This window comes from Dasypus novemcinctus, chromosome 15 (genome assembly GCF_030445035.2).
Source record: "Dasypus novemcinctus isolate mDasNov1 chromosome 15, mDasNov1.1.hap2, whole genome shotgun sequence".
Classification (NCBI taxonomy): Eukaryota; Metazoa; Chordata; class Mammalia; order Cingulata; family Dasypodidae; genus Dasypus; species Dasypus novemcinctus.
Window position 1 is genome coordinate 44,653,471 of NC_080687.1, and position 144,179 is coordinate 44,797,649.

General features: G+C 35.5%; 1 long non-coding RNA gene and 1 pseudogene across 1 annotated transcript; both read left to right on the plus strand.

Moving 5' to 3' along the window:
- Window positions 1-34,879: 34,879 nt before the first annotated feature.
- LOC139436490 (uncharacterized) lies at window positions 34,880-90,946 on the plus strand. The gene is made up of 3 exons (XR_011645751.1): window positions 34,880-34,972; window positions 48,855-48,935; window positions 90,764-90,946. It is a non-coding gene; the product is annotated as an uncharacterized lncRNA (long non-coding RNA).
- Window positions 35,263-39,475, plus strand: LOC101434715 (COMM domain-containing protein 3 pseudogene; annotated as a pseudogene).
- Window positions 90,947-144,179: the final 53,233 nt, after the last annotated feature.

The window sequence follows — 144,179 nt, forward strand, 5'->3', positions numbered from 1 at the left end:
TCAGTAAGAAAAATATTGAGAGCTGAAATAGTCCTCTAAATATTTAATACATTGTAAGTATCAGGCAGATTGAATTTCTATATTCAAAAAAGTAAAAGATAAGCTTGTATATATCTGAAGAGAGCAATGAAAGAAAACTACCAAAATTGACCAAGATAATTTGAAGAAGTGCTAAATACAATTGCTATAAATAAAAAATTTTAATAATAAAAATTGGAAAATCAATGGATGAGCTTAGCAACTGATTATATGCAGTTAAATAGAGATTAAGGTTGTAGAAAGATAAGAAGAAATTAACGACCACACATTTCATAAAAAGCATGGGAAGTTAGTTGGATCGCGACTAGAAGAAGAAGAAACAAATGCTGTAGAGGATTAATGACTTTCTGGAACTGATGGAAAACATCAATCTATAGTTTCATAAAGCCCAATGAATTTTAGGCAGTACAGATACAAAGAAAGCTACATTTAGGCACATTGTAATGAATCTTAAAGGCACCAAAGAAAACAAGAAAAATATTAGAAGTCACCAGAGGGGAAAAAGCAGATTACCCCCAAAGGAGTTCTAATTAGACTGATGGTTATTGCTGTCATCAGCAATAATGTTCACCAAAGGAGAGTGGACTGACAATTTCAATTTTAGTATACTGAACCAAAAATCCCTGTTAATCCATTAATATCCAGCTAAATATCTTTCAAGAATAAATATGTTCTCAGATAAAGAAAAACTGAGAGGATTTTCTAGTGGTGGATCTTTGCTATAGTAAGTAACAAAGAAATGAAGAAAAATAAAGATGCTTCATAGTTGGGTAAATCAGAATGGTTATTGACTGTAAACATCAATAATAACAATAGTCATGGTGGCTGAAAATAAAAATTAAAGCACTTGACAATGAGGTTGGGATGGGAATAAATGGAGATAATTGTATGATCCAGGAGGAGAAAAAATTTTATTGTTTAAAATTAGAAAAATTAAAAATTCATGTGATAATTTATTGGTAAACGGATAGAAGGAAAAAAAAACAATGCATAACTTCCAAACTGTTGAAAGGAAAACATGGACGAATGGAACATATTCATCAATCCAAAATAAGAGAAGGAGTGAAAAAGAAATGTAGAAAATCCAAAATAAGATGGTAAACTTAAACACAGATAGATGAGTGATTATGTTAAATGTGAATTATCTAATTACTTCAATGAAACACAAAAACTGTTGAGTCAAACTGAATGAAAAAGCCTTCTAAAAGACGCATTTAAACCATAAGTGAATATAGAAAAGTTAAAAGCTGAAGGAAGGACAAAAGACAACTATGTAAATTCCATACAAAAGAAAGCTTGTGTAGCTATTTTAAAGTCAGACAAATTTGAACTTATGGCACGTACCATTACTAGAGATAAAGTAATTTTAAATTTATATTTCTGTAAAAACCATCAAAATACACAAAGCAAATATAGACCAGAAATGAAGGGGAAACTGACAAATCTACAAACATGGTAGAATTTAACAAATATGTCTCAGTAATTGATAGAAAGTTGACAAAATTAGTAAAGATATAGCAGATTTACAGGACTTGGTTAATAAACACAATGTAATGGGCAGATAGAGAACACTACAACACATAAATTTAGAATGCACACTCTTTTCAGGCACATATAGATAATAAAAGTATAAATAGAATACTTATATAACTTTAGAAACAAATCACAACTAAGAATCCATGTGTCAAAGAATAAATCATTATAAGCATATAAAATATATTTGAAGAAAATTATAATGAAAATATTACTATGTACTAAATTATTACGGAGTTGCTAAAACATTACTGACTTAGAAAAGAAGCTGGAAATTAATGAATAAAGCATCAGCCTCATCTCATAAGTTATAGAAACAAATGTAAAACAAAATCAAGTAAAAGGGAGACATAAGAATAATGTAGATAAACCAGAAATTATTTTATAGAAATTAAAAAACTGGAAAGTTTGAGCTAAACCAAAAGATGCTCCCTTGAAAAGGGTAATAGAATGGACTAGATTGCATTGTTGCTGATCAAGAAAAAAAATAGGAAGCACAAGTAACCGATACCTGGATTGGAAAAGGGGACCTAACTCCAGATACGATAGATATTTAAAAAAGAAAATGTGAGGTTATTATGAACAACTTTTGGCCAATACATTTATTTAGAAAAAAACTGACAAATTCTTGGAAGAAAAGATATAGCTTAGCAAATCAAAGAAAGTGGCAGCCCGAATTAGGAGTAAAAACCTTCCTACAATAGACAACTCCAGACTCAGTGGACTTCAGTGTGCTATTACTATAGAAAAAGATAATGCAAAACATTTAAACATGATGAAAACAAATTAAGATGCTTAAAAAGCATCTCCCAAGCTTACAGATGGTATGATCAAACTGTTGTGAAGTTACAGGTCCTTGGGCGATACAGAAGCAGATGCTTACTCTCGAATTCGTGACCATCTCATTCAAGCATGAACATCTCCATTTTCTGCATTTTAATCCTCAATCGTTCTTCTTTGTCACAACATTAAAGAACTAAATGTCAGGACATATGCATTCAACCACATTAGCCTTTCTTCAGACTATTATGAAATCCAGAGTATGAAAATATACTGATGTGTCGTACTTAGGAGTCAAAACTGGCAACTTGTAAACATACGGATTTTAAAAAAGAATAAAATCATCAGTTTAGAAGGAACATCAGACCTCATCTTTGGATTTTAGAACCAGATAAACAGCTAGAAATATATAGATATGTATATGTATATATATACATATGTAGGTATGTATCCATATTTAAAAATATATTGGACAGTTGTACACAAATCAACAAGGCATTTGTTGCAACTGACTAATGTATTCTCATGATTATTGAAGAGAATAGCTGGCATTAATGCACAGCAAATATGTTCTTTTGGTTTCATAACTAACAAAAAGTGCCTCATCATGCATTTAGTTTTTGGAGTGTTATATTGTTTAAATTAGAGAACTCACATTGAATAAATGAATGCATTTTATCGGAAACAAATGTCATTACATTTATCAGTTTTAACACTGCTAGATGCAGAACTTCCATTTTTCAGTCCTTCCAGTGGATCTTTATATTCAGTGGAGTCCTTTCAGTGGATCTATATATCCAGTGGAGTTTTATATTCAAAATTTTAATACTGTTTTTGAGTTTTGCGTGACTTGAATTTTAATCTTTCTGCAAAATACTTACCTTAAATGAACATATTCTTCAGCTACCAGACTTGATATAAATGTTGTAACATAGGTGTGTAGATAGCAGATCCTGGATGGAACTGGCTTCTTTACTGAGGAGAATATAATTTTACATGAAGACTTAAGGAATACAAATCTGTGTCATGCCTTTGTGCACACCCAATTAAACAGTGGAAATAAAATTAGTTTTGGTTAGGAAAAGAGACATATAAATGATAATGGTGGATCAATTTATTTTTCACGTTTCTGCCTCCAAAAATTTCAATCATATGAAGAAAAGGAAATAATAGTTATTTGGATCTTAAAAATATGTAAATTTGGCACCTTGCTTTCAGTCTTGCTTTTTAAGATATGCAGAAATTTCCATAGAAAGTCATATGCTATCTTCTTTCTTACCCAGAACTTCAAAGTAATTTCTTAAAAATTATTACTTGATCATGTTTCACAGTGACATGACAAAATAATGCAAAAATGGGTAAATAGTGATTAAAATAATAATCATACTAATGATTAGTGTTTCCTGAGATGCTTAAAACAGGTCAATACTGTGCTCAGCACTTTAATAATAGCTAACATTTGCTACTAAGTCTCAGGCACTTTATATAGATTCTAGAAATTTCGTTTCATACCCTTGTATGACGTTATTAATTGGCAAAAGTGGGATTCAAACTCAAGGAGTCTTACTCAAAGGTAGTGGTTTTCAATTCTGGCTCACATCATAATCGTCTGTAGGGTTTGGTATAACACAGATTGCTGGGTCCTCCTTCAGTAAGTCTGGGGTGGTGCCTAAGAATTTGCATTTCTAACAGATTCCCAGGTGAAGCTGATGCAGCAGGTCCAGGGATCACACTTTGAGGTCCATTGTTCTAGGAACCTGTACTCTAAAGCACTATGTTGTTGTAACACTCTCCAGCACCACACTGAATCTGGTCAACATTCTGTGATATATTCCCCTGTTATCTCCATTTCTAGATAGAAAATTTGAGAATGAGAAAGTTTAAATATATTATTCAAAGCTCTAGTATTCGGAGAGTCAGAGTTTGAACCCAATTCTATCTGTCTCCATCCAATTTCATGGATTGTGTGTATGTTTATATGTGTTTTTGTAGGGGGTTTGGTTGATTTAAAATAGTTTAATGTAGATTTACAATTTTTAATTGAAGTGCAACGGGTGTGGTATCCATGAGATATCTCTGTAAAATGTTTTCTTAGAACATGGTCTAAAATCTGTTGAAGAACCAACCATTTAACAACCAATTCTAATGAAAGTTTAAGAAGCAAAACTGGTCTATTCATTCCTAGGAATCACCTAAAGAAAAATCAACCAGCAACTTTAAACTTTCTTCTAATTTGGGATACTTACTGCTACTCATAATGTTCAGCATGTTCTGGAATATTGTTCATTTTGAATACTCCTTTATTTAAATAAATGTTTTTTTTTTCAATTCAAAATTAATAAATGATTAAGAATGGTGGAAGAAGATTAGCTTTCCAAATTATAATATATAACTTTTCTATTTTAATGACAATTCAGAAGGGCTTACTAAACTAAAATAATTCCCAAATTAATTCAGAAATTTTGGGGAAAAGGAAATCATAACATTGTAGACTTTGATGATTCTATGACTCAAAATTCTTGCATATTTCTTTCCCACTGGAGTTTTGGACCCTAGTTCCTAGTTTTTGGAGATCCCAAAGTGATTCATTTGAAAGGATCAAAGGCATTGACATTTATCATGGCCGTTGCCTATAATTCAATTTTTAAAACTACACTATGACTTTAGATCAAATCCTTCCTTAAGCAGGTAGTCTTCCTGCTTAAAAGATAGTATGATGTGGTAGGAGCATTTTGAAAGTCCAAGAGATGTCCCACTTGGACAAATACTGCTCTGTTAGAGACTTAGGTAGGGGATGAAAGAGCTGTATCTTAGAGTTAATAATTGCAGTGTGCTTTGCCAGGTACGTCCATTATCTTTTCTTTTGGAAGCATCTTTAAAAATGAGCTTATTCCAGGGAAAAACTAACTTTACATTGTACTGTTATTAATATTTAAGTACTATTCAAAATGCATATTAAGATATTTTTCACTCTTTGCTATAATTTAAAAGGTCTTCATTTATCTTAACTGATTCAATAGACCTAAAGGATGAATTTCAAGTCTTGTGATTTAAAAACTGAAAAATTTTGAGAGAATTTGAACTCACCTCAACAGTTCTTCATTCTAGGTGCAACTACTTTATTTGTTTGGGGTGGTGAAGGGTTGGGGAGTCCTTGAGGAGATATTCCTTAGGACTCTTCAGAAAAGCACACCTCTTTACACTTCCCAATATCAACTCACAAAAAGTCAGTTTTACATGGGACAGAAGTATGCTTTTGTTCTGTCTCAGGCTCCATCATTAGTAGAGTCTTGAAAGTGATTTTCACAGTGGAAGCAAACTACTTTATTTTTCCCTGAATTTTCTAAGAAAGAATGACAGATGAGAGCAGGAACAGACACTTCTTGGCCTGGAGAAATTCTTAGCCTAACCTTCCCTGCAATTAAAAAAAAATGTTTGTGAACTCTTTCTTGAACCATTAGAAAACTCTCCATATGTCCCTATCCCCCTAAATTCTTATAGAGTGGTTTGTGATAACCATGAGTCGGTAAAATGTCCTCTGGCTACCTTGCTCTTAATGACCAAATAGATTGCCCTTGGAATTTTTCCCTCAGTTCCAAATTCATGCATCATTTTAAGGAGCTTTAAGTTGTGCCTCTAGTTTATGAAGAAAGCTAGTGCTCATTTTTCTGTGATGTAAAAATGTATTTCCTTATTTTGGCTCATTATTAAAATTTCTTTCCTTTTTAAACTCTTTGAGTTTATTTATGTTTGCCATAATTCCTCAGGTTTTATTTGGTTAAGCTATAAGCAATTACTCTTTTTAATCTTTCCTTATAAATCAATGCTTCTTGCTCTACTGGCCTTTTTATTGCACATTTTTGAATTCTCAAATAGAAGGCTAATTAAAAAACAATATATTCTCAACACATTTCTGAAACATACTATACTTCTGACAAGATTAAACATATTTCTGTGTTTTATGAAAAAGGAGTTTATATGCAATACATCTATTTGTCTTCAGGCATCAATCTGGTACCAATAATAATTGATTACCAAACCCACTTGAACCTCTGGGATACATATGATTATTTGGTTACTATCTGTCTGTTCACAAAAGTGTAAATGCCTTGCTGACAGGAACCATGTCTCTGTTTCTGTTTGCACAGTGATACATATGTTGAAAAGGGAATGAATGCATGAATGGATGGATGGATGGATGGATTTTGAGTTTGAAAATTGTAGTTTATAGTATAGTAGCTTAAAGTAAAACATCAATATTTCCAGAATTGGTTCTAGAATTATTTTAGCAGCCATCATACGAAAGTGTTGAAGTTGAAATATTTGAATTGTCTGTCCCATCCCTGATTTTACAATAGTATTGTTCTCTTTGTAAGGGGAAAAAAGTCTTTAGGCTATGTAAGATTTAGTTGCCAATTAGAATATTTTAATATTTTTGAAATGCTAACAGATGTATTCTCCGTTTTAAGTAATACTCATTACTCTATTCATTGATGCTTGGGATAGGAATGGCAGGGTGGTCCATAGTTGAAAACAACTTCAGGCATTGCTCAGTTTTGACTTTCAAAATCACCATGTTTAAAGAGCAAAGCAGAAAGAGTCGTCTTGAAAGTCAAGCTTTCATTTATGAGAGTCAGGCTCTTGAGAGAAAAGCCTTTCTGAATTCCAAATTTGATTCTATAACTATAAAAAACTAGAATCTAGAGAAGTTGGAGTTTTAAGATATATGCAGGAATCAATATGGAAGTAGTTTTTCGGACTGAAATGATGTAACTGTCTAACCAATTTGCAATAAGGAGAAGAAATGGAGAGGGGAAAATAAGAATTAAAAATGAGTGTTTCTAAGAGGGACTTGGCCCTGAACTTTCCTGAAATTGAATCCTTGAGGGCACTCACAGTCCCCCAATAACTCTGAAGTTGCCTGAGCAGAAAATTGTATTCCAATTTCTATGTAGACCTCTGGGAGCGGTCATTCTTATAGAATTCCTTAAGGAAACGCAGAAATTTGAATTTTTTTCTCTTAACACTACCAATAGTGGTATAAAGGCATTGCAAATAAAGGCATTTACAAAACTTTTCAGTTTCTATATAAACAAGTATATTTATATTGAATGTATCAGCAAGAGCCTGGAGTGTGGTGAGTCATCTGGATTTTGGCAGTACTTCCAGAAATGCTATATTTTGGGTCCCTGATTTGAATACAGTGCTGTTAATTTCCTACTAACATTTATTAGAGGTGAAGAAGAAAGAAGTGAGCTGAGATGAGACAAAATTTTCCCAGAATGGTTTCAGCAACCTCAAAACTTTTGCCATGACAAAATTGTCATGGTGAATCTGTAATCCTAAACACATAGAATGTCAGAAAATGTCTTTTTGTAATCTGTGGAATCTCAAAAATGATGGGTGATTCAGTCATTATTAGTTGTAGTCAGGGATGTCTCATTTTGGCACCGTAATCTGGCAAAAGGGAACCCACACAGTATGTCTTCTGAGTAATGTTTTTAAAATGTTGACTAATGGAAGAAAAACCCATGGTTCCCTGAGATATTTCTGTATGTATATTATCCATATTTTGAATGTATAGTTTCATGATTCTTAAAGTTTTAAAAGATCAGAGAAGGCTAAGTACCACTGCTCTAATAGATTCTGTAGAAAATCTGTCCCTCTGGAGAATATGAAGTGGAAAATGTTTGAAAAACATTGATCAGAAACCAGTTAGGATAATTTATTGAAATTGTGCTTTTCTGATTTTAAAAATAATCTCTTTCAAATATCAGAAAGAGATTTTGTGCTTTGATTCTTTTATTGAGAGTGTTATCCATTCTATTTTTAAGTGATGTCAACTGTTAATTTCTGCTCCACCTTTAACTTAGAATAGTTGAATTACAGATTTAGAAAGGTATCTGCAGGGATAGAAAATGATAATCTTTATTGAAGCTTTCAAAATGAAGCAAAATAACTACATCAGTTACTAGAATTACTTTTTGAGTAAAACCACTCATAATGAGATCATTATGGTAGCTAAAGCTCTTATGAGATCTGAGATGAAATTTCCATATTCAGAATTCATTAATATAATAGTCTCACAACAACATTTCTGGGTATAGTGGGTATTTTCTGCATGGAACTTCCCCCTACCCCTTCAGGCTTGTGGTAAGCATGGATTAATGCCAACTTGTTTCTTTCATAGGCAGCATCAGGAGTGGATATTTGTTGTAACATTTATTCTGTCTTGCCAACTCTGCTGAGTATGCCAACCAAGCTGATTACACAGCAATTTAGGTTTTTGGCAGCCTTTTTCTACCACTTGAATAGGGTAAAGGCAAATGTTCTCTGTTAAAAAACTCCTAACCTGATACATCTGAGGACATCTAGAGCAATGCATGGCCATTTAGACATTGAGGAGCAGAGATGAAATCTTGATAAGGACAACATGTTCACTCCAAGTAGTGATTGTCATTAGCACTGCTATCTACAACAATGTTTCAATTTTTTTTTCCTTGGACCTAGTTAAGAGGGGAGCCCCTAACTATCCTATACTAAAGAGAAAAATTACAAGTGTCATAGATCTTTATATGGTATCAGGGTTTTACTGTGAAATCTGAGTGAAAATTGAAAGCACATTCTTAGTAAGATGAAGGTGACCGCAAGTGGGGACTATGAAATTAAATCTACCTGAATTTTCATGTTAGTAATGAGGGAAGGGAGGAAAATTTGCAGGAACATAGCTTTCAGGGAAGTAGCTACATAATTAACACACAATAATGCATTAACTCCTACGGTATGATGTTCAGTTTGTTGGGTACCTCTAATGTGACAAAAACAAGCATATTGTACATATTTTAATACATGATCATAATAAATATAAATGTTTCAAGAAACACAGTGTGTTCATGTCTTCTTGGCCCTAATGAAAGAGAAAACAAATAGTTTTCTTAATAGATCAAAATGACACATAATAGTAATGTTTCTATCAACAAAAATATAATGCTGATTATTGGCCAGGTACTGATATAAGCATTTTACATATTTTAACTCATTTAACCCTTGAAATAGTGCTGTGAAGTTGATCTTATCCCCATTTTACAGATAAGAAAATAAGGCAAAGAGAGATTAAGCATCTTGCTCAAGTCACAGAACTGGGAAGTGGTTTATCTGGGATTTGAGTGCAGACTAGCTAGGACTAGAGTCCCTGTGCTTACATAGTGTGCTGCACTGCCACCAAAGAGAGGATACCAACACCTAAATCATCCCTTCCCTGACCTGGGCACCGACAACTCAATTAATCCTTGCAAAGACCCTATGAGGGGTCCATATTTATCAGAGGAAGACTGTGACCCAGACAGGTTAAGTGGGTTGTTTAACATCCCAGGTAATAAATGGTGGAGCTGAAATCCAAATCCAGAAAATCTGGCTCCAGAATGCTCTAAATATTCTGCAATATATCTGTCTAATGTCATTAAACTGGGTCAATATTTTAGCATTGCCACAGAATCATAATAAAATTGAAGTTGAGAGCTTTATTAAGGTTGCTCTTTAATTTTAAAGCATTTATAATGCCTGAACCAAGAAGAAAACCTTATGTTATAGAAGCAGGAATGCTTGTCATGCAGCAGTAGGTGATTAGATATCTACTATGCTCTGGATGTTCTGCTCAAGTCTATGGGTTGATCAAATTTACAGGATTATTACAAATTTTTCCTCTTTCTATTTTTCTATGTAGATATAGCCATATTCTGAATTCACTGATAGTGAAGAATTTTAAACTATTAAGATATAATACAGGGAATCAGATGTGGCTCAAGTGATTGGGCTCCTGCCCACCACATGGGAGGTCCCAGGTTCGGTTCCTGGTGCCTTCTTGAGAAGGTGAGCAGGCACTATGAGCTGATGCAACAAAATGATGCAACCAAAAGACAAAGAGTAGAGACAATGAGATACACACTGAAAACCAGGGAGCTGAGGTTGCTTAAGCAAATGAGCGCCTCTCTCACACATGGGAGGCCCTGGGTTCCATTGCCAATGCCTCTTTGAGAAGATGAGCAGGTGCTGTGAGCTGATGCAACAAGATGACACAACACAAAGACAGAGGAAAGACAATGAGAGACAACAAACCAGGCAGCTGGCGTGGCTCAAGCAATTAAGTACCTCTCTCACACAGAGGAAGTCCCTGTTTCCCAGTGTGTCCTAAAGAGAAGACTAGCAGACACGGAAAGCACATTGCAAAGTGGAAACAGAGAGCAGAGAGCAAGAAAGGATATAATACAGTATGTAGTCATGAGCCTCAGTATTGGGCCTAACTGCCTGGGTCTGAATCTTCTACTTACCAGTTGTGTGATCTTGATGAAGTTACCTAGTGACTTATACCTCACATTACTCATCTTTAAATTGGGAATAATAATAGCATCTATCTCATAGGATTGCTGTGAAGACTAAGTGGACTTTTTAAAAAATGTAAAATGATTAGACATTTTACACTAAGTGTGAAGTGCCTTACGTTCATATATACAAGTAGTATATGAATCAGGTTCTAACTTGCTAGGTATGATCCCACCTCAAAGCCTTTACATGGCCACCATTTCCAGCCTATACCACGCTTCCCTCCAGAATGCCGCATGACTCATTGTCTTTCGGTCTTTACTCAAATTCTGTCTTTAGGGTAGCCCTTCCCTGGCTACCTTATCTGAAAATACAATCCATGCCCCAAATTCCCTATACTCTTTATCCCCCTTCCTAGCTTTATATATTGTTTTCTTTTCATTTATATATCTCCTTAGCCTTTCTTCTAGCAGGCTGCTTTATATTTTACTTATTTATCCTGTTCAGAGTCTGTCTTCTCCAGGTTTCTGTCTGTTTTGCTCTGAGCTGTGTCCCCAGCACCTGGAAGAACACTAGTGCATAGTAGATGTTTAATAAATATTTGTTGCCTGCATGCATGCAGAAGTCAACAAAATGAACCATTATTTCCCCCCAATGTAATATCAGTGTATCACAAAAGTGGTGTATTTTGTGTTTTGTATTAAAATGATGCAGGTGCCTACGATTTTATAGATCTATTCTATTGCTAGTCTCGGTGTGAATTAGAAAAAGATGCTGCTTTTTCCAGGATGTAGCCCTGAGCTGATATGACTTGACAAGGGAAGCCCAGGATAGTTTTCAGCCCCACTTGCTGACCGCATTGTACCTGCTAGCAATGCAATTTACTTTTTAGTAAGAGGACCAATGGGCATGAACACAATTACGTTTTTTTAAAAAAACCTAAAATTTGATTAGGTATATATCTATATCAATACAAGTATATATATCTGTATCAGTATATACACATCAAACCTCTGCTTCTAATTTCTTCACCTATTCTGCTGAGGATGATACTATTTATTTGACAGGGTGCAGCTCATTTAAACACTTAACATTTATTTATTTAAAATAACATAAAGAATAATTTCAACAAAAAATACTGCATCTTAAGTCCATGAAAATTTGCTGGATATTTCACTTTTAGAGGGAAGGAAATTTTTGCTGGAGGGATCAGAGTTGGTGTTTCTGTGTATTTTAATCCAAAATTGCCTCATAAAGCCTGGTTTTGAAGTTTTCACTTTAACTCTATTTTCAACCACCAAGGAAAAATTTATGCAGACAAGATTGGAAAGTCTTCTTAAACTTGTATACAAGTTTAAGAGCAATGTTTTGTGACCTCAACATAGAAATACTGAGTGGGTTCTAATTCTGTTTTGAGATTTGCAAGTATTTTCTTGGCTAAATTATATTAATAAAGACAGCCAATTATTTTTTTCTCCCAATCTTTTCTCTACCAGTATATTAATTTCAAGTTTTCTTTTTCTTTTTCACAGTCAATACATATGGACTTAATTCCTTCATCTAGACATTTTTTTCCTCCATATATCTGTCTCAGAAAAAAAATCATAAAATAGGGGATATATAAATTGTAGTTGTGGGCCAGTGTGACCTCTGTGAGCTTCCTGATCATCCTTGGCTGGGGTCCACATGCACTGTAGTAAGAGGTGATGGGTACAATCCAACACTTCAGATAATTTCTTCGGGCTCAGCCTTCCTACCTATAATTTGTTCAGTCTTTCTCTGATTTGATATCATGATTTCCATCCCATTGCCTTTCACCCGGATCCTTCTCTGCAGTCTTTTGGTTGTAGGTTTTCCCGAATTTCAATATCATTTCTTCCCTGGACACCTTTTCCCTTAATCTAACCTTGATGCTGCAATTTGTAGTGTAGGCATCAGTCCAACTTGAGAGCAGCCCTCTTCCTTACAATTCCAGCACACTCTGTAGGACCTGAGTTCAGATATATAGAAGGATGACACCTAATCTTCTAGGAAGGAGAGAAATATCTAAAGAGGAGATGCTATTTAAGCAGAGACTGGAAGGATAAGTCAGTGCCCACCAGGTTGACAGAGGAAATCAGGTAGAGGAGTTAGTGACAAAAGCTTGTGTTTTCAAGAAATGGAAGGTGTTTGCTATCATGTAAGGCCTTTTGGGGAGAGTGCTTCAAAGAGACGAGTGTACTAAGGAGTACTAGAATGTATTACAATGGCCTTTAGGCTTAATTTGAATTTTAAGCTGTTGGCCAGGATTTCTCAACCATAATGCAGTCAGTCAAAGGTTTGTTAAAGTTGATTATGAGATACAAATCCAATAATCCTTTTAAAACTAATTAAAGTACAAAGCACATAATTTGCTCTGAAAGTTATGAATTAGAATCATATTAAGATTATGTATATAGTAACTTTTCTCTCACTTGCAATCATCTTGTTTGCATAAGGAATAGATTTACAGCCAGTTGTCAGGGAATTGCATGTCTCTTTGAGAAGGCCCATAAGAAGAAATGGTTCTTACTAATATTATTTGTCATAAATAGAGTAAGATTGAGAGCTTCCTGAGAAGACTGTAGGGAAGATAAGCCTGGATAATTTGAAAATCCTTGAGTGACATATTTAGGAAGGCATTTGAATGTCTTTGTATGTTGTTTCTATTTCAGAACCATGTTGCTGGAAGAAATCAGGGAGCAAAATGAGGGCAACAGATAGGATTCTAGGAGACCAGTTACAAATCTGTTGCAATAATGAAATGATGATGAGCTGAATCCAGGCCATGTGAATGGGGATGGGAGAAGATGGATTAGTGCATCACTGCAGAGGTAGAGCAATAGCATGTGGCAACTAAAAGTGTGACATTAGAAAGAAGGAGGAATAAATAATGACTCCTGGGGACCATATAATTGGTAGGATGAAGGTATCATTGAATATGGTAGCATTTGCAGAGATATATCAACTGCTTAGGGGAAATGGTGAATTCAGTTTTAGAAAATTTTGCATTTAAATTATTCCTGGGGCATATGTGTGGATAGGCCTAACAATAATAATTATAGTAATTACTTTTTGCCAGGTACTGGGCTGCATGCATTTTTTCTCAGTTTAAGGATGATGAAAGTGAAGCTTATTCAAGATAAATAATTTAGACTATTAGTGTGGTATCTGAGAGATGAGCATAGACACTCAGATTTCAGACTCCAAAGTCTATGTGTTTGCATATAAGGACACATGCACGCACACACACACGCACACACATCTATATAGCCATTGCACCATATAGCCTCTGGAGCTTAGGATGGATGTCAAGGATAGAGATAAGGATTTGAGAGCTATTAGTTTAAAGTGATCCCTGAAGTTCTGAAAAGAGATGAGTTTTCCTAAGGAAGATTATAAAGGGAGAATGCTGGCTGAACACATCCATACAACTTAAGCAGAATAAAGTGATTATGGACATTTAATGCCATGTAATGTTGTAAGACTGCTTTACATCGATTTCCTGTTGCAAGCAAATGGCTTTCTGAGTGTAGTGATGTGCCTTGGTTCAATGCAGTTCATCTCTCATTTATTCTTTAGGGATGAAGCCAATTTAACAATATGGATGACTAATTCTTTTCTTAAGAAATAGAGTTGAAGAGGTGACCTTCTGCATTTCCTTTTGATGGCAGGTTTAAATGGAATGATTGGGGTTAGATGGATTGTCTCTACTTTCTGTAAGTTTATGATTATTTTGCCTTTATTTCACTTTGTACAGTAAGATTTATTCACTATTGGTCAGGACGATAAATTGGGAAAGAAGAAATATAAGAAATCACGATAAAAAGAAAGAAAACACACAGCTTTTTTTTTGCAGTCTAATTTAGAATCATTCTTTTTAGCATAAAATAAATAAAAATGCTTTATTGTTTTATAGTGCCCCCATCCTATTTTTCAAAATTCCTTTAATTTTTAATTCTTTTCTACTCATAATAGAAGTGATGATAAATTTTAGAGGATTCTGATATCCCTAACCTATATTGTCACTACCCTTAGTTTCTAATACATTACCCAGTTCATAAAATGTCATTGGAAACTAGAAGGTCAAGAATATTTTTGGTCTTTCAGAATGAAGAAATCTTTATTAAAGTGAAAATATCCCTGGAAGGGATAAGATGTTAATATAATGGTTCTCAACATTGATTGCATAGTAGAGTTACTACCTGAGGAGCTTTTAACATAGCAGTGCCAGGGCCTCACTTCCAGAAGATGCTGATTTAATTGGTTTGGGGTGGAACTTGGGCATTGGTATTGTTTATTTTTTTAAGTCCCCACGTGATTCTAAGATGTGGTTGGGCAAATAAACATGACTGGATTGTCAAACCAGATTTTCATTGAGTCAAGGATTTTATTCTATAACATCTCTCCCATGTAATTTCAAGTATGCAGGCAATCCAGAGGTTCTGATAAAGAAGAGAGTGATGTGATCATCCAGGTCAGCTCTCCAGGTCTTATCACTGGACATGCACCTCTTACTCAAAATAATAGATGAGACCTCTATGTGAGAGTTATGCACCTCATGCAAAGGGGCATGCAAATTATTGAACAGATCCATTTTATACCACCAAAGTTGGTATAGCACATGTAACATTCCCCAAGGAGCCAAAAGTTACAGATCCTAGTTTCTTTTTACTACAGGTAATCCTTACCTAGGGACAGCCTGCTTAGGGTATTTCAGAGATAAAATCTGTTCTCCTTAGTAAATACTATTGTCCTATATACCTAGAGGTCTGATTGATACAAGGATTATGCAATGTTACCTGCCTTCTTTTCTGTTCCCCAGGGGTGCCCCTTCCTATCTACTTCCCTCCAAAAGAACATAGGTCAGCTGCTTTAACTCCTTGCTCCCAGGGGTCAAGGTTAACATCTGATCATTTAGAAGCAATTGATAGCTACTTGGAAGGGTGCTAGATACTAGCAGAAAGGGAGGCAGGTGAAATGATGCCACGAGGAATATTGCCTCCATCAGTCTTATCACAAACATTCGTGAATCACCAATTACGTGCGAGGTACTGGGGCTGCTGGGGTAAATAAACAAGATAGATGCTGTCCCTATTGGGTACACAGACAGCAACCAGGTAAGCAAACATATAAATGAGTACAGACTGTGATCAGAGCTATGGAGGGATTAAGAGGGCAATGAGGGTAACTGTGACTAGAGGAAAAACTTACAGAGCACAGCCAGGGAAGGCTATGTGGGAAGATGATACTTGCGCTGACACCTGAAGGATGTGAATGAGTCTATTAAATGAAAAGCTGAGAAAAGTACCTTCCAGACAGAGAAGGGGAAAGGATTGTCAAGCTATTATGTTCTAGCAACAGAAAGGTCAGTGCAGCTGGAGCACGATGTGGAGAGAGTGGGTGAAATGGGGTTGGAGAGATGGGCAGCAGCCAGACTGTGCAGAGACTTGTTGGTCATGGTTCCTGGTTTAGATATTATTCTAGTAGCAATGGGAAACTGTTGAAGGGTATTTAAGTGAGGGGTAAGGGGAGTCTGTGACCCACTCCTCCTTAGTAGGCCCAAGGGGTGCTTAACCTTTCAAGAGGGCACTTGACAGTTTTGCCTTTTGGAGAAGACAACAGTTCTTTATCCAATGGCTATGTCTATTGCCAAGGCCTTTGCTGATCAGGAAAACACTAATTCCTTCTAGGGGGGAAGTCTGAAGCTGCTGCCTCATGCTGTGGGGCAGGAGTTTGCATACCGATTTGTAAAAGTATGGGCAGATAACAGAGGTAGAAATGCTTGGCTTTTCATGTTGGGTTAAAATTAGCTACAGATACTTTGAAAACAGGAAAATACTTTGATTCATCTCTGATATCTTAGAATAACACTAAAACTGACTACACACAGAAATGAAATGCATACAGGAATTGAAAACTCCCTATTCTTGCATATATAACATAATATGCAATATATTGGTTAAGTTCTTTAGTGTAGTAGAAGCAAAATAAAGGAATATGGTAGACAGGCCAAAATAATTTACATAAAACACAATGGAAAGTGGCTGAGAAGAGGATGATTTTGGAAAATGATCTCTCCAGGAATGCTGCCAAGGTACGTGGCAGTAGATATTGATTATATAGACCTGTCATGGATTGGTTTAAGCAGTCATTCTGAAAATTGAATTGGATTTTTCTTCCTGAAATGATGTTTTTGAGGCTGTGTCAAAAGCAATCTCTCTCCCCACCTATTCTGGTGTCTGCGTTTCTGACTCGGTATTGCTCAGACATTTAAAATGTTGGTCACAGAAAAGTCTTTCTATATGCCTGCATTAAACTGATTATGTTACATCATTTTAAATGACAGAAATCCTCACTTTAAAAATATTATATATTCTGCTATGGTGGAAATATAATAGGCAATACAGTGTGAGGCTAGGGTAAGCACACATGAGTAGGAAAAGCAAAATTTCATTTGATGATGTATAAATAAGGGTAATTTATCCTCCAAACGTGGAAGCTTTTGAGAGTAAAAGGGGTGTATGAGTACACCTGTACAACAGCCTTAACCAGACATGGTCTCAGGGAAACTGGCCTAAATGGCTACCCTCTATGTAAGAGGAGAGAGGAGAAGCCAGGTGAAATCAAAATGCTAGTGACAGGTGGGTATTTATTTAAGAGATAAGACTGAGAATAAGTTTCTGGATAGAATGTGGGGTAGTGTTTTGAAATGGTAGATTGTAGAATGGGGCACATAAATATTTGGCAGCCAAAGAGAAGATAATATCAACACCCTCTGTAGTATAAAAATACTCAGCATATTGAATAGGACTAGGAAATGATAAAGTCTAACCTTCAAATGTAGGCATAAATCCCAAATACTAAGAGATGAATCAAGCATAAATATTGTCCTGTGATATGGGAAAAAATAAAATCTATTTACACTATACCAAAAGGTAGTAAACAGTGACTACCATGAAACTTACAGATATAATAATGTAACTGTTGAAGGAGAGAGAAATTATTTCCACTCTTTCAGCCTGGGAAGATTTCATGGATGTGGTGCCATTTCAGGTAGGACTGGAAAGAAGAATAGGGTTTGGACAAATTCAGAGGAGAATGAAAAGTATTCTAAATATAAGGAATGGTAACATGTATGATGCAGATAGGGGATAATTTGGCTGAAACATAATACATGAATGGGAGTTTCAGGAAATAATGGTTTTTTTTAAAGATTTATTTATTTATTTCTCTACCCTCCGCATTGGGCTCACTGTTTGCTCTCTGTGTCTGTTTGTTATGTGCTCTCTGTGTCTACTTGTCTTCTTTTAAGAGGCACCAGGAACCAAATCCAGGACCTTCCATGTGAGAGGGAGGTGCCCAGTTGTTTGAGCCACATCCCCTTCCTGCTTGTTGTGTCTCTTGTTGCATCTCCTTATTGTGTCTCTGCATTGTGCCATCTTGTTGTGTCAGCTCATTGCATCAACTATCTTGCTCATCTTCTTTAGGAGGCACTGGGAACTGAACCCAGTATCTCCCATGTGGGAGCTGGGCATCCAACTGCTTGAGCCACTTCCACTCCCCAGGATATAATGTTTTGAAAGTCAGATTGTCACTACGTCATAGACTTCCCCTGAGATTCAAAATGTGCCACCTGCTAATTGGTGGATACTTCACTCAAAATAATGCCTGATAACCATGGAAACTGAAGTTTGGATACTCATCAATTGAATCTGAAATGGAAGCCTGTGACAGTGATAATCTGGTTTAGAATGTAAATGCCTGCCATTGTTAATCAGCAAAATTTCTTAGTTTACTTCATGTACTATGTGCCCACTCTGTAACAATATGTTAGTTGAGGTCACCCTGACATTTGAGATATAAATAAAATTGACTCATCCCTCTTGTCACACTTCCCACAGGAATATCAGTGCCCCTCAAGATCTTGGCTTGGAGTTCCTCTGTCTGTTAGATGTTCTCTTTCCCCCAACCTGCTGTCTCTCTCAGCTCTGCACTAGCTCAGAGAATTTACCGTCTTCTTTCCTTGGTTATACCATAAAACAGTTTGCACAAAGTGTCTTGATTTGGGGTCTGCTGAAAGCAGTCACTGACAAGGTCTTGGGTACTCTGTTAGGGAGGTTTTCCCAAGAAGTAAGAGTGAGTGATTAAGGGAAATAAGGCAGGGAAGGAGGAGATGCCCACATGAAGTGTGCTATTGTGGTTGCTGTTGGGGGCAGAGATGGGTCAACACCACTGAGCTGTATGTGAAGTGTGTAGAATGCCTCCCAGAGTCATCCACCTTCAAGACCTCAAGACAGGAATCTGTTACATGAAAAAATATAAGGGATACCCATATGCTCCACTCCCCACATCTCGCACTTTTCTTCTTTCATTAGTGTGGTACATTCATTGCAATTGATGACTACATTTTGGAGCATTGTCATTAAGCATGGATGATAGTACACATTAAACTCTCTCCCACTCAATTCTGTAGGTTATGGCAGGATGTATAAAGGCCTGTATCTATCATTGCAATGTCATTTAGGTCAATTCCAAGTCCTGAAAATACCCCTTTCCTGCTGTCGGTACCTCTAGTGGCCACTGTCTCCACATCAATGATATAATTTCTTCCATTGCTAGAATCAAAATAAGTCTACTGTAGAATCCCTTATATTTTTTATGTAACATTTTATGTAATCTAAGCATCTTTTAAAAATAAATTTTGAAAAAAGAGAAAAGAATCTGGCAAATGATGGGCTATTGTCCCCTGGCTGAGAGTTGCCTTGGGGGTGTATACTCACCTGCACTTTCATGCTCGGTTGTATGCAGACAAACAAGCATTTGAGAAGCCCCTGGGATATAATGTCCCAGGAAGTGTGAGCAGGCATATAGAAAGGCACTGTCCAGGATATCTAGGTTTGTCCAGAACCGTCCTCCATAGCTGTTCTTGAAATTGGAGCTGGGCCGAGGGAATATCATAAAAGTAATAGGCATGTTTTCACATGGCATTTTCAAAATATGGACTTATTCTGGTTTTTACGAGGTTTCCTTTGCAGAAAAATTAGGACGTCAACTTAAAATTAAATATTAGACACCTCTAGTCTTAAAAGACTTTTGATGATCCAAAATATCTTACGGGACATCTTATTTTGTAGGCTACAGACACTGCTCAATGAGTAAACATTTTACTTCTCATATTTCTCCCTCTTTAGAGTACCCTCCATTAGGGCTTTTCTTTGAAATTAAATGCCCTAGTTTTATCAGGAAGAACTATTTAATTTTCCTCCTCTATCTGGATCTGGACTAACACTTGCATATTCAAATATTTATTTTTGCTTTTGTTGAAGAAACAGTCATCTAAGCTGAGTCTCACCAAAAAAGTATTAGAGAAGAACTGTCTAAGATTTTGAAACATCAATCTTTTCCTAACCCCTTCCTTTCAGCCTCTCCTCTCAGTTAGTTGTGAGGGTAAATTCTGAAGTTTATTTTCCCTCTAATGTGAACGACACTTTAACGGAGAAGGGTCTATAGGCAGTACAGATTTTAGTTTCTTTTTCTCTGAAGTTCAGAGAATTTAAGTAAATTCTAGCTAACACAGATAATGAGTGTCTGCACAGAGATTTAGGTTCACACACACATATAAACCAAAACCTCACACTAAAAATGTAACCGTTACATCATTTTGCCTTTTTAAGCAATAATATAATGCTTATATTTAGTGGACCAATTAGCTCTTTTTCTCCTTGCTAGGACTGGTTGGAAAGCTCTTAGCCAAAGACGGAAAATTTTAATACTTTGAATAAACCCAGTCTAGCTAATTATCAAATTAAATACCTTAAGACCGAGGGAAACTTTCTTTTAAGATTTTTTTATTTATCACCTCCACCGTTGTCTGCTCTCTGTGTCCATTTGCTGTGTGTTCTCCTGTCTCTACTTGTCTTCACTTTAGGCAGCACTGGGAACTGATCCTGGGACCTTCTTGAGAGAGAGAAATGTGCTCAATTTCTTGCACCACCTCAGCTCCCTGGTCTGTTATGTCTCTTATTGTCTCTCCGCTGTCCTCTTTGTTGTATCATCTTGTTGCGCCAGCACTCCTGCATTGCCAGCACACCACACGGGTCAGCACTCTGCATGGGCCAGCATTCCATGTGGGCCAGCACTCTACTTGGGCCAGCTGGCTGCATGGGCCAATTTGTCTTCATCAGGAGGCCCCGGAAATTGAACCCTGGACCTCCTATATGGTAGACAGGAACCCAATCTCCTGAGCCACATCTGCTTCCCTCAATGGCTTTTATAACACCTCGAGAGTGAATTCAGCTGCAGTTTGCTCTTTTATGATTTTGCAAAAATGGATTGCAGGAAAAAATTCAGAAAGATTCCTAAACTACAGAGAAGGAGTCATATCAAAGGTCTGCATGTATTTAAATCAAATACGCTTAGTATGAGTAATCAAAAATAAAATGGGGTTTAAAACATTAACTGTATGTGTGAATCTTTAGAATAATTTCTCTTAGACTTCCTATTATAAAATTCAGGCTATCATATTTTTTAGAATATTATATTAAATGCATAGAACTTTTATTACTCCTTTATATTCTGGAAAGCCTCAACAAATATGCTTAACTTTATTGTGTTTTAATGGCATATAAAAAATACTATAGAATTTTGTAGAAAGTCCTGACATTTCAATACACCCATTATGTCAGTGATATTATAGAACAGGACAGGTATAGGTATTTTCCTTTTTATTTTTATTAGAGAAGTTGTAGGTTTACAGAAAAATCAGAGAAAATACATAATTCCTATATACTGCCCCCCCATTATTAACCCCTTACATTAGTGTAGTAGAATTATTAAAAGTAATAAAATATTATTAAAAATGTTCTTTATCTTTAGTCCATAGTTTCATTAAGTTTGCTGTTTGTGTTGTATAGTCTGATAGTTTTTATTTTTAAAATTTTTATCTTGGTAACATATACACAAACTAAAATATTTCCTTTTAACCATAAATATATAATCAATGCTGTTAATTATGTTCACAATATTGTGCTACTATTACCACCATCCATTGCCAAAATTGTCTATCCCCATAAATAAAAACACTGTACAATTTAAGCATTAACTCCTCATTGCTTACTCCCACCCTGAGCCATGATACCCTATATCTAGTTTCTGACTCTATGAATTTGCTTATGTTAATTATTTCTTGTTGTGGGAAACTGACTTACCTGTTTGTTATTGTAAATGTTACACCTGTTAAATGTAGCAGTTGTTAGATGTTGCAGTTGTTCCCTGTTATTGTAAATGATACTGCAGTTCTAATAGCAAACAGCTGCTTGGTAGTTTCCCAATAAAGGGGATGGGAAAACTAGGGTTGAGTCCCCTAGTCCCAGGTTTGTCTCCCCTCTTGTGTCTCTACTTTTATTTCTGCGTTGCCTTCCCTTCGAGCCAACCTATTGTGAGCTGAATGCAGCAAGTGGCACCCAACGTGGGGCTTGAGGGGAAGAAGAATCACTTAGAGGGAAACTAAAGGTGTTCTTATGGTGCAGATCCCCGAGTGGTTTGGAAGGCCTTTACAAGTCCTTGGTGAATAATGACACTCTCGGGTATTTTAGCAGGGTTACGATGGGAAACGGAGACAGTTCAACAAAATATCACCCTTATGTCTGTCTCCTAAAAGAGCTCCTTAAAGCAGGAGGAGCCAAGGTCAGTGAGCCTCATATTTTAGAACTCTTAAATATTATAGTTACCACTTTGACTATTGTTAAATCTATTTTAGAACCCTTACAAACAAGATGAGGAAGAGAAAAATGAAAATAGAGAATGTGAGGAAGTTTCTCCTACTGAATTTTTTGATAATACTAAACCTGAAGTTGTTTTGCCTTCAGTTCCTTCATTAACTGATTTTAGAAAGTCCTTTTCCTCCCCACCGACACCTCCTCTTCCTCCTATACCCAGAGATGCTCAGCCAAAGTTGTCAGCTTTACAAGAGGGCATATTACAAGCTAGAAGGGAAGGTGACTTGGAGGCACTTCAAATGGCCTTTCTGGTTACCATACAAGAAAGAGTAGCTTCTGGAGTTGATCCTCAAAACCTGAATGGAGTTTACGAGTTCACTCATGAATCTTTCCCATTTAAAATTTTGAAAGAGTTAAAAGCAGCAGTGCAATAATATGGTCCAAATTCTCCTTTTACCTCTGGTGCAGTACAAGGTCTTATTGAAGGCTCTAGGCTGATTCTGACTGACTGGTCTCCGTTGCACGCATCATCCTAGGGTCTGGAGAGTATTTACAATTCAAAACCTGGTGGACAGATGATGCAGAGACTCAGGCTGCTCATAATAGAGCCCGTAATATCCCCATTTCCTTGGATCAGTTAGTGGGGGTGGGGAATTGGGCGGGAATTAACAATGGATGATCAAGCCATCACACAGGTTCGTTGCTGTTGCTTAAGGGCATGGGAAAAAATTGAGGCTGACGGCCAGCCTCTGGTGTCACTTAAAAAAATATTACAAGGACCTAAAGAACCTTACCCTGACTTTATCGCTCAGTTACAAGAGGCTATCACAAAACAGGTAAATAATTTAGAAGCTGCTGATACTATTTTGCATCTAATGGCTTATGAAAATGCCAATCAGAATTGTCAAAAAGCTATTGGGATTATGAAAGGTAAAGTGGATTTGACTAGATATATTAAATTGTGCCAGAATGTAGGGGTGAAGGGCCACCATGCTACAAGATGGCTCAGGCTATGGCAGGGATGAAAATCGATGAGGTTCTCTGGAAAATGTTTTAATTGTGGACAAATTGGTCACATTAGAAAAGATTGTCGGAAAAGTTTGGAGGGAAAGACAATGCTGCTTGGACAGAATATTTCTGCTCAGAAACAACCTGAGCTGTGTCTCTGCTGTGGTAAAGGAAATCACTGGTCTAGCCTATGTCGGTCTAATTATCATAAGAATGGCACCCCTTGTGGAGAAACTTCCAACTGGCCCACTCCAGCAGCTCCAAAAGGGGGCTTTCCTGTTTCAGCACAGCAATCCCCACATTCCCTGATTCTCCGCAGTGCCCTGCCTGGACTTATCCCCCGCCACAGCAGGAAGTGCAGTCGTAGAAATTCCTATGGCAGAACCTGTTCTGCTTCCAAGAGACACCCCCATCCATGTAAAAATGGGAATAAAGGGACCTTTACCAACTGGCATGGTTGGACTTCTCGAGAGAAGCAGTCTTATGTCACAGGGAGTTAGAGAGCATACAGGAGTAATTGATGGTGACTGTCAAGGAGAGATTTTGTTTTCATGCTAATTCTGATGGGGCCTATTTAGCCAAATTAATAAGATTAGTACAAAATTTTTTATCAAGGTATTATTTTGAATCAATAGCAATCAAAGTACTCCTGAACTTCAAGTCTTAGTGTAGTCTTAACACACATTTTTTTTTGGATTACTACTCTTTAACTATCTGTCTAAACTGCTAAATAAGAGCTTAGGTGCATTTATGCTGCTCAGGTTATCCTAACTGGTTGCTGATTACTAATAAGTGTTTCCAAGAACAAGCTTGCATGTTATAGGCAACATGATTCCAGAAGAAATCCTAAAAGCAGTAAAATCTAAGATGTGAAATGATGGAGAGCTAAAAAAACAGCTATACCAGACAAGTAAGAATTATGAGTCAAATTGTAAACTTTGTTTCTGTTGGTGTGTTGAAATTGTTTTTGTGTTTGTTGGTTTGTTCAATGTCAGTGTATATTTTAATACCTCCGGATGTTATAAATAAATAAAAACTTCTGAAAGAGCTCTATTCAAATGGCCAAAAAATTAAATAAGCACTTATATTATTACCTAAGTTTGAAATGTTAATGAGATCTCTATAGTTGTAAGTCTTGATTAATAGAATTACTATAAGTCTCTTCATAAAAAAATAGTTCTTGCTTAACTTGAAATAATTTATTTTTCTTCATAGGATAAAATGAAAGATGTAAAAGTTAAGCAAATGTTGAAAAAGGTAAAAAGTTTGTGGGAATGCTAACTGAAATTTAATAAAGTATGTTTTGTCCTAAAATGAAATGGTTAGTTTTATAAAATCAGAAAATGGAGCTATGCAGAACAGAACTAGTATGCATATAGCAAGTTGTAAAAGTATTGTGGTAGTATTGTTTTGTAAAAGTAAAACAAGCCTGAATGAATACAAAAAGTACAAAAACTGTACGAAAAGGTCAGCAATGGACTTTTGCAGTTCTTCAAGGCTTTCTGCCCTGGCCTGATGGCAATGAATCTGGCTGCATAGAAGAAACCTGTGGCAGTGACCCTACTAAGATACATCAGAGACAATGGTATCTTATAAACAGGTCAACAATTGGGAAAAGCTGTAAGGTCCCCGGCTACTCTATCAAATTCTTAAATGTTTGGTTGGGTAAGACAAAACCATACTCTGCTGTAATTGATAAAGTACAATCCTTTCTCATGTTAAAAGAATTTGTAATATTGTTGGAATACTAAAAGTCTTTTATCCCTCACTGAGATGGGTTAATTGGGAAAGGTTCTTCATGGGAGTAGGAGGACCTCCAGCAGGTTGCTTTAAAAAAGAAAAAGGCGGCGGGGGGAGGTGGTTATTGACCTAGCCTGTGAATTGCATGTGGCCAGTACCAATATTGGCTTTGGGTGGGGTTTGTGGCAAAGGCAAGATTCTAACTGAGTACACCTCGGGTTTTAATCACAATTGTGGGAAGGGGCTATAAGTACGATATAAAAAAGTAATTGTGTGCAGCATAGGAAGCCCTGCTGAAAGTGAAAGGCCTAACCCAATAGTGTCTGGTTACTCTGAAGACCGCCATCCCTATCCAAGGGTGGACTGCAAATACTAAACAAGACAGAAACAATGGACTGATGTGGATCACTCTCCATGGGGGAGAGAGCTGTGGAAGAACATCTGGGACACCTGCCAGCAGTGACAGGCAGTCTGTCATATCCCTGCCCACTCCTCTAACAGCCCTCTCAGGACTGTTCAGGCAGATGCCTTATGAAGATCCAGAGCCATGGAATTGGGACCTGGGAGGAAGCAAAGTAGCTCCACTGGAAAAGTGAACATCATGAGTACCAGACCTTGGGGTACCTAGTGCAGCAGTTCCTGCTGCCTGCTATTCACCAACAGCTTGTGGCCTTAATGTTCATATCAATGACTGTGACATCCGCACCCTCCTGCTCCTGGAAGGTGTGAAATATGCTTTCACTGCTACAGGTACTGCATCGGGACTCTTAGAACAAGCCAGCTATTGTTTTCTGCCTGAAAAATGAGTCCTCCCAATGATGGACTAAGTTTATATTCAGCACTGAGTGGTGGCCCCAGGTGCAGTGAAGAGGCTAAGAGCAGGACCAAGGAACATATTGGAGTTATGTGATAAACTTCCAGCTGCCCCACAGCCAATATGGGGAAGTAAGAATTTGTCATTGCCTATACCTCAAACTATGCAAATTGGGGAAAATGAGGTCATTTTTTATCAAGTACTGGCCTATATAGCCTTGCTGGTAGGAAATCTTAAGCCTATGGAAAATGAAAGTTTAACCATTAAATATCTGCTAGTTGGAAGTCTTATTGTTTGTGGTTGTATAATCTATGGTAGTTATGGGTTATATATAAAATGCTTGAATACTAATCAGAACTTTAATAATGAAACTTAAGTGATATGATGACCTGTAAAGTGATATATAAATGTGTCTTGATGTAAATCTCTTGTTTTAAGTTTGAACAATATTGGGGAAAGAAAAAAAAATATTGTTCAAACACAAAAGTGAAAATATCATGCAAAAAGCTTTATTAATCAGTAAAATGTCATTTGCGTAGACTTTGTAAAAACAAAAAGGGGGAAATGTTGTGGGAAACTGACTTACCTGTTTGTTATTGTAAATGTTACACCTGTTAAATGTAGCAGTTGTTAGATGTTGCAGTTGTTCCCTGTTATTGTAAATGATACTGCAGTTCTAATAGCAAACAGCTGCTTGGTAGTTTCCCAATAAATGGGATGGGAAAACTAGGGTTGAGGCTCTCAGTTCCAGAAGCTGTGAGTCCCCTGGTCCCAGGTTTGTCTCCTCTCTTGTGTCTCTACCTTTATTTCTATGTTGCCTTACCTTCGAGCCAACCTATTGTGAGCTGAATGCAGCAATTTCATATCAGCAAAATAAAAATATTTGTCCTTTGTGTCTGGCTTATTTCACTCAACATGATATTTTCAAGATTCGTACAGTTTGCATGTATCAGAACATCATTCCTTTCTACACCTGAATAATATTTCATTAAGTATGTACCACATTTTGTTTATCCATTCATTGGTTGATGGACACTTGGGCTCCTTCCATCTTTTGGCAATTGCAAATAAGGCAATTGCCAAAGAAACATTGGTGTGCATTTTTCTGTTAAGTCCATGATTTCAATTTTTTTTTGGCATATACATACAAATGGGATTGCCGGGTCATATGGTAAAAGTATACCTAATTTTCTGAGGAACCACCAAACTGTCTTCCACAATGGTGGCACCATCTAGCATTCTCTCCAACATGAACGAGTGTTCCTATTTCTTGACATTCCCTCCAAAACTTGTAATTTTCCATTTTTCCTTTTTAGTAGTAGCCATTCCAGTCTGTATGAAATGGCATTTCATTGTGGCTTTGAGTTGCACTACCCTAATGGCTAATGAAGTTGAACATCTTTTCAGGTGCTTTTTGGCTATTTGTATATCTTTGGAGAAATGTCTGTTCAAGTCTTTTGCCCACTATTAACTGGGTTGTTTATCTTTTTGATTTTGATGTGTAGGACTTCTTTATATAGTCTAGATATTAAGCCCTTATCAGATATATGTTTTCCAAATATTTTTCCCCATTTAGGAGGTAGTCTTTGCACTTTTGTGACAAAGTCCTTTGATGCACAAAAATTTTTAATTTTGATGAAGTCCCATTTATATTGTTTTCTTTTGTTCCTCATGCTTTAAGTGTAAAGTCTAGGAAACCCTCACCTAGCACAAGGTCCTGAAGATGCTTCCCTATGTTTTCTACTAGGAGCTTTACAGCTCTGGTTCTTGTTCTTATATTTAGGTCTTTGATCTATGTTGAGCTGATTTTTGTGTATGATGTGAGGTATGTATTCACCTTCATTCTTTTGCATATGGATATCCAGTTTTCCAAGCACTATTTGTTGACATGACTATTCTTTCCTAGTTGAGTGACTCAGCACCCTTGTTGAAAATCAGTTGGTGGTGATGGTAGTAAAACATTGTGAATGTAATTACAGCACTGACTTATGTGTGTGAATGCAGTTACTGGGGAAATTTCAAGTTAAATATAGTTACTAGAATAAACCTAAAAGAAAAATAGGATTGTACAACATAATGAATCTTATTGTAAATGATGGACTATAGTTAATAGTACAATTATAAATATATTCAATAATTATAACAAATGAACCATGCAAATGCAAGATGTTAGTAATAGGATGGCATATGGAAACTCTATTCTTTATATTTTATGAATGATATTTGTGTAAACCTACACTTCTCTAACAACAAAAATATTTTTTAAAAAGTGAAAAAATCAGTTGACCATAGATGTAAGTGTTCATTTCTGAACTCGTAGTTCTATTCCTTTGGTTTATATCCCTTTCCTTATGAAAATATCATTCTGTTTTGATCACTGTGGCTTTATAATAAGTTGAAAAGTGGGAAGTGTAAGTCCTCCAATTTTATTTTTCTTCTTAAAGATGGTTTTGTGTATTTGGGGTCCCCAACCCTTCCATGCAAATTTGATGATCAGCTTTTCCATCTCAGCCTAGAATGCTGTTGGAATTTTCATTGGGATTGCGTTGAATCTGTAAATAGCTTTGGATAGAACTGACATCTTTACGATATTTAGTCTTCCAATCCATGAACACATAATGTCCTTCCATTCTTTTAGATCTTCTTTGATTTAACAATGTTTCATAATTTTCTGTGTACAAATCCTTTATATCTTGGTTAGATTTATTCCTAGATATTTGATTCTTTGTGTTGCTATTTCCAAATGGAATTTCATTCTTGATTTCTTCTTCGGATTGTTCATTATTCATTTATAAAAACACTACTGATTTTTTAGTGTTGATCTTGTACCTTACCACTGTGCTGAATTTTTTTTAATTTTTCTATGATTGTGAAGTTTTCAGGATTTTCTGTATATAGGATTATGACATCTGCAAATATCAAAGTTTCACATCTTCCTTTCGAATTTCGATGCTTTGTATTTCTTTCTCTTGCCTAATTGCTCTTACCAGAAAGACTAGAACAATGTTGGGTAAGTGGTGACAATGGGTATCTTTGTGTTGTGCCTGATCTTAGAGGAAAAGTTTTCATTTGTTCAACACTGGGTATGATGTTAGCAGTGGGTTTTTCATATCTGCCTTTATCATGTTGAGGAAGCTTCCTTCTATTCTTAGTTTTCTAAATGTTTCCGTATATAGTTACCTCTTTGTCCCTCATAACAGTTTTTAACTTAAAGTCTGTTTTATCTAATATTAGTATAGCCACCCTCTTTTGTTTATTATATGCATGGCATGGGCATATTGTTTCCCATTTTTTCACTTGCAAATTACTTGTGTCTTTGAATTTAAGGTAAGTCTTTTATAAACAGCATGTAATTGGGTCATGCTTTTTTCCCCATTCTGCCAATCTCTGCTTTTTGGTTGGAGAGTTTAATCTATTTACATTATAGTAACAACTGATGATGCATTGCATTTCTGACCTTTATACTTGTATCTTTGTAAGTCTTATAAGTTTTAAGCATAAATTTTTCTGGTATTGCCTACTTTCATATTTATTTGATTTTGTATCATTTTGGATTCCTTCTAATTTCCCTCTGTATATATTTTTCATATTTTTGTGTGTGTGTTTACCATGAAACTAAAATTTAACATCCTAAATCTATTATTACCATATATGATTTGATTCAAAGAGATACCACACTTTTCCTAATCTTTTCCAGGCCTCCATATTTTTGTTGTACTTTTTACAAATTATATCTTTATACATTGTATGTCCAAAAACATAAATTTAGCATTATTCTTTATGTATTTGTATTTTTGAAACTGTAAGAAGGAAGAAGTGAAGTACATACCAAAAATACAGTATATTAGTCCTGGCATTTATAATTACATATATGGTTACCTTTACTGAAAGTCTTTATGCTATTTTGATTCTTCCGCAGTCTAGTGTCCTTTCCTTTTGGCTGGAAGAACTCATTTTAGCATTGTTTGTAGGGCAGGTCTAGTGGTGACAAATTTCTTTAACTTTTGTTTATCTGGAAGTATCTTAATCTCTCCCTCATTTTTTAAAGACAGTCTTACTGGATATAAAATCCTTGGTAGGCAGTTGTTTTCTTTTGGCTGGGTTCCTGAATTTGCAAGTCTTTCAGTACATTTGGAAAGTTTTCTACCAGTATTTCTTTGAATATTCCTTCTGCCCCTTTCTCTCCTCTCCTTCTGGTATCCAAACAGGTTTCTTTTTTCTTTTTCTTTTTTGCAGTTTTTTGTCTTTATTATTATTTTTTAAAGTTACATTAAAAAAATATGAGGTCCCCATATACTCCCCACCCCCCTCACCCCACTCCTCCCATATCAACAACCTCTTTCATCATCATGGGACATTCATTACATTTGGTGAATACATTTTGGAGCACTGCTGCACCACATGGATAATGGTTTACAATATAGTTTACACTTTCCCCCAATGGGCCATGGCAGGACCTACAATGTCCAGCAATTGTCCCTGTAGTACAACCCAGGACAACTCCAAGTCCTGAAAATGCTCCCACATCATATCTCTTCTCCCCTTTCTCTACCCTCAGCAGCTACCATGGCCACTTTCTTAACATCAATGCTATATTTTCTTCTATTCCTAATCACAATAGTTTCAGAATAGAATATCAGTAAGTCCACTCCAATCCATACTCTAGTCCTCCATCCTGTGGACCCTAGGATAGTTATTTTCACTCCACCTCTATATCGAGAGGGGCCTTAGATTCCACATGGATGATGGATGTAATTCTCCTGCTTGCAGTTGTAGGCACTCGTGGCTCCCTGGTGTGGTGGTTGACCTTCCTCACCTCCCTATTAGCTGGCTGGGGTAAATCCAGTAAACCAGAGGGTACGTGTTGCAAGTCTACCAAACAGGTTTCTTGGACTCTGTTCACTTTAAAAAATATATTTTTCTTTTACACCTCAGCCTGAATCATTTCTTTTTTCTTTTTGTTTGTTTGTTTTTTTTGTTTGTCTTCAGGATTGTTGATTCTCTTATGACAGTTCTGATCTGTTGAGGAAACCCTCTAGGGAATTTTTCATTTCAGTTATTGTCTTCAACTCCAGTATTTCTGCTTGATTCCTTGGGGAATCTCAAAGAAATCACCATAGTTTTCACTCATTGTTTTCATCATGTACTTTATTTCTTTTCTGCATTTTCCTTTATTTCCTTGAGTTTATTGAGGACCATCTTTTTAAAGTCTTGTCCAGTATGTCCAAAATCTGGTTCTCTTCCTTTATAGTTTCTGGATTTTTATCTTGTTTTTTTTTTTTTTGGATGGAACATCATTTCATGTTTCTTTTGTCTTGAATCTTTTGTTGCACAATATGAATTTTAAATTTTAAACTGTTAACTCTGGGATTTAGTCCCTGAGCTGTTCTGTAAGTTTGTATCCAGGTGGTTATATAACAGAGACAGTTTTGAGCATCAGGATCTAGCCAAAACTAAGAAACCAAAGCAAAAGGCACCTTTCACCATCTTTGCATATTGGTTTGTGCTTTGGCTGGTGGTTTCCTTCAGAAGTTAGTCCTCCTTTCTTGAGACTGTGCTTGTACATGACCTTAGGATTTCCCGTTTACAGCTCCCTCCACTCTTTTTGCAATAGACTATCAGCCCTCTTGGGTGCTCTATTGTGTGTCTTCATGTCGGGAGTCCTTTTCCCCAAGCCTCTTCAACTTAATTGTTTATTATTCTGCTTTACCTGACTGCAATCAGTTTCTCTGGCTTCAGGGCAAACTCTTGGTGGGTGAATGCAAGTCCAGTTTCCTGGTTAAGGTTTCCAGACTTCCACCCAATAGACTGGCACTGACATACTGCCACCCCAGTATGCACAAAAGCTTACTCCTCCCCCCTACCCCCCTGGAACAGGGCCAGGAATCCAGAGTGGGAGTGTAGGCTGGCTTTGTACCACATCATGCTGGAGATGTGTGAGGGAGGGACCAGCAAGGGTGCTAGGAGCTGCTTCCATGGCTTTGAAGCTGTGTTTTCTTGATTCAGCTCTTGCCCAGTTACTGCAGCCTTCTAGCTCTTTTCTGTAGCTTTAAGGACTGGTAATGTCTCTAAGATTCCTCTGCTGCTTTTGCATGAGTGGGGGTTGGAACAATGGTTGTCCTCAGAGCCAACTCCTACCAACCTTAAGTAGCTGATCAAAAGAAGTGATCAGTGAGCAGACCACACATCCCTGGAGTTTGGAAGACTAAGTCTTTATACCTCTTCTTGGCCCCAGCAAGCTGTACCAGGAACACAGGCTGAAGTCCCTACTGATACATGTCATGAGGCTGGGAAAGGGACAAGGTAGTTGCTTCAACAAGGTTAAAATTTACTGGCATTTACCACAATTTCCCAGTACCTTCTTCCATCACTGCCTTGGATGCTGCACAGTGTTCCACTAGACTCCAGAGTTTAAAAGTATTTAATTCAGACAGTTCTTCTCTGTTTAATAGTTGTTCTGATAGAGGGACTGATTCCTATAGCTTCTAATTCCACTATCTTCTGACAGTCCTCCAGGTTGTTTTTTCTAGCCCTTTTCCTCCAATTGATTTTATATGCTGAGCTTTGCAATTCTGCACATCATAAACATTTATATATTTATGTATAAAATGACTGATGAATTGACTGAATTAAACTTCTTTTGTTTTCTGTTATTAAAACATTCTAAAACAAAAACACAAATTTATGAACTATTCAGTAATTTTTTATTTTATCTCTGTATTTTAGTATAATATGATGAGTGAGAAGCCAAAGCATAATAAAATTTATAATATGGAGTATATAGTTATGTCCAAAACACAAATATAACAATGAAAATCTTAATATTTTCAGAACAGAAATTAAGATATTATTATATAATTAATTATCTTTAAACTTTTGTTTAATTCAATAGAATTATATGCTTATTGAAGAACTCCAAAGAATGGTTTTAATTATATACATTGCTATCAACTTGATGCTTAATATCCTTTTACTGCGCTTTCTAATATGATTAGTGTCTTTAAAATATTAGCATGTTTGGCTAGTTAACCCAGCTCTATAAATGAGTACCTCTCTATTTATATATATCATTTCCTGAGAGAGTTTTTCAAAATGCTCCAAATCAAACTCCTTAAAATTAAGCCTTGAAAGAAAAGCTCTTTCTTGTAGAGATTAACTAATCTAAGCTCTGACATTCGAAAGCCACCTTTTCTTTTCTTCAAAGCAAAGTAATTGTGTTGATATTAAGGTGTAAATGGAAAAATAGGTTTGGTTTTCTAGAAATAGAGTTTAATAATTGTCATTTCTGTCATTATAGGAACAATAAGGCACTTTGTTTTTCTTCCAAAAAGGTTAAAGATACTGCTACATTATCAAAAGTAGCACTTTCAAAATTGTACAAAATGATACATGCTCTTCTGAAGGCATTTTATCAATGACTATTGATTCAACTCAGAAACAAGATTTAATAATGACTGCTTTGCTAAGTATTTGCCATAGTAAAGTCTCTGGACCAGCAATCTTCAAATGAATGGACTGTACCTGCATTGATTGTACAAATGCATTCTTAAGATTATGTCTTAAGAGTTTCATCTTTTCAAAATAGTTTTTTAATTGGCAAAGATAAATTGTGCAAATATGATTACATTTTTTATAATACACAATTTTGGCATACCTCACAATCTATACTATTATAAGGATGAATATTAGTTTAATGAACATTAGCTTTTTCTTAGGCTGCTGTGTGTATCCTAGATATTCAGAAAAAAATGTTTTACTTTTTGTCACACACATAAAAAATGATCCTAGTAGTGTAAAAAGACTTTAAAAAGTGAGTAAATGTATAATCTCACTGATATACTTTCTGTATTATTGTCTAATATTTTAACTATATCCAATTTTTGTATTAACTAATGTTTCCCATGAAAAAAATTTATTTAGGGGAATAATACCAAAAATAATAGGTCAACTAAAATAGAGTATGAATTTACTAGGCTGTGTTATTGTTAAATTGACTAAATTAAATAGTATTGCACAGTTCTAATTTTAACTAAAATGAATTTGGGGTTTTCTGCTTGTGGAATAGATTGACAACAAAATAAGGAAGAGAGTCTGGGTCAGATTGAGAAATGTATGTATCAATTCCTCTTTAGTTTGATTTTTAATTGTAGATTGTTTACTGGGAACTAGAGAAGGATATGAGTAGTGCCAAGAATTTATACAGGCAATTTTCCCCTCTTTTCCATAGTCATTCATTTATTTGTCTCATAATATGACAGATATTTTTACTGTGATATATATATTGGCAATACAAATATTAGTGATATGTCCTCAAGAAATTAACTGATAAAGTAAAGAGACAAAAAAATCAATTTTTGTTGTTATGGTGAAAGAAATTATATAATAAAAGGTCTTCTGTAGACCTATAGGAACATGAAAGAAGAATCTAAAAATCCAATTATGGAGATTTTGTTCAAATTTACAGGTTTTTTTTTTTTTTTAAGGAATGTGGCAGTTTGATATTATTTATGAATTCCAAAAAGAGGTGTAAATTATGTTTGTAAACTGGTCTGTTCCTCTAAGCATGATACCCTTTAATTGATTTAAATTCAAAGGCTTTATGTTCACTTGATTATGTTAAGATTAGGCCTTTGATTCAACCACATAATTAGAACATGCAGGGTTGAGTCCCTGCCTCTTTTGTGGGCTATATAAATGGACAAAGGTACTCACTTAAGAATACAGAGGCAGATACACGGGAATAGAGCGCGTTCCATAGACACAGCAGTGGGGAGAACTTGATACTGGGGCCCCAGAGAGAGATGAGGCATTATAAACCTGTTAGTTTATAGCTGATGTCATAAAGACAACAGAGCAGCTGAGCCAGTAAAGATACAAACCCTCCAGCCTACAGCTGATACTGGAAGCTGGGCCCATGGAGCCATAGAGAGAGAGAAAGGAAAGCTGAACCCTTGCAGGCATTACCTGACATCTTGCTTCAGCACAGGGCAACAGACTCTGGGTGAGGAAATACCTCTTATTATACCTTGAGTTGGACTCTTCAGGGTCTTGTAACTGTAAGCTTTTACCTCAAATCAATACTCTTTATAAAAGCCAACAGATTTCTTGTACTTTGCAGCAGCTCCCGGTTGGCTGACTAATACAAGGAGTTACCAGGGATCAAACCTGGGACCTCATACATGGGAAGCAGGCACTCAACCACTGAACTATGCTCTCTCCCCAAATTTACATGTTTTTAAACATGAATTTTTATTTGTCAGAGATAGTATTTGGACACTACTGTCTACAAGCATGTTGAATGTTCATGTCTTACAGCAGTCCCTGTGAGTTAAATTGGACTCTAAAATATATTCTATGCTGTGATAGATGTCAAGGTTGAAAACATGGCTTTGACCTATAATAGATTATTCTTCATATTTCCTTCAGATGACTTATTCTGTTAAATCTTTACCACATAATCTAAAAATCCCCTTCCAGATACCATCAGAATCTGTTTAATTCTTGGTTTTAAAGATAAGTATAATTAGTAAAGTGAATTAGTAAAGTATTTGCTATCCAAATTAGTTCAGCAGGGTCTCTTAAAGTTTAAAAATAAACGTAAGAAATCTATAACTAGTGATTGATATTGTGGTTTTTGATGTTTTACTCATTGTCACTTGAATTTCCTCATTTTCTGAAATTAATTTATACCCTATGAGTTTCTACATAATGTTTATTTCTTTTACATTAGAACAAATAGTGTAAAAATGGCTTTAATCTTTTATGAATATTCTAACAGCTTTATTGAGTTTTTTTCATCTGACTTTTTTCATTTAGAATGTTTTTGAAATTAATCCATATTGTTTGATGTGTCAGTAGCTTATTCCTTTTTATTTCTGAGTAATATTCCAATATATGGATGTGCTAAAATTTGTTCATCCACTGTGCATTTGATGGATATTTTGGTTGCTTCCAGTTTTTAAGTATTGTGAATTAAGCTGCTATAAAAAAATGCTAAAATCATTTCTTTTCTCGTAGGCCATAGGGTAAGTATATGTTAATTTTTTAAGAGGCTGTTAAACTGTTTACCAAAGCAGTGATACTTTTACATTCTCATCAGCAATACATGAAAACTCCTGTTTTTCCATATCCTTGCCAATACTGGGTATCGTAAGTCTTTTTTACATTAGCCATTCTAGTGGGTATGTAGTGATATCTCATGATTTTATTTTATATTTTCTAAAGAATAATGATATGAAACATCTTTCCATGTGTACATTTCTATTCATATATCTTCTTTGATGAAATGGCTATTCAGATATTTTCCTAAATTGGATTCTTTATCTTATAAGTGAGATATGAGTTCTACATATATTCTTGCTAACAATACTGTATGCAATATATATTTTGCACATATTTTCTCTGTGTCTTTTGTTTTCATTTTCTTAATGTTAATTTTTACAGAGCAAAAGTTCTCAATTTTGGTGAAATATAATTTTTCAATATTTATTTGTAAAGTTCATTGAGTGTAATCTATCAGTGGCTCCAGGGTACCTCAGGCTTCCTCTCTTCTAATGGTGTGTACATGGGCACTCACAACATTTGCCTTGGTGACTATTTCTCTTGGCTGACTAGCTCTCCTTCTAACTGACACAGTGTATATATATATATCCAAATAGGTAGGATTCTAGTCCTACATTCTAGATCTGTCTTCTCCTTTCCATTGACTCCCAGAAGCAGTCTATTTCTTTGATAACATTCTTGGTGGAACTCATAAGAAATTATAGTAAAATAACTATTTTAATTATCGTTATGGTCACATTATAGCTCGATAAGGACATATTTTCTTAGTGTTAGTCCCATATTTTCCATATTAAGGTATATAACTGATATTCCTTGAAATGTCCATTAATATAACATGTCCTTATAGGTTAAATTTTTGTTGATGACTGATGAAAATGTTAATTGGGCAAGGATATAATCCCACCTTAAAGAATTGTAATCCAATATTTCATGTTAAACCAAATTGGTTTTTTATGTATAAGAATCACCAGCTTTTCTATTTTTAAAAATAGAAAATACTGAAAGGCCAGCTGTGAGCTGACATTTTGCTTTTATTGTAGTAATAATGGTAATGAGAGACTAAACACATGTTAGCAAACTGATACACTTAAGAATACCATGGTGTTTGCTTTAGAGGATTTGTTGTTCAAGCATTTCAAGTCTTTAAAGACTGACACATGTGTACATTGCAGGGAAAGGTAAATAGCCTCTGAGGCTCAAGGATATTTCTACAGAGTACTAAGTGCATCAAAAGCATGAAAGTTAATAATGTTTATCTCCTAATGCAGAAATGTGAATTAAGTGTTGTTTAATGCCTTGCTAATCTACCAAGAGACCTTTCTATTCTTGTCAAGTTTCTTCCCCTGTGATAACAACTAGAAAATTATTATAATTCTATGTGATTTTTCTTTAGTTATTTAGCTTTAAAATGTGATTGCAAGCATTTCAATGAACCTCACACACATTCTCTTCATCTTTCACACCCACAAAAAATACATACATGCACAGTGGGATATAAAAGATACTAGAGAAAGAGATACAAATCCTAGATTGGCAATATTTAAAAAATAAAACAATACAAACCAACGTATCATTAACTATAATTTAAAATTTCACTCATTTCCTAAAATGTACGAAAAGAGAAATGAGAACTCACAGCTGAAGCCAATAAAAATTACTATTTACATACATAGAATAAAAACATGTTCAATGTGTTTTACAAGATGCTGCCTGCATTTCTGAAATCATTTTTTATCATGTTGCTTCTTTGCTTTAAATGTTAGTGGTTACCTATCAACTATTATATAAAACATACACTTATCTTCAATATACAGACTTTAATAATTTATCCTCAAGCTTTTTATTTTATTGTCATACAACCTAAACAGCTAATTATAGCTGATTCATTTTATTTTATTCAACAAAGACTTGTTGATAATCTGTAGCATACCAGGTACTGGGCCCTGGAGATACTAAGATGAGTAGGGTTTACTTTAAGCCTTCAAGGTGCTCACAGTCTAGTAAGAGGATATCACCATCATCTTCATCCTCCTCATTATAACTATCCTTTACTGTTTACATGAGGCAGATTCTGTGTGGTGTGCTTTACATCTGTGAACTCATTGAACCTTTAGTGCAACCCTATACAATAGGCTTACTTAGCTCTACCTTAAAGATGAGGTAATTGAGGCTCAGAGAAGTTAAACAGTTTGCTTAAAATTACACAACTAGTAAGTGTGTAAGTTATATATCTGGGATTCTAACACACATATGCCTCTCTGCACATAAATGCTTTTGCAATTGTCTTCATATGGCTTCTCCCATAATAAATTTCAGTATACGATGGGAAATACTATAGGACTACAAGTCACTGTAAAAATATGGTTGAGGGTGATCATGATCCCATTCATGGTGCTGAAGGGTTTAGACTTTGCTCACAGATGAGAAATCACTTCAGTTGAGTCTTGAAGAATCATTGTGACCTTGGCAAGAAGACAGGGGTGGTGTGAATAGGTTTTCAGTTATGGCATAATTACCAAGAAGCATCACAAAAGCAGATACCATGGTGCAGGCTCTAATTTCTGTGTGTTTTTGTGTGTGTGTAGTGAATATTTTAATATGAATGATAGTGGGCAATATTTCAATGTAAAATTTTTCTGAACTTTCAATAATCAATTCCTAGAAAGATATTCAAGGTATGCAGAAATGGTTTCCAGCCGTTGGCCAACCCTTGCGCCTTTGGGCCCAACGCCTTAGCACTTGTCCTGCCGGTGGCCTTCCAGAACCTGTTGGCTAAGCAAGCTGATGAGACCATACTAGATAACCCAGACTTAAAACATATTGACCCAGTGCATTAAAACATTGTCATGCAGCAGCTGCACTTTGTGTACTAGAGGCAGGAAAGCAAAGAGCTGACACATCAGCTCTAAGCACTTAACCAAAAAACTATAAATTTGACAGAGTAAATAGAATTGTTTTGCATGGAGTGTTAAAATAACAAGAATTCCCTAGAAATCCTACTGGGAAGTTTAGGCAGATGTCTCCCTCACATACATGATATTTCTTGAAGTATCAGATAAAGAGCAGTCAGCTTTAAAAGATGTACAGATCTGCATATTTGGTCATCTTAAATGCAGAGAACACTGATTTGGATTCCACCCAGAGATTAGTTTTAGTTGCATCATGGAACAATTAACAGGACCAGGTGGGGAAACTGAAAGATGCTTCGAAAAGCCTGGAAAGTGTGACTCAGTTGTGGCTTGGGGAAATGAATGATCTGTCCAGGTCTAGAAGAAGACCAGAAATGCCTTTCCTGCAGCTGAGCCAGCATTTCTGTGAGCTGCATGCCATCTTTTACAGTAGAAAAGCTTTCCTCTTAAATTTATGCCACTCATCAATTTTGTCATTTTATTCTTCTGCCCTTGTGAAAGGGTTAAGAGGGACATTCTGTTTAAGTATTTGAATTATCTTTACTATTAACTGTACGTTTATCCTATTTTGATCACTTTCCATTCTTACAAAGAGGTAGACAGTAATAAAATTTTAATAAATAAGACTTTTCTCACACATAAAGAGATGGTAAAATGATATTTAATTAAACAATATTTTATTTTCATATAAGAAAATATTGCTATTAGTAAAATAATCAGATGCCATAAGAATAGCAATATATTATTTTACTAAAATCTTATGGTCTGAGACCTCTGTTTGAAAAGATCCACAGTGATGTTCCCCAATAGACTCTTCGTACAAGTAGCAAAAACTGACAGAACAATCTTCCTCAAAACTCCAGAAAAAAATTAAATGGTTGCAGTATCAGGGTGAGGGCAGATTCATGAAAACATAGCTTTAGAAATGGCAGGAGAAACTCTTGGTGCCCTTTCTAGCCCCACCTCCAACCCTTCCTGGTGTGCTGTGGAGCTAACCAGCCTGTGTTCCCATTTTGGTTTCCTGGCCATGTTCCAGAGGGAGTAGGGTAACCCTAAGTGGTTAGTAACAACCTACTGGGGGGCAGCTGGAAAGACTGAACCAAGAAATTTGTCTTGGTCTCACCCTCTCAGAACTTGCCCTGCAGGCAGAATCAGGTTGTTGACCCCAAAGCAGAATAAGAATTAAGTTCAAACAGACAAAGGCAAGGGATTACTGACTTTGAGACATACAACAGAGCTACCAGAATTGGTGGAAAGTCTATTTCATGAATAATAGAGGGGACATTCAGATTTCTATAAATAAGGGCATTCCCAAGTTTCATGAGCAAGCTCAAACCTGACAAGAGAAAGGTACAGAAAAGACAGAGAGGACCTGAATTTTGTTTTTGCCTCAGGAAGATCTACTTGATAGGAGGTCTAAACTCCCAAGGAGACACTAGTCAAAGCAGAGCCAATTTTCAAAGAATGTGAAAAGTGCTTTTTACTTTGGTTTTTTGTTCTTGTTAGACTCTTGTGCTCAAGGAATTATCTATCGTATACCTAGGTTGATACAAACTTAAGGAAAAAACATCTTGGGGACTAAGTCCTAGAGAAAACAGATTAAATTATTAAAATATATGGTATGCAACAAAAGATTATAAGACAAATAACAAGATAAAATTCAGAAATTATCAACCAAGAAAATTATACTTTGGACTTGCCAGAAAAAGACATTTAAAAAAATGGTCGTTAATCTGCTCATGAGATAAAGGAAAACACAGAGGAAGAACTAAAGGATATCGGGAAAATGGCACATGAACAATAAGAAAATCTCAATAAACAAAAATTATAAACAGAACGAAACACAGGAGTTGAAGACCAAAATAAATGAAAAAATCCCTAAAAGGTATCAAAGTCAGATTGGAACAGGCAGCAAAAAGAATTAGTGACTTTGAAGACAAGACAGTTGAAATGATTCAGATTGAGAAGGAGAAAGGAAAAAAAAGAGAACAATGTGAACAGAGCCTGTGATAGTCTGGAGTTGCATGTATTGTAAAAAAAAACACATTCTTAAATTTAATCTACTCCTGTGGGTGTAAACCCATTGTAAGTAAGACCTTCTGATGAGGTTAGTTCAGTTAAAGTGTGGCCCAACCCAGTCAGGATGGGTCTTAATCCTATTCCTGGAGTCTTTTTATAAGTGGAATGAAATCCAGACAGAGAGAGAAAACCACTGATAGGGCAACTAGAAACTGAACATCAATGGAACAGAGATGAAAAGGAAGAGAGCCAGAGACACCACAATGTGCCTTGACATGTGACAAGCTAAGGACAAAAGATTGCTAGCAGCCAGGCCAGGCCCAGAACACCATTGTCTTTGTGGAGAAAGCATTACCTTGATTATGCCTTGAAATTCTCTTTGCCTCTAAATGATTAGTAAATAAATTCCCATTGTTTAAGCTGACCCATTGCATGTTTTTTGCTTAAGAAGCCAAGGAAACTATAACAGAGCCAAAGACACTTGTGGGATACCATGAAGCATACCAATATACACATTATGGAGTCCCAGAATGAGAAGAAAGAGAAAAAATGGCAGAAGGAATATTCAAAGAAATAATGACAGGAAACGTCCCAAATTTAATGAAAGACACAAATATATACATTCAAGAAGTCCAATAAAGTCCAAACAGGATAAACTTGATGAGAACCATGCTTAGACACATAGTAGTCAAACTGTCAAATGCCAAGGACAGGAGAACATTCTGAAAGTGGCAAAAGAAAAGTCATGTTTTATGTAGAAAGGACCCCCAATAGGACTAAGTGCCAATTTCTCATCAGAACTATAGAAGCAAGAAGGCAGTGAGGTGAGATATTTAATGCACTGAAAGAAAGCAATTGCCAACCAGTAATTTTGCATCCAGAGAGACTGTTTTTAAAAAATGAGTGGGAGACTAACACATTCCCACATAAACAAAAGCCAAGGGAGCTTGTCACCACTGCCCTACAATCAATGCTAACTGGTATTCTTGAGACAGAAAAGGACACTAGACAGTGGATCAAAGTAGCCTAAGACTTCTAAGAAAGGTAACCATAAGGGTAATTATAAATGCTAGTGCAATTGCACTGTATATTTTCTATGTAACTCCACTTTTTACTTCTTACAGGTTCTAAAGTATGAATGCACATAAGGAATAATTATGAATCTATGGATTTGGCTTATGATGCATGAGGATATACTTCTAACAAGTACAACAAGAAGGAGGGGTGCTGAGGGGTATAGGAACAGTGCTTGTATATGCTATTGAAATTAAGTTGGTATGAAATCAAATGGTATTGTTATAGATTTAGGATGTTATATTTAAGTTATATATATACAGAAGGAAATGAGAAGGGACTCAAAATGTTACAAAACAAAAATCAAATAAATATGAAAGTAAGCAGTAATTAAAGAATTGAGTGACAAAAGTAATATAAAGCTCACAAGAAGCAAATAGGAAAATAGAAGACAGTCATGCCTCATCTATAGTCATTTTAAATGTAAATAGATGAAGCCCTCCAGTGAAAAGGTTGAGATTGACAGAATTGCTATAGAAATATGGCCCAATTATATTTATACAAGAGACAAACCTTAAGTTAAAATACCTAAGTAGGTTTAAAGTGAAAGGATGAAAAAAGTATATGTAATATGTAAATAGTAACCAAAACAGAGCTAGGACTATACTAATATCAGGTAAAATAGATTTTAAGAAAGATTAGATAGCCTAAATGAAATAGACAAATTCCTAGAAACACACAAACTGCCTACACTGACCAGAGAAGAATAGAAGATCTCAAAAGACCACTAACAAGTAAAGAAATTGAATCAGTCATGAAAAACCTCCCAAGCTGGCTTACTGATGAATTTTACTAAACATTCCAAGAATGTTCATACTCTTCCAAAAGAATTGAAGAGACGGGAATACTACATAATGCATTCTTTGAGGTGAACATCACCCTAATATCACAACCAGATAAAAGTACCACAAGAAAAAACTATAGACAAGGGGTTCTTAATCTTTTTTGTTCCACAGATCTCTGTGCCAATCAGTTGAAAACCATGGACCCCATACTAAGTCCACACTATACTGTCTATTATTTAATAAATATATCACACCTGCACCAACATGTCCCCACAAGAATGATTTTTTTTGAATTTCAGTTCAAGCTCATGGACCCCTTGTTAAGAATCCCTGTTATAGACCAATATCTCTAATGATTATAGACACAAAAATAATCAACAAAATACTAGCAAACCAAATAAAACAGCACATTAAAACAATAATACACCATGATCAAGTGGGATATATCCCAATTATGCAATGGTGGTTGAACATAAGAAAATCAAATAATGTGTAAAACCACATTAATAGATGACAGAAAAACACCACATGGTCATCTCAAATGATGCAGTAAAGGCATTTGCCAAAATCCAACAAAATTACTTGATTTAAAAATAAAATACTTAGTAAACTAGGAGTAGAAGGAAACTTTCCCAACATGCTAAAGAGTGTGGCAATTTGAGATTATTTTATGAATCCCAAAGAGAGAAAGATTATGTTTGTAATCTAATCAATTCCTTGGAGCAAGATACCTTTTGATTGTATTAAAATCAGCTGAGAGGTCTTTGATTAGATTACACATTAAGATTGGGGATTTTTTAAAAAAGAGGTACTAAGGAATGAACCTAGGACCTCATAAATGGGAAGGAGGCACTCAACCACTGAGCTACATCTGCTCCCCAATGAGAGTTGTTTTTTTTTTCTGTTTGTTTTTCTGTTTGTTTGTTTTTTCTTTTAGGAGATACTAGTGTTACTGGACTTTATTTAGGTTCTTGGCTATGCTGCAGAAATGAATTTCATGAGCATGCCAGGTGAGTTAGGCTAGTAATTTATTCAGGCAGGGTGGGAGAAATGGGAGAAAATAACAGATCAGGTGTCCCAAGTAGAGAGGAAGGGGTTGAAAAGTGATAAAGTGGGCTGATTTACAGACTGTAATTTCCTATTATAGATTATAAAACCCTAGGTTTACTTATGTGATCATACGGTAGTGGAAAAATGGCAAGAGCAGTGTGCAGAGGGCAGGATGGGTCCACAGGTGAGAGAGGACATGAGCAAACTTAGGCCTGGCACCACTTTTTGAACTGTTAATTATCCCACCCGTTTGCTAATGACAAGGGAGGAGTTCCAGGTGTTTACCATTTTGATTGCTTATTTATCCTATCAATCTCCCAGAAAGACCCAATGATAAAGTCCTTGGGGAATATCCAGGGCTTCTCCTGGCTTCTGGAGGAAGTCTTCTGAGTGGCAAAATCTTGGGGAGGGTCTTCCAGCAGCCATCTTAGGGATTTTTGATGTCCATGTGGACTCTCTGCCAGATTCCAGATCCATCAATTGATTCCCTGTCTTACTAGCCTGCTTCACTGGGGATAGAACCTGGGACTGCATACATGGGAAGCAGACACTCAATCACTTGAGCTACATCTGCTCAAGATTAGGGTTTTTTTTATTTGACCACATCAGTAAAACATGACTCAGGTTGAGTACCTGTCCTCTTAGTGGATATGATATAAATGGACATTCACACAGAATACAGTGCAAGAAGAAACAGAGAGCAGAACTTTGTCATTTTGATCCTGTCATGTGACAGAAAGGAGAAGGCTTAAACAACTAAAGCCCCAGGGAGAGACAGATCTTTTCTCTGGTAGTTTACAGTTGACCTTGGGAAGAGAGCCAAGACTGATATAGAAAGCCCTGAGAGAGAAGCCCTATACCAGTCTGCTGCTGAGATCAGGAGGAAGATGAGCCTATGGAGGCTCAAGAGGAAGAGGAAGTCCAGGGGGAAAACTGGACCCTGGCAGAAATGGCCCTCTATCTTGCTTCAACACATGGAAGCTGACTTTGCTGAGAAAGTACCTCTTGTGGTGCCTTGAATTGAACTTTCCATGGCCTTGGAACTATAAGCTTTTACCCCAAATAAATACCCTTTATAAAAGCCAACAGATTTTTTGTACTTTGCATCAGCACCCCTTTGACAGACTGACCCAAAGGGCATATATGAAAAACCCATAGCTAACATCCTACTTAATGGTAAGACTGAACACTTTCTCTCTAAGATCAGGAACAAAACAAGAATGCCCACTGTTATCACTGTTATTCCATATTGCAGTGGAAGTTTTAGCCAGAGAAATTCCAGAAAAAGAAAATGAAAAAGAAATAAAAGACACCTAAATTGGGATGGAAGAAGTATTACCTTTCCTATTTGCAGATGATCCTGTTTTCAGAAAGCCCTGAAAAATCCACAACAAAGCTACTGGAGATAATAAACAAAATCAGAAAAGTGGCAGGATACAAGATCACACAAAAATCAATAGTATCTATACATGAGTAACGAACAATATGAAGAAGAAATCAAGAAAAAAATTTCATTATGAAAGCACCACAAAGAATCAAATATCTAGGAATAAATCTAACCAAGAATGTAAAGGACTCATACATGGAAAACTATGATTCATTGCTAAAAGAAATCAAAGAGGACCTAAATAAATAGAAGGAAATTCTGTGTTCATGAATTGGAAGACTAAACATCATGAAGATGTCAATTCTACCCATAGCAGTTTACAGATTGAAAGCAATCCCAATCAAAATTCCAACAGCTTACTTGGCAGAATGGAAAAGCAAATTATCATATATATGTGGAAGGGGAAGTGACCCTGAATAACTAAAATCATCTTGAAAAAGAAAGAAGTTGGAGGACTCACACTTCCTGATTTTAAAATTTATTGCAGAGCTACAGTGATCAAAACAGCATGATACTGATGCAAGGACAGGCATATAGACTAATGGGATTTAAGTCAGAGTCCAGAAATAAACCTCATATCTATGGCCTATTGATTTTTGATTCTGGTGCCAAGTCCATTCAATGGGGAAATACATGGCAAACTGGATCTTCATACTTAAAAGAATAAAGATAGACCCATATCTTACACCACCTATAAAAAATACACTCAGTATCAATTAAAGACCTAAACACAAGAACCAAAGCTTTAAAATCCTAATTGAAAACATCAGTAAGCATCTTCAGGCTTTATGTTAGGCAACAATTTTTTTGTACTTTACATTAAAAGCATAAACAACAGAAGAAAAAAAATAGATGAATGGGGCTTCATCAGAATAAAAAACTTGTACATTCAGGACTTCATCATGAAAATAAATATACTGTCTAAACAATGGGAGAAAATATTTGGAAATCACATATTTTAGAAGGGTTTAATATTCAGACTGTATAAAGAAATTCTATAACTCAACAAAAACAACCCAATTAAAAGTGAAAACAAGGATGACTAGGGAAAAGGGAAATGGGCCTATTTGCCCAATACCCTTTTTTTAATGGTACTAATGAAAGAACACACATTTATGCAGCATGCACTTATGAAATGAGGGAGATCAGTGCTTTAAAGTCAGTTAATCCCTGATCCTGCCCCTACATGAAATGAGTTATAGATCAAAATTAAATCTGCTTAGAAGACAGAGATTTTTAAATCAAATACCTCTCATGCAATGAATGAAAGAGAAAATAATGCACCAAACCAGGAAAACTCCCCTAGAAACTACTAGAGTGTGCCCTCAAAAGTGGGAAAGTACCTGTTTCTGAAACACATCACTGCTACCTTAAAAGGCACCGTGTACTTCATGGTGGTCCTGTTGCTTGCCTTTGTCTTCACGTATTTTCCCCTTTCACTAGAAACCACCATTTATAAAGAAGCTTCTTGCTTACTATCATCAGACCTCTCCATGGTATCCCAATATATTATTTACAGAACAACCTAATGAAAAACAAACAAACCTAAAACTGTGTCTAGGTTTAATATAATATATTCCATTATACGTGTTTATATAGATACACACACCACATTTTGTTTATCCCTTCATCTCTTGATGGGCCCTTGTGATGTTACAATTTTCTGAAAATGAATGAATAATGTTGATGCGAACATAATGTGCAAATGTATGTTCAAATCTTTGCTTTTATTTCTTTTAGGTGTATACCTAGAAGTGGGATTCCTAGATCATATGGAATTCTATACTCAACTTTCTGAGGAAACACCAAATTGTTTTCCACAGTAGATGAGCAATTTTACATTCCCACCACAAATAAAGTGTTCATATTTCTCACATTTTCTCCAACACTTGTTATTATCAATTTTTTTTTCTTGACATTATAGAAGTCCTACTGATGAACTGCTCTTGTGGAAGAGAAGATCTGGGACACAGAATTTGAGTTTCTGTCCAGACTCACAGCCAACCGAACAAACTGTTTCATTCTAAAGATTTTTCTCTATCCTTAAAATTTTCCTAATAAGGAGATTGATACCATTATTGATTTTATAAAGTGCTTATGTGATATTATTTTCAAAATTAAGTAAATTTTCCTCTATCATAACATTTTCTGATTAATGTTTTTGGCTATGTAGATTTAACTAGATATTCTTATGACGATGCCAGGCTATTACACTCCTCTGTTGCCATTCTCCTAAAAAAATTTTTATTTGTCAATGCTGGTAATTTTGGTGTTTCCAAATTTCTTCCTTTATTTAGAGTATATCACCAGATCATGTTTCTAAATTTCTACTTTTTCCACTGCTCTTCAATTTTTTCAACTATAGATATGAGGTATTTTTATTTTACAAATCTATATTTTTAAATTTAAATACAATATTTTTGATTGGCAGTATTAATACATATTTAACAGGTTTTATTATTTATTTTAGGTTTCAAAAATGAAAACCATGATATTGAAATCCAGTGTTGTCCATCAGAATTAAATTACTACTTGTAAGGAGTGAAAAGAAATATCACTCATAAATATTCTCTATGTGCAGGACACTTTTGAATTGCATTTTTGAAAGTGATTATTTAAAACTTAGAATCAACTTTGAGCATATTTTCACCTTCATTGATTGTTATTTATTGAAAGACCACTGAACCAGGGATTAGTATATTTCAGGCTATCATGGGATAATTTGCCACTCAACTCTAGATGTTTAGATGATAAAAACTTCCTATGTGGATTTTGAATTTCTAACTCCGCTTTTATGTCTGGGAAGAATTTATTTGAAATGAAACTGAAACAAGCAATACCAGTGGGCTGATTTTTGTTTATTAAGGAATAATGATAGTTCATGGTTTCAAATAACTAAGAAGAGTCTTTATTTACGAGATCTCAACTTTCCAGTATGAGAAGAGTACAATAAAATGGCAATAAGATGCAGAAATATTTTAATCTAGCTTTACAGTTTTGAACCTGCAGACTCTAGAAATGCTTATATCAGTGATTTTCAACCAGCAGCTTAAATAATATTCAACAACTCAAGATGGCTTTTAGAAACTGAAGGTGCTTTGCCAACCCTAAATTTCTAAATTCCTCTTGCTCAGGAATCCTCAGTGGTTGAGTAATACTGCTCTGCATCACATAATGTTTCTGTGAGAAAAATGTAAGCTGTTTGCATAAATGGAATGAGTAAGCAAAGGAAACCGTCTTTAATCAATGCAAAAATCTAGATGAGAATGTTAACGACAGGAGGAATAAAGCAGACATTTTTCTCCCTAGGGAAATTAAAAATAAGAAGCAGTCTCAGCCATTTGAAAAGTATAGTGTCGTTTTGCCCAAAAGAAAGAGCCTACTTAGAGTCTTCAAAATCTGGGTGAAGTTAGGCCATTACTGAGAAGTTTATTATTGAGAAGTTACTGTCCAGATCCTTAAACCCTGAATTTAGCTCTTGAATCTCTCTATGCTATCTATGTAATATGAATATATGTTTTAAAGCAAAGACATCGAAACTCTCTTTTCTTTGCATTTCTGAAATTCCATACCTGTTCTTTATTCTGCTTTATTTAGATACAAGCTAAGAATGAGCCTCAGACTTTGAAATTCTTCTAAAATGGAAATGAAGATCAAGAAAGGCCATTTTTGGACAAGGTGAATGGGGGAGGTTAGAGGCATATAAGCCAGGCTGGTCAGCTTTGTAATAATCTCTGAGTGACTTTTTCTTGATTTTTATCAGCTGAAAATCTACAGATGTGCTCCCATGGTAGAATGCCTGAGGCAAGCCTTGTCTGAGAGGAAAGGATGAGAGGTGGCTTTGTGGATGTGAATAGATACTGAGAGTCAAGAATAAAAAAGACGTTAGTGGAGCCAAATATAAAATGAAAGAAGGAGTTGTTTTTAAATCGTGTTCTTGACACTTGGAGTTTTTGTAGAACAATGTTGTAAGTGTTCTGGAAAGACTGAATCAAAATAAGTTTCATGATTTATGACAAGAATAAAAAGATTAAAACATAAACAAGAATGCCTAGGGAAAAAGGGAAATGGGCCTATTTGCCAAATACCCTTTCTTTAATGGTATTAATGAAAGAACACACATTTATACAGTCTGCACTTGTGAAAACGAGGGAGATCAGTACTTTGAAGTCAATTTATCCCTGATCCTACCCCTACGTGGAATGAGTTATAGATCAAAATTAAATCTGTTTAGAAGATAGAGATTTTAAATCAAATACCTCTCATGCAATGAATGAAAGAGAAAATAATGCACCAAACCCAGAAAACTCCCCTAGAAACTGCTAGAGTGGTTTCCCTCAAAAGTGGAAAAGTACCTGTTTCTGAAATCCATCACTTAAACCCATCACTACCTTAAAAGGCACCGTGTACTTCATGGTGGTCCTGTTGCTTGCATTTGTCTTCACGTATTGTCCCCTTTCACTAGAAACCACCATTTATAAAGAAGCTTCTTGCTTGCTATCATCAGACCTCGCCAAGGTATCACAATATATTATCTTCAGAACAACCTACTGAAAAACAAACAAACAAACCTAAAAGTGCGCCTAGGTTTGATATAAACTGTGTTTGCTAGAAGCAAACATTCATGCGTCATTTCTGAATTTTTATTAAATTCATGTCAGGAGATTGGTGAGTAGTCTCTTGTACCTAGAGACCTTTTTGCAGTTGGCAAGATTTACTACTTTTGAAGGCAATGTAATAGTAGACAAGTTAGTAACGCTATAGATGGCAGTCAATGTGTGCCGGGAAAATAAACATCAATCTACTAAGTAGGATGACAGCATGAGGTACCACAAGACTGTAACAATGGTTTTAACAGTAAGAAAATGCAATTTCCCCTGCTGTGTTTTATGCTTGGTTATATATGACTACTGCATTATACAAATTAATATTTAATGCAGTTCAACATCATGCTTGTCAAACAGAAGTACAGGATATAAGCTACTGCAAAATCACACATTTTTTTCTGTTTGACAGAGGGTAACATCATACTTTTTCTGTTTTTTATTGCAGCTGATTCACTCTGTTCTCTCACAATAAAGGTTTTAAGGTTCTCTCACAAAATTGGTTTTAAAACCAATTTTGTTATGCAGATCAAACTGACCTAGTGAAAGTGAAGGGAAAGCAGATTTTGTTTTCAAATGTTCTGAGAAATAACAACCACAGATTATTTGTGAGTATTCGGTATATGGAAAGATTTAGATAATATATTGAAATTAAAATGCTGGCTTCTACTCTTTTCTCTTATGCAAATTTACATTGAGAAATATGACCTCAGAAGGTGGAGTATGATAATAACCCAGAAAGCCTTTCTTGGGCTTGTTTTCACGCCCTTGATAGACTTTGTGATTGGTCCAGGGGCTAACTCTGGAAGGTAGGCAGGTCAAAGAAAGAATTTAGTAACTTTCCCTGACTTATAACAGAATGACACCGTAGACCCAGACACTTTATCAACTTGTTAGTACATCCAGCTGTCCTACAGAGGTGGATGTGAGCCCCTTCTATTCTTGAATGCATATGGGAAACTAAGACACTTTTGCCTATTTTTCATGACTTGAGGTTGATTCAATTTCTAGGGGTAAAGTTCAGTGAAGTCTAGCTGCCATCTGCCAGAATGGGCATGGCTCTGATAATATTGTTTACAACCAGTCTTAAGCAAAATAGTGATGTGGACAAAATTTGTTGTCACTTTCCAAACACTTCTCCTTTGTACTTTCCTTTTCATATTCCTCTTCCCATTTTCAGTCCTATTACCAGTCCTTATGCAGACCCTAACCAGGACAATTTCTATTCTTTGAAAGTACATATCCAGTATATTTTAATTTTCCAGTCAAATAGTCATGTCTTCATTTCCTTTACTTCTGCTCAATATTAAAGTAATATTATCGTGGCAAATTCTAATCAGATTTACTCTATAATAGAAGATATTTGCCATAATTTAATAAGTTTTATAGGCAGCTTTAGACATTAAATACAGCTGATGAGGAAGTGTTTTGGTCAAGAGAATTTTTCCCAATAGCCTTATAATTCTTACAAATGATGGGTTGATATAGCCATTCAGGGTGTTCATTCTGTATGTGGCAACTCCACTCTCAAGTTTCCTCAGCGAGAGTACTTGAGACATCCTTGAATCCTCTCTTTCCCTCATGCCCCACATCCATTCATTGGCAAATTCTGTAAGTTCTAACTTCATATCCAGAATCTGGCATTTATACCACCTCCAGGCCCACCTGTCTTTCACCTGGCCTTTTGCTTTAGTCTCCTTATTTAGTGATGTCAGCAGGCATGAAGAAGATGACAAGCCTTTTGTGGGCAGTGCTCGGGATGCTAGAAACCGTTCAAAGCACAAGGTGGTCCTCCAAAATAATTATCCTTTACCTCCTCTACTTTTAAATGACCTACATTCATGGCAATTCTATGCCTACACATACACTAATTTCACATTTTATAAGAAATCAAAGTGTGGATTTTGTGTATGTGTGTGTATATTTTTTAAACATGCATGAGATTTTCCACAATGTAACTGCTGAGTAAATTGAGGGAAAGTTATACTTGTTGTTTGAAAAATTTACCAGGATTTTTTCACAATTTCAGAAAAAAGCCTTTGGTCATGCTGTTCGTGTTTTGAGTTTCGAATATCACACACCTGTATCATCTGCCTTTTAGATTTCACATATGCAACAGACACATATGGGTGTTAACTTGTGATCACATTGGAAATAATACATTGTTTTCCAAAGTATTCTTGCTGAAAAAGACCTATTGAAATACATAACTTTTAAAATAAATTATTTCCCATTTATTTCTCCTTTGTATTTTAAATTGGTCTTTAGCTTTTTTTCTCTTTCCTAGACAGTACTGGGGATTGAACCTGGGACTTGATACTTTCAAAGCAGGTGCTCAACTGCTAAGCCACAGCTGCTTTGCTTGAATTTTTAAATTATCTTAAATTTTGATTTATTTTGGTAATCAGATATAAATGTTGTTTAGATTTAATTAGAGTAGCAAAGGAGCCATGACTTTTTTCTTTTTCTCTTCTTTAGTTTTTTGTTGTTGTTATTTTTAACTTCTTTTAATTAAGAAAAATGCACTGGGTTTGAAGGGGTTGAAAATCACTCTTCTCACTGGTCTCTCCTTCCTTGTCCCCCTGCATAGCAGCCAAAGTCATCCTATCACACTGGAGCAGACCCTGTCGCCCTTCTTCTCGTAGTTCTCAAATGGCTTTCCATATCATTTAGAATAAAATCTCAAATGAAGGTGTGTGTGGTCTTTCTGTGAGAATTTCACTGCTTCACCTTCAACCAAACCTTGCCCCCATACCTCCAACTTATCTCTCTAGCAAGCCGTGACCCCCTTGCAGTTGTTTTCACACATCTGACAAACATTTACCTGAGAATCTTTGCACTTTTCCTATAGTAAGAAATGCCCTTTATCCAGAGAACTTGAAGACAACGCTGCACTTCATTAGGATCACTGCTCAAATGTCTTTCCAACATAGTGAAAACTAGTCTTAGACTTCCTGTCCTCATGTTCTCTTTTCTTATCTTGATTTTACTTTTCTCACAGTGTTCTCACAGTTCATTAACTCCTACATATTTATTCTTATATTTTATTGTCTATTCCCCTAAGCAGAATAGAAGCTGTATGAAGGTAGGACTTGGTCTCTTTTCTTCCTTGCTTTATCCACAATACCTAGAACAGTGCTTGGTACATATTCAATATAATTGTCAATTATATTGAATGAATGAGTGAGGGGCTATGCTTTCAAGCTTCGAATATGAACACTGTGTACCATGCATTAAGGGTAAGATCATGGCCAGTTCAGATTTAAGCCTCAATTTCCACAACTCATTTAAGATGAGTTCACAGGATGACTGTAAAGCCTAAAAAATTATAATTTATACACATGCCTTATTATGGTGAATGGAATGTCACAAACATTCAATTTAAAATTCTCTCTCTCTCCTTCTCTGTCTTCTATGTAATCTATCATACATTTTATCTATTTATCCATCTATCCATCCAACTAGCCATTTACTCATCTGTGTATTCTCTCATATCTGTCCCTCATATTCTGATAATTCGGAGGCTTTAGACTACTGCCACAATGCCTTTGGATATGCTATTTTTGAGCTTTGTGTATCTTTTGGATGTCCATAGCTTCTGAAAATTGATTCTCTTCAGGAGGGCAGAAACCTGCATGATCTGTATGTATGATGGTAAAATTGTTGTAGAAATACTCTCTGGGAGTGCACAATCAATATCATTTTATTTTTAGTCTATTCTAGAACATGCTTTCATCTAACAGATCTATTTTATTGGTTCTCCTCTTTTCTACTATATCTGCAATTATTATGGAGATTTAATTTATGGAAATGTGCTAAACTTAATTGCCAAATAGGAGGGATAGAACATGTTGTGGCTACAGATTTATATAGGGACCATAAAATTAGTTAATAGAGAAGTTGAATTTCAGTAGAAACAATAATTAAAATCCCATTTCTAAAAGATTTAATGAAAGGGTTTTGCTCCATTGTAGACATAGAAATAATCAGTCACACAGTTTCATTCCACATTACTTTTATTCTCCTTTCTTTCCTTTTTCTGTAGGTGACCCAGATCTTTTTGCCTTATGTATTAGTGTGCCAAAGGAGTGCCAATGCAAAGTACCAGAAATCTTTTGACATTTGAAAAGGGTATTTGGGGTAAAAACTTACAGTTGCAAGGCCCCAAAGAGTCCAAGTCAAGGTTGCTTTCTCACCAAAGTCAGTTGCCACATGTTGAAAAGAGATGGTCACCTGATCTCTGCAAGGGTTCAGCCTTCCCCTCTGGGCTTCCTCTCTCTCCGCTGCGGCTGGCATAGGGCTTGTCTCTCAGGGTTTCCTCTCTTTCCTGGCATAGGGCTCAATCTTTTTGGGCTTTCTATCTATATCAGTCTCAGCTCATCTGTTCTCTTCCCAAGTTCAGCTGCAAACTATCAGGTGAATGTCTCATCTTTCCCTTGGGCCCCAGGATCAAAACGTGAAAGAGCTCTCTCATCCTGTGTGTGTCTCTCTCCAGTGAGTTTCCGTTTTATATCAGACCCAGCAAGGGTTGGAGACTTAATCTGAGTCACACCCTACGGAGGTGGTTCAATCAAAGAAAACCCTCAAAGCAATCTTAACAGGTAATTTAATCAAGGACCCCTCAGCTGAACCCAGTATAACCAAAGGGTAGTAAACCCAGAGGAATAGTTTACAAAAACAATCTTTCTCTTTTTGACATTCGTAAAATAATCTTAAACTGTCAAACCTTTTTTCAGTCATTAAAGTAAATAGTGCTTTGTGTTTCCACTTATTGGGGTTATGTAGACAAACCCCTGGTTACTAAATAACAAATAGTTTACTCTTACTATTGGGGTTTAGGAGGAAAAATATGCCCTCATTTGAATTCACAATAATTGAAGATGAACCAGAAAAAATGCAATAAATATTTCATACAGAAACTGATTGCTCAGAAGATGTTTCAAAATCACCTGCAGTGCTGACTGAGAGGGGAACAGATGTCTTTCTCCCTTTCAGCTGTTTCACAGGAAAGGGGAGGGGAGGTAGGTGTGCTTTTTCTTCAGTGAATGCCACCAGCAAATCCTGCTTTGAATCTCTGTTCTGGAGATTCAGCACAAGAATACAGGAAAGCACAGCCTGAAACACCTCCCAGGAAAGGTGCATTGACAAGTGCCATCTGCTGGCTGGTCTGTAAATTTCATGGACAAAAACTGCTCTACATCCAACCCCTGGGAGAAAATCTGCCTCCCAATAATGAGTGCCTGGCCAGATTTTGAAAACTTAAGCTGGACAGTTTTAAAGACAGAGAATAAGTTGAACCAAATATCAAAGAAGAGCTTTGCAAAACAGACAGACAAACAAATAAAAGAAATAATAGGTAAGAGAGAGAAATTAGCCATCAGAGTAAATTCACCAACATATTCAAATGCTTAGACATCAGCAAAAAATTACAAGTCATACTAGGAAACAGGAAGAGATGGCGCTGCCAAAAGAACAAACCAAATATCATGAAGAGATACAAGATTTAATACTATTGATCATAATAATCACACAACTCTCCTAAATCACATCAAAGAATTTAAAGAAAATATGACTAAAGAAATAAAGGAAATTAGGAAACACTGGGAGTGAGCAATGAATAATTTGAAAGTCTGCTAAGAAGAGTAACAGACATTATGGGAATGAAAGACATGATGGATGAGATTAAATACAGTAGAGGCACATATGAGCAGATTTGGATTGTTTGAAGACAGAATTAGTGATTTCAAAGACAGAATATCTGAACTGGAAAAGACAGGAGAATAGAAAGAGAAGAGAATGGAAAAATGGAAGAGAATCTCAGGGAATTGAATGACAACACAAAATGCACAAACATTTGTATTATTGGCATCCCAGAATGAGAAGAGAATGGAAAAGGGGCAGAAAGAATATTTAAGGAAATAATGACCAAAAACTTCCCAACCCTTATGAAGGACATAAATATCAATATCCAAGAAGGGCAATGTATCCCAAACAGAATAAATCTGAATAAACCTACCTGGTGACACTTACTATTCAGAATGACATATATCAGAGATAAAGAGAGAATTCTGAGAGCAGCAAGAGAAAACAAAGCATCACATACAAGGGAAACTCTGTAAGATTAAGTGCCAACCTCTCATCAGAACCTATGGAGAAAGAAGAAAGTGCTATGATGTATTTAAGGTACTGAAAGAGAAAAACTACCAGCCCAGAATTCTGTATCTGGCAAAACTGTCCTTTGAAAAATGAGGATGAGTTCAAAGACTTCACAGACAAACCAAAACTGACAGACTATGTTACCAAAAGACCAGATTTGCAAGAGATACTGAAGGGGGTGCTGCAGCCTGAAACTAAAAAACAAGGATGAGAGATTTTGAGAAGAGTTTAGAAATGAATATTATTAGGAAGGGTAAACTAAAGGATAAGAAGACAATAGAACGATATGACAACAGAGAGTCAAAGTACAAAATGGATGAAATAAGTAGTATCTTTACAGTAATAACATTGAATGTTAATGGATTGAACATTCCAATCAAAAGACATAGACTGACAAAATGGATAGAAACCAACTACATAAGGACACAACCATGTTAAAAGGGAAAGGTTAGAAAAAGTTATTCAATGCAAATAATAACCAAAAAAAGACCTGGGGTAGACCAGATAAATGTGAAATAACAACATTATAGTATATGAACAATAATTACTCAGTGCAACTGGTTAATTGTAACTGTGATCAGTATTCTATAATTTTTTTCATACAAAATAAACATTTGCTTTTAATTGAGGATGAATGGAGAAGAGATATATATTTGGATACTTCATTTTTCTTAAATCCTTTATTCATATTCTTTAATTAAAATAATCTCTCTGGATCAATAATGATTTAGTATACTACTGTTAAACGAGATTTTGAGTTTTCCTCTTCCATAAAGTTGTGAGTTGGCAAGTTGTTATCTGTTGTAATTCATTCCGATGAGATGTGAAGAATTCCCAAATAGAAATTTGATTATCTAAAAAGAAGTATGCCTGAAATGAAAATTAAATAACTAACCTACAATTTATTTCATTCTTAGAGATTATTGTGTCCAACAGTTAGAGCTATAATAAAAAAAAAGATAATTATGTTAAAATTAATTTCTATTATATTTGAATTATAAATTTATTTACATTTATAAATGTTTATTGTTATGCTATGTATTTTTTATAATTGATTGAAAAATACTAAATCTAACCTGGTCTTGCACTCTCTTTTAAAATCTGTAATTTCTTTCAATCTATGTTACAATTTTACAATAATGGACTTTTTAACAGCTAAAAAAAAAGCCATTGATTATACATTTTGGATAAATCAAATGGTATGTGAATATTTCTTAGTAAAACAAATAAATAATTGTGCAAGAATAGCCAGAAATAGCAGTAATATATAGCAGGGGAAACAGAGAGATTGAGAGGTGAGGAATTTTCTTGTTTGTTTGTGTTTTTTGTTTACTATTACTATTAAAATAATGAAAGTGCTTTCATAATGATTGAAGTGATGAATGCACAACTATGTGATTATACCAAATACCATTGATTGTACCTTTGGATAAATTGTATGCTTTATTAATATGTATCAGTAAAATTGAATGGTTTAAAAAATCAGCAGCAGCGTTGTTTGCAATAGCAAAAAATAGAAACAAGTCAATTCAAAAGAAGATAGATTAAGGGAAAAATCTGTATCATGATATACTTCCAGTATTTTATAGATCAAAATATACACTTTTAGCTGGAAGAATATATATCAAATTGCTAAAAGTGATTTTCTGTTTAAGTTAGAGTTATGGAACAATTTCAATTTCTGCAAATTTCTCCTTCATAGAGTTTGATCATCATATAATGATGTTAATTATTAAAAGCAATGTGAATTAAACTCTCAGATATGTCTAGAGAACAATGGAGGAAAAAATCATATCTCCTATTAAGGATATGTTTTTCCACAATATCTGAGTTAGAAGAGCTTATATATTCAGTTCTGATTCTGGGGAGAATGTAATTTATAACCCACAGAATATGGTACTTGGACAAGTTACTTAACTTTTCTACATCTGTTTCCTCACTTGTAAAATGTATATAATAAGGGTAACTACCTCAAATATAATAAAATTGAATGGAAGAATTACTACTTGCACTAAATGCCATGTCAAAGGAAACTACTGGGTTGACTTTTAAATCAGAATAAGAAAGCTTTTCCAGAAGAATAGGAAACATTGTGGAAATACTGCTTATTAGTGGTTGTAGCCTTTGTCTCCTCTTCAGAACTCCAGATCTGTTTCATCTTCACATATTCAAATGAAATTGATTGTGAAGCGGATTTGGCTCAACTAATAGAGCATCTGCCTACCACAAGGGAGGTCCAGGTTTCAAACCCTGGGTCTCCTGACCTGTGTGGTGAGCTGGACCAAGTGCAGTGCTGATGTGCGCAAGGAGTGCCATGCCACACAGGGGTGTCCCCCTCGTAGGGGAGCCCCATGCCCAAGGAGTGTGCCCTGTAAGGAGAGCCACCCCGCACGAAAAAAAGCGCAACTTGTCCAGGAGTGTGATGTACACGTGGAGACCTGATGCAGCAAGATGATGCAACAAAAAGAGACACAGATTCCCGGTGCTGCTGACAAGAATACAAGCAGACACAGAAGAACACACAGTGAATGGACACAGAGAGCAGACAACCCGGGGGCGTGGGGGTGGGAGAAACAAATAAAAAGTAAATCTTAAAGAAAATAAAAATAATAAAAATAAAAAACAAACAAAAAACAAATAGAACTGATTATACTATAGCAACTTTTCTTGGTTCCTTTATTCTAGAGAAAGAATATTTTCTCTTCAGGAAACAAAGGTATTTGTCCCATTTCCCAGCAAGAATTTCTTAAGAAAAGTTAAATATTGTAGCTTTAGACATTCTCATGTCAGCAGGATTTGCCCAAATGTGTAACAAAAGGATGTGTGTCTAATGTTAGGTCATGGAAAATACATATTGAGTTGAGTCTATATGTGTATAACCTAGATGTTCCTAGGTCATGCGTTTATATGTCTAACGAAGAGTAGTCATGTTAGGATCAATATCCTTATATTAAAGAGCTTATCTTCTCCCACCTGAATAAAAGCAGGTCCTTAGCTCTTCTTCTCCCTTAAATAGTCACAATTATTTATCAGAGTTTCTGGGAAATTTCATAAATCTATGACCAGCTTCTTGTGTTCTTTCATTGTCACCTTTTTGTTGATATTTACTGCTTTAGAAACAACTTGAGACAGGCACCTTGCAGTAGTTTCTGTAGCCAAGATGATCCTTCAAGATGGTGGTTCCTATCCAGAGTCCTGTCTTCTGATACAACCCAAGGTATAAAACCCTTGAATTTCAAATGGTTATATATTCCTTTTTCTCATTGTGTTGGAACTAATTTTAGTAGTAATGGCAAAAATGTCACCTTGAAAATCTGAGGCTGATATTGTCAAAAGGAACCCAAAACTTTGTGAGCTACTTATACCTTGGGTGTTGCACACTTCCCCAAATTGCTCTTTTAGTTTCATTTCCTAGCTTCTCTCCATACAAATCAAATCTACTTTCTGTTTGGAGAAGAATAGATCATATTGCCTCTTTCTCACATTTCATGGTTTCCTTCTAGGTACCTCAGAAGTATTTCTCTATTAGGGAAGGAAATCAACTCACCAATTCATCAGATAAACCCATAGTATTAAGGTTAGACTGTAAGATACATCTAGAAATGTAGAAATCTATATTTATGAGAAGGGAGAGAAAACTGGTATTATAAGGCTCTGTTACATCTTTTACCTCACTTCATATTCCTAATAGCCCTATGAGTTATGTTATAATCCTGGACGTTTTTCTGGTGGCTATTAGGAACCATTCTCAATCATTCTGCATGTTCTTCTGTATTGCAGGGGCTAGAAGTCTTGGAAGTATATTTCACAGACTCTTGACATCCATGCTACCATGTTTTAGATATTGTTTAAGTTCTGCTTTGAGATTTACTAATGCAAGATTTGAAAGGAAAGGACAGAGAGATGTATTTACCTCCTGCTGTATTGGATATTACAGTAGTTCAACTCAGTGTTCCACTACCTGGTTCTAAGCTTTAGGGTTGTGGTGTAGTTGGGAGCTGGCAGCTATGCCTGGAAGTTCCCACCTCTGGATTGCAGCTTCAGTTTTCTGACTTATTGGAATTGTGGTTGCATGACCTGAATTTTTCAGTTGCAGTCCTCTGACTTTTGTCATCCCTCCAACGTTTGTTCATCCAGAACTTTTAATGAGTTTATAAGCACAAAACTCCTTTTAATAAATCTCTTTCACTTCCCAATACTTACAGGAGTTTTTATTTTCTTTCACAGAATCCTAGAAAGCAGAGCAGTATTTCATGCTACTATGTATGAGAAAATAGTACAATTAGTAAAGGGTAGAGAAACATTTTTAACCCTTCCTGGTTTAAATACATATATAATGTTACGTTGCTTCCCCAGATAATTTAGCAGTGTCTGGAATATATGATATGTTCAACTAATATTAGTTTTAATATGATACAATCTATCCCCTTTTTACATTAAAAAATGCTGTTAGTCTCCTCTATGGTCTTCCTTTATTTATATATTGAATGTATGTTAGAAGGGAGATTTTAAAAAATATATTCTTGTGCTTAGTTTATAAGAATAAATTTGGATGAATTAATCTAATTTGTATACAAAGAAATTAAATTTTAGTCTTTAATGAAGATAGATCTTAACGTATATATTCATTATTATTTTAAACAAAATTGTGCTATTCTTTTCTCTTGAGATGGGTCAAATTTTCTTATTTCTTTTGTATATTTAACAGCTTTAGAGTGTGTCCTGAACATTATGAAAATTACATCATGGAGGCTCTGGATTCTGTTATAATCTTCTACACACTCTTGGGTGGTAGTTAAAATTCAATTCAGTTATTTCATCTGTACCTGATATACTTTGAATTTATCCATGTGCATGGATAATTAAGGGGTCTGCAGAGGGCTTTACATAAAATTTTTGGTTCTCTATCTCTCTTGTTTCTGAGATTCCCCTCTCACTTTCTAGAACTCTGTCCTCTGGATTTTTAGGCCAGAATGACAGGGATTTTCTATAGGTGTCTCAGCCACGATGCATAGTGTCAATTTCATTCTGTTTTCAGGCTAGACATCACTAAGAAACCCTTCTCATGCTCTTTACTTCTTGTAAGTGTTGACTTCCCTACCGAATCTGCCTGCTTTTGTCCATTCTCCAAAGCTTTTAGGTAACTGTTTTTCTGTATTTTGTCAGAAGTCTATAGTTATTATGTGTGGGACAATTTGGTAGGAGCTTAGTAAGAGATATCAAAAGTGAAACTTTTTTCTTTTATTATTCTCAGCACAATAGAAGCTTATTTAGTGCTCACACATGAAGGCTTAAATAGTAATTTCAAGTGGGTGGACAACCATTCGGTGATCTAATGGGAATAGATCATGGAGGACCACACAAAAGATGTTTCTGTGGCCAGGCTGAGAAGTGGCAACTCCATTTATACTCACATTCTGTTGATTAGAAATCCCGTTGCCATATCTAATTTCAAGGGAAACTGAAAAATATAATCTTGCTCTGGTGAAGAAAGAAGAGGAAATGAGTTTTTTAATCAGCTAGCAACCTCTGACACAAAGAGTTTAATCATTTATGTCTTTAGCAGGATTACTATAAATTGAGTATTCTGAAGAAATTTTAATATGTTCAAAATATGTTTCCTCAATATCATTAAAGATTCCTTGAACTGCAAATGATATCTTCTGATTACCTTCATCTCACAGCATTATCTGAAATATACTTCTATGGAAATATTATTTGTATTGGGACATGACTGTCATACACATCTATGAATTCATTTTAAAATATTATTGAACATTTGTTTATGCAAGATTTATGAGAAATAGTCTCCATAACTGAAAAGTTCTTTATGATCATTACCTCAGGAAAAGAAGAATAACAAAGTCAATTTCTCCAAATTACTCTCATACAACAATTTGCTTGGCTTATTTCATACTTCAAAATATGAGGTCATGACTCATTTCTATTTAAAACATACTAGAAGAATATCTTTCATTCACTTACTTTTATGAATATAAAGAACATTAATGTAGTAAATAAGATGCACTAACAAGATAAAACTTACTGACTCATGGTGAATCAAAAGAGCAGGTCTCATATTGGAATATGAGGTCAGAGAGTAAAATAAAGAGTGAGACAACTTACATTTAGACCTAACTTTAAAAAATAGTGGCAGAAATATATGCTTCAGCAACTATATTTCTGAGACAGGCTTTTTTTTTTGGTAATAGATAACAGTAGATTTTTTTCTGTAATGCTCTCACTTTCTAAAATTGGAGTGTTTTTGTTTCTATTCAGGGAAATGGAGAATAGTGTTGCTTCTATATCTTTACACTTTCATTACTCTAAAGTAAGTTGAGATGTGCTTGTTGGTAAGTTGAGGTCAATGAGTCTGTCATTTTCTCTGTAAAGAAAGGAAGAAACTATAACTGTCTGACACAATTTCCTTTCTTTGTAGTAGTTTCCTAACCACTGTGAGCATAGCAGTTGAAGAAACTAGGAAGGGAGTGGTAATTGTTGCACACCTTCCCCTCTTTTTTTCTATACTATGTTCTCCCAATTTTTTTCAAGGAAAATTGGCTTTTACAAAGCTAAGGAAGAAATTGTATTTAGTTCTTTGGGCACAAAAGATTGGGGCTGTTGGAAATATCCAAGACATGAGGAGCTAATCACTATACAATATCCATGCTGGGTAATAAAGTTATCATATTTGCAAAGCTTAAGGCATCAGAGAGAGATGATAATAAAACACTTTTATTTTTACCTCTTCTCACAACACAGAAAAGTTGTAACTTGGCATTTTAATCTATGCATCCTCTTAGCCTTGTGAGGTTCCTTACTTGCTGAACCAGTGGTCATCTTCTACCAAGCTTTCAGAGATCCACATTCTTTTTCGAGGTCCACATTTTTACATTGTGATTTCCAATATCATGTTGTAACTCAGCAAACCTACCTCAGCTTCTTACATCAGATAGATACTTTGAATCATAAAACGAACAGCTACAATACTTATCAATAGCCTTGACACAAGATCACTGCCCCTTTGAAGTAAAATCTGGAAGAGCAATTTCCTGGGGTACCTGGTTGAACAGAGTTGTGGAAATCAGCATGACACCAAAAAGCAAAATTATGATTTCTGAAAAAAACAAGAGTTTGCCAGTATAAAACAGATCAGGTAAATCTCTAATTGCATAGGTACTTTCTGGGTAGCCATATGTCTCACAGCAGTTAAGAAATGTCTTTTCATTCAAAGTAACCTATGACAAGTACACAGAGATATTTCTTTTTCCTCACATGTGATAGTGTTAAACAGCTGCCAGATAGAAGAAAATACTATTCATTGTTTTCCACCAGTTATCTATAGTATTTCCAATTATTCATTGTGCCTTTTCACATTTGAGTTTGAGGCAGGTTCTTTTAGAAAAGTATACATTTTAACTATAATAATCATATATATATATATTCTTGCAATGTATGTTGAGGTCAGATTGGAATAACTTTGAGTGCCTTAAACTATCTATTTATATATATATATATTTCTAAATTTTCTCATTTTATCCTATAAGAAAAAAATATTTTCAGACTCTTGGCAATTGTGATGACTTTGGTATTCTCACATTATACAATGAATGACATTACATTACTCAGAGTAATTAAGGAAGACATTAATTGAAATTTAGATTTTATGACATTTTCATTTCTTAAATGATTCTCTTTGTAAAATGAAAGACTTCTTGTCATGAAATTTAATGCTTATTGTGTTAAAAGATTTACTGGGAGAAAAAGAGGGTAGGATCATTTTCATTCTAAGTTTCACTTATGATAATGTAGGATTTTTTTTTGTGCATAGGAAAAAAAATGAATAATCTCTCCATCCCCAATTTTAGTCTGACCAATTACTTCCCTCTCACCACACTTGTGTGCTGCAAAGATAATAATACATTGGTACTATTATATTGAAACCTTTTGTTTACTACTAAACAGAAAGAAATTCTTAGGTTAAAGGCAGGTTACTAGAGATTTGCTGCCTCCCATACATGTGCATGTCCATGGCCATAGTCTTGAACTTCATTGTTCTTTAGCTGAAAGATTCCCAGAATGAGGCTGACCTTCCCAGAGAATATGCATAATGATACACTGGGGCTGCAGGAGCAAAACATATTAGCCCTTCTATTTACATACTTACATTTAAAATAAGAAAACACTAAGGTGTATTAAGATGTATTATATAGATGGACACTGAGGCCCTTACCCACCCTCTGTCACCACAGAGGTGAGGGATCCTGAGGAAAGTGTAAGCATCCCACAATACAGAAAGGCTAACTATGGAATCCTCACTCAATTTTGGTTTTCAGCATATCATGGTTTACTGCAGATGATAAGTGCACGGTTAAGTAGATTTTCAGATTATATTATCTGAAATATGAAAGTTGGGGAAAGATGATGAAAATCTCCTGAGGGAGCTTCATTGGCTGTTCCAGGCCAGGTACTTAAAGAAGTTGTCTAAAATAAAGAGATATGCAATTGTCTTTCAAAAAAGACAAGGGTTCCTAATTTGCTGACTTTTCCTGTGATGAAATTAGCTTTTGGTCATCTCTTATAGATAGGACAATGATTAAATTCAAACTCTGAAATAAAATGAACTTTGGACTAAATCTCTGAGTAACTGTTTCAGAAAGTGTTCAACCAGGGCTCTCAGAAATGTAATAATTTTATGTGAGCAAAAATTTTTGTCCCAATAATACATGTGACAAAATAATTTTTAAAATATTGTTTATTTTACCTCATGTTTAAAAAGTCACCTTTTAAAAAATCTGCATTCTGTGTAAGTTTTATACATAGAAGTACAATGTGTACTTTCAAATAAAATATGCGTACATTGAAAAAAATTCTTAGAATCAGTTTCAAGATCATGAATAACTATTTTTGTTTACAGGTATATAGAGTTTTGTATGGGAGTGTTTTTTCCCCCTGGATTTTTCTTCTCAGAATTTTAGAGGAAACACAACTGTGGCTATAACAAAACAAAAATAAATAAATAAATTCTTGTATACACATCCTGGGAGTATTTGGGGCTTTCTACTATGTTGTCACTGAGGACTGGGTGGTTAGGGAGTGATCGGATCCTGAGAATCTTTCTCCACTTTTTCTGGAGTCTTCTACACTAATATATCTCCACACCAATGTATCTGTAATCGCCACCCTGGTCCTGCCAAAGAAGTATCATATTCAGGTATAGCCATATAGGGTGGTCATTAGAGCCGTTCAACAAATATTTAAGGTGTTCTTTCCAGTCATGTAAACAGATCTCACTTCCCTTCCTCTTAGAGCTAGTAGTGGTCATATATATACATATATATTTTTTTGCTGTGCCTAATGAAATGTAAGTAGAAATGGCATGGTTTTTTTTCTGGGTAGTGGAATATTTTAGAGCCACTGGGAAACTTATCATTCCCTCTGAAGATTTCAGAAGGTGGCTATTCCAACAGTCTGGTTCCCAGAGAGGAGATAAGAGCAAAACCTCTAGACAATATGCAATGTGTATGTAGTGTGAGAAAAAGAAATAGACACAAAATTTGATGTTATTAGATGCTAAGATTTTGAAATTGTTAGCATACTCTAATGAGGGGAATGAGGTATTTCAGGCACATCCATCTGAAACTCAGAATACGCTTTCCTAGAGAAATATCAATATATTTATTATAAATAATATGGTGTACTAGAAAGAGTTCAGAATACTAAACTGAGGAGCCTTTGTTTTAGTTTCAGTTTTGTGATCCACTTTGAAGAAATCCATTTGCTTTAGCGCTCCAGTTACCTATCTAACAGGGAAGTTGTGAACATCAAATGAGTGCCCATAAAATAATTTAGTTATCTTCATAGCTCCTATCAATCTTTATCAATTTTTAGTTACTTTATGGTTTCATAATTGAAATATTGTTCCTATATTCTCATTTCTAAGCAATTGACTAGCAGTGTGCAATAAATTGAGATAGGCTTCATAGGGGTATGCTTACAAAATTATAAATTGAATATTAGCCATACTGACAGCTTTCTGATACTGGAGACTATTTTCTTGTTCATGTTCCTACTCTCCACAATACTTTAAATATAGTTGATGTTCAATAGAACAGAATAGAAAGTATTAAAAATAGAGCTTGTTAATGTATAAAATATTGTCTAAGGAAAAAAATCAGCATTATAGAATATTATTTAAGACAAACTATCAGTATGAAAAGATTGAGTTTTGAGTAAATGGAATTTGAATTATGGGATAATCATTTGGAAACAAATAGTGATTTTCCTACTCCACAACTTAAAATAAATCTTAGAGGCATTAACAATTAAAATATAACAAAACCAAGCCCTAAAAGAATTAGAAGGGACTATAAGGATTACATAATCTTGAAAGGGAGAAAGCATTTATAAGGATGCCCCAAAATTAGGAGAAAAAGAGTAAATACTGGTATTATTTGATCACAAAAAAATAACCTTACATGTATGGTAAACAAATCATAAATCAAAATGCAAATTATAAACTGGGAATTATTCACAAAATTTATAATAAATAATGAGCTACATTATATTTATCAATAACCTTCAGGTCAGTAGGGAAAAGATAAAGTTCTAACTGAAAAGTTGTCAAAGGACATTGTACTAGTCATCTTTACTTTGGTAACAAAGAATCCTAAAATATTATGGCTAACCACAATCTATAGTTGTGAACCTTTAGCTGCAGGTCCCTGAGGGCTATCTAAAGGTCTGTTTTATGTGACTTCACCCTGGATCTAATGTGAAGAAGCAGCTTCCATATAGAATGTGCCATTCTTGTCACACAAGGAATAGATCAAGTGTGTTAGCAGAAAAGGCCACTAATTTTTTTTCAAAGCTTTTGCTCAGATATGAAGGATGTTATGAACATTCACATGGCAATGGATAATGCTAGTCTAATTTCCATGAGGCAGAGATGCCTCTATCTTCTTCAGAAAGCCCTGAAACTTCATATACGAGGGTGAATGGGAATGGGATGGGAAGTGAATACTTGAGGGCATTAGTATAATCTATCACAACAGCAAAGACAATTCATAACGGCATAAGAATGGACAATAATGGCTCACGTAGTATAAAATGAAAATGAATTTAACAGTAATTACAGGCACAGGTGGAAAGATAATTTGTTTTAACTTCTCTGAATGATTATTTGGCCTTAAATAGCAAGACTTTTACATCCAGAATTCCATTTCTCAGAACTTAACCCAAGAATATTTTTAAAAATTCAAAAATATTACTAAAAGGATATTTATCATAGTGTGGCTTATAAAAACACAACACTGGCATCTATTAAATGTTCAATAGTAGGTAGTTGTTGAAATAAAGTATGGCACACTATAATGCCATTAAAATTACAGTCTGAAATTCTATTTATGATGTAAAGTCAGTTGAGATTCTCAGTCTATTTTATGAAGTAATGCCTATGAAGAAACTGATATACCCCTTATATTATCTGTGGGTATTTCTGGTTATTTGAGTAATAGAGGGCTTCTTCTTTGGGGAAGCTTGCATTTTCTAATTATTTTACAATTAAAAGAGACTGCTTGTATAATAAAAACAAAAATACTATACCCAATGGATGAACATAATTTTCAATAGACATTGCTTACAAAGGATGTAACATTTGTATCTGTGTTAATGGCTGAAGGAAGGACAAGCTAAAAAAGGTTATCAAAGCTGGTTACTCTGGATAACCCTTTCTACAGCTTTGTCAAGTGAAACATTTTTAGACATTCCAGACATGTACACTGTGCACCATTCACTTGCTCCCTGCCAGAGCCTTCTGTGTCCTATAATTTTAAACTCTAAAAATACTCAGTAAAATATTGATTTTCTTTCTAATTTCTGCTGAGATTTTAGTTGGATGCCTGGTAAAGCTACTCTGAGAAGATCAGTACTTGACCCTGTACATTTTTCTTTAGTGAAGAAACACATTGTATCGCTATACTTTCACTGTAGGTTGTCTATGTCATTTTCTTGGCAGATAAGTTGTTATAGTATATCAAATGGAAGCTGATTATTCACTTTAGAATCACCTAATGATAAAATATGCAAAATATGATTTTCTAAGAAGGTACAAACATATTGACAATAAGTAACATTTGTTATTTATTTTTTCATGAGTAAATAACCATGGATTAAATTAAGCACTGTTTATAAATTTGTACAATTTTATCCAAACCTTAGCTGTAATAAGTAAATTCTAATCCCCCTGAAAAGAGGAAAACATATTCATTCTTTTTTTGATTCATTCATAGTTGCATATAGCTGGTGTGTCATAGAAAAAAATGGAAAGATCTAGGACACAGAATATGTAAGAATTTAGTGTACATATTCACTCATTTACTTGTTCATTTTTTTCAACCAATGTTTAATGAGCAGCTATTATATCCCAGACATTCTTCTATTTGCTAGGGTTATAAAAGCACACAAATTTATATTCTAGTGGAAGACTATAAGATAAAAACAATACTCCAATCAATGGAAAGGAATGATCAGTGAGTAAATGATTTTGGGCAATTTGGAAAGAATAAAGAAACATTCCTATAATACAATCTATGCCAAAATAAATTCTTGAAGGATTAAAAGTTTAAATGTTTTTAATAATAATAACCTGCTTAGAGTTAGTATTCCACTAATACCTTCCTTTGTTTTGTAGCAGTTTAGTATTTAGTATGAATTCCAAAAATAGATATTGGAGTACCTTTGTAAAATGGTCTGCTCCTCTAGGCATATTAGATGATATTGGATTCAGAGGTTTTACTTTTACTTGCTTAAATAATGATTGGGGCTTTGATTGGGCCATGTCAACAGGATGTTGAGTCCCCACCTCCAAGGGAAGAGAGAAAACTGTACAGCAGAGAAGGGAGGTTGGAGTTTTGATGCTGGGGTTTTGAACTGGAGCCTGGGAAGTAAACACATAGGAAAGAGTAGAAAAGCTGAACCTGGAGAAAATTGAGCCCCAGGGAGAGAGACAAAGATTAGAGAGTCTGGTAGTCTACAGCTGACCTTGTGGAGAAGACAGAGCATCTGTGCCCCGAGAGAAATGAGCCCTGGGTGAGAGACTAGACTTATCCCAACCTACATCTGATATTGGAAGAAGCTGGGACCATGGAACAATAAGAGGAAGAGGAAGGCTGAATGTTGGCAGTCATTTTGCTCCAACACATGGCAACAGACTTCAGTGAGGGAAGTAAATTACTTTTTATGGCCTGGTAACTGTAACCTTCCACCCCAAATAAATTCCCTTTATAAAAGCAATGGATTTCTGCTATTTTGCATCAGCAATCCTTTGGCTGACTAATACTGTTCTCATAGACTTCAGCTCTCTGTGGTTATTTCATGACAATCAGTAATTATAAAATCCATCCCTCCCCTTACAGTGACACATAGGTTTTTTCGGGGCCAAGATATTTCTCTGATGTCTGAATATTGACTGATTCTACATTTGTGATTATAAAATTTCTCTGATTTCTTCTTGGTCTGAGTACATATGAGATATATTAAAGATAAGGTGAACTTTAATCAACATGCGTAATTTAATGTTGCAGGTTGGACAGGAGACTAGAGAAAATTAGAAGAATTGGCTATCTAAATAGTTATTTTATTCTTAAAATTAATTACAAATGAAATTTCACCTGTAGACATTAGTGAATACCTATTCAATTGTTAAATTTGAAATTTCTTTGATTTTTTAAAGTAAGATGTTTTTAATTCCTACTAATTGTAATGAGTCTGTGGATTTTAAGTAAAATTCAGAATGATACCAGATGGGGAATTAGAAATCCCTAAGGACTTTGTAATATGATATTGCACAATATTACAAATGACGAAGAAATTTAAAAAATATTGTTAATATTAGTTTAATTTAGTAGGACTTTCAAGATATGGATATAAATCCAAATTATTGAAATTGAATATAAAATGCAAAAAGGAAAAATATCTAAAACAGTATGATGATGGGAAAAATGGAGACATAAGCATAGTACTTGTAGAGTAAAATCAAGAACTGTTAAGAAGTCATTGCTTTCTGAGATGAACACACACATACACATGCATACATGCCCAAACATACAACTTTCTCAGAAAACAAATTACTATGAAATTTTCTTCTAAAAAATGCACAGTTGTATAGAAACCTATTTAAACTTGTTTTATTGGAAATGGAAAACCATTCTTTCTCTACTTGTTGATATTTTATACATTTCAATATGAATTATTTAGCAAAACATATAAGCCAAATTATGTGTTTTACTTAAAATCTTTGTTATATATATTTGCCTGTCAATTTTTCTTTACTTGAGAAGTTGTGAATTTATAAAACATTCTGGTATAAAATACAGAAATCCCATGCCTTACCCAATTATTAGCACCTTGCATTAGTGTGGAACATTTGTTACAATTGTCGATAGCACATTTGTAATATACTTTAAAAGTTACAGATGTTAAATAATAACAATCCAATGACTGCTCTGGCTACAGCAATTCCTTTTTTTTTTTTATGATATCCTTGGTCAGAATTAGGAAGTTCCCTTACTTTCCTCTTTCTCTAAAAATTCATTTTTGTGATCAATTTTGAATTTTATCAAATTTATTTTCTGATCTGTTGAGATTATCTTATTTTTTTCTTCTTTTTTACATTAATGTAGTAAATTATATTGTTTGATTTTCAATTATTAAATCATTTGCATTCTTAGAATAAACTTCAGTGGGTCTGGCAATATCATTACTTTTTATTCTGATGGATTCAATTTGCCACGAGCTTGGACAAGATTTTTACTTCTATATTCATGTAAGAGTTTGTCATCTAATTTTCTTCTCTCAATAGTATTTCATGTTTGGTTTGGGAGCTAAGTTGAATTCATAAAACGTGTTGGAAAATGGTTCCCTTTAGAAGGAGTGTTCTTTATGGGAAAGTTTTAAATTATGGATGCATTAAAAATAATACTGAGCTATTCCTACATTATTTTTATTTTTGGGTCAGTGTATCAGTCAGGGTTGTCCAGAGAATCAGTACTAATATGATCAAGATGTGTGTGTATAAAATGAGATTTATTATAAGGACTTTGTTAATGGAATTGTGGGGGTTGGCAAGTCTGAATTCCACAGGGCAGGCCACAGGCTGGAAATCTGGTAAGAGTGATGATGAAATCTTGAATCCAGATTCCTTAGGCTAGAAAACCAGGAAGGTGTGTAAGGCATAATCTTTGTTGGTTTTATTTTGAAGATTTATTTATTTCTCACCCCCCTCCCCCATTGCTTTGTGCTCACTGTCTGTTTTCTGTGTGTTCTTCTGTATCTGCTTGTCTCCTTTTTAGGTAACCGTGGGAACCTATCCTGGGACCTTCCAGAGTAGGAGAGAGGTGCTCAATCTCTTGCACCACCTCGCTCCCTGGTCTGCTGTGTCCCTTATTGTCTCTCCTTTGTGTCTCTTTTGTTGCATCATCTTGCTGGGCCAGATCTCCATGCAGGCCAGCACTCCTGTGCGGACAAGCATGTTGCACAGGCCAGCAGTCCATGTGGTCCAGCCCTCCACTCAGGCCAGCTTGCCTTCACCAGGAGACCCTGGGAATTGAGCCCTGGACCTCCTATATGGCAGATAGGACCCCGATTGCTTAAGTCACATCCACTTCCTGGAAGGCATAATCTTGAGGCAGAATTCTTTCTGATAAATAGAACCCTCAGTTTGAGCTCTTTAAAGACCCCCAATTGACTGAATGAGGCCCATTCATATTACCGAGGGCAGTCTTCTTTACTGAAAGTCATCTGATTATAAATGTTAATCCCATTTTCAAAATACCTCCACATGACAACTATGCCAGTGTTTGACCAAACAGTTCTAGCCAGAAAATTAAATATCAAGTCGGTTTTGTTTAGTTGTGTTGTCAAGAAATTTGTATATTTCATAGAAGTTTTCAAATATACTGGCAAAAATTTGTTTATAATATATTCTTATAATTGTCTTAATATTTGTAGGATCTGTAGTGAAGTGCTCTTTTCATTTAGGTTTTTGGTAGCAATTCCTTTCTCTTTTGTGTTGCTTAGTATTGGTAAGGGTTTATCCATTGTATTAGTCATTTCAAAGAATCGTCTTTTGTCTTTGTTGATTTTCTCTATTATATGTTTCCATTCAATCCATTGATATTTCTCTTACTATTATTTTCTTCCTTTTACTTTATTTGATTTTCATTTATTTTTCTCATTCTAATTTCTTGGAATGCGTAAATCATTGATTTCCAGTTTATATGCACTTCCAGTATATGCATTTAGTGCTATAAATTTTGTTAGAAGCACAATTCTATATGCATTCCAAAGGTTGTAATGTGTTGTATTATCATGACCATTCAACTTCAAAGTATTTTCTAATTTCCATTTTGGGTTATTTAGATGTAAGATGCTTAATTCCAAAATATTTTATTTTTCTAGTTATCATTTTATTATTGTTTGGTAATCATACTATTCAAATCCATATCATTCTGTGTGTTTTTTTTGTTCATCCTATCAGTAACGAAGAAAAATATATCAAAAATGTTAATAAGCCTTTAGATGTATCTGTAAATACAGTGTTCTGTCAATTTATGCTTCAAATATGCTTAGGTAGCATGAATAAGCAAATTAATAGTTGTGATATCTTCTTATTGAATTTACTGTTTTAATGTTAGGAAATATTCCTCTTAAAATGGATTATAAGTTTTATGTAGAAAGTCTATATTCTAAAATCACTTAACATAATTATAGATCCTCAGTTTGTTTGCAGGCCCTGGTTTCCCCACAATGTATATAATATGTGTATCACAGAGCAGAGTACATATTTGATTTTATGCAAAATATTTCTTGTATGTATTTTCCATTCTTTCTCCAACTAATAGGATTTCATTGTGCCTATGTATTCTGCTTTGATTAAATGTGAGCCAGTGTATATGCCTTAAAATATCTGGAAGAGTTGAAACCCTGAGAGATTTACTTTTATTCTAAGTTAGACTTGGATATAGAATGAAGTAGAGACTTTATGGCAAGGAAATAAGAAGCTCCAACTTTTCTCCTTGTCATTAACAGTATGCTGTGGACAAGTGGTTAACTTTATGGATAAATGTGAGACTAAAGAAAGGAGCTGAGGTTGGCAGGAAAAATAGAGTTAAGGGGAGATCACAGAATTACTGAATCAAGGATATGCTCATGAGGTCAGGAGCAAAGAGCCGACTGCAGAGACCTCAGGAATACCAGGCACAGGATTGCTCCCTTTCTCTTCGACACCTTTTTAGTTCAATACAGCAACTTCTACTTGGCACTTATCAGGTCTTAAATATTTCTAGGTGCTGAAGTATGAAGATGAATAAGACACAGTCAGAGTTCTTGAGATATTTATTATCTAAGAGAGAAAAAAATAAAGGTTTTGAAATGAAATTAACGAGAACGTGGAGTCAGACAATTGTCAGACAAAGGGAAATACTTGTGACACAACCAGGCTCATAATATAGTCAATAATAGGTGGGGAGGAGAAGAAAAGGCACAGAATAAATGGAGGGAAATAGCAGGACTTAAACTTGTTTATCAGATCTTAAAAAGGATGAAGATTTTTGCCAAATGTTTAGATTTTACATGCAAATGAGACTATTCATAAAAATTACATATTATATTTGGAGAATACCTACCATTTTTGTATAATCTTATATACAGTGTTTGCGATTTTCATCACATTATATGAGCTAAAGTCTTGTAAAGTATGTTTACTTCTTTTCCATAAATCAATAACCAAGCATCTGTGGCAGGCACTTATCAGGACTGGGTTACATGCAGATAAATTCTACGACCTTTCTTCATAGGTAATATTTTGATCAAAGAAGATGCATAGCAAGCACCCTCCTGTTATATAAGGGAAGTTAGAGCTTTTAGATTTCTAATGCTAATGGAGAAAAATTTGACTGAGCTAAACATGTTGAAAATCCAGCCTTGACAGCTATAAAACAGAAATGAATTTTGCTGCTTGAGTACCTACGTAAGTTCCCGCTTGGGGTTAAGATAGGCCTTGAAGGCGTCACCTCTTATATATCATCTGCCTTCCTCCGAGGAGCTTCCTCATATACTGGGAAAATTTATAGAGAACACTAATTCTGTATGTGTGTAAATGTCACCGTTATACCAGGAAATTAAAATAACAATGAATTTAGAAAGAAAATAATTGCATTGATAACCAGAGTTAATAATAGCACTGTTCCATTAGAAATGTAACAAAATTGGAAGTCCCAAATAGAACTTCTGGAGCAACTGTTCAGAAATTTGACTTTTCAAAACTGTCTAAGAACAGAAAACTGAAATTAGAATCATATGATGATGCATATGCCAGAAGAGAAAGTAAGTTATATAATTTTTATGGAGTTTTGTTTTCCTATGTAAGTATATACAACTCATTTTTTATGCCTAAAAATTGAGTTACTCAACCTTATGGTTAACCATTGAATTAAATATGATAATTTGTAGACCCTTTATGGAAGCTTGCAAATAATAATCTACATTAATTGAATACATAACTGCTATGTGTAAGCACTGAGGGAAATGAAAAGATGAAGAGTTGGACAGACTCTACTCTCAAGGAATTTTAATCTACTTGAAATAGAATGCTTATTGTCATGAAAAGAAGGACGAGATTCCAAGTAGTAAATTGTAGACCACCAATGAGTGATAAAATCATGCTAAGGCACCCAGAAGGCATACTATTTCCAGCTCTGAAAGTGAGAGTGCTTTTTGTGAACATTATGGAGGCAATTATATTTGAACTGTATTTTGAAGAATGAGTAAGATTGGAATAGATGTAAATCAGTGAGAAACTCTTCCACAAGAGAGTACTATTATTAGTAAACATATAGATTAGCAAGCACAATTGAATTGACTGGGTAGGCTACAGATGATGTCTCATGAAAGACAGTTATGGGAAAAACCATTAAGGGAGGTTGGCACATTATTTGTAATGAACAATGAATCCTTTGCCAAGAATGTAGATTCTATTATATCATAGAGATCATGAGTCTTTTTTATAATCAGCTGAGGAGTTGTACAGTTTAAGCAGTGCTCTAACAGTTCAAAGATTGCAGAGGGGAGTGTGGCAGTTAGAGATTATTTTTGTGAATCTCCAAAAGAGAAAGATTATGTTTGCAAACTAATCTATTTCTCTAAGTGTGATACCCTTTGATTGTATTAAATTCAGTGAAGGGTCTTTGATTAAGTTTACTTGATAAATCAATTTAAAGCTTTATATTCAACCATATCTGTAAGGCTTGACTCAGGTTGAGTCTCTGGCTCCTTGGTGGCTGATATAAATGAACACTCATTCAAGAAGACATTGGGAAGAGAGAGAGCTCTGCCAGTTTTGATCCTTGGACCCCAGGGAGAGATAAGCAATTAACCTGGTAGTATGCAGCTGAGAGAGAGGAAGCCCTGAGAGACAAGCCCCATGTCAGCCTATAGCTGAGATCAGGAAGAAGACGTGAGAGGAAGAAGGAAGCCCAGGAAGATGAGACCCAGCAATGATCAGTGACCATCTTGCTTCACCATGTGCCATTTGACTTTGGTGAGAAAGCAACCTTGACTTGGACTCTACAAGCTTTTATCCCAAATAAATACCCTTTATAAAAGTCAAGAGATTTCTAGTACTTTACATCAGCACAATTTTGACTGACTAATACAGGGAGTGATGAAGCAAACAGGTCATAAAAATGCTGTTGTAAGAGTCTAGGCACCCTATGGGAGCAAGGGATTAATTAGGTCTATTTTTATACAAATGAATGAAATTTGGTAGAGTGATTAGATATTGTAAATCTTAAGAACAATATAAAAAAGTAATGACTCCACGAATAAAAATATGCATTTCTAGAGGGCAACTGGTATAGGTGAAATAAATAAAAATTCCCACCATTTTGTGTCCTATAGGGAAAGGAATTTGGGAGCTAAATAACTGTCAATGAAAAATGTGGCTATGAAGCTTGAAGCTAAGAAGATTCTTAAGGAGAAGATAATGGATGAGAAGGTCACACAGCAAGCTAAGGTTAGGGCATGCCCACAATTGAGAGGGATGTTAATCTTATGAAGTTTCCAATAAAGGACAGGGAATGAGTTTTGAGATAATTGAAAGGAGACAGAGATTATTTGGTATCACTGGGATACAATAAAATTTAAAGAAGGAAATTTTGGTGGTTAGAGAAAGTATGACAGAGAGTTGGAAAAGAATGAGAATTTATAATCAGCCTTTCCAATGCAGATTTGAGATCTCTGGTGGATTTTAAAGTACAGATTTGAGGAAGTAAAGAATTAGGAGGTGTAAGTTTATAATTCAAACATATGTTACCAATTTTGATTTTTTTTTTCTCCACTCAATTTTTCACAACATATCCTTGGAGAATCTACAATGGATTCTAGGTTTTATGGATACAGCAGTGCACAAAACAAATACCTGCTCTCAAAGAAGTTTATATTCTAGTAGGTCTAATAGAGGAAACAGTTAATAAGCAAATATGAGTGATGATAATTTGAGGAAGAAAATATAAAGGGATTGGGGTACCTAGTGGATTTATAGTATCAAACTTTAAAGGGGATGCTTTTTCTTCACTTACCCAGCAATGTTTCATCTATAAATCGACTTATTCATGGTTACAGGCTTACTTCATTATTTTAAAAAATTAAAAATGTCATTAGAGAATTGAGTCACTCCTTGGTCTTTCTCTCCCTACAGAATTCTATAGGATTCTCTCCCCATAGAATTCTCTCCCTATAGAATTCTATAGGATTCTCCCTATAGAATCCTATACTCCTTAAAAAGTTTAAGATCCTATTAGTTTTGTTTATATATATGAGAAATAGCCCTTCTTTCTCTCCCTTCAAAAATCTAATAACAGCTTTATAGACTCTGTGGGTAGAAAAAGAATGAAACTAAGGGAATACAGTGACAGTCGTAAGGGATTTTTCTCCCTGAATATTTCTTAAGCAGATCTGGAAGATGACCGAATTATTTTATTTTAAGGTATTTGTTGCCTTAAACATGTTAAGAGTCATATCAGCACCATATGCATGTGCTGCCTACTGGTATGGCTTTGGGGTACTTTTACCTAAACTCAGTGAAATAAACAAGCACATATGAAACCTTTTCTACTAATAGATGGTTTCATATAGGAAGAATTGCAGCACATGTAAGAAATGCACAGACAGCTTTGACTTACTTTTTCAAGGTCAGGTTGTTTAACTGAATAAGAAAACCAGGCTTTAAGCAGGACTGAAATCATTGATGATGTGTTGGGGAAAAGGTCCTTTCACTACCTTGATTACCCTTGTACTGTTTTCCATAAAAATGAGAATGTCTATAAAAACCGGAAATTTCACTCTTTCCCAAACAGACAGTACTTAAAATTGCCTTATGTGTCTATTTAAATAGCAGAGGATGTGTGATGATATTCTGCCTTCATTTAAAACCACTGTTGAGATTAAATATTTTCTTACCTGAAAATTAATGTAGTAAATAGGTTTTATTACAGATAATTTGTTAAAAAATGTTGTCAATGGAATTATCAAACTTTTATCCACAAACTCTTTTTACTTTCATATTGCTCGTTATTTGCCAAGATGTGTTATAGCATAATTCACTATCCCAGCTGGCAGACCTGTTTATAAGTGTTTATTTTTTTTTATTCTCATACAGCATTGGAGCTAATTACAGCTGTTCATTCTTCTATTTCAGACATTGATGCTCTAAGTTTTCTTTGGGTTTTGCCACAGCTGTAATTTTTTTTCCTATTTTGCGTTTGATCCTCTTTCACGTACAGCCAGGAGAGGAGCATCCTATGCCACAGAGGAAAAGAGGCTTTTAGAAATAATTTTCATTTTCTGTGCAATGCCCATGGCTTTCTCTGAGTGTGTGATGTGCAATCATCAGGTTTTGATTATGCAATTGAAATGCAAAAAGGTTAAAAGCTCAGCCTTGCTGGTCTTATCAGCAGTTTGCACTCTCCCAAAAGCTCTGTTAGAACAAAATACTTAATCACTTTTGGTCAAAGAATACTATGTATTTTAAGAAAAAGATCCTTATAGATGATGCTCAGAGAGAGCTGACTTTTGAAATGTTATACTATATATTTTCACATACCAATTACATCAAGATTTTTTTCTTTTAAAACATTGTCTTATTTGAATGTGATTGAAATTTGGAAAAAGTGTCTGAATGTAATTTATCTACTTGCTCGCAAAGGCCTGGGAGGATAGATCATTACAAAACTATTTTACACAGAAGGAAATGTGGTAAAGAACTGGCTCTTCATCACTTTCCACTCCTCAAGTCTTCCATTTTGATTAAGTAGTTTTGAAGTGGAGTGTAACCTGGATTGGTGTAAAGAGAAAAACAATCGGGCCCACATCAGAGAGTATCTAAAAGTCTTTGTGCATGTGTGTGCATAAGCATAATTCTGGACTAGTCAAAACAGGATTTCAATAGACATGCAGAGTTGACAAGACTTCAACTATGTTTGACCAGTCTTGAGTAGGCTACAGCTATTAAATGAGTTGTGTTGTAGAGAATATGATGTGACATATTCTTCTCCCTCTATGACAACCTGATTCAGATATTGGTTGAGATTTTTAGATGCTGATGTACAAAAAACGTGTGGACTACATGAGACTAAAGGATAGTCTTATTCCTTTTATATTTTGAAGCTTTGATATTTACATTTAAAATGATTTTATAGCCTATTTCAGAAATAGGAGAGCAAATGCTGAATGACAGGATCATTGTTTGGCTTATATTCCTATAAGACATCCTTCACAAGCTTACATCTGAAAAGAACTTATGTCACATTTGCATTGGATAGATTAAGCACCCTAGGAAATGATAATGATCAAGTTAACTTCCTCTGAAGCATGGATATAAGTCAGTGTATTAATTTAGCAATGCTGACCTTACTACATTACATTCTACTCATGAAAATGAGATCTGTATGGGGCAATGTACTAGCACCAAAGGAGAAAATGAACTTCAGATTCCTTACAGAATCAGAGATCAAAAGATCTGTTCCATTAAACTTTAAACCAGAGAAATTCATCTGTCTGCCCCAGTACCTAGTGTCAATCAATGACTCAGCTTTAGCTGGATTATGATTAAGCCCAAATGGTCATGCAAGAGAGAATTTCAGACAACCAGTCTCCAAAGAGATTGCTATTCTAAGACCCAAGATGAAAAAGAAATATGCTTAGGTTTTAGCTGTATAACAAAGAAATCTTACTCAACTTAAAAAATATAGTAAAAGAACTGTACACTGTACTTACCATATTTACATATACATACAATCAGGGTGACTGTTCATAATGTGACACAAAAGGATAAATATTTTGCTTCATATATTTCTTTCTAAGGATTTGTTGCCTTACTCATCTCTTCATTTGCTGACTATAATTTAAACAAAGACTCCCAGTAGCTATGGGGTAAATAAAGCAAAACTGATGAGAACCTAAAATTTCATAGTATACTTGTAGCTGTTATAATTATAGCCAGTTAACTGAGGAATTGCAACTCATAGATATGTAAACAGGAACCAAGGTTTCAGTTGTGTTTTTGTTGTTGTTTTTTAGTAACCGCTTCCTGCTTGTGCCTGTTATGTCCCCCTTTCCAACTGATTAGTGGATTTCTTTGCAAGAATTAAGTCAAATCTTGTAACTCTCTTGTTATGTCAGTTCTTAGTAAATCTCATTTTATTAACAAAGCCCGGTCTCATTCATTTTTAGATATCAACATCATATCAGTTTCAAAACCTTCTCTCCATTCAGCATGGGCCTCCTCATCTGAAGTTGCAAGGCCAGAGGGTGGGGCAGTGCCTGCAAGTCTTGCAATGAAAAATGTTAATTATACCACTAGATTCTGAAGCAATACAAGTTCATTTTCTTGTTAACAATTTATGCCTATAGATGTGAATATGTAAAGTGGAAGAAATCATTTTATTTGACCATGTTCTAGAAGACTGCAAGATAATGATTATTACCTTGTTACTTTATAAATAAAATTCTGTTTCTTCAGTTTTATTAAAAAATACAGAATTTCATAACTTTATGTGTTTATAAACCAGAGGAAGGAATTGTATCTTTCTGTATTTTCTTAATATATTAATTTTATTTTAGATAGATAGATTTATTTACCTCTTTGTTAACCTCAGAAAAAGTTTTATCATAGACTTTTAAAAGTGTAGGATCAGTAAGTCAGGTTGAGATCCACATATGTATAATGACTTCATTGAGGAGTTGATCATGTGGTAAAAGTCCAAAAGTATATCTGAAGTAAGGTTTGTATTTTTTAAAAAAGTATTTTAAACTTAATATAAAGCCAATTAACTAGATTAAATCTATATATACCCTATTGGTTAGTTACAATTTGGGTTTCATTTCTCCATCAGAAGAATAATTTTATTTAGAAGGTATATTATGACTGTAATATTGTCAAGAGGAGAAATGATTCAGGACTTCTATGGTTGTGATTACATATGAAATCTTTGAAATACTTTTAAAATATTCTTCTTTAAGTAGAGTGTGAAGACAGTTTAGAGTGGTAGCTTTTGAGTATATGTATATACACATATACGCATGCACATTTTATATAATTTTACAGCAAACGAATATGATTGAATATGAGTCTTTTAGGTATGATTTAATTTATTGGAGATAATATATCAAAATTTTAAACTGAATAAATGCTTCAAAATTAAAGAAACTAAACTTGTATTATTTTTAAGTAAAACCATAAAAAATCATATGAAATTATCTGGATAACTTTTTCATTCATTTGAAGGGAGAGGAAACAGTTATTTCCTAAAAGAAAGCAGGTCAAATATGAAAGTCTTTATACTGAATAAAAAACAAAATCCATGAGAGTCAAAGAATGTTGATCAGAGTTCTGGATCATGGGTTAGACAAGGAAAAATAGATGAAGGATAACTAGAGATCATGGTGAGATTAAAGTGCCATCTGTGAATCTCCACAGTGGCTGTCATTGTGGCACCTGGGCGTGACAGGAAAATCTGCATGTGTACCTCTGTAGATGGCTTTGAGGCTTAGAGTCCTGGTGACCTCAGAGATCCAAGGACTTGGAGTGGACTTATGGATTTCCCTTTTCACTCTTTGGCTCAGCTGCTAATATAACTCATTAACAAATAGTAATCAAATAATAGTTTTCACTTGGGTGCTTACAACTAAATGACCGTCTCAACTTTATAGCCTTTACTCAAAGACAAAAAGTGTTAAATGCCAGAGTGGAAATAAAGCTCCTGTTCAGTTCCTTTTTGTATGTAAGGAATAAAATGGTGACTGATATTAATAGCTAAGCTTTTAAAAATTATTATTATTAAATAGCAGTCTTTCTGAGGAATGGAATAATTTGAAAGGAAATTTGTGTTCATTAAAGAACATTGTATCACTTTCTTCCAAACACTCTTAAGTTCTCTTCCAAATGGAAAGATGTTGCTTGGCAGCCCTGTCATCTTGATCTGATTCAGCATCCTAATTATTTTATTTTAATGGAAGGAACTCTGATAACAAATTCATAAATAAACACTTATTAAAACAGCTCACTTATCAGCACCTCTTTATAATCAGTTCAATTGGGTTATGATTTAGGCTTTAATGCCTGCAGCATGTTAATTTAGTTATCCAAGTGCCATAATCAGTAATGACTTGTGTTTGTGTTTTGACCTTCCTTCTAAAGATTTAATACCACCTTCAAAAGAGTTCACTAATAAACATACATGAGAAGTTTATTTCAGCACTGAATTACAAGACAAATCTGCAATTTTACCTAGTAGTAAGCCAGAATAGGATATTATAAAAGCAAAATATTATGTATGTATAATGACCTAGTCATATTTTTTGTGAAATAACTGTTTTAAAAAGGAGATACAGCAAATGCTACCCCTTTAATATGAAAGTTAATAAACTTTCTTAAGAACTTAGTCTGCACCAACATAAAACAAACAAAAAATGGGAACAAATAAATTAGTACACATGGGAAGGGAGTGCATTGTCCTCTGAGACAAGAATGGTTAAGGAATTTGCTTAGCCACACACAGCTTACTGGACTTCACTACTATAAACTTTCTCTGTTAATCCAGAATCCCATTTTTCTCCTATCATCTGTATCACTCTCAAAAAAATTTTTTTTACTATTTGTTTCTTAGCAACTGCTTTTACAATGACTACCATTTTCATGGCAGAGGGCTAATTTTAGTAAATTATTCAAATTATTTGATGTAAATGATTGTTATGAGGATTATTTAATAGCATCTAATTACACAACAGCTAGCACATAGCACTTATATCTTAATTTCCTTTTCCCCATCTCTAGATATGGTTCAACAAATTTTATTGAATTACTTTCAGGTCGAAGATGTTGTGGTATGAACTATGAGGAATACAAAAATGAATCAGACACTACCAAGTTTGTGGAAGCGTGGACATGAAAAAAATCTTCTAGAGGGGAGATGTGTTCTTTCTTTGTGTAACCTCAGTAGCTACCACAGTGTCTATTTCATGTTTGGTATTCAAAATACTGATTAAATTAATGATTTCAGTTTGAAATAAATAAATAATAAGTATAATAATAAATAGCCTACTATAAACTCTCTGAGAATATATTTTATTTGAATAATTAAAGTATTGAGGAGGGGGTATTTATATAGAGTCTTGAAATATTAATAAGGTATGAAAGGAGAAAAGGTTAATGAATGCTGAATTAAAGAGCATGGAAAAAGACATATACATGTGGAAGTTTCGGTGTGTTTAGTACTGTGAGTGGTTGGGTCTGATGTGTCTGAGGCTGAGTGTATGGGGAGAGACTGAGTGGGAGAAGAATCTAGAGAGGGAAATTCAAATCTGTCATTAGAAGGCCTCAAACATTACTTGAATCCCATGTCTATAGATAATGAAAGAATGGTGGGCCAGGTGCTGCTCTTTCTGAATATGATTCCTGGTTTCTCCATTAAAGCTGACTTTGTTTTACATCTTGTTTTGTCATCAATTTTACACGTATGATGCTTATCTATAAACTCTGTAGTGCCTAGAAAAATGTTTGGTCATTCAGTAAATATTTGTTTAATTAATGCCAGTATATTTAAAGAATTCTGACTTTCCTCTAAATGGAATCATTAGCTATTACAGTTTATTGAGTAGAAAAAAGGAATGATCACTATATTTCAGGAAAGCAACTTTAACAGTTGTGAGAAAACAAAATAGAATATTAAAATGGATGAATAAACATACAAGGAGTGTAAGTTTTATCTCTAAGTAAAGAGATATGAATTATATTCCTAAAATCTAAGTAATTATTCAAGATGAAAATTACTAAACAAACTAATTTACGGAATTGTTTCAATGTAGACTACACAATTTCTTTAAACATTCTATTCCAAAGAATTTGATCTATTATCTAGAAGTGCATTTAATGAGCAAAACTGTCGATTAGTACTCTATGGGGGCAGTTAAAACCATTTAAAGTCTAAGTTTTATATCCATTTTGTCTCATTGTCTCATTATTTTATAATTTTTAAAGTAGTGCATAGGCTATTTTATAACCAAGAATAAAGATGCTCAAATAGTTCAAACAATTAAACAAATAAGCAAGCAGCAACACCTCTATCTATCTATCTATCTATCTATCTATCTATCTATCTATCTATCTATGAATATATATCTAGTTAATGTAGTCAAAGTAACAGAATAGAAAACAAAGAATATTATATAAAGAGTACACGGTGGGATTGACATCATATATTAGTGGAAAGATTATTTGATAAATGGTGGGAACAATTTGTTCACTGTATGAAAAGGATAACATATCCTTAACTCATAACATTTAAAAAATCCACATTAAATACTAACATTATCAAGAAAGGGCAAACTGCATAAATACTAGGAAAAAAAGTAGGAATTGGGTTGGCAAGTCTGAATTCCATGCTGGAAATTTCTTTAAAGGTGATGTTGAAGTTTTGAGTCTGAATACCCTAGGGGAAACTGGCAGGCTGAAAATTCTGGTACGGACTGATGTTGACTTCTAGTGGCAGAAATTGTTCTGAACTCAGGGCGACTTAGTTCTTGAGTGGAAGAAGCCCATAAACACTACAGAGGATAATCTCCTTTACTTAGGGTCAACTGATTGTAGATGCAAATTCCATCTACAAAATACCTTCAAAGTTACAACTAGGACTTCGTTTGACCAAATGAATAGACATCATAATCTAGCCAAGTTGACCTAAATCTTGTCATCACATTATTATTTACCTACTTTAGCAATTTACTCTTTCGACTGCTTCCAAGAGTATACACAAAGTCTGTCATTTTTCCCCCCCAGTATTAAAAGTAACACAAAATACAACTTTCTTGATCATCCTCCTTGGTTCCTATACCTTTCTGGCATTCATTTTTACAGCAAAGCTTTTAAAACTTTTTTTTTTCTTCTGAATCTACAATTGTATGTCCTGTGACCTTGTCAATATCTCCTCAGTTGCTTAGGAGTTTAATTTGATATTTCATTTCAAATTAAACATGACACTAACTGAAAACAGGTTCTTCCCATCCCTCTAAACTGTTCTTACAGATTTTGGCATCTTCGGAAATGTCAACTCTTATATCTAGTTGATCAAGTCGAAGACTTCAGAGTCATTCATGACTTTTCTCTTTCTCCCATACCTGTCATCTAATCTATTAACCAATAATGCTGGCTCTGCCTTCAAGGATATTTCTCACTATTCTATATTGCCTGGTTCCCATTACCCTCCTCTCTATAACAGATGAGGTTCCCATTACCCTCCTGTCTATAACAGATGATTGCAATAGCCTTTTAGTTTTTATTTCCTGCACCCATGTTTGCCTTGTCTCTGAGTCTATTCTCATCTCCATAACCAAATAAATATTAAAAATTGAAATCAAGCCATATCAAACTACCAAAAGTCAAATGTATTTCTGTCTTACTCAGAGTAAAAGACAAAATCTGTACACAATCTGACACCCTTATTTTCAACTACTTTCCTACTCATTCACTTAGGGCTAGCCACCCTTACTTTTTCTTTATTCATACAATAAACTTTATTTTAAAGAAGTTTTAGATTATAGAAAAGTTACATCAAAAGTATAGGGAGGAGCAGGTGTAGCTCAGTAGTTTGAGTGCCTGCTTGGCTGGTATGAAGTCCTGAATTCAATCCCCTGTACTTCCTTAGAAAAAAATAAGTATAAGGAATTCCCATATACTTCCCCCCCCCCCCCCCCCACCGCCCCTTATTTCCTTCTAATTCCTAACACACACTGGACATGCTCTTACTTCTGGGCCTGCATTTGGCAATTTTTTCCTTCCTGAAATGCTCTTTCCAATATATCCCCATGGTTTATGCCCTCAATGATTTCCAGCTAGGCTCAAATGTCATCTCTGTGAGATAATTACATTGTCTTTAAATTTTCATCCCCTCTCCCATTCTACTTAGCACTCCCTTGCCCTTCTCTTTGAATGATACATTTTCATAGCATTTATTACCACCGAATTACTATATATATTTATTCCTTTATTGCCTTCCTCTCTCAGCAGAATGTGAGCTACAAGAGAGCTAGGTTATTTGGAGTTGTTATTCACTGCTGTGTATGCAAAATATGCAAAACCTAGAACAGTCTCCTTCTCCTGCATGTAAGAAGAACTTATTAAATGTTTGTTAAATGAATGATGTGAATGCATGTTTTGTTATCCATGACTGGGTCAAATGCTCATACCTAGATCACTGGCAAAAGTAATAGGATGGCCATGATTTATTAGGTATTCTTCCTCTGAGACTGTTTTTTTTTTAAATTATTATTTTAAAAAAATTTAAAGTAGTTTCAGATTACATAAATGTTACACAAAATATATAGGGGATTCCTATTTGATCCACTGCCCAAATACAACTTCCCCACATTAACAACAATCTTCATTAGAGTAGCACATTTTTAAAATTAATGAACACATATTGAAGAATTATGGACTATAGTTTACATTATAATTTATACTCTATCTCACACAGTTTTGTAGGTTATGACAAAATATATAATGGAATGTATTCATCATTGTAATGCCATGGAGGGCAATTTCAATGTTCTGAAAATGCCCCCATATTACAGCTATTTTTCCTCTCCCTCCCCTCAGAAACTCTGATGGCCACTGTCTTTACATCACTGATAAAATTTCTTCCATTGCCAGAATAATAATAAGTCTACTTTAGTACGTTGTTCATTCCACATTTGGGATGGTGATCCCCTCTCTGTTTCTAATTGAGAGGGGACCTAAGTCCCATGAAGCAATAGATGGAATTAACTTGCTTGCAGTTGCAGATACTCTCTGTTCCCTGAGATTGGGGCTGCCCATCATCATCTCCTTTTTAGTTGTCCTGAGTGAATACATTGGACAGATGAGTAGATACTGCAGCTCTGCTGAGATATTGGACTCAACTGCCATATGAATGGATCAAAGATTTAAGTCTCTGGGACATATATTTAACAAGTATAGTGCTAATTATAGGTTCAAATAAAAGGGAGCAGAAGAGCCATATGTAGGGAAACTACAAATGATCCTAAGTCTGTTACACTGGGGAGCATAAATTCCAATGTAAGGCCCACTGACAGGGTGCCAAATTCCTGAGCTTGTCAGTCCTTCTTATAGTGTCTGGATGTCTCCAGAGCCTCAGGAGTCCTGCTGTTTGCAGCACTGTTTAGTATGGCAGTCAATGAGATCCTGCTGAGACAAGCATAATTGTAACCTCTGGAATGACCTCCTGACTCACTTTGAAATATCTTAGTCATAAAAGCTCATTTATATTCAACATTTCCCCCTTATTGTTAAGGTCTTTTAATGGATGTGTTGCTAGTTGGTGCTTGGTAATAATCCTTTGGTGCCAGGGAGGCTCATCCCTGGGAGTCATGTTCCATGACGGGAAGGCGGGGAAATAATGCACTTATATGCAGAGTTTGGGTAAAGAGAGGCCACATTTGTGCAACAAGAAGGCTTTCAGGAGGTAACTTTTAGCAATACATAATACTAGGCAAAGTTTCAGTTTCATTAGAAAAGGTTCATAAGTGCAACCATCAATATCAAGAGTCTGGCGTAATGGTTTGTCCACCTTCACTAAGCACTGCCCTTGTACTCAGGAGATTCTTGCCATTCTATTAGAGAATGTAGCAGGACTCCCCAGGATGGGAATTCATTATTTTTTTGGTTATTGTGTGGCTTGCCACCCACTGAGACAATGCCCCAAGAACACTTGAACATATTCATATTTTTTAGAGGCATGTTCTTGGTACACCACTTTCCATATGTCCCCCCATCACTGACACCCAACACTAGTGATCCTCTCCTGCCATAGTTATGACCATTCTGTGATCCAAAACCTCTCCAAAAATGAAGTCCTCAAAATAAACAAATAAAATTAATAAGAAAATCAAATAATATTTTAAGAATAACAAATAAAATACAGAAACACTGAAAAAATGTTTGAAATAATATAGAAATTTTTTGGGCATTGCCTCACAGTAATTGAGATCTGTTTTTTTTTTTTTCCTGGTATATACATTAACAAGTTCTTCCACATATTTCCCGTGTCATATTTTTTCCATTTTATCTTCAAAGAAGTTTTATGTTACAGAAAAGTCACATAGAAAATATAGGGGATTCCCATATACCCCATGCCTTCCCCCTTTTCCACTCTCCGCTATTAATAACATTTCACAAGTGGATGGTACATTTGTTACAGTTGATGTATAAATACTGAAGCATTACTACTAACCATGGTCCATGGTTTACATTATGGCTTACATTTCGGACCATACACTTTTATATGTTTTGACAAAATTTAAAATGGTCTGTATCCATTACTGCAAGATCATGCAGAACAATTCTAATGCCCTAAAAATGTCCTATGTTAAAACTATTCTATTCTTCCCTCTTCCTCCCCTCAGAACCTAAGGTAACCACTGAGTTTCATTTTTTGAAGAATAAGATTCCTAATTACTTGCAATAATATTGAGGGTTTGACATATTGGTCTATTTTCTTTTATCAGATCCTGCCTGTGTTCTGGAGGGATTCTTGTCCTTCTAATTGAGAACATAGGAGCACTCCCCAGGATGGGAGTTTAATATTTTCCTGATTATTGTGTGGGTCTCCACCTACTGAGATAACCCACTATGACAAGGTAACATGTACAAATTCCACAGAAGCCTGCCTCAGGTGTGCACTATCCCATATATGCCCCTACAACTATGCCCTATACCAATAACCTTCCCCTGCTGAAAGAACTTTCCCAGCATTGTAGTTTTAACCATAGACCTGCAAATCCCCAGTTTACCTGCTCCTTCCTCTAACCCTCCTCCCAGTTCCATGGGTAGTCCAACCCTCCCCCACCTGACTCCCTCTCACAGATCAGCGCAGCCAATCCCAATCTTATCACTGCACCACACTCACACCCATCCACACCCATTTCCATCTTATAGATTTTGCCCATATAGGTATTGACTCACCACCCTCTACTGTCTATCTCCTGTAAACCTGTCTTCCAAACTCTAGTTCTGTAAATCTGTTTCATTTTCTTCAGTCTTACAAGTGAGGTCATATAATATTTGTGGGACTCAGTTTTAAGGCACCTAAAGAAAGTTGACATCTTGTTGGCAAAAAAGTGGAGTCCATGTGGTAGGCAAACAGCAGCAAATGTCACCCAGAGAAGAAAGGCTGAGGGTGGGTGTTGGAAGTGTTTAAATCTGTTTATAATTAAAAAAATTTTTTAAACATTACAAAACTTTTTTTCTGTATGTAAAAAAAATTCTGTTTTTTTTTCTTGCAATTTTCTCTATTTTTTCCTATTTTAGATTCTTAGAAAGCACTACACATTTTTGAAATATCAAGAATTCTAATTACAATTCTTGGAGTCTTATTTATCAATATCCTTATAGCACTTTGGTTGACTGGGTTTTCATGTGTTTTTTGTTTGTTTTCCTCAGGTTTCTTTCTTTTCTGTTGTATGCTGATAATGCAGACAGAGTTTATCTGAACTTGTATACTTTCAAGTCAATTTTGAGTAATTAGAATGAGGATCAGAAATAAAAGGAGAGAAGGCAGAACAAGAATACAAAAAAATGCAAGAATTTTTTGGTATCTGACTCATTACAAAGATATTTTTAAAAATCTATTTTAAATCTTTTTTTAGTTTACTTAAAACCCCAAATGGAAAGATAAGATGAGTAATGAATGATGAATATGCATGTGTATACAAGATCTAAAATTCTAGATCAAATGTTTTAGACACCAGTTTTGCTGTGACAATCTATAGCACATGTTAGTTATGTAGGAGATTTTATTTTAATATATGTAGGAAGTTTCTTATAAATATACGTAAGTATATATATATACACACAAATACAAAAGGAATGGAAAATTATCATATCAAAAGTGAGGGAAAATAGGAATTTTATTATAATTATATTAGAAACATCCACAAAAAGGCTTCTACTCTGGATCAAATGCTATCTACATAGGTGCTGAATTAGAAGATATATACAGATCATTTCCTTACTTTTCAGATTTTAGAAAATAAAACAATACCCTGCATCCCATAAGATAAGATAAAACTAAAGTAAAAAAAAAAAAAATAACCCTCATACATTTCTGCATTCAAGAGATGTTGAATAGCAGTACCTTGATTTATGCAAATATCAATATGTTTTATAGTTTGAACTTAATCTGAACATTGTTCTTTTTGTCAAATGCTCTAATGGGGTAACCTCCATACCAGAAACTTTTACTTCAAAAAGGTTGTGTGTCATGAAGAGACAGATCACAAAATTTCCAAGTCAAGGGGAAAGAGGCACCAAACAGAGATTGATTACCACATTCCTGGGTAGTAAGAGCTAGTGGAAAACATTATCTACACAGCAAATAGGAAGCAATTAACATGTATTTTCACATGTACATGATAATGAGGTTTGAATTGTTAGTAACTCAAGATAAAGGTGCCAGTTATTCTTTATAATTAGTTACAAATGCCTTGATTTAAGGTTGGCATGGAGTGGGAAAGTCATTTGAAAAAATATGAGGTGCCTGCATAAAACAAAATCAGAATTACAAAGGGAGAAGTTGAGACCTAATCCTATTCATACATACAAACATAACAAATACATTGATAAGAAAATGTGGAAAGTTATTTTTAAAATTCATATATTTATATATATTTTGGGAACAGACTTCATATGTACACAAACACAGTTGGACAAAAAATAAAATACATTCCTTGGGGTTTAAAATGATAGTAGATGGTGATAAAGGAATTTTAATAGATACTCTGTCTTAGGAAATAATTTTTCTTCCTAATGTGAATATAGACAGTATGTCTATGTAAGTGTGGATAGGAGTGTATGTGTGTGCACGAGTGTATGGATTTGTGTCTGCTTGTATCTATATGTATATGCATGTCTATGTGTTTATGTAGGTATTTATGTGTATGAGTGTGTGTGTGCATGCATGTATGTATGCCCATGTATGTGTGTAGGGGTGTAAGCATGTGTTGTGTAGGTATATGTACATGCATGTCTGTGAGAATGTTGTGTGTGTTCATCTCTGTGTATGTGTGTGTAGGTATGCCTGTGTGCGTGTATATGTTTGTGTATGTGAGTGTGTTTATAAGTTTTCTATCTTTTACCCCCAGGAGACTGGAAGACTACAGAAGAATGATGCTTATATTCATCTGGAATTGAAAGGCTAATCTCACAGGGGACCTGTCTTACAGTGCTCAATTCCACTCTCTCTTACTAGGCAGCACCTGGTTTTGTACTGCTGGATTCCTCAATGTGTTGTTCTAGGCACATTAACATAGACTTTGGGAAATGTACTGGCATGGATTATTTGTCCTTTGTATATTTCCTGGAGAAATGAGTCCAATACCTGACACGAATGTAGTACTTAGAGAACTTGAGAGATTTGCAAAATGAGAGAATGGAAAAGAACCAATCTTTTTGAGACAAGAGAAAGTGAGAAGAAAGGCAAATATTGAGACAGGGAAGTAAGAAAAAGAACAGGGAAGAAAGAAAAAGAAATATTGAGACAGGGAAGTAAGAAAAAGAATTATGATCATAATTCCTTCTTGCTCCAGTCTTAACTAAATCTTATTACATTCAAAATAACATTGTTTTATTGGGGTAGTAATAGAAGTATAAGCCAGCTGTGGAAGATTGAATAAATCAATTTCTGTGGGTGTGAACCCATTGCAAATAGGGCTTTTTTGAAAACATTATATTTAGTCAAGTTGTCGCCAATTGAATCAGAATGATTCTTATTCCCATTACTGGAGACTTTATAGGGAAGGCCACATCGTGAAAACCAAAGGAGAAGCAAGAAGCCAGAAGTCAATGGAGCCTGCAGGAGAAAGGAGAAGACACATTGCCATGTGCATTACCATGGGCCATTAAAGACAAGGATGAAGTATCACCAGCAGCCAGTCTCAGAACCCTACAGTCTTCAGAGAGAAAGGATTACCTTTCTGATGCCACCATTTTGGACTTCTTCTAGCCTCGAAACTGTGAGTCACTAAATTCCCATTATTACAACCAACTCATTTTATGGTATTTGTTTTAGCAGCCAGGAAACTAAGACACCAGCATTCTTATCTGTCTTTGCAGAGCCCAGTGTAGTTGCATTGTATTTAAGGAGAAAAGAGACATTAGAATTCCAGGCAATGGTCCACAGTGAGGCCAGCAGAGACCCAGGGCAGAGCTGAGAGTGATAGAGGTTGTTATGTGAGAGTGGAGAAGGCTACACTATGGACTATTTCACATAGGATGTGAGACAAGACTCCTTTCACCTACATGTTCTATGAACCTCTAAAAAGGATATCAGACAATTGGATTTATGTATATGAGTGTCTCTCACCCCTAAAGTAGAAAAGAGTTAATACATACTTTCAGGTATTCTACCAAAGAAACTAAGCCGTTTGGGATTTGTAGGTAATCTGCTTCTTTTTAAACATTCATTATAAAAGAAGCAGAGAAGCAGAAACACAATGAATAATATTAAGTAGAGGATTTTTTATAGTGATTGACCTTATACAATTGTGGGTACTGGTTAAACAGTCTATTGAATGCTGTTGTTTCTCATTTTTAAGGTCAGATCTGGAATTGGGAAAGATGGATATGAATAGGGAAAGCAACAGTAAACTGTAATCCCTGAATATGCCTCTCATCACCTCCATCCTTAGTAATGCAGGTGACCTACAGGATAAGCTGGTGCCCTTGACCAGAGAGCTGCACCTGTACCTGGCACCAGTTGCTGGAAAAGTTGAAGGAATAGGTGTGACAGGACATAAAGAAGTTTGGGGTTTGACTGCTGCTTGAACAACAGGATAAACTATCAAATAAATAAAATCCCCCTACCTTATGCTCTTCTTTTGAGCATAAACTGCCACCTCCAAATTACAGGCAAGTTTCACTTGTGACCAATTCTAACTTTGAAACCAACATGAAAGGCAATTGTGGTAAATGAAGTTCTGGCTTAACTAAATTGACACAGTACAAAGCCATTACATTTCATTTAATTTTTTTAGTTCTAATATAATTATGCTTCCCTCTCCGCCCCTCCCCTACTGTTTTTGCTGTCTGTCCATTCCATTTGCTATGTCATCTTCTGTATCTATTTCTCTTTTTGTCTTTTCTTCTGGTCTTCTCTAGGATTCACCAGGATTCAATCCTGCAGACCTCTGATGTGGAGAGAGGTTCCCTGTTAATTGTGCCACCTCAGTTCCTGGACTCTATTGTGCTTCATCTTGACTTGCCCCTTCATCTTTCCTTTTTTGTTGCATCATCATCTTGCTGTGTGACTCACTTGCACAGGCAGTCCACTCACTATGCGGGCACTTGGCTCACCAGATGGGCACCCATGTAGGCACTGGCTTGCCCCAAGGGATGCTTTCTCTTCTTCTTTTACACCAGGAGGCCCTAGGAATTGAACCTGGGTCCTCTCATTTGGTAGGTGGAGGTCCTGTAACTTGAGCCACATCTGCCTCCCTAAGTTACTAAAATTTCAGAAAGTTGTGGCATGTTATCTCATGGTTTTGAATATCTACTAGCACTTCATTAGGGGTACTATGTTCTATATATCAATATTATATAATGCTAATTGTGTAGAATGGGTTTAGTGACAGAACTGAATAATTATTCTGTCTTTATAAAGTATCTTTTTTTAAAAGATTATTTATTTATTTTCCCCCCTTCCCCTCCTCCTGCCCTGCTGTTTTTGCTGTCTATGTTTTCTTCTCTTCTCATTGTCTCTCCTCTAGGATTCACCAGGATTCGATCTTGGAGACCTCTGATAGGGAGAGAGGTTCCCTATCAGCTGTGCCACCTCAGTTCCTGGATTCTGCTGTGCTTCACCTTGACTCTCTCCTTGTCTCTCTTTTGATGCGTCATCATCTTGCTGCTTCACTCACTTGAGCAGAATACTGGCTCACCATGCGGGCTCTCACGCAGGCACTGGGTTGCCATGTAGGCACACTTTCTCTTTCTTTTCCACCCGGAGGCCCCAGGGATCAAACCCAGGTCCTCCCATATGGTAGGCAGAAGCTCTATCACTTGAGCCACATCTGCTTCCCTCAAGTATCTTTTTGATCACTATCTGTACCAAGTAAGTTTTTTATGATAATTGCAATTATAATTCTGATATCTGGCATGGGAAGTTCATTTAAGCAGAAGTCAGGAAAGAAATACTGAACAGAGCCTTTTATTAGACTTTTTCAGATTGAAAGAGACAGTTCTCAGTATTCTGAGATTAAAAACAAAAATAAATATACTATTAAATATGATAAACACATAAAGGTCCAAACACAGTTGCTGGCACAAATAAGAAATTCACGAAAGGAAGAAGAAATGAAAGCAATGGTGATGTTGATGAAGAAGGAAACTTTGATGATGGTGATGATATAAGGACATACAGTGTGGTTATGGCATAAAGGAAACTTAGCAACAACTGTTTTCAGGGCATAAATATAGTTCTCATTAAAAATACTGGAAAAATCATTTATTAATTGACAACTCTAAAGACTCACTCCTCTTTTTGTAACCTGAAATGTGTTCTCTATTCTCTGAATGCTTCTTATTGCCTCCCTCTAATAAATAACTCCACTGTGAGGGTATAGCACCTGTTCATTAGTTGAGCTATCATATATCACTGCCCTTTGTATAATTAAGGGAAAGCTGGTATTTAAAGTCACTTAGCAGTCTCAAATATTGGGGCTCTGAGGGCTCAAAAGACATTCAGATACTATAGACAGGACAGAGAGTTCAGGACTTTGGTGCCCTGTCAGTGGACCTTACCTTGGAATTTATGCTTCACAGTGTGACAGAGTTGGACTCATCTGTGGTTTTCCTATTCATGGCTCTTCTTCCCCTTCTATTTTTTTACCAATAAATAGTTCTATAGTTGATAGGTATGTGTCCAAGAGTCGTAAATCTTTGATCCACCCATGTGCCAGTTGGGCCCTGAATCTCAGCAGAGTTGCAACACCTACTCATCAGTTCATTGGACTCACCTCGGATAACTAAAAAAGTGATGATGATGGACAACATCCATTCCAGGGTACAGAAAGAATCTGCAACTGCAAGCAAGATAGTTCCATCCATCTGCCCCATGAGATCCAAGCCCCCTCTCAATTAGAAGCAGAATGGGCATCACCATGCCCAAATCCTCAAGGCTGGGGACTGAACAGTGGATTAAAATAGACTTGCAATTATTTTACCAAAGTTATTGTTATTCCAACAAAGGAAGAACTTGTATCATTACTATAAAGGAAGTGACCACCAAAGGTTCTGAGGGGAGGGAGATCATAAAACAGGTGCAATATGGGGCATTTTCAGGACATTGGAATTGACCTGCAAGATATTGCAATGATGGATACAGGCCATTATATGTTTTGTCATAACTTACAAAATTGCATGGGGCAGAGTATAAACCATTGCCATGGTTAGTGGCAATGCTTCAATATGTAGTCATCAATTGTAACAAATGTCCTACTCTAATGAAGGTTGTTGTTAATCTGGGAAAGTGTGGGAGTAAGGAAATGCGGCATTTGGGAATCCCTATATTTTTTGGTAACACTTATGTAATCTAAAGTTACTTTAACATTAAAAAATGGCCTCTGGCAAAATGCATGACATCTCTGGGTAGAAAGAACCATCTTTACTCAGCACAGGTATGGCAGATTTTTGGATTTATATACTCGCAGTATGGCCTGCATCTATCTGGATGAGCTACAATGTTACTTTTGCTGGTAATTCACCTAAAGAGGAACTTTTCTGAAATAGTGAGTGGCAAGAAATTTGAAGGATATACACAGCTGACTTATTTTGAAAGTGTAAAAGAGTATAGTGCAACCTATTTAACTCCTTTGATTATTTTTCATTTATTCATTTATTATTTTTATTACTTTGATTTTTAAACCACAAAATGTTACTATCATGGCTATTCTTTAGAGGAGCATGGATAGACATTAGAGCTGTTCAACGATATTCTAGTTCTTACTCTGGATACATGGTCAAATTGCATTTCTTCACTTACCTGCCCCCTTCCCTCACCCCAACCCACCCCCTGCCACTAGAATTTATGCATGGCCAATGATCTGACTTGGTCAATGAAAGTTAGTAATATGTCATTGCCTGATAGAATCATTTAGTTGTAGATACTTGACTAAACTTCTGTCTCCCGTGTATTGTACAGTGATTTTGGTGGCAAGCACTGAGATGAAACCTCTGTCAGCTTGGAATGCTGGGCAATTACAATAAGTAGAAACCTCTACTGTGCCATTTGAACATATAGAGTGAGTGAACTATAAACACTTGTGGTGTTAAGTCACTGTGAGTATCTTGGTGTTTGTTACTGCATCCTAACCTAGCCCATCCTAACTAGTACCTATGACAATCTGTCTGCTTATATACAGAAAAAGTATCAGTCTGGAATGCATGGTCCAATGTTACCCAGTCTCATGTCAGAAAATTCATATGGTAAGGAAGAGATCACAAATCTACAGATGGTAGGCTAAACTCCTTGGGTGTTTAGTATTGGGAGAACAAGTGTTAAGCCTAGGGAGAATGTGTGGGCAACCATCTGTCTTTGGCCAAGTGAACATACTGATCTTCCAGGTCTTTAGGCAAAAGCAGAAAAGAGATGACGGCTTTCAGCTCAACAGATAATCTTAAGATGCCAAAACTAATATTGCTCTATGCTTTATTTTCTGAAGAAACCCCTAGTTCCGAGGTTCTCAATCATCAACAAATAAGTATATGCAAGCCTGGATTTATTTTTATCCTACTTCTGCTAACAAATAATTTGAAGCACTTGATTATCTTGATCATGAATGTGTTTGGTGAATCGATTATATTGTTAATATTAGGACACAAACATGTAACATAGTCAATTAAATGTGGTGGGGTTTACTCCAGAACTGCTTGGTAAAAACATGGATGCCATATACATTCTAAATATAATTCTTCTCTTTATTGTGAAAGTGTCATTTAAAATAATTATTTAATTTAAAATAATTAAATTAATAGAAACTGTTAGTGATAGTGTTTCATAATTATTGCTCAGAGATTTGGAATGTTTACGAAATCCATGATAAGAGAAACTTTAGGCTAACTTTTTTTTTTACCTGATTAGGAATTCTTCTTTTACAGTCTAAAATAATGTGTGATGCATAAAGTAATGTAATATGGTTATTAGGCATTGGTCTATAAGTATTTTAACTTCATCCTACCTATTTAAAGTTCACTGATTACCCTTGGATTTGATTAAGCAAGAGAGATTATTGAATTTTTCAAAGATATGTCAAAAGTTTTCATTAACTTTTAGTCTAATACTTTAGGGAAGAATAAACAGGACCTGCCCAAGGAATCTATATTAAGATCAATATTAAGAAAATAATATCACAATTTTCCCTGGTTGTGATAAGTGATACAAAGGAGAAATTTAAACCATTGTAAAAGAAGAAAGCAAAGGGATGTAATTTTATTTGGGGTTCAGGGATATTTTTCTAGAAAACTGTAATCTAGGCCAAGGGAGATACTTGAAAGATGAGTAGGAAGCAGTTAGGCAAAGGAGCAGGGGAAGAATCTTCCAGACAGTGGAATCACCTTTGCAAAAGCTGGGTGCAGAAAGAGCTGTGGCTCATTTAAGAATGAAGTGAGAACCAGTGCACAAGAAAAAGAGAAAGCAAGGGGAAGAGTAGAAACAGACGGCATTGGTAATAGAGCTTTGTTGATTGTTGACATTATATGTGTCAAATATATACACACATATTTAAAACCTTAAGAGTGAATGAGCTTGCCTAGGGTGAGCATTTAAGATGAGAAAAAGGATCTTCCTCAGGATCCAGAACTGGGTCTTGAAGGATGGACAAATCATGAGAGAGGAATGGTCAGTGAAGCAGGAGGAAAACCAATAAAGTGTGGTCTTATAGAAAACAAAGTAAGGGACTCTTTCCAGGTGATTCTAAAGAAAATGAAGTGGTAGCTACCACCCATCATGTGATTCTTGTCTCACTGAAATGGAGGCTTTGCGTTGTGAAATCTTGACCTTTTTAATTAAAGCTAACAGCCAGATTATTGCATAAAATTCCTTATTTTTTTTAAATCCCTCAATTATTTTTTTAGGAGGTACCAGGATTGAACCTGGGACCTCTGAGCACCTAAGCCAGCAGCACCCCGACCACTGAGCTATACTCACTCCCCTTAATCCCTCAATTTTAAAATCAAGGCTTGACATTTAAAGCTGTACAAACTCTCATGGGTTGAAAATGATGCCTTTTTATAAACTTTGTTATACCAACATTTGTAACCAATGGCAATGGATATTTGTTTTAATCAGACATCTAGAAAATTAGCAAAACCTTCTTCCAAGATACTTAAATTAGGAGGCATTGAAATGTTGTAAAGAAGGAAACAATGACTTACTGAAAAGAGAGGAATCTCATATAAATAACGCAACCAGAAGTTCAATTCAATTCAAATCTCATTGTTGTAGTGTCAACTTATGTATGAGGACATCGAATGTAGTCATAGTCTGAAAACCAGGGAGAGAAATGTAGTTATAGTCTGAGAACCAATGAGAATAGACCCTATTACATTCAATTTTGCTGTTTGCTCTAGTATGTCTAGAAAAGACCCTCTTTCAGCTTCCCTGATTCCATTTTTACCAAAGGTACTCCTAGGTACAACGATTGTCAGCATTCTTGGTAACATAATTGTAGCTCAAAGTGACCTGTAGCATATGAAGAGGCTGCTCCTCCATAAAGATGTGCTTGCCAATGTGTACTGACATAAGACTGTTGGAGAAGGTTGACAGAAGAAGAATTTGAAAAGAAAATATGACTAAATTAGGACACAGGTTAAATTCAAGATCATTTCTACTCTTCTAAACCTTGATTTTGAAATAACACTTTTGGTGTTTCTAATAGTTTTAAAGAGGCTGCTTGTGAATTATGGCTCTGGAAGTTGTGATTTTTTTTTGCATTTAAAAGTATTGGACTTACAATAGTTGTATAGGTGGTAGAGATGAGAAAAGAACTTGATTGCACATTTGATCCTTTTGTTATATTAGACTCATGCCATGAAATTTTAAACTTGAATTGGGTGAGCATATCCTTTTGTTCTAATTTTTATATATACCTTGTTTCTTGATATTTATAGAAATAGTAAGAATTATGGGTATCGGGACCCTCATTTCCATGAATTATAAATGAGTTTACAAATGAGATTTGACACTAAAAATAAGATTTTTAATGTCTATGTTTCAATTATTTTCACATCTATGAGATTTGAAATAACTTCATTAAATTGAAAGGTAAATAAATTGAATTTGCTGGCAAGCCTAAACCGTAGTGATGAATATAGTAACATCAATGCAAGCCTAACTTCATATATCATGTATGGTTAAGCAAGTGATATAATATTGTGTGATTGAATATAAAATATAATTCTTATTCTAAAAAGATAACATTTCCAAAGATAGCAGAATGTGGCTAGAACATCTAAAACCACAGTGAGGATCAGTATTGATTTGACTCTTTAAAAAGGAAGTCTTATTTTCTTTCTCATAACTCCTTCCTGGTGATGTGTTTTTCTGAAGCTGTTGGCTTGGGGAAAGAAGGGAACAGCTCCAGATAAGCTGTCACAGGTGAGTTATTTCAAGGTCTCTTCCTTATGGACACATTTATATAATACAATCTGGCTAAGTATAGGCTACCGATAAACAAATAAACAAATATCCCAAGCTCTTTTTCAGGGCAAGTCCCGATGTGAGAAGAAATTTAATTCAGATGCTTCAAAAGGAGATAATTCAATGAAGGATCTGTTCAAAAGAATTGTGAGCAGTAATGAGGGACTATGAAAAATAATAAAGGACATTGGATGAGTTATTCAGAGACTAGCAGTTTAGAAAGCTGTTACCTCCTGTGATGGTTAAGTTCATATGTCAACTTGGCTAAGTTGTAGTATATGGATGTTTCGTCAAGCAAGCACTGGCCTGATTATTATTATGAGGATATTTTATGGATTTAAATAATGGGTAGGTTGATTGCATCCATGGTTGATTACATCTACAATCAATTCAGGAGATTGCCTTCAACAATGAGAGAAGTTTCATCCAATCAACTGAAGGCCTTAAAAGGAAAAGTAATTTCAGCTATTAGAAGGAAAATTTCCGTCTCTATTTCAGCCTGCTGGCTTCTCCTAGGGAATTCATCAAAACCTTCATAGGAGTTTCCAGCTTACACCTTGCTCTACAGAATTCGAGCTTGTTCATCCCCCCAGTTGCACGAGCCAAACCCTGTAACTAACCTCATAATATTATATTATATATATATTCTGTAGGTTCTGTTTGCCTGGAGAAGTCTCACTAATAGACCTCCCTTAAGGTTGAAGGGGCATAGTTCACTCCTATAGCCCAGAGGGAATTGGCTCTCCCATTCACCCATCTCCTGTTGATGTTGGCAAGTGGTAAAATCAAAAGATGTCTATAAGCAAGGAAACTGGGGTGATACAATCATTATAACTGACCAGAGTGAGATGGTAAAGAACGGATGTGAGTGAGAGGTGCAAATGGAGAATACACTGCACTGATCCAAATCCTGAGAGGCTGGGAAGATCTCCAGGTCAAACTTTGGGCAGTGTGCTTAGATTTGGCTTTAAGAAACAATGGAGGAAATGTCATGATTCCAAGTAACTCTGGCTGGAGAGGTTTCTAAAAGAGAGGGAACAATATTACTATCATTGAGTATGATTGTGCCAGGAATGGCATTAGGCCCTAGAAACACTTTGTCTCACTTCTTATTGAATATACTCTTCTCTGGGAGGAATAGTCATCAATATTTTATAGATAAAAAGAAAAGCTGATTTTGGAGAGCTTAAATTACTGATAAGTAGACTGATATTTAGACCAAGTTCTCACCATGTCTTCAGCCTGTGTTCTTTGCTTTACTTCATGCTTCCCTTTGACGTTTGAAAGCACATGATTTACTCAAAGGAAACCTTTCATCTTCTCTCCTGGTGGAGCAATGACCACTTCTGTTGGGAAGATCATCACTGAGCCTTTTACTTCAGACTTTTCAACTCTTTTGCTTTTTCAGATCTGGCTTCTACCCAGGTCTAGTTTTAATTCTTACCTCCTACCATCTGGTCCACTTCTTTCCTACTTCATTCTGGCCTCAGTCCCTAGATCCTAGTTAACTAATTCCTACAAAAATTAAAATTGTGATAATTCCCTAAAAAGTCCAAAAATTCCTATTTGGAAAGAAATCTGGAATCAACATGGAAAAAAAGTGAAAGAAAAATTGGAAATAAGTAAAAAGAAAAAAAAAAGAGTCTGAAGTGTTCAGTGGAAGAGTTGGCACTTGTTCTGAAGCAGACGAATGGAGTCAAAGCTGCCAGGAGGACCGGGCTGCTTTTCTGAAGCTTTGGAGAGCCAGAGTGCCCTGCAGGGAACACTTGGCAGCCTTATTTCATAGTTCTGAGTTTAATCCTCAAAAAGAACTGGAAGAAAGCAGAGCAGGAGTGGACTGAAGTGTGGCTGGGAAGAAGTACGCTTTTTCAGACTTCTTTTTGGTATACTAGGATAGCTGTTCTCTCTGCAGGTGGGCATTATTTCATAAAATGGGGACTACCTAGCAGGACCTTGCCTTCTAAAGAGGTGGAAGGTATATGAAAGGTACTTTCCTAACTTAGGATGCTACTGAAATATACTACTGCCTTACAATGGTATTATTAAATTTACAGATTTCATTGCCAGCATATTGATTAATATGACTGCCTTTCTCCTTAGAAATTGAATGATGCCTCTGCCCTTTCTTTTTTGTGTTGGGGCAAAGGATGATTTTCCTGAAGCTAAATAAGTTTAAGTTTCAGGGCCTCTCACTGCCTGGGCTCCTTCCAAGACTGATGTCTAATTTTGTATTTGTAATTTTGTATTCTTGTTCTTAAGAGGGCCCCTCAAATTGTGTAAGCTTTAGGCTCCATAAAACCTGGTCTGATCCCTCTCTTGGGGAAGCAAGATTTGGGGTTGGGCCTTGGGAAAGGGCTTGATGTTGCAGGTTATGAATCCTTTTAGCATCAGCTTGCAGATTTACCACTCTTTGGTGGAAATATACCCTGTCAGAACTATCACTTTCACCTTCACTTATCTGCTCCATGACACATCTAAAAAAGAGTTAATCACTAACAATTTCCTATGTGATAAATTGTCTCCAAGATCTTTTTCACAACACCCAGGCCAAGTAAACTTGAGAGGCTTAATGCGTGCATGTATTAAGTGCTGCAAGTCTTCAAGAAAGCTTTCAAACCAATGAACTCTAAATTGTGTGGAAAGGAAAATGCAAAGTGAGTGATTGTACCTAATACATTATTACTCTTGAAATTATTACTCATCAGTATCTTTGGAATAACACTTTTTTAACTTTATTTTTCTTATGGTTCCACTTCATATTTAGGCTGTATCCACAGATACAAATATACATTAGTGAGGAAGCAAAAATATTTAGCCAGGGTTGGCAAAATATTTTCTGAAAAGGGCCAGACAGTAAATATGTTAGGTTTTGGTGTCCATGTGATTTCTGAAGCAACTAATAAACTCTGATGTTATAGCACAAAAGCAGCTTTCGACAACACATAAAAAATTGGGTGTGGCTGTGTTTTAATAAAACTGTATTTATGGATACTGAAATTTGAACTTCATATAATTCTTTTGTGCCAGCAAAAATTATACTTTTACTTTTTAAAAAAAATCATTTAAAAAAATATAAAACCCTTTTTAGCTCGTGAGGCACACAATAACAAGAGACAGGCCACATTTGATCCTTGAGCCAGCATTTGCAGACCCCTGTCATATGGTAATAGCAGAAAGAGTATGAGCTTTAGAACCTTCAGATTTGAGTTGAGATTCTGACTCTGTCAATATGAGGTAAAATAACTTGAGCATCAGTTCTTTGACTGTTCTGAGCCTTAGCTTTCTTATCTACACAATGGAGTGGTAATACTTATCTCAGAGGGTTGTTCGTAGGATTTCATGAGATACAATGTTTCAAAGAACCTACCGTATATTCTAGTGAGTAGTCATTAATCAATATATTCAAAATCACTTCTGTTTCCCTGGATATTTATTTGACTGACTTGGTTAGTATAAGTATTTTGAACAGACTTTTTATATTCTCAAAAACTGAAAAAAAATATTTTTAAACATATTTTTTAGTTAAGTTCCCAAATAGTTGGGTAATACGACAAAAATCTGTTCTTTAAAGTAAAGAAAAATTTACTTGAGCTAGTTCTTGAATAAATACTTGAGAAACATTTTTTAGCAGAAGGTTAAAAATGTGTTGCAGTTTTCAATAAAAGGACTTATAACCCTCTGATATAATTGCTGTGTAATCTTAAATGTTTCTGCAATATGCAGTTGTACAGGATGAGTTCAACTTTTTTCTTTCCTTGTGGAAACTTTCATAATCAACTAGAATTTCTATAAAACTTTTTTAATCTTGTGAAATGAAACAAAACAATAGTAACTGAAGAGTATGGTACATAATCCTAGAGTACTGGATTAAAGGTTAAAAAAAGGGCGACTGCAGTATCCCACTCTGAAATACCTTAGGCTTGTAAAGAGGGAGCTACTTATACATAGTTATTAGAAGTAGGCAATGTGCCCAAGAAGTAAGAATTTCTGAAGAACGTTTAGGGTAAGGTTATTACTGTGTGTATTTGTGTGTATGTAAATATATATAATTAAAAGTATTAAAAAAGTATTATATATATATAAAGTTAAAAGTATTAATTCAGATTATTACCAGCATAATGAGTTTCTTATTACTAATAAAGTCTTCCTTATAGCAGTTGACAAACTACAGCCCACAAACCCAAATCTGGCCTGCCACCTATTTTTTAAATAAAATTTTTTTGAAACGCCGTGCCTGTTTAATTACATATTGCCTACCATTATTTTCCCCACTGTAATAGCAGGTTAAGTAGGTATAGCAAAACAATTTGACCCGCAAAGCCTAACATATTTATTATCTGGCCCTTATTAGAAAACATTTGCTCATTACCAAATAATATAAAATTTATTGATAAGGATATTTTTAGGATAATGCCTTTAACAGAACAAAAGTTATTAATGGAAATGTATTTTAATAGAGTCCTAATCTGATTGGACTAATATATAGATATATGTGATGCTTTTTACAAAATAAATGGAATATTCACAGGATTTAGAGATTTATGCAATTATTAAATGTTAAGCTTTTATTGTTCTTAAAAAAGTTTTTACTGTCATTTTAGCATTGCTCTTTGAGGTCATATAATTTCTTTGCATTATTATTTCTTCTTTTTTGAAATAAAAATGTTTATTTGAACTTAATGTAATCTGTGTTAGGATAATTTGTTGCTTCTCCTGTGATGTCTCACCGTTTCTTCCACAATGAGTTTACCTTGTATGTTTATGGTCAATAGATCATTGATGGTTATGGACCACAAACCCTACATGCCACTATGAATTTATATTTTCTATATCAAGATATGTGTCAGGATAAAATGCTACTTGTATACATTGAAGTGTAAACATCATTTTTCAAGGTTATGAAGATCTTTCTGAAAAATGGTTTACATCTAAGCAATCTGTATTAAATTAATTTTCCGTCTGACCATTTTAGTTCATTTGAAATTCTAGGAGAGTGGCTTTAAACGGAAGATAGAAGTGATGGCTTTCATTTCATTTAGGGAACTTTTCATAATATATGTATCCTACTTCCTAACCTCTCACTATGTAATGAACTTTGGGACAAACATAGTGGTGAGTTTATGTGCAATTTGAAAAAGAAAAGTGTCTTAGATGATTCAGATATCCCTACAAGTTTACACGCATGTCCATACACATGCACAGAGAATAGCACTTTTGAAAGTCAAAGTATTTTTCTCTCTGTTTGGGTTCCTCTTAATTCAGAAGCTATTTTTCTTCAATATCTACCCTGGAAATGGAGACTTATAATCAGGAGATTGCATTTAGTTTTTCTCTAGGGCAACAATCTAAATTTTGATAAAATTGTCCCTCTATCTTTGAAGCCAGAACCTTATTGAGCATTTATTATAGGTAAGATACTGCCACAAGCCATGACGTATATAAAAAGATGAATGATACTTCTCATTCTAATGAGGTTCAATACAATAGAATAGATAAGACAGGTACACACTTAAGTATGTATTACAACACTAAATGATATGTAAAAGAAAAGCAATGTATGGCAGGAAATTAGAGGATTGCAAAATTACTTAGAATTTCAGGGGTCAGAAAAGACTTCATTGGAATTTCCATTTTTAAATGTAATTTTTAAGGAAATGAGTAAGTGGGCATTTCCTTATCATCCAGCACTGTTAATAAATTTTGGATTAGACTCATGGTATTGAAGCATTGGGTAAAACTTGATAAATAAAAGATATTTAAGTCAGTCTCTTATGATTTGCATTAACAGTTCAATGCAATTAAAGATCACTGCCTTCTCTCTCATTTTGTAAGAACCCCTAGCTATAAAACCCAAAGTTTCTTTTATTGTAACAATCCATAATTCCAATGAAAAATTTTTAAAGGATGAAGCCATATTAGTTACAGTTAGCTTTTTTTCCACCAAATGAAGGGTTCCATCATGTTCAGTTCTAGATTTCTCTTCCATTAATCAGAGAAGAAAGAAAAATGTTAACTCTTCTTTTAGAAGATCCAACTATTTATATATGATGAAATAAAATAATTTTCAAGATGCTTAGGAAGCACACAGACCTAGATGGATTGTTCATTTTTGAAACCTTATCTTTGCTTTTGTGTTCTACATTGATCTATATCATTGTGCCTTTGTCTCTGTCTACAGTTATTCCAAATTCATTCCCTAAAGAGCAGGCTTTCTGCCCCAAATGCAGAGAGTTAAATATTTATACCTGCTTTCCTTGGTTCTATTTCTGTTCCTTACTCCTATAAAATAAGTCACATAATGCAGAAACTACAGGAAGGGATCTCTGAAGAGTGAATTTCTTCAAGTGGCCAAGAATGCTTGCAAATATCTGTGAAAGCTGATGCAATTCCCTTGAAGCATTTTTAAAAGAACACCCTAATGTTAGGCACAAAAAAGTAATGTCTGCCAAGCTAAGTAACTCTTTTCCATTACTCAAGCACTTTTCCTTTTTTTTATGGCTGCTCCTTGCCTGTCTAAAGTAGTAATGGATTGGGAGGAAATTATGTCTCTAAACTTACAGCTTGAGGGTTGCTATTTAACTCTTTCATACTATTAGCATAGGGTAACACATGAGGAACTAGTTCTAGATAAACAAAAAATCTGTGACAATTCATCTGAACCATCCTTTCTGTGCGTCTAACTATAATTTTAGTGTAACTTGGTTGCATGTTAAAGATAATGTCTTCTAAATATATTGATCAAGCAATTATAATTATTTACCCAAATCTGTTAAACTTAGACCTATGTCATTTTAAAAAGGACTGGTCTAAAGGCATAGATTTATAATAGTTTCAAAGTATTGGAAAGGTGTCACAGCTTACCTTTATTACTAGTATTATTGTAACTATTATCACCACTGCTGCTAGTTATTTTTTCAAATATTTATTTTATTTTGAAGAAGCTTTAGATTATATAATGTTACTTCAAAAATATAAGGGATTCTCATATACCCCACCACCTCCCCCTCAAACACTTTCCCCCATTAACAACATCTTTCATTATTGTGGTACATTTTTACAATAGATGAACACATATTGAAGCATTGTACTACCCAAGGACTATAGTTTACATTATAGTTCATACTTTGCCTCACACAATTTTATAGGTTTTGACAAAATGTATACTGGCCTGTACCTGTCATTGCAGTGTCATGCAGGACAGTTCCAATGTCGAAAAAATATCCCCATGTTGTACCTATACTTCCTTCTCCTTCCCCTCAGAACCTCTGGTGGCTACTGCCTTTATATCAATGACACAAGTTTTTCTATTGCTAGAATAATAATAAGTCTACTTTAGTTCATAGTTGCTTTCCTCCCTTATGTTTGTTCATTCCTTATTCTTGAAGATTTGGGGATAGTGATGACCACTCTGTCTCTGATTGAGAGAGGGCTTAGATCATAGGGAAGATGGATGGAACTATATTACTTGCAGTTGCAGACACTATCCAGTCCTTGGATGGATATTGTACATCATCAACCTTTTGTTAGTTGTCCCGGGTGAGTCCTGTGATCTGATGTGTAGGTGTTGCAACTCCACTGAGAATCAGGGCTCAACTGGCATATGAACAGATCAAAGATTTAAGTCTCTTGGACATATATTTACATACATTTAACAAGTATATTGCTAATTATAGGTTTAAATAAAAGGAGCAGTAGTGACCATTCTTTGATCCAAAACCTCAAAAACAAAGCCAAAAAACCCCCAAAATAATAACAAAATAAAATAATAATAATGAAAAATAACAAAATACCGAAAAAATCACACAAAATAAATAAGTAAATAATAAAATAATAATAAAATAAAAAAATTTCATTGTCCATCATCACTGTAAGATCTCTTGTCTTTTATGTACAGTGGCATTTTCTTTCATATGTTCTCCCAGTGTCTTATCTTTTTCACTTTATCTTCAAAGCTTAAGGTTAAAGAGAAGTCACATAGAAACGGACTTTGGCCCAGTGGTTAGGGCGTCCGTCTACCATATGGGAGGTCCGCGGTTCAAACCCCGGGCCTCCTTGACCTGTGTGGACCTGGCCATGAGCAGTGCTGATGCGCGCAAGGAGTGCCGTGCCACGCAAGGGTGTCCCCCGCGTGCGGGAGCCCCACGCGCAAGGAGTGCACCCGTGAGGAAAGCCGCCCAGCGTGAAAAGAAAGAGCAGCCTGCCCAGGAATGGCGCCGCCCACACTTCCCGTGCCGCTGACGACAACAGAAGCGGACAAAGAAACAAGACGCAGCAAATAGACACCAAGAACAGACAACCAGGGGAGGGGGGAAATTAAATAAATAAATAACTCTTTAAAAAACAAAAAAAGAAAATATAGAGGATTCCCATATACCAAAACCATTCCCACTCTCCCTTATTAATAACATTTTACATGTGTATGGTACATTTGTTACCATTGATGTACAAATATCGAAGCATTGTTACTAACCATGGTCAATGATTTACATTATGGTTTACATTTTGCCCATATACCTTTATAGGTTTTGACAAAATTTAAAATGACCTTTGTCCATTTTTGCAAGATCATGCAGAACAACTCCAATGTCCTGAATACACCCTAGGTTCTGTCTATTCTATTATTCCGTCCCCCTCCCCTTAGAGCCTATGGTAACCACTGAGTTTCCATTTTGAAAAATAATGTTCATAGGTACGTGCATTAATATCGAGGGCTTGACATATTGGTCTGCCTTCTTTCATTAGGCACTGCCTATGTTCTTGATAGATTCTTGCTCTTCTAAATGAGAATATAGCAGGACCCCCCCCCCCCCCAGGATAGGAGTTTGATATTTTCTTGTTTAATGTGTGGGTCTCTACCCACTGAAATAATACACTATGATTTTAATAATTACTCTCTTAAAGCCTTTACATAGATTGGCATGTTTGAGCTTCATAATAATCATAATAGAACAATAGATGCATCCTATTATTACCTTAATTTTATAAAGAAACTGAAACACAGAAAAATTAACTTGGACAATGCCAGCCAAATGTTATTGGTAGAAGCCAAATGCCAATAGAGACAGTTTGGCTCCAGAGTCCATGCTTTACCCTCTGCTACATGTCCATGCTTTGTTTAATGAAGTTTCAATGCAAACATGTTCTAACCATCAGAACAGGCACACAGATGCCTGGTCTACAAAAATGAATACAAGGTATCCCAAGGCACCTAGATAATAAAATTGGTACAAAAGACAATAATGCAACAAAACTTAGTTTTTGTACGACATACAATGGGGACATAAAGAATAGCCTTTATTTAACTTGTGCATGTGAAAGAAAATCAGAAAAGCCTTCAAAGAGGGCATGAATATGTGAGCTACATCTTAAAAGAAGATTAGTATTGGTCAGGAAGACAGAAGAGTATTCCAAAATGGAGTTGTCATGTAGGTAAAAACAAAGAAATGAAATCCAAAGTAATCACATGGAGTTTCCTGTACAGGGGATATAAGGACTTAGTACAGCAAGAAATGACTATAGAGAGTGACAAAGGGGACAGTCTTGGAGTGTTGTGAATAGCATATTTGAGAGTTTGACTTTTGTCTTGTGGACACTGGATATGCCCTGATGCTTTTAAGTCATAAAATGCCTTGGGTTTGAATGCTAGATACAATAATATGTGATTTTGTGCAAAGTGCTGAATTTCTATAAGCATGGGCTCTTTCTTTTGTAAAGTGCAGATTATTAATACTTACCTCATTGTCTATCGTGAGCATAAATGAGACAATTGTATATATAATGTACATCTGATTCCTGATCTCTAGTTGAGAGAGAAAGCAAGAAGGAGAATGTTTGTGCCAGTGTATTATGAGCATTGAGGGGAGAGAAGTACGAGTGGTTGTGATGGTAGCAAGTGTGGTGGAATATGATAGTTCACAGGGCTATTCACAATATTTGTATTTTCATCCTTTTTACAGGTTTATGGCAGAATTGCACTCCTTCACCCTCACTGAACTCAGACATAGCCATGTTACTGGCTTGTCTAGTGAGAGATAAGCAGAAGGGATGTGTATAGTTTTAAATAAAAGCATTTAATTACCAGGACAAGGTCCTGCTGCAATCTCTTCCCTCTCTTTGGTATTCTAGAGGTACCCATGGAGGTGGAATCTCTGTATCCTCTTGGGTCCACGAGTGATCATGAACCCCACTCCCAACTCCTTGTGGGCCTCAGTCATGGCGGAGAAAGAAAATTCTTGTTGAGATAAGCCACTGAGAATTTTGCAGTTGTTACCACAGTATTACCTACCCCATTTCAACTGATACATAGGGGTCTAGGCTGCTGATGGGGTTTCATGGAATTGAGGTTGGAGCAGGGAGTCTCTCACTTGAAGCTGTTAGGGTGAGATGGTGCTAGCGGACATTGAAAGATGAATGGGAACCTTGCAGTTCAATAACCCCAAAACCCAAGGACCAAATTAAAACCTAATATGAAAAGAGAAGAGTAAACTGGTAGAAATATGAGCCCACTGGCACTCTGTGTGCCCCCCTAGTATAGTGGATAATGTGTCTGAGGACCATCTAGATTTAATAATCTGGAACAGAACCAACATGGTGTGTGGCATACGATTTAAGCTCAAAAAATGTTAGTTGGCTTGTGTATCTTCCTTTTCCTTCTTCTTGTGTAAGTTGCTGTGTTTGCTATTCATTTACAGATTGGCTAGGATTGTTTGACCTGAATAGCCTTTAAGAAGTTTATATAATGATTTACTTCTGCGATTTAGAGTTTCTATGGTTAAGTAGTTCACATACAAACATAAAGTGTTCAGAATTACTCTATTTCTGCTAATGCTACTCAGAAGTGAATTAGGTGTGACCTCATGATTTTCAATTTAGAAAGCTACATGCACAACACATTTTCTTCTTTTCACAAACCATTTTCTTTTAGTTGTTGCATGTATATGGATGTCCACAGAATGTTTATACTGAAAGCATTCGCTTTGGTGACTATAAGGAGGCAGATAATTCTTTAAAAAACAAGTCAATTTGTTTGATATATATTAATAAAGCATACAATTTATCCAAAGCATACAATCAATGGTATTTAGTATAATCATATAGTTGTGCATTCATTACTTCAATCATTATTAAAGCATTTTCATTATTTCAATAATAATAATAAATAAAAAACAAATAAGAAAATTCCTCACCTCCTAATCTGTTTCCCCTGCTGTAAATAGCTGCTATTTCTTGCACAATTATTTATTTAGTAGTTTTAATGAGATACATTCACATAACATATGCTGTTTCCAAAGTGTATAATCAATGCCATTTAGTATAATCACAATGTTGTATATTCATTACCTCAAAAATTTTAAAACAATTTCATTACTCCAAAAAGAAAGACTCTATGCCCCTTAGCATTCCTCCCTCAGCCCTACATAACAACTAGTTTAATTTAATCTTTATAAATTGATTTATATTTACATTTCATATAAATTGAATCATACAATATGTAGTTCTCTGTGTCTGGTCTCTTTCACTTAGTATAATTTTATTTTTGTCTAATATTAACATTTTGTTGTATTAGATCACATTTGATCAGCTTTGAAGAAAAATAGTCTTATATATGTAATTTTACCCATATTCATATTTCACATAATATATTTATATTTTGCATAATATATTTAGCTCATAATAGGGCACTCATATGGTACTTGTTCTTTTGTATCTGACTTGCTTCACTCAACATAATGTCCTGCAGGTTTATCCATGTTGTCATATGTTTCATGACTTCATTTCTTCCTACTGTTGCAGAGTATTCCATTGTGTATATACTCCATAATTTGTTTAGGAGACTGTACGAGCAGGAAACATGTTGTATCTCTGATTAAAATATATGCTTATAGCAGAGATGATGATGTAGAAAAACTACTAGGAAGAATAGGAAGCTGTTGAATCAAGGATTGTGAATTAATATCCATAATTGGGGATTAGCAACCAAAACGGAATCACAAGGCATGACATATAGTGAAACACATGTAGATATGCAGCAGAATGGGCTGAAATTTGAAGGTTGTCATAGTCAATATCCAGTAATTGAAATAAATAATGACTCACAAATAAGTAAGATCAACTCTCATCATGCCTTTCCATTTTTTATGGAAAGAGATTGATAGAAGAGATTTTTATAGTATTACACAACCCAATCACATTTAGCCAACATTTTTAAGTGATTGCCTAATGCTTTAGTAGATATAAAAAGATAATTTAGACAGAATCTAGGAGCTCACAGAGGTTCAACATGGCAGTTGAATTAATACATGAGATTACTTCAGCAAAGGGCTTCAGAAAGAAAGTAGAAGTTGAATAGAAGCCTAACAGCACCAGTCAGAATTAAATTACCTGAGGAGCAAGGATGGCTTCATTGTGTTCACTCAGCCCAATCTTTTAACAAGGTGGCTCGATCATTTCCAAATACTGACTGGAGAACAAATTGAATCCAAGTGTTATGGTACGATCACTAAACAATTCGTTCAGCCTAAATCTTCTGTTTAGCAATCCTCTTTCTGCTGAAGGTGCTAGATATGTTAACTACACAATCTGAAATCATATGCTAAAAAACTGTTTCTTAATGTTTAATAACCTTAGTTTAACCAACTTTACATGCCAAAAATGAAAATGTGTTAAAATAAAAATTGAAATAGATTAGTCCTTAGAAATTAATTTGAGAAAAGTTCAGAATTAAGATCACTGTATGAGTGTAATAGTTTTTCATATTAGTAATAGAACATTACTGTGTGGAATAAATCCTTAGAGTATAAAGGTAAATAGTTAAGATTGTAAACCTGATCCAAACTGGTACTTCAAATTCTAGGAATCCTATGTATCATCTATAAATCTCCTTATGGTAAATGGGAAAATGAAGTCTTGATTGTCTAAATAGTTTATTTATAGGCTTAGAGATGTTTAGCCTAGTGTTGCCTCTGACACCTTACATCCTGAGTTGACTAAAGATAAAAATTGTAACTCACTTTATTTTACTATCATCATTGAGGAAAATTCATTGGTATCTTGGTACATAATAGGTTATCAGTTCCCCTTAAAGTTTCTAAAATAAATATCTCTTAGATTGGCCACTAATTATGTTGGAATGCATTTAAGTTACAGCAATGGAAAGAATTTAAAAGAGAAATAAGAAAATCAGTGCCGGGAAGCAGACTTGGCCCAGTAGTTAGGGCGTCCGTCTACGACATGGGAGGTCTATGGTTTAAACCCCAGGCCTTCTTAACCCGTGTGGAGCTAGCCCATGCGCAGTGCTGATGCACGTAAGGAGTGCCGTGCGGTGCCATGCAGGGGTGTCCCCCGTGTAGGGGAGCCCCATGCCCAAGGAGTGCACCCGGTAGGGAGAGCCGCCCAGCGTGAAGGAGAGTACAGGCCTGCCCAGGAATGTCACTGTACACACTGAGAGCTGACACAAGATGATGATGCAACAAAAAGAAACACAGATTCCCTTGCCGCTGACAACAGAAGCAGACAAAGAAAGAACATGCAGCAAATAGACACAGAGAACAGACAACTGGGGTGGGGGGTGGAGGGGGGAGGGGAGAGAAATAAATAAATAAATCTTAAAAAAAAAAAAAAAGAAAATCAGTGCCAAGAATGTTAACCATTAGAACAGGTAACATATCCACTTCTCAATGTCTTTATAATAAAATAGACAACTCATGTAAATTAAGATCATACAGTAATACAAAAGCATTAAAGACATATCTAATATTTTAAGGGCAAGTTAAGAATTCTAATGAAACTTCAAAATAAAGGTCTGCAATTTCATTGAGCCATTAATCTCAATAAAACAAGTAGACAAGTTTGTATAAAAGGCAGAAGCCACAATAATTGTATGGAATCAATTATATTACTTAGAGTTCAGAATATGAGATTTGATTTTTTTTTATACAATATATGATAATATTATCTATTAAAATGACTTTCAAAGAAGTCACTTTGGGAGAATGCTTATTTTTTTAAGGTAATTGAAATATGCTTTTAATTTTAATTTTGAACTCTTAACATTTAAATTGTCTTCTCATTTGATTTATAATACACTTGAGGGAAAAATAAGGGTCATTACGAGGAAGTTATGTCTTATTGACACCCTAGCTTTTTCTAAGGAAATATGTTTATTGTCAAAGAACAAAGGTTTGCCAACATTGATGATATTTAAAAAAAAAAGCTACTGGGCCCAGAGATAAGGCTGTAAGTTTTGGTATGTTGTATTTTTATTTCCTTCGACTTGATATTCTCTAAGAAAGCCATAGTGATTTCTTCTTTGACTCATTGGTTATTTAAGAGTACATTTTAAAATTTCCACAAACTTGTGAATTTACCAGGTATTGATTTCTTGTTGTGATCAGAGAATATAAATTGTATGATTTTAATATTTTTTGATTTATTGAGACTTAATTTGTGACCTAACATATGTTCAATCTGGGAGAATGACCATGAACACTAGAGAAGACTATATATTCTGCTGCTGTTGAATGAAGTATTTTATATATGACTGTTTTTTCAGTTGGTTTAGTGTATCATTCAAACCTTCTATTTCCTTATGGATCTTCAGTTTGGATGTTTTATCCATTATTGAAAATGGAATACTGAAATCTCCTACTATTAAGATAGAGCAATCTATTTCTCCTTTCAAAGATGTCAATATTTGCTTCATATATTTTGGGGCTCTATCATTAAGTGAATATATTTATAACAGATATATCTTGTTGAATTGATTTCCTTCTCTGTATACAGCAATCTTCCTTGTCCTGTATAACAGTTTCTAACTTAGTCTATTTTATATGATTAGTGTAGTTACTCCAGCTCTCTTTTGGCTACTATTGCATGGTATATTCTTCCATCTTTTCACTTTTGAACTGTTTTTGTCTTTGAATTTAAGGTGTGTCTTTTGCAAACAGCATATAGTTGGATCTTGTTTTTCATCCACACTGCCAGTCTCTGCCTTTTGACTGGAAAGTTTAATACATTTACATTTAAAGTAACTACTGATAATGTAGAAATTTCTTCTGCCATTTTGCTATTTTGTCTTTGGAAGTCTTATACATTCCCCACAGCACCGAGATGGCCCCTTCATCTGTTCACTTGTTGTTTACTCATTGCCTGCTCATTTCTTCTTTAGGAGGCATTGGGAACCAAACCCAGTGCCTCCCATGTGGGAGGCAGGCACCCAACTACTTGAGCCACATCTGCTCTCTGTTCATTTTTTGTTTTTGCTTGCCATCTGCTCACTGTTTTCCCCCATTGTCTTGCTTGTTGTCTGCTCATTTTTTTTCTTGTTGTCTCCTTGTTGTTTTTCCTTGTTGTCTGCTCATTGTTTTTTCTTGTCTGTTCATTGATTTTGCTCAATATCCACTTGTTGTTTGTCTTCTTATACATTTTATGACTCTCAATTCTTCCATTAATGAAAGCTGTCATATTTATTTGATTTTTTTATATTGTACCTATTTTGATTCCCTTCTGATATCTTTACTGATAATTTTTTCATAAATTTTCTTTCTGGTTTCCATACAGCTAAACTTCTACATCTTAAATCTACAGCAATCCAGTCTGATTTGTTACCAACTTAACTTCAATAACACACTTTCATTGTTCCTATATCCCAGTGTCCCTCCACCTTTTTGTTGTACCTGTTACAAATTATATCTTTGTACAATGTGTGTTCAAAACCATAGATTTATCTTGACTTTTAATGCATTTGAATTTTAGAAACTGAAAGAAATAAGAGGTGAAGTTGCATACGAAAAAATACCAAACAATAGTACTGGCATTTGTAATTACATTGTTAACTTTACCAGAGACCTTTGTTTTGTTATGCCACTTCAATTCACTATCTAGTTTTCTCACGTAAAAATTCCTTGTAGGGTAGATGTATTGGTGAAAAACTGCCTTAGCTTTTGTTTATCTGGGAGTGTCCCTCAGTTCTAAAAGACAGTCTTGCTGGATATAAAGTTCTTGGTTGGTAATTATTTTCTTTCAACACTTTAAATATTCATCCCACTGCCTTCTTGCCTCCATGGTTTCTGTTCAGAAGTCAGCATTTAATCTTATTGGAATTCCCTTACACATAAATTGTTGCTTTTTGCTTGCAGTTTTCATAACTCTTTCCTTGTCTGTGGAATTGGGCACTTCTATTACTCTGCATATGGGTGTGGTTCTCTTTGATTTTACCCTGTTTGGTGTTCATTGGGTTTCATTAATGTGCATATTATGTCTTTCATTAAATTTGGGAAGTTTTCTACCATTATTTCTTTGAATATTCCTTCAGCAACTTTCTCTTTCTTATCCATCTAGGACATGCAGAATGCATATATTATTAACTTGATGGTTTCTCACATGTATCTTACTCTCTGCTTGCTTTTTTCCAATTCTCTTTTCTTTCTTATACTCAGCCTGAATCATTTCAATTGTCTTGTATTCAAGATTACTGATTCTTCTTCCACCTGAAATTTTCACCTTGAGGAAATTTTCCATTTCAGTTATTGTGTTCTTCAATTCCAGTAGTTCTGCTTTTTTTCTTTTAAAATTTCTCTCTTTCTTGAAATTCTCACATTGCTCATTCATTGTTTTCCTTATATCCTTAAGTTCTTTATCCATGTTTTCCTTTATCTCCTTGAGCATATGGAGTTTTTTTTTTTGTTTGTTTGTTTGTTTTTTTAAGTCTTTTTATGGTATGTCCAGACTCTGGTTATCTTTAGTGATGGTTTCTGGATTTTTATCTTTCCCCTTGGAATAGCCATCATCTCTTGTTTATTTCTTTATCTTATCATTTTTGCATACTGTTCATTTTAATATTTTAAAGTGTTAACTCTGGGATTTTGTAGCTGAGGTGTGGGTATTCAACTAGTGATATGACAATGATTTTCTTGAGTGTCAGGAGCTAACAAAAACAAACCAAAGAAAAGGCACCATTCACAGTCTTGATAAATCGGCTTTGTTTTGACTGGTGGTTTCCTACAGAGCTTAGCCCTCCCATCAACATTAGCCTAAGGCAAAAGCAAACTGCAGGATTCTCTTTCTACTATCTGAAACTGTGTGGAGTCATGGAACTTGCCTCTTTTCTTTTGCCCTTGTCACTGGTGGTCCTAGGAATGTCCCCATCTACAGTCCACAGGAGTTCAAATGTCCCTCTACTCCCTTTAAAATTAATCTTCATTTCCTCCTGGGTGCTCTATTTTATGAACTAATGCAGGTAGTCCTTTGCCTCATACTGCTTCAACTTAAATTGTTTATTACCCTAATTTAGCTGTCTACAAACTGTTTCTCTGTAATCAGCAAATTCTTGGAGGGTAAGCCTGAGACAAATTTCCTGGTTCAATCTTTCAGACCCCTACAGGATAAAATGACACTTACATACAGGCACTCTATTATGTGCATGGGAGTTATTCTGCTACTTCTGCACAAGAGCCAGGGACCCACAATGGGAGCACAGGTTGGCTCTACACAATACCATGGAGGTAGTGAAGGTGGGGTTAACAAGGGCATTACAAGTTTCACCTATTACTTTTCAGGCTGCTTTTACTTGATTGTCAATTACCCAGTTATTGTAACCCTTTAAAAACTGTTTTCCAGAATTTTGATGGAAATGGCTTTGCCAGTTTTTGCTGGTTGCGCAACAATTTTTTGATGGCCTGACATCTTGGGACACCTTACACCACTATTGGTTCTATTTTAAATGCATTATTATTTCTTTTTATCATATCCTCGTTATTTCTGCATGGATTGTAATAGACTTTGAATTGGTCATGTTGGCTCCTGCCCCTGATAACCCATTTTCAATTCTGTTGTTAGAGTAACTTTTCTAAAAATGATAATATCATGTCATTTGCCCCATTGTTCTAGAACAAAATACCAATACACTTCCTTGATCTTTTGTGGAAAACCTAGTTTTCATTTCCTTTGTGGGAAATGCCCATCTTCCATGCTTACTGGATACTGTTGTATAGATTTTATGGTGAACTACCATGTATGGTGGGCTGCCTTTATTCTGTTTCCAATTTCTGTGAGAATTACTCCAGTGTTACCTCACATGAGATGCCTACCTTGAATACAAGGATGAGGCAGTATTAGGTGATCTTCTATGTCCTGAAATAGCACCTACCATTTGGTGTTTTTTTGCCCCTTCTCTCTAGGAGTGAAGTAAATGGAGCTTTTATTGAGGGCGGAGGTTCTTTTTTACCCTTATCACTCCAGGCCCTAGCAAAGAATCATAAGGTGTTCATTGACTAGGTGAAGGAATGAGGACATCCCATACTCCAGGAACTGTAATACTGAAAAATTAGTAGATGCAACTCTTTTTGAAAAGGTGATGTTTAGCTTACTGTGAGTCATCTAATTGTTCAATGACTTTAATGGAGGCAGATATAGTAGGAATTAAAGTGATACTGTGATGAAATAGTCTCATTTTAAATAAAGAGGAGATTAAAAAGCTTAATTCTTTTATGTAACTAGTAGGTATACTATCTGCCAGAGCATCTAAAGATTATTGACAGATTTAGGGATTCTATTAATATTTTTAAATACAGAATTTGACTGAAACATGAATAAAGTCTACCCTTTATTGTTGTTAAGTTTGGATAAACATGATCTATATACCACACTAGAATAGACCCACGTTATCATTGCCCCTGCTTGGTACTTATAATAAAGTATTATTCTCTTTATCAGAGAAGTTGTGAGTTTACAGAACAATGCATAAATTACAGGATTCCCATGTATCACCCCACCATTAACACCTTACATCGATGTGGAACATTTATTACAATTGATGATAGCACATTTTTATAATTGTACAATTCACTACAATCTATGGTTTAACTTAGATTTCACTGTTTGTGTAGCGTAGTTCCATGGATTTTTAAAATGTAATTTTATTCTGTTACATATGTACAATCTAACATTTCCCCTTTTAATCACATTCAGATATACATTTCAGTGTTTTTAATTACATTCACAGTTTTTTTTTGTTTTTTTTTTTAAAGATTTATTTATTTATTTATTTCTCTTCCCTCCCCCCCTCCCCCTCACCCCGGTTGTCTGTTCTCTGTGTCTATTTGCTGCCTAGTCTTCTTTGTCTGCTTCTGTTGTCGTCAGCTGCATGGGAATCTGTGCTTCTTTTCATTGCATCATCTTGTTGTGTCAGCTCTCTGTGTGTGCGGTGCCATTCCTGGGCAGGCTGCACTTCCTTTTGTGCTGGACAGCTCTCCTTATGGGGCACACTCCTTGCGCCTGGGACTCCCCTACGCAGGGAACACCCCTGCGTGGCAGGGTACTCCTTGCGCGCATCAGCGCTGCTGTGCATGGGTCAGTTCCATACGGGTCAAGGAGGCCCAGGGTTTGAACTGTGGACCTCCCGTGTGGTAGGTGGATGCCCTAACCACTGGGCCAAGTCCACAACCACATTCACAGTTTTGTGCTACCATTATCACCATCCATTATGTTTCCAACATACCAAATAGGAATCCTGTACATTTTAAACCATAACTTCCCATTCCCTACTTGCATCCTATCCTGTGGTAGCCTGTATTCTAGATTATGATTCTGTGAGTTTGCTTATTCTAAATACTTTAAATCTGTGAGTTCGTACAATATTTGTCTTTTTGTGTCTGTTTTATTTCAGTCAGCATAATGTCTTCAAGCTTCATCCATGTTTTTGTATGTATAAAGACTTCATTTCTTTTTATGGCTGAAAAACTTTTCTTTTGTATGTGTATGCCACATTTTGTTCATCCTTTCGTTGGTTGATAAACGTCTGGATTGCTTCCATCTTTCCACAATTTTGAATAATGTCACTGTGAATATCAGTGGGAAAATATCTGTTTGAGTCCCACCCTTAAATTCTTTTAGGTATATACCTATTAGTGGGATTATTGCGTTATATGGTAGTACTGTACTTAGCTTTTTGAGGAACTGCCAAACCGTCTTCCACAGTGACTGCATCATTTTACATGGCCACCACAATGAATGAATATTCCTATTTTTATGCATCCTCTCCAACACTTGTTATTTTATATTTTTTTAAAAATTAGAAGCCATTCTAATAATGGGTGTAAAATGGTGTCTTGTAGTGGCTTTTTTCTTTCCTCATTGTGGTTTTGATTTGCATTTCCTTAACACCAAATGATGTTGAGCATCTTCTTATGTGTTTTATGGCCATTTGTTTATCTTCTTCAGAGAGATGTCTTTCACTCATTTTTTAATTGGGTTATTTGAATTTTTGTTGTTAAGTTGGATGATATAAAATATATTTTTAAGGAAATAGTTTTTTATGATGGGTCATGGATGGAGGTCAGCAAAAATGAAAAATAAGTATATGGATCAGATTTATTGCCTTGGGATTTTTGTATAATGTTTTATTTTTAAAGAAGATTTAGACTACATAAATGTTGCCTCAAAAATATAGGTGATTCCCATATCCTCCACCATCCCCCCACAATTAGTGTGGTACATTTGTTGCAATAGATGAACACATATTGAACCATTGCTACTAACCATGTACTACAGTTTATAGTTAACACTATATTATAGTTAACACTTTGTACCACACAGTTTTATAGGATATAACAAAATATCATTGCATCCATCATTGCAATATAGTGCAGGAGACAATTCTAGTGTCCCCAAATTAACCCAGGTTACACCTATTCTTCCTTCTCCCTCCCCTTAGAACTTCTGGTGGCCACTCCCTTTATATCAATGTTACAAGTACTTCCTTTGCTAGAATAATAATAAATCTGCTTAAATCCATCATTGAATTCTCCCTCTTATGTTTGTTTATTCCTGAATATTGAAGATTTTAAGATTGTAATGCCCACTCAGTTTCTGATTGAGAGAGGGCTTAGATACCATGGGGCAGATGGATAGAACTGTCCTGTTTGCAGTTGTAGATACTCTCTGTTTCTTGGTATGGGCTTTGCCGATCATCACTTTTTGATTGTTGTCCTAGGCAAGTCCAATGAATTGGAAAGTGTTGAAACTCTTGCTGAGATTCAGGGCTCAGCCCACATATCACCAGACTAAAGATTTAAGACTCTGGGACATATATTTAACAAGTATGGTGCTAATTATAGGTTAAAATTAAAGGGTCATTAGGATCATGTGTAGGGATATTTAAATGAGTTTAATTTTGTTACATTCCAGAGCATATATTCCAATGTAAGGCCCTCTGACAGGGTGCCAAATTCCTGAGATTCTCTGCCCTGTCTATAGTGCCTGTATGTCTCTAGAGTCCTCAGGAGCCCTGCTGTTTGAGGCACTATTTACTGTGGCAGTCAATGAGATACTGCTGAGACATGCATAAGCACAACCTCTGGAATGTACTCCTGACTCACTTTGAAGTCTCTTAATCATAAAAACCCTTTTGTATTTATTATTTCCCCCTTTTGGTCAAGGACTTTTTCTATTTGCATCTCTAGTTGGTGCTTGGTAATAATCCCTTGGTGCCAGGGAGGCTTATTCCTGTGAATCATGTCTCACACCAGGGCAAAGATAGTGCATTATATGCTGAATTTGGTTTAGAGAGATGCCACATTTGAGCAACAAGGAGGCTTTCAGAAGGAAACTCTTGGCAATATATAATATTAGGCTAAGTTTCAATTCCACTAGAAAAGGTATGTAAGTACAACCAGCAATACCAAGGGCCTAGTGTAATGGTCTGTCCTCCTTTGCAAGGCACTGCCCATATACTCAAGGAATTCTTGTTGATCTATTAGAGAATGTAGTAGGGCCCTCCAGGATGGGAATTCTATATTCTTTTGGTTATTATGTGGGACTCCATCCACCAAAATAATGCCCCATGATGAGTTGAACATATTCATATGCCATAGAGTCATACTTCAGGTGCATCCCTCCTTACACATCTCCCCGTCACTGACACCCCACACCAGTGATTCTCCCCTGCCACAGTTGTTACCCTTTTGCAATCCAAAACCTCCACAAATACAAGGCTAAAGAAGTAAACAAATTAAAATAATAATAAAATAAAATAATAAAAATAAAAAGAATAAAAATAAAGTAAAAAATAAAAAATAAAGAACAATAATTATTTTCTTTATTGTTCCTTCCATCACTGTAAGATCTGTTATTTATGTACAGTGACAATTTCTTCCATATGTTCCCCCAGTGTCTTATTTTTTTTTTTCACTTTCTCTTCAAATGAACTAGGTTATGGAAAAGTCATGTAGAAAATATATGGGATTTCCATACACCCAACCCTTTCCACTTCTCCCTCTCTCTCTTATTAATAGCATTTTACATGCGTATGGTACATTTGTTACAATTTATGTACAAATATTGAAGCATTGCTATGAACTATGATCAATGGTTTACATTATGTTTACATTTTGTATCATACACTTTTACAGATTTTTACAAAATTTAAAATGACCTGCATCCATCATTGCAAGATTATGCAGAACAATTCCAATGTCCTACTTTCCATCTATTCTATTTTTCTCTCCCCCTTCCCTTGGAACCTATGTTAACCACTAAGTTTCAATTTTTGAAGAATAGGGTTTATAGTTACATGCAAGAATATTAAGGGCTTGACATAGTGAACTGTTTTCTTTTATCAAGTCCTGCCTATGTTTTTGAGGGATTCTTGTCTTTCTATTTGAGAACATAACAGGACTCCTCAGGATGGGAGTTTAATATTTTTTGTTTATTTTGTGGGTCTCTACCCTCTGAGATAGCACATTATGTCAAGGTGAACACTTTCATTTCAATAGAGTATGAACAACCTGCAACAGTAACCCTTCCCTGACATATTTGCCTGAAGAAATTCTCATTGTAGTTTTTATTTTTTTAATTAAAAAAATTTTTTTTAGCATTTTATTGTATTTTTTGAGGATACATAGATCACAAAAAAATGTTACATTGAAAAATATAAGAGGTTCCCATATACCCCACACCCTACCCCATCCACACCTCCCACATCAACAACCTCCTTCATCATTGCAGCACATCCATTGCATATGGTGAATACATCTTGGAGCACTGCTGCACCGCATGGATTATAGTTCACATTGTAGTTTACACTCTCTTCTAGTACATTCAGTGGTTTATGACAGGGTATATAATGTCTAGCACCTGTCCCTGCACTATCATTTAGGACAACTCCAAGTTCCCAAAATGCCCCCACGTCACATCTCTTCTTCTCTCTCTCTGTCCTTAGCAACTACCATGACCACTTTCTCCACATCAGTGCTACAGTTTCTTCCATTACTAGTTACAGTAGTTCTATAGTAGAATACCAGTAAGTCCACTCTAATCCATATTTTATTCCTTCATCCTGTGGACCCTGGGATGGTGATGTCCACTCTACCTTTATATTGAGAGGGGGCTTAGATTCCACAAGGTTGGTGGATGTAATTCTCCTGCTTGGAGTTCCCTTGGAGTTCTAGGTTCCCTGTTGTGGTTGTTGACCATCTTCACCTCCCTGTTAGCTGACCTGGGTAAGTTGAACAAACAGGAGAGTAGGAGTTGCAACTCTTCTGTGGCTCAGAGCCCAGATGGCATGTGACCAGTCCAGAGATTCAAGTCTCCTGTGTATAGACCAACCCCAGGGCCAACCACAGGTACAGTAAAAGTGACAGAAGAGGCATGTGTGGAAAGGTCACAGCTGAGTCCAACTCTATCACATTCAGGAACACAAATTCCAAAGGGGCCCACTGACAAGGCACTGATCTCTAGAGCCAACTGCCATGATCATAGAACCTGTGTGTCTCCATAACCCTCAGGAGTACCAGTACCTGGGGTTGTATCTACTTTGGCTGTCTCTGGGATCCTGCTGAGGTGTGCCTAAGCACAAACCCTCTGATGACCTCCCAACTCTTTTCTGAAGAGCCTTAGCCATTTAAACTCATTTGTCTTTACCATTTCCCCCTTTTATTCAAGGACTTTTTTTAGTTGTATCACCAGTTAGTGATTGGTAGTAATTCCTTGGCACCAGAGAGGTTCATCCCTGGAAGTCATGTCCCATGCTGGGGGTAAGGCAATGAATTTACATGCTGTGTTTGGCTTAGAGAGTAGCTGCATTTGAACAACATGGAGGTTCTCGAAGGTAACTCTTAGGCACTCTGCAGCTCTAGGCTTAGTTCAAGTTTCAGTCACACAGGCTCATAGGCATAGTCATCAATATCAAGGGCTCATCATTGCACCATCCTTCTTCACTTGTCTTTGCCCTTGCACTTGGGGGTATTGTGGCTTTTCCATTGGGGAATGTGACATAGCTCCCCTGGCTAGGAACTCAGCACTCCCTCAGTTGCCATTTGTAACTGTAACTACTATGAAAACACCAATGAATATCCAAACATTTTTGTATACACTATATACATGCCCTGGAGAACTCTCTCCCAACCATGTTGTCTCCCATCAATGACACCTCACACCAACATTCCTCCCCTATCATAGTTGAACCCCCCTGTAGTCCAAAACGTCTTCAAAAATGAAGCTTATTATATTGCCAAATTCAATTAATAGGGAAATGAAATAGTAATGATAGGTTTAAAGATTAGTAAGAGAATGCATATTTATTTAGAAAAACTAAAATAAAGTAAAAATAAATTGGGGTATTAACAAATTAAAAATATCATAAAACTTTGTTTTTGGCATTTTACCTTTCATCACAGTAACAGGTGTTGCCCTGTATGTACAGTGGCAAGGCAATTTCTTTAATTTCTTCCTCAGTGTTTACATACTTCTTTTTTCTAATTTTAAATTTTGTGTTCAAAAAAGGTTTAGATGATAGTAAAGTCACATATACGATATAGGGAACTCCCACATATCCAACATCAAACCCTCAGGGAAGGGATAAGATGGGGGCATCAGGATTGTATTGGGTGTGGTTTTGCAGGCTTGAGGGGGGCTAGCATTGGGGGATGGGTCAGATGGCCCAAGGAATTGGGGGGAGGGTTGTGGGGAACAGTTGAACATGGGAGATTGTTGAGTACGTGGTTGAAACTATAATGGTGAGAAGACTCACCATTATATTTAGAAAATATAATAAGGAAGGATTACCTGTTTAAGGTGCTTAAGTGGGGGTCATCCAGCACAGGGACTGGCTTCTAGTGAGTGTGTGAGTGCTCATCTTGTCATGGTGTGTTTGTCATTGGGTTGAGACCCAGACAATGAGTGGGAAGATGTACCCACATCCTGGGGAGCCCTGATGTTCTCAACATAGAACCTCCTGGTAAAGACAAATTGTGTCACTTGAGAGAACTTGTGGCTCCCAATAGGTGAGGACAGTCTAGTATGTCTAGCCCTCAGCATTGTTGCAAGTATCTGTGAATCTGGTCCTTCAAGTAGTGAAGCTTGGTTGTCACTGTGGAGCCTGAGGGGAGGAGAATTAGGAATAGAAAAAATGGAAGCAGGGTAACTTGGGGGCAATGGAAATGTTTCACAAGATCGTGCAACGATGGATATAGGACATGTTAAATTTCATCAAAAATGTATAAAAGTCTATAGGCTAAAATATAAACCAGAATGTAACTAAAAATTTAGAAAATTGTACAGTCTTAAATATAAACAATAATATAAAACAAAATGGAATCATGTTTGATAGCTGTGTTTCAATATCTGTACATCAGCTGCAGCAAATATAACATGAACATGTAAAAAGATCACCATTGTAGTTTTAACCACTGACCTAAAATCCCCCAGAGTTCACCTGTGTGGGAGGAGGGGCACCCGGCTTGCCTCAGTGGCAAACAGTGCGGCAAGAGGTGACACCGCCTCTGCTCACTGGGCCTAGACAAGGTGACCACGCCTGACTAGGCCTTTGCTGCTAATGGCTAGTCGGCACCGCCCTCCCCCTTCCTATCTCCCGCCTAGCCCAGCTCTCACTTCCCCTCCCCCCTCCCTTAAACCTAATCTCTTAGTACGCTGTTTGCCCAGCAACAGCTTACAACCACCTATCAGCTTAGTAACAGTGTCAGCCTATCAAGAGTTAGCACATACTCTACTGGCCAATCACTAGCCCAATGCCAGAACATTGCCTTATATGGAAACAGTATTTGCCCTAGCCAATCAGAACCCGCCACACCACTCCCCAATCCTATAAATCTGCATCCCCTTCCGCAATAAACCAGACTTGTGCCATCAGCCTGTCTCCGCGACTCCTTCCTGGGCCGTGCGCCCTCCACGCCTTCAGAGCCCCCGAGGGAAGCCTCAGCGGCCGTACGAGCCTTTCTTCCCCATGCCAGGTACCCCTCTTGTCCCACAATGGGACCCCACTCGTCCCGTAACAGGGACCCCGCTCGACCCATAACAGGGACCCCGTTTCGTCCCTCACACCTGTTTCTTCCTCTAGCCCTCCAACCAGTGCCATGAATAGTTTAACCCAGTCCCCCACCCTACTCCCCCTCACATTCCAATACCATCAAACCCAATCACATCACTGTACCACTAGCACCCCCATCCATGGCCTAACTACCCCCTTCAACACTATCATAGATTTTGCCCATCAGCTCACCACCCTCTATTCCCCTTCTGTCTCCTGATAACCTATCTTCCAGACTCTAGCCCTGTGGGTCTGCTCAATTTGCTTGAGTCATATCAGTGAGGTCAAGTATTATTTGTACTTCAGCGATTAACTTACTTCACTCCACATAAGGTCTTCCAAGATTAATCCATGTTGCCCTGGGTGTTAATTATGCATTCTTTCTTACAGCTGGGTAATATTCCATTGTATGTATATACCACAGTTTGCTTAGCCGTTCATCTGTTGATGGAGTCTTGCATTGCTTCCAACTTTTGGCAATAGTGAATAATGCCGCTATGAATATTGTTGTTCAAGTATCTGTTCATGTCCCGCTTTCAGTTCTTTTGGTTGTATACCAAGAAGTGGGATTGCTGGATCCTTTGGCAGTTCTATAGTTAACTTCCTGAGGAACCACCAAAGTGTCTGCCACAATGGTTGCACCAGTCTACCTTCCCACCAGTAGTGAATGAATATTCCCTATTTTCCACATCCTCTTCAAAACTTGTTGTTCTCCTTTTTTTTTTCTTAATAGCCACCAGTCTAATGGGCATAAGATGATATCTCATTGTAGTTTTGATTTGCATTTCCCTAATACCTAGTGATGCTGAGCATCTTTTCATGTGCTTTTTAGTGATTTGTATTTCTTTTTTGGGGAAGTGTCTATTGAAATCTCTTGCCCATTTTTAAATTGGGCTGTCTTTTTATTTCCTAGATTTAAGATTTTTAAAATATATGCTGATTATTAACCATCAGATAAATGGTTACCAGATATTTTTTTCCCATTAAGTAGGCTGACTTTTCACTTTCTTGAAAAACTCCTTTAAAGTTTTTAATTTTGAGGAGGTACCATTTATCTATTATATCTTTCATTGCTCATGCTTTGGGTGCAAAGTTTATGAAAGTATTTCATACTACAAGATCTCATAGATGTTTCCTACATTATTTTCTAGGAACTTTATTGTGTTGGCTCTTACATTTAGGTCTTTGATTCATCTTTAGTTAATTTTTGTATAGGGTATAAGATGGTGATCCTTTCTCCTTCTTTTGGATATGGATATCCAGTTCTCCAAACACATTTGTTGAAGAGGCCATTCTGTCCTGTTGAGTGGGCTTGATAGACTTGTTGAATATCAGTTGACCATATATGCAAGAATCTATATCAGAACCCTCAATTCAGTTCCACTGGTCAGTATGTCTACCCTTGTGCCAATGCTAAGCAGTTTGGCCACTATAACTTGGTAGAATGCTTTAAAGTCAGACAGCATGACCCCCCCCACTTTTGTTTATTTTTCTCTATGTTTTTGGCTATTCAGGGTCCCTTGCCCTTCCAAATAAACTTTGTATTTAGCTTTTCCAATTCAGTAAAAAATGCTCTTTTATTTTTATTAAGATTGTGTTAAATCTGTAAATCAATTTGGGTAGAACATACATCTTAACCATGTTTAGTCTTCCAAACCATGAACATAGAATATTCTTCCATTTATTATAATTCCATTTATTATAGATCTCCTTTGATTTCCTTTAACAATGTTGTGTAGTTATCTGTGTACCATTCCTTTACAACATTAGTTAACTTTATTCTTAGATATTTGATTCTTTTAATTATTATTGTAAATAGAAGTTTTTTTCTTGATTTCCTCCTTAGATTACTCATTATTGGTGTACAGAAATGCTACTGATTTTTGCATGTTGATTTTATGTACTTCCATTTTACTGAATTTGTTTATTAGCTCTTAAAGCTTTGTTGTAGATTTCTCAGGGCTTTCTATGTATAGGATCATGCCATCTGCAAATAGTGAAAGTTTTGCTACTTCTTTTCCAATCTGAATGCCTTCTATAACTTTTTCTTGCCTAAGTGCCTGAGCAAGTACTTCTAACACAGTATTAAATAAGGGTGATAGTGGGCGTATTTGTCTTATTTCAGATTTTAGAGGGAAAGCCTTTAGCATTTCACTATCAAATATGATGATAGCTTAGGTTTTTCATATATACCCTTTGTCATGCTGAGGAAGTTTTCTTCTTTTCCTAATTTCTGAAGTGTTTTTATCAAGAAAGGTGGTTGTATTTTGTCAAGTGTTTTTTCTGTACCAATATAGATGATCATGTGTTTTTTTTCTTTCAATCTGTTAATGAAGCATTTTACATTGATTATTTTTCTTATGTTGAACATTCCTTGCATACTAGGGATGAAACTCAATTGGTCTTGGTGTATAATTCATTTGATGTGTTGTTGAATATGTTTAGCAAGTATTTTGTTGAGAATTTTAGCATCTAGTTTCATTAGAGAGATTGGCCTGTAGTTTTCCTTTTTTCTGACAATTTTATGTGGATTTGGTATTAGGGTGATGTTGGCATCATAGAATGAGTTAGGCAATGTTCAATCCAATTCCATTTTTTGGAAGAGTTTAAGCAGGATCAGTGTTAATTCTTTTGGAATGATTGGTAGAATTCTCCTGTAAAGCTTACTGGTCTGGGCTCTTCTTAGTTGTGAGATTTTAATGACTTATTCAATGTCATTACTTGTGATTAGTCTGTTGAGTTCATCAATTTCTTCTTTCTTCAGTGTAGGTTGCTTGTGTTTTTCTAGAATTTTGTCCATTTTTTAAAAATCACCTATCTTTTTGGCATATAATTTTTCAAAATATATTCTTATTATGCTCTTTATTTCTGTGAGATCAATGGCGATATTCCCTCCCTCTTTTCTTATTTTATGTATTTGCATCTTTTCTCATTATTTTCTTTGTTAGTCTAGTTAAGGGTTTGTCAATTTTATTAATCATCTCAGAGAACCAGCTTTTGGTTTTGTTACTTTTTTCTAGTGTTTCATTTTTTTAAATTCTCAATTTCATTTAGCTCTGTTCTATTCTTCGCTATTTTCTTCTTTCTGCTGGCTTTGGGATTAATTAGCTGCTCTTTTCCTAGTTCCTACAGGTGTGCGGGTAGGTCTTTGATTTTAGCTTTCTTCTTTTTTAATATAGGCATTTATGGCTATAAATTACTCTCTCAGAACTGCTTTTGCTGTATATCATATGTTTTGATATATTGTGTTCTCATTTTCATTCATGTCAAGGTAGTTACTGATTTCTTTCGCAATTTCCCCTTTGTCCTACTGTTTGTCTAAGAGTGTTGTTTAACTTTCATATCTTTGTCCCCATTCTGTTTGCCTGCCCTTTATTGATTTCCAGCTTCATTCCATTGTGGCCAGAGAAATTGCTTTGTATAATTTTAATCTTTCTGAATTCATTGAGAGTTGTTCTGTGACCTAGCCATGTGGCCTCTTCTGGAGAATGAACCATGAGTGTTTGATAAGAATGTATATCACACTGCTTTTGCATGAAATATTCTGTATGTATCTATTAGGTCTTGATCCTTTAATGTATTATTCAAGGTCTCTGTTTCTTTATGAGCCCTCTGTCAAGATGTTCTGTCTAATGGTGATAATTGTGTTCTAAAGTTCCCTATTGTAGTAGTAGAGACTTCTATTTCTCCACTTAGTTTTTTCAATGTTTGCCTGATGAATTTTGGGGTACCCTGGTTAGGTGCATAAATATTTATAATTGTAAGTTCTTCTTGATAGATTACCCCCTTTACTAATATACAGTGCCCTTTTTTGTCTCTTACAATACTTTTGCATTTAAAGTCTATTTTCTCTCATATGTATAGCTACTCCTGCCCTTTTTTGGTTATTGTTTGCATGTAAAATCATTTTCCAACCATTCACTTGCAACTGCTTTGTGTCCCTGGGTCTAAGGTGAGTTTCTTGTAGACAGCATATAGATGGGTCATATTTCCTTATCCATTCTGCCAATTTGTCTCTTGGTTTGACAGTTTAATTCATTAACAACTGATGTTATTACTGTCAAGGCAGTACTTACATTAGCCATATTTTCTTTAGGCTTATATATGTTATATTTTGTTATTTCTCTTTTTATCTTTTTATTCTTACTAATAATATTTTCTACACTCTCCTCCAACCCTCTCTTTCCTGTTTTTTTTTTCTTTTCTTTTCTTTTCAATGTGAAGAACTTCCTTTAGTATTTCTTGAAGGGCAGGTTTCTAGTTGACAAACTCTCTTAATTTCTGTTTATCTGTGACTATTTCAAAATCTCACTTTTTTTTTTTTAGAAGGCACAATTTGGGAGATTTTATTACTGTTATTTACAGTCCTTTTGAATAATACAAACAAAATATATGTTTTGGGAAGGTACAATTTGAGAATGATTTTTTCTTTTTTTTCTTAACAAATCAATTTTATTGATACATATTAATAAAGCATAAACCCATCCAAAGTGCATAATCAGTGGTATTCAGTATAATCATGTATTTGTGCACTCATCAAGTCAATCATTCTTTGAGCAATTTATTCCAATAATAATAATAATAATAAGCAACAAACAATCAAAACTCATCAACTTTCAATCTCTCAATGCATCTCCTGCCATACAAAGCTGCAATTCTATTTCCATCTCTTTAGTGTGTTTGTATTTGTATTTTATAAAAAGTCTTATATATGCAACATCACCCATATTCATGTTTTACATGAGGTTTTACTATCTTAAACAGTCCCATGTGACAGTTTTTAGCTTTCCGTCTAGTAATATACATGACCTTAAACTTTCCCTTTCAACCACTGTCATACACATAGAAGAGTACTGGTAATTACAAATATCATAATATGCTTTCAGCATTTCTATTCATTTCCAAAGATTTATAAAAACCCTTTTTTTACCAGTTCTGCACAGATTAATCCTTAACTTTTCATTCTCTATCCTCTTTATATTTTTGATTGCTTATATTCTAATTATTACCTCCCTGAATTTACACAATATATTTAGTCCATAATAGCACAATCATACAGTATTTGTCCTTTTATGTCTGACTTGCTTCACTCAATATAATGAGCTCCAGGTTCATCCATGTTGTCATATGCTTCATCACTTCATTTCTTCTAACCACTGAATAATATTCCATCATGTGTATACAACACAATTTGTTTATCCATTCATTGGTTGATGGACACCTGGGTTGTTTCTAACTTAAGCCCCTAGGGACAGTCTCAGATTTCTGGTGCTCATCAGTCAATCACCCTGCAGCCAACCCTCAACAGATAAGGTACCCAGATTTAGCAAATAAAATAAAGCATAAAAAATGTATATAAATGATAAAAAGTAAAAAAATAACATCAAAAAACCTAAAACAAAAGAAAAATCTAGTCTATAAGTTCCTTGTCATAGGGCACTGGCTGGGTGCCTGATAAACTGTTGAATCACTCTCTGGATCCCTTCTCTTAGAAGGTCCTAGGAATTGAACCAGGGAAATGAGTATATTCTGTACTGAGCTATACCCTCTCCATAGGTTAGGTAGGTTTTTGAAAGCTTATTGGGCTCCGCCAGCCCCCATTTCCTCAGGTAAATTGGACTTTGTTAACAGTTTGCTGGAGCCATGCTTGTTAGGTGCCTGTCTCTGCCTTCCCACTGACTTAGTTCCTTTCTGTCCCAGGGCAGCTGGGTCTGAAAGTCTGCCTAATCAGATACCCCTCCCCTCTCCTTGAGACCACTTCAGAGCTGGCTGGGGTTTTTTATTTTTGAGTTTCAAAGGGGGCTTATCTGGCCAAACTCAGTGAAGCAAAGCCACTCTTTGCCTTCTGCCAGACCTCCCTTCCAGGGAGGAAAACATTCATTCCCCTTCAATTGGTTGCAGTGAGCCAGGGGTTTTACAAAGGATCTTTGCCTTGAATGTCAGTTATATGTGCATTTCCCATCCACAGGACTGAGTAACCCATGGTTTTCGTTTGGCCTCCTTGTCTCTCCGTTCCTCTCCCTCCTGAATAATGCGCAGCATTCCCCTGGTCTGCAGATTCTCAAGGCAGCTTCCTGGGATAGCTTTTTGTACTTTCTCCATTGCTTTGCCTACGTACTTCTATGCCATCTTCCCAGAAGTCCCACCTTGTAATTTTTGTATACATTTTCCATAAGTGAAAACTAGGCTATATTAAAAGAGAAATAATTTCAGATTTCTAATCTACCATTCTTCCTTAAGTCTCTCTTTAGTAGCATCTAGATTAACCTAACTCTGAAAAGAGAACAACAAAAACATTTGACCTTAAGTTATATGGATTTCAAATATGTCTATAGATTATTTCTGTAAATGTGTTTGTATATATATTTTAATGATTTTTCTCCTGAGTTTATACTATGAATTTTAAAAAATGATTTCATCAAGTAATTCAGAATGAAACCCATATAAAATAAACACATCATACAACAAGTAGTTATAAAATTTTATAAAAGAACCAAATATCCTCAGGAGTATTCCATATTTTGTAAACAGAAATCTTCCACATTGTGACTTTTACATTTTTATGTTAAAATTATGAAAACCAAGGTAAATTCATAAGTGTTTGAAATCTCGATGCATTCCTATCTTTAATATATCTGAAAGTAAACCTTAATTAATGTCAGACTTCTCATATGTGGAATTTTCATGGGTGTATCTATATGCAGTATCAATAAGAAATTTTGAGGAAATTAAGACATTAACTGGTAATGAATTTTAAATTATTTTATATTAAGGCAAATAGAAAAATATCAAAATAGAGAAGTGTATTAAATTTTCAATAAATATTAAAAAGATAATGAGCCCTAGGTCTGTTTAGGCTCCATTTCTACCTCCTGAATATAAATGATCATCCTACTCTGTCAAAACATAAAAGAAAAAATTTTGAGAAGGGTTAGCAAGCAGCTAAAAGATAATGTGCACATTCAAGTTCATCCAAGCTCATTTCTCAGTTATTCATGAGAAGAAAGAAACAAGGGTATAACTCCTCTATTCTTATTCCTGTATTGGTGATTTCTGATGGAAGACACTAATTCCAAATCTGCTTCCATTTTGACCCACAGAAATTCTTACTACATTTAAAGACTCTGAAGTACTTTGTCCAAGAGTAGGAACATAATATCACTCATGATAGCATTTATTACCTGAGATACAATCACTGGTTTAAAAGCTGCCATTTCATTATCACCATAGTAGTATATTTCTGGTATAATAATTTATATTTTCATTTTCCTGATAATTTGAAAACCTAACCTTTTTATTTACCATGTTTATATTTTTTACCTTATTGAACTACATATCTACTGTTGATGATATTGAAATTATCAATTCTGAATTTTGATTTTATAACATGACAAATCTTCAGTTAACTAAATCAGTATAAAACCTTGTTCATAAAATATTTAAAAGCAGTAACTAGTTTCAATTACTGTTTTATTTTTTTTATTTTTTATTTTATTTTATTTTTTTTCCTCCACTTCACATTATCTGTATTTTTTTGTTAGGTGAAAGCGACATAACATAAAATCAACAATTTTAACAGTACATTCTGTGGCAGTTAGTACATTCACTATGTTGTGCATCAAATTTATCTAATTTCAGAACATTTTTATCCACTCTGAAGGAAAGCTCACAGATCCAAAAGGAGTTACTCCACCTACCCCACTCCCCTCAACCCCTGCCAGCCATTAATCCTTGTTCTGTCTCTCTCTTTATTATTTTTTTTAAATTTTTATTGACTTTGTAATAATATTACATTAAAAATATATATATGAGGTCCCATTCAACCCCACCCCCCCCACCCCACCTCTCCCCCCCCCCCAGCAACACTCGTTCCCATCATCATGACACATCCATTGCATTTGGTAAGTACATCTTTGGGCACCTCTGCACCTCATGGTCAATGGTCCACATCATGGCCCATACTCTCCTCCATTCCATCCAGTGGGCCCTGTGAGGATTTACAATGTCCAGTGATTGCCCCTGAAGCACCATCCAGGGCAGCTCCATGTCCCAAAGACGCCTTCACCTCTCATCTCTTCCTGCCTTTCCCCATACCCATCAGCCACCATGTCCACTTTTCCCAATCCAATGCCACCTCTTCTATGTGGATATTGGATTGGTTGTGTCCATTGCACCTCTATGTCAAGAGGAGGCTCAGATTCCACATGGATGCTGGATGCAATCCTCCCACTTTCAGTTGTAATCACTCTAGGCTCCATGGTGTGGTGGTTGTCCTTCTTCAGCTCCATCTTAGCTGAGTGTGGTAAGTCCAATAAATCAGATTGTAGGTGCTGGAGTCTGTTGAGGCTCAGGACCTGGCTATCACATTGTCAGTCCAGAGATTCAAATCCCCTAAATATATCTTAAACCCCAACACTAACTGCACCTCCAGCACATTAGCATGAAAGTCTTATGAAGAGAGATCCCATCTGAGTCCAGATTCATCACATATAAACACCATTTCCAAAGAGGGGCCATCTGACCTGGTAGTTAACCCCATCGGCCATGACCGTAACTCCCATGGGTCTCTTTAGCCCTCAAAGGAACCAATATCTGGGGGTTGTATCTGCTTTATCTGTCTCTCAGACTCTGCTCAGTTGTGCATAAGGGCAATCCTTCTGCCAGCCTCCAGACTCTTTTTTAGAGACTCGTAGCCATATAAACTCATTTCTCCCTTCCATCTCCCCCTTACATTAGGTCAAACAGCATTTTAAAGTCATGTTATTTTATGTAGACAGGGATATTCTGCTGATCCGCATTGAACCTTCCGTATAAGGTCATTTTCCAGTTGCATCATCAGTTGGTAGTTGATAGTGGTCCCTCGGTGCCAGGGAGGCTCATCCCCGGGTGTCATGTCCCATGCTGGGGGGAAGGCACTGCACCTACATGCTGAGTTTGGCTTCGAGACTGGCCACATTTGAGTAACATGAAGGCTGACAAGAGGAAATTCCCAGGCACAAAGCTGCTCTAGGCCTTGTTCTTATTTTAGGCTTATCAGCTCACAAGCATAGTCATTAGCGTCAGGGGCTCACTGTTGAACCCTCACTCCCTCCCGGTCCCCGCCGCTGCACCTGGGAGACTGTCGCTGCTCCCCTAGGGACCACAACAGAGCACCACTGGCCAGGAACCCAGTACCCCCCCTGCTGTGGTTTTTAATTGTTGCCACTATGAGTATATCCAAACATTACCATGCACCCTGGACATATTCAATTACTGTTTTAAATATACATGTCACTAAGGCACTCATTTGGAAAGATGAGTTGAGTTGTAAAACCAAAATATAGTAGGTTTTCACAATTCCTAAAATGTAAATTAATAATATACACACATTATTATATATATATTTATGTATCTACACATACCTACATATGTATTTTATTTTTTATTTTTTTAAAGATTTATTTATTTATTTCTCTCCCCTTCCCACCGCTCACCCCAGTTGTCTGCTCTCTGTGTCTATTTGCTGTGTCTTTTTCGTCAGCCTTCTGTTGTTTTGAGCGGCACAGGAATCTGTGTTTCTTTCTGTTGCATCATCTTGTTGTGTCAGCTCTCTGTGTGTGCGGTGCCATTCCCTGGGCAGGCTGCACTTTCTTTCGTGCTGGGCGGCTCTCCTTATGGGACGCACTCCTTGCGCGTGGGGCCCCCCTATGTGGGGACACCCCTGCGTGGCAAGGCACTCCTTGTGCGCATCAGCACTGCACATGGGCCAGCTCCATATGGGTCAAGGAGGCCCGGGGTTTGAACTGCGGACCTCCCATGTTGTAGATGGATGCCCTAACCACTGGGCCAAGTCTGCTGCCTACATATGTATTTTAATAGCTCCCCAAATTATATATATATGTGTGTGTGTGTTCCAACAGAATGATTTTTTTTTAAATTGGAGAAGTTGTAGGCTTACTGAACTATTTTGCAGAAAACAAAGAGTTCCCAAAGACTCCCTTATTACTAATTCCTTTTGCTAGTGTGGCACATCTATTACAATTGATGAAAGACTATTATTATTACTGCATTCTTAACTATAGTTCATGTATTTATATTAGAGTTCACTGTGTTGTCCTATGTTGCTGTCTTTTTAACCTTTATTCTATTAACATATATACAACTTAAAAATTCCTCTTTTAGAACATTTAAATATATAATTCACTACTGTTAATTATGTTCACAATGTTCTGCTATCACTACCATATATTACCAAAACTTTTTGAATGATTGACATTTAAATTTATCTTAAAATAATTTTAGAGCCACAAGATGTTTTAGAATAGTATAGAGTTCCCATAAACTCTTCCTTCACCCAGATTCCCCCAATGATAACATCTTATACAATCATGCATAATCATGGAACATTATCAAAAGCAGGAGACTAACATAGATACAATAGTACTGACTATGCTATAGATTAGAGAATGATTTACTTTTGACTCAATTTAGGCCCAAGGCCCATTGGAAGAGATAAATCAGGAATGATACAGAAGGAGAGCCTTCAAAAATGGATAGTCTGTCATACATTTCCAAAAGGATAATCTGATAAGCTATTTACTATTAGGAATTCAGATCTTGAGGCATGTGCAATTTAGCTTTTTAGATCATACGTAAGACAAAGTTGTAACAGTCTGATTCAGGCCATAAATGCTATACAAATGAATGTGAGGAAGAGAAATCAGTGGGAAAAACTTGGGATGTCCTTCAGAGAGACAGTGAGGCTGTAACAGTAGGATTTTCATGAAGAGTAATAAAACCACTTTCCCCTTATTTCTTATATTTCAATATTATGATGTTTTTTTAAGGGCATTTCACATATGACATTAATGTTGGTATTAGGAGGAAAAGGATGACAAAGAGGTTCCAGGAGGGGATAGGGACTAATTAAAGGCTAGGAAGAAAGAATGGCATTCAGGATTTTGCTGATTCTAACACATGTAAGGATCTTTTAAAGCTTTGCAGAGCTACATCATCTGTCTTCATTTTTCTTCTGTGGTAGGAGCATGATTTTTTTTTTTTTATTAGAAAGGTTGTGAGCTTACAAAACAATCATGCATAATGTGCAGACTTCTCATATATCACCTCTCCACCAACAGTTTACATTGTTGTAGAACATTTGTTACAGATTATGAAAGACCATGATCAAACTATTAACACTAACCATGATCCATAGTGTATGCTGGGTATATTTTCCCATACATCCACTATTATTAATACTATATATTAGTATTATATATTAGTATATATATTATGACTCATTAGAAAATATTCTCATATTTGTACTGTTAACCGCAGTCCATCTTCCACGAAATGTTTCACTGTGTTATATAATACCATGCCTAGGACATTCTATGTTGAGTACATTCAGAGGCTCTCAGTTTCATCAGAGTTTACAGACAATGCCCTAGTAAATGTTTGAATGTGTTCCTTAGTCCAAAAGAAAAGATCTCATACCCACTATTATTGGCCCCTAGCATTGATATAGCACATTCTTTGATATTGATCCAAGAATATTACAATATTTCTGTTAAATATAGTCCATAAGTTATATTAATTGTATTTTCCCCATGCATCGCTATAGTCTTACTACCTTGTAATAGTGATGTACATTTGTTCTGGGTCATAGAAGAACATTATTGTATTTGTATTATTAACCACAATCCTCATCCACCTCTGGTTCACTATGTTATTCAGTCCCTAGACAATTCTCCAGCTTTCTTTCAATTGACATTTATGTCCCTAGAATACCCCTTTCAGCCAAAATCTCATTTACAAACCCCAGCCATGTTAGTTATACTTACTATAATGTGTTACCATCAGCTTTATCCATTTCCACATTTTTATAGTCAAGCTAACTGAAAATTCTACATACATTAAGCTATCCTCATCATATATTCTAGTAATCTATAGTCTAGGTTTTAACTCCATGTGTTTATTCTTCATATTTAGTTCATATTAGTGAGACCATACAATATTTGTTCTTTGGTGTCTGGCTTATTTCACTTAGCATAATGTCTTCAAGAGTCACCCATGTTATCAAATGTGTCTCAATTTCATTTCTTCTTACAGCAGCATAGTATTTCATCATATGTTTACACTATATTTTGTTTATCCATTCATTGGTTGATAGATCCTTGGTTGTTTCCATCTATTAGCAATATGAATATTACCACTAGGAACATTCATGTGCAAATGTCTGTTTGCATCACTGCTTTCAGTTTTCTGGATATATTCCTAACAGATGGATTGCTGAATCATATGGCAGTTCTATATTTAGCTTCCTAGGAATCTGCCAAATTGTCTTCCACAGAAGCTGCATCATTCTAAATTCCCACCAACAATGAAGGAGTATTTCTATTTCTCCACATCCTCTCTAGCATTTGTTGTTTTCTGATTTTTAAAAAATAATGGCCTTTGAGTTGTGAGATGATATCTCATAGTTTTGATTTGGATTTCCAAATAGCTAGTGATATTGAACATACTTTCATGTGTTTTTGCACCATTTGCTTTTCCTCTTGGGAGAAATGTCTATTTAAGTCTTTTTTGCCCATTTTTCAATTGGATTGCTTACTCATTTTATTTAAAATTTTTGTAACAAATCAATTTTACTGGTACATATTAATAAAGCATAAATCCATCCAAAGTATACAACCAATGGTACTCATCATAATCACATAGTTGTTCATTTATCATTTGAATCATTTTTAGAGCATTTTCATTATTCCAGAAATGCTACTAATACTAAAAAATGAACTAAACTGATCACCTCTCAATCGCTCTGTGCTTTCACTATAATACATAGCTGCTATTCTATTTCTTTCTTTCTAGTTTACTTTTTTAATAGATATTTTATTTTTAAAAAAGATATTTAGATTACAGAAAATATTATACAAAAAAATGTAAGGGATTCCCATATGCCCACTCCCCAAACATCCTACCCTTCCCCACATTAACAAATTCTTTCATTAGTATGGCGTACTCCTTGCAATTGATGAACACATCTGGAGCATTGCCATAAGCATGAATTATATTTACATGCTAGCTTACACTCTCTCCCATTGAATTCTGTAGGTTATAGCAGGATATATAATGGCCTGTTTCTGTAATGGCAATGACATTCAGGACAATTCCAAGTCCTAAAAATATCCCCATATTATACCTCTTTTTCCTTCTCCCTGCCTTCAGAACCTCCAGTGACCAGTGTCTCCACATCAATGACATAATCTCTTCCACTGCTAGAATCACAATAAGTTTATAGTAGAATACCAGTAAGTCCAGTCTAGTACATATTTTTTCCCCAAGCCTGAAGATCTAGGATGGTGATGCCCACTCTACTTCTAATTGAGAGGGGACTTAGATCCCATATGGCTGATGGATGGGACTCTCTTGTTTGCAGTTGTAGACTCTCTTGGTTCCTTGGTATGGTAGTTGTCCATTCTCACCTTGTTAGTTGTCCTGGGTGAGTCCAATGAATTGGAGAGTAGGTGTTGTAACTCCACTAAGGCTCAGGCCCAGTTGGCAAATGGACAGCCCAAAGTTGGACGTACAACTATCAACTCCAACACCAGCTATAGGTTCAAATAGAAGGGACAAATGACTCATGTGTAGAGAAGTCACAACCGAGTCCAACTCTGTCACTCTAGTGAGCATAAACTCCAAAGTAGGAACCACATGCAAAGCACCAGACTCCAGAGCTATCTGCCGTGACTGTAGGACCTGGGTATCTCCAGAGCCCTCCAGAGTCCCACTATTTGGGGTAGTATCTACTTTGGCAGTCTATGAAATCCTGCTGAGAAGTGAATAAGCTTTACATCTAGGATGACCTCCCAACTCACTTTGAGGTCTCTTAGTCATATAAACTCAATTGTCTTTACCTTTTCCCCTTTGCATTCAAGGTATTTTCCCAGTTGCATTGCTACTTGGTGCTTGCTAGTAATGCCTTGGTGCCAGGGAGGCTCATCCCTGGGAGTCATGTCCCATGCTGGCTGAAAAGTAATGCATATATATGCTAAATTTGACTTAGAGAGAGGCCACATTTGAGCAACGTTCTCAGGAGGTAACTCTTAGGCACTCAACAGCACTAGGCTAATTTGCAATTTCTAGAGCAAAGATTCATAAGCATAATCATCAATACCAAGGACCCATCAATGGACTGTCCTTCTTCACTAGTTATTGTCCTGCACTTGGAGGATTCTTGTTCTTCCATTAGAGAATGTGGCTGAGTCCCCACCCAGGAAGGGAATTCAATATTCTTTCAGTTATTGTGTGAATCTCCACCCACTGTGACAATGACCCACAAACATTTGAACACATTTATGTACATTATGTGTATGCCCAGGTGAACTTCCTCTTATGTACCCTCATCACTGACATGGCACACCAGTCATCCTCCTCTACCACAATTGTAACCCTACAACTTTTTGACAATTATTTTTGACATTTTGCCTTTCATCACTGTAATAACTGTTGTCCTGCAAGTAAAGGGACATTTTCTTCCATTTCTTCCCCAGTGTCTTATTTTTTTCATTTTGTCTTGAAAGAAGTTTTAGGTCACATAATGAACACAGAGAACTCTCACATACACAACATCCTCTCTCTTTTCCCATTCTTCCACAACCTCTCCAATACTTGTAGTCCTTTGTTTTTTTAATGACTGCCAGTCTAATGGGTATAAGATAATATCTCATTGTAGTTTTGATTTGCATTTCCTTAATTGCTAGTGATGTTGAGCATTTTTTCATGTGTGTTTAGCCTTTTGTATGTATATCTTCTTTGGCAAAGTATCAAATGGGTTGTTTGTCTTTTTATTTTAAAGATATAGTATTTCTTTATATATGCTGGATGTTAGGCTCCTATCAGATATGTGGTTATCAAATATTTTCTTCTACTAGGTGGACTATCTTTCATTTTCTTGACAGACTCCTTTGAGGTGCAAAAGGTTTTAATTTCGAGGAGGTCATGTTTATCTATTTTTTCATTTGCTGCACGTGCTTTGGATGTGAAGTTCATGAAACAGTTTCCTATTACAAAGTCCTATAGATGCTTCCCTACATTATCTTCAAAAGTCTGTATGGTCTTGACTCTTATATTTAGATTTTTGATCCATCTTGAGTTGATTTTTGTATAAAGTGTGAGATGGTGTCTCTCTCATTATTTTGGTTATGGATATCCAGTTCTCCAAGCACCATTTGTTGAAGAGTTGGGTGGGCTTGGTGGCCTTGTCAAGTATCAGATAGCTGTATATGCCAGTTTCTATATCAGAACTCTCAATTTGGTTCCATTAGTCGATATGTCCATCCTTGAGCCAATATTATGCAATTTTGACCATTGCATATTTGTAGTTTATTTTAAAGTCAGGTAGTATGCTTCCTCCAATTTCATCCTTTTTTTAAAATATACCTTTGGCTATTTGGGGCCCCTTGCCCTTCCAAAAAAAATTGCAAAGCTAGTTTTTCCAATTTGGTAAAAAATGCTATGGTGATTTTTATTGGAATTGCATTAAATCAACCAGTTTGGGTAGGATAGAAAAATTTATGATGTTTAGTCTTCCCATCCATGAACAGGGAACATTCTACCATTTGTTTAAGTTTTCTTCAATTTCTTTTAACAGTGGTGTGTAGTTTTCTGTGAATAAGTCATTTACATCTTTGGTTAAATTTATTTCTAAGTATTTGATTCTTTTATTGCTATTGTAAATGGGAATTTTTTCTTTATTTCCTCCTCAGATTGCTCATTATTGGTGTACAGAAATGTTACTGATTTTTGTGTATTGATCTTATAACTTGCAACTTTACTCAACTCATTCATAAGCTCTAGGAGCTTTGTTGTAAATTTATCAGGGCTTTCTATGTATAGGATCATGTCATCTGCAAGTATTGATATTTTTTCTTCCTTTCCATTTTGGATTCCTTTTATAGCTTTTTCTTGCCTCAGTGCTCAAGCAAGTACTTCTAATGCAATGTTAAATGGAAATGGTGATATTGGGCATCCTTGTCTTTTTCCTGGTCTTAGAGGGAAAACTTTTAGTATTTTGCCATTTTATATGTTAGCTCTGGGTTTTTCTTATATACTCTTTATCATGCTGAGGATGTTTCCTTCTATTCCTATCTTTTGTAGGGTTTTTATCCAGAAAGGACGCTGTATTTTGTTGAATGTTTTTTATGCATCTATAGAGATGATCCTGTGTTTTTTTTTTTCTGATCCATTTTTGTGGTGTTTTACATTTATTGCTTTTATTTTTAAGTTTAACTATTCTTGCATACCAGGGATGAAACCCACTTGGTCATGGGGTATAACTCACTCAATGTGTTGTTAAGTATGGTTAGCAAATACTTTGTTGGGGATTTTAGCATCTATGTTCATTAAAGAGATTGTTCTGTAATTTTCCTTTCTTGTGATGTTTTTGTTTGGCTTTGGTATTAAGGGTAATTTTGACGTCATAGAATGAGTTAGGCAATGTTCCATCTACTTCTATTTTTTGGAAGAATTTACACAGGATTTGATATTAGTTCTTTCCGGAATGTTTGGTAGAATATACCTGTGAAGCCGTCTGTCCTGCGCTTTTCTTAGTTGGGAGGTTTTGATGACTAACTCAATTTCATTACTTGTGATTAGCCTGTTGGGTTCATCAATTTATTGTCTTGTCAATGTAGGCTGCTTATGTGTTTCCAGGAATTTGTCCATTTTCTCTAAATTATCTTTCTTGTTGGCATATAATTTTTGAAAGTATATTCTTATGATGCTCTTAATTTCTATGGTATCAGTGGTGATATCCCCCCTCCTCATTTCTTATTTTATGTATTTGCATCTTCTCCCTTTTTTTTCTTTGTTTGCCTATCTGGGTTTATCAATTTTATTGATCTTCTCAAAGAACCAGCTTTTGGTTTTGTTTATTTTTTCTAGTACTTTTTAATTTTCTATTTCATTTAGTTCTTCTGTAATCTTTGTTATTTCCTTCTTCTTCTTCTTTTGGGATTAGTTTGCTGTTCTTTTTCTAATTCCTCTAGGTGGGCCATTAGGTCTTCAATTTTAGCTTTTTGTTTATATATGTGTGTGTGTGTGTGTGTATGTATTTATGGCTTTGATTTTCCCTCTCAGTACAGTTTTTGCTGCATTCTATAGGTTTTGATATATTTTGTTGTCATTTTCATTTGTTTCAAGGTAGTTGCTGATTTCTTTTGTAATTTCCTCCCTGACCCACTGTTTGTCTAAGAGTGTGTTTTTTAGGTTCCCTATCTTTGTGCCTAATCTGGTTCTCTGACCCTCATTGATTTCCAGTTTCATCTCACTGTGGTCAGAGAAATTATTTTTGTATATTTTCAATATTTCTGAATTAATTGAGAGATGTTCTGTTGCCTAGCATTTGAGAAGAAACTGTATCCCACTATATTTGGGTGAGTGTTCTGTATTTGCCTGTTAGGTCCAGATCCTCTAATGTATTATTCAGTTTTTGTTTCTTTATTGATTCTGTGTTGAGATGTTCTGCCTAATGGTGATAATAGTGTATTAAAAACCACCACTATAATTGTAGTTTTCCACTGCTTGCCTTATATGTTTTGAAGGACCCTGGTTAGGTGTATAAATGTTTACCATTGTTCTTTCTTCTTGAAAGATTATCCCTCTTGCTAATATATAGAGTCTGGCTTCGTCTCTTACAGTAGTTTTGCATGTAAAGTCTATTTTGCATGATATTAGTATAGCTACTCCTGCCCGTTTTTACTTTTTTTTACTGCTTGTAAAATTGTTTTCCAGCCTTTCACTTTCAATCTCCCTGAATCTCTGTCTAAGGTGAGTTTCTTGTACATAGCCTATAGATGGGTTGTATTTCTTTATCCATTCTGCCAATCTGTATCTCTTGGCTGGTGAGTTTAATCCATCGACATTCAGTGTTATTATTGGCAAGTAATTCCTTACATTAGCCATATTTTCTTTGTGTTTATTATGTCATATTTTGTTTTTATTTCTATTTATGTTTTTAAAATTTTTTTACACTCTCTTTCAACTCTCTCTTCTGTGTTTTTCCTTTCAATCTACAGTACTCCTTTTAGTATTTCTTGAAGGGCAGGTTTCTTTCTTATTGACATACTCTCTTAATTTCTGCTTATCTGTGAATATTTTGAATTCTCCATCTTTTTTATATGCTAGGTTTGCTGAAGAGAGAATTCTTGCCTGGATTTTTTTTTTTTTCCTTTTAGCACATTAACTATATCATACCAATGTCTTCTTTCCTTTCTCCATGGTTTCAGATGAGACATCAACACTTAATTTTATTGAACTTCTCTTGTATGTGATGGTTCTCTTTTCTCTTGTTGCTTTCAATTTTCTCTTTGTCTTGAGCATTGAACATTTAACAAGAATATGTCTTGGAGTAGGCCTGTTGGGATTTATACTGCTTGGGGTGCACTGCACTTCCTGGCCATGTATATCCATCTCAATTAATAGGGTTGGGAAGCTTTCAGCTATTATTTCCTCCAATGCTCCTTCTCTCCCCCTTTTCTTCCTCCTCTCCCTCTGGAATGCATATAAT